Genomic DNA, 144,179 nt, shown 5'->3' with positions numbered 1-144,179 from the left:
ATTAGAGCAAAATTTATCTCAAAAGACATCAAAAACCAAACCTTCATATTTTAATCTTTTTTTTTTTTTTTTGTGAAAGTACAGTATAAAAATAAAATTTCAGTCAAATAACCTTTTTATTTCCATTCAGAGTGACAGTCCTACATCATCCTCATTAGGGATGAAACAAATAATCAGATTAATTTTGATTAATCAATAATTGAAATAATGGTCAACTAATTTAGGAATCGATTAATCGTTAACTGGAGTATAGAGACTAAAATATGCCTTTAGCTGACAGAGCAACCCACTTAGAGGAGTAACCATACAATACTTGAAAAAAAAAAAAATATATATATATATATATATATATATATATAATTATTTATAAACATTTTGCATTTAAAATAAAAAAAAATGCTGTTTGTCAATATGCTAAACATTTGAGTTTCATCTGAAACTCAAATTTAATTTCTTAAAAGAAATCTTTAAGGAACCTTTGGCTATCCGATTAATCAAAAAAATAATTGACATCGGGGCTCCTCTTCCCTCCATAAAAGACAGTTTCTTCCCCACTGCCATTAGACTGTTGAATGTTATGTATAACAGGTTATAAAAAGAAAAAAACAAAACTGAATGTTAGAACTGTAACTATAAAGTCATATGTTTACATTACTGTTTTTCATCACAATGTTTTTTTATCACTGCTGCTTCAAGGCTGCACTTTAAAAAATGAAAAAGTCTAGAGAGCTGTTTTTAACAAAATTTCTTTTTGTTTACACTTGTGTATACAAAATGACAAAATAAAATCTGTCCGAGTCTCTAAGTTTAAGTCTAGTGTTTATAGAAATTGAAGTTCACCATCAGGCAACATTTGGATTAAAAAGTGCAGTTTTAATCTGACAGATTAACAGTGAAATGCCGCTCCCTCCCTCGGTCCTCCTATTTCTCACTGCAGCTATGTTTCCTGAGCAGCCTGGAGTCTGAAAATCCAAGCCCACAGCTGCTGCATGAATACGGCCGTTCTCCCGTGTGGACCTGCATGTGAAACTTGACGTGTCCGAGCTGCCGGAACCGGGCGCCGCAGACCTCGCACTCGTAGGGCCTCTCCCCTGTGTGGATCCGGAGGTGTCTGAGGTAGTTTGTGTATATCCTGAAATCCTTGCCGCACTGCTCGCACCTGTGCGGTTTCTCCCCAGAGTGTTGCAGTTTGTGGGACTTAAGGGCCTGGCGGATGATGAAGCGCTTCCCGCACACGTCACAAGCAAACGGGCGCTCTCCAGAATGGATCCTGCGGTGGTATTCGTAGGTGGCCTTGTAGAAAAATGACTTGTGGCACTGGTCGCAGGTGTACTGCGTGGCGCCCGTGTGGATGAGCTCGTGCCTCTTCAGCGAGGTGGCTGAGTCGAAGCCTTTGTGACAGGTGCTGCAGCTGAACGGCGTCACGTCCACCGTTGTTTTGTCTTGCCGGTAGATAACCCTGCGCCGGCCTCGCTCCAGACGTGGCCTTCTTAACGCCTGCTTCTCCTCGTGAGCGGATTTCTGATGCTTCTTCAGCTGACAGTTGTAGAGAAACGTCTTTCCACACAAATCGCACATGAAGGCCTTTGTGGCTCCGTGGAGAAGCATGTGCGCCTTCAGCTTGTTATCCTGCGTGAAGCTCCTCCCGCAGACTTTACAGGCGAATGGTTTCTCCCCCGTGTGAATGCGGATGTGTCTCCGGAGATTCTGCCTGAGGGTGAATCCCGCTCCGCACGTCTCGCACGTGAACACCTTCCCTTTGTGGACCGCCTGGTGCGTCCTCAGCGACCGCCTGCTGGAGAAAGCTTTGCCGCACACCACGCAGGTGTAAGGATGCTCGCCGGTGTGAACGCTCCGGTGGCACTGCAGGCTGATGGCGTATCTGAAGCCCTCCCCACACTCTGAACACTTGTGAGGCTTCTCAGCCAGGTGCACGGCCTGATGGGCCTGCAGGTTGTGCTTCGTTTTGAAGCCCTTCCCACAGGTGCTGCAGCTGAAAGGTCGGCGGTCGGTGTGGACGAGCTGATGGGTCTTCAAGTTCATTTTCGTCTTGAAAGTCTTCTCGCAGTGCTGGCACTTGTAGGTGGTGTACTTCTTCTCTTCGTGGCGCAGCAGGTGGTGCCCCAGGTTTTCCGCATTCCTGAATTTCCTGGCGCACTGATTGCAGGCGAACGGCCTTTGCTCTTTGTGAGTGTTCATGTGCTTCATCAGGTGAAAGCGACGGTTAAAGCTCTTCCTACAGAGCTCACAAACAAACACTTTTCCTTTGGCTTTGACAACGCCGTCCTGACTGATTTGGGGTTCAGACTTTTCCATTTCAGGGATTTTGGTTGCAGAAGAATCCTCTAAAACACCTAAAAAGGAAAGAGAGAAAAACAAAACATCTTTAATTCAAAAGATTGAATCCTGACAGGTTTATTTCATATTTCTAAAGTTACTCCTGAGTTTTAATCTTTAACTATATAAAAAAAAAAAGAATTCATCAAATTGTTGTTCAGTAATTTCCAAATAAGTTGGAGTCAAACATTGAAACTATACATATGTATGGATCAGGTTCCTATTTAACTGTGGAGAAACGTGGGTTCCAACAACTTATTAAGCAGCTAAACCCAAGGTTTGCTCTTCCCTCCCGTAATACAGCATTTATTTTTGTTTGTTAGCTGGTTTGGCTAGTGTCATTATGCATCGCCAAGGAAGGAACACTTCTGGTTAATTTTTTAACAGACTTGCTTAATATTGTGCACAGCATACTACCTCAAATATTGTTCTTTTTTGTATATATTGTATTTTATTTATTAATAAAAATATTTCTGTTCAATTTTGGGGTCTTTGTTATTGTCCTTATGGTATCGAGAGTGGTATCAAATATTTTTCTGAATATCGGTATCGAGTTGAAAACTTTACTATCGTGACAACCCAAACCCTTAAGGGCAGATTATACTTCTTCACATCAAATGTCGCGTGGGTCTGGTCGCGAACCAGTTTTGCTGGTATGCTTCTGCACCGTTGGTCGGGAATTTCTAGGGACACACAGCAGTCAAAACGCAAGGGACCAGAGAACTTCGTCGGATGGTCATGAGAACTTCTTCAGCGGCGCCGGCGGGAGTGTTTATTTTCCAGAATAACAATGGCAGGTCTGCAAGATATCACGGTCACGGAGATGGAGCTAGAGTATCCATTGTAGTTGTTCTTTTTTTTAAATGGTGCTCCCAGGCTGGGAATCCAGAAGGAAAACCACAAAGACAGCCGGAAAGGCAATCACAGCAGCTTTTTGTCTGCGCACTTCCGCTTGAAGTCTATGCGAGTTTGCGACCGTCCGACGTGTAGTCAGGATCTTTTTGGGGTGCCTGACAGCGGTAACAGAACCTCTTTGAGGGGGTGTGGTCGCGCAGAGACAGATTTGACGGTCGAAGAGGCTATGCATCAGAACCCTAGAGATGAACTTTGACCCAAACTGAATCAACAGGATAGGAATTCAAAACATAGCAGATCAGAATCACAGTACGGCGGGGGTCCAGTCAAGGTCCGGACAACTGTTGAAGGAAAATGCAGTAGTTACCCTTGAGGGCAGATTATACTTCTGCACCAGCACATATCCAATGTCGCTTGCGTCTGGTCGCAAACCAGTTTTACTGGTATGCTTCTGTAACGTCGGTCTGGAATTTCTAGGGACGCACAGCAGTTTCCCACCAAAGCGCAAGGGGGAGCCTATTCCAGAACTCGCCAGAACTTTGGCGGATGGTCACGAGAACTTCTTCAGCGGGAGTCTTCCAAAACATGTCTGACGCATCGTCCAAGTGGTTGTACTTCCGCACCTCCTCAATCAACCTTTCGTTGTGGTTATCCACTCTTGTACCCCGACCCTCCGACATGTAGTCAGGATTTTATTGAGGAGCGCGACGACGGTTGCAGAACATCTGGGCAGGGGGGTGTGGCCACGCACAGAGGCAGAGGCTATGCATCAGAAGTATAAACTGGCCTTTAGAAGACACTTTAACTCCTGCAAAGGTCAATGAACTGAAGCAATGCTGGAAAGTTTAGTGGAAGGAAAATTCTCCACAACAATGAGGACTACTTTGTATTTTTCTTTCTCAAAAGGTTTGATATAAATAATTTCCCAACCTGGTAAAGACCAACTCAGGTTATCAGACGCTGATGTGTGAAACCCAGGATAATAAAAGAGGTTTTAGTTTCTTTTTAACTTGACTGAGAATTATTTTCCTATTAACCATTTCAGAATAACCTGACCGTGTTCAGCAGGACGGGGTGAAGGCATCCATTCCATCCTCTCTGCACGGTCTGAAAGTTAAGTTAGGAAAAAAAAAATAAGCAAAGTTTCAGCGATAATAAAAAATGCAATCAGATAGAAAACAGGAAATGCGTACATATGTGGAACTTTGTTCTTATCAAAACTGACCTTCCGCTTCTGCAGCAGGATCTACGCCCCCCAGCGAGCCGTCGTCCGTCTTCCTGTTCAGCCTCCCGAGCGGCTTCAGGGTGAAGATCAGGCCGCTCTGCTCAAACAGCACCGGGCAGCCATTCAGCACGTTCTCCCTCCACAGCCTGGCGTTTTCCAAACTTTCAGACACGCTCCTCAGCTCAGCCTCCACCTGCTCCAGCCGCGCCTTCAAGGCAGAGTTTTCATTGAGCAGCAACAAGGAGAGCTGGGAGAAAACGCTGCTGATCTTTCTGGCTGCCTCCTCAGTGAGGAAGTCCATTAAATCTTCCTGCAGGGAGGATGGAAAAAAAGATACATAATGCAAAACAAGTCTGAATTCTTTAAAAGAAGTTAAATCTATCTAAATACCATATTCTAGTTTATTCTTCAGATTAAATTGGTCTCTAGAAGTGTATATAATCTAATGATGTATCGTTCTTCTACCTTTCAGCTAGGCCACTGTTTCCCAACCTTTTTGACTCGTGTATCGCTTAGTAAATTTTTTCTTACAATAACTGAAATAAAGACTTTTTTACTAAATCTTTTAACTTGAGTATTTAATTCTTAAGCATTTTATTCTTTACATCTCAAATAAAAAATAACATAAATATGTTGCCTGGAAGTTAGTAGGGAATCAAAATAAATACAAAATATATTATAAACCTGTATTTATAAAACTGGATCTCACAGTACATGGAAATAAAATACAGAACAAAAATTATAGTGAGACTCACTCGGTTAATTTTACTTTTTTCTTTTTCATCAGGACATCTGAGCTGCTTTGATGAGCTCATATCTCAGCATGAAAAATCCGCTGATCCCAGTCTGTTCCTCTGCTTGGTTTGGATGCGTCAAAGGTGAAGTTGGACTCCGGGAAAACCTTATTTTCGATTGATAAATGCTTGTTTAATCTTTTAACTGGGTCCAACTCCCAGTCCAATTTTCTTTTACTCCCTAAGAAATAAAATATTTTAATGTACCTCTCGCAATGCACACGTGCACCACTAGTGTTGGGAATCACTGAGCTAGACGGCAAAAAGAATCAAGAATATCCAGACTAATTCCAGCATCTTTTAGGATCAGTTGTGGTATTTGGGTCCAATGATCCTGATTGAGAAGTTTTATCTGTAGCTTCCACAACTAATAAAGCCCAAAGCTGAAAACTGAGGTTTGCGCTACAGGCAGGGGCGGATTTAGGAAATTTGGGGGTCTAGGCAAAGAATGGCAGCGGGCCCTCTGAACTGGAAAGACAACAAATAAAAGAGACCCATTATACAGATAAAAGAATCTTAATAGACATACATTATTTTTTCTACGTTTTGTTTGTTAGAGTGATAACTATCCTGTGTTTCAACCAGAAGGGTCATAAACTTTTATGACCTCCTGTAGGTCATGAGGCAGAATCACACGGATGTGTGACTTCCATCCAGCCAGTTGGTCAATTCACACTATCTTGTTACCTGCATCCTCCCAGACAATGATTACTGGCTCTTCTGTTTTAGGCCCGCCTGTTTGATGTTGTAAACTGTTAATAAAAGGCTTTGCCATGAAGGGATCTGTGGGAGAAGGTGATGGCTTTGCAAGCCAGCATTTTCTCTCCACCCGGCACACGCTGACGTCACAAAATCCCGTCTCTGTGTTGATCATTTTCCTTTTAATCTTTTAAACTCACATTTCTCTGGATTAAAAACCCAACATTTTTGGTGCTGAAACTCCGGGAGTCAAGATCCAATTGTCCAGGACCGTGCGGGACCAAGGCCAAGAAACTATCGACAGCCGTCCACCCTTTGCCGGACAGAGCCAATAGGTTGGTCCAGCCCTGCCCTGGACATCCTGGTGACGACTCAAGCTGAGGACTGATCTGCACAGAAACGGTACGCCTAAGGTTTTTTATTAAAAGCTGGTCTGGGACCATGTGAAAGCTATAACTAGTTGTAGTCGCTAGAATATTTGACAAACAGGGTTTGTTGTGAGAGATCTGGGATCGGTATTCTATGCGTTTGGGTCTGGGACCCTCTGTGTTCAAGCTATAACTGGTTGTAGTTGCAAGAATATTTGACGAAACCAAGTTTGTTTACAAGTCTGGGACCTGGGTATTCTGTGCATTCGAGTCTGGGACTCTATGTTGGTTAAAAAATAAAAAATATTAGGCCTTAAGTGTGTGTGACTGTGTGAAAGTGTGTGAGGAAACAATCGAACCGCTGTGTACTGGACTAAATTCTTTAAAAATGGGACAAGGCAGTAGTAAGAAGGAAATGCCAGATGATGTTAGATGGATGGTGGCGTGTTGTGGTGGTGACCCAAAGTTTGCCAGAAAGTGGATTGAGAAGGAAGACTGGGATGGAAAGTTGAAAGTTGAGCCGCTGACAAAGATTCAGCAGAAGGTGGAGATGAAGTTGGTGTATAAATCAAAAAGAAAACAAGCTAAATACAGAAAAGAATTAGAAGAGTTAAATAAGTGGATTATGCAAGCAAAAAATAGGGAAAGCCAAATACAACAGAAGAAGGATAGAAAGACAGCTACAATTGCTGCTGTAAAAGTTAAAGCTGATGAAGAAACTGTTGTATCCCGTATGCTTCCTCAATATCCTGACCATAATCAAATTCAAGGGGGTGATGGGGTTCAAGCAGTGGCATCAGCTGTGCAGGAAGGTGGAGATAAACCCCATCACGGTGAATGTGAACACAGCCATGCCCCTGTTCCTCCTCCAGTAGCCCCACCATCGTGTGGTGATATTGGAGGAGCAGGAGCAGGCCCCCTGTCCGTGTCGTCCTCTATGGATGGTATGGAACTCAGTGCCTCTGACCCTTGTGAGCATGAATTAAGAAAATCAGGGGGGGGTGTGAAGCTTGATTCGAAGTGTTACAGGGATGATTATCAAGTGGAGGCTTGTGGAAGGGGCCCATCTGCCCCTATTCATCCAAGTTTGGCTGAATTAAAAAAACAAGAACAGGACCAAGATCCTGGGGAGGGAGCATGTGCTTTGCCGGTGTTGGAGGTGGCCAACCCTCATTGTGGTCAACGCACGGGACCCCAAGATGGTGACCCACTGGATTGTGGACCCACTGTTCTTGTGTGTGGGCCATGGACAGATGCAGAGATGCGGACTGCCTGTCGAGGTTTACCTCCAGCCAGACAGAACCCAGTTAAATGGTTCGAGGATGTTAAAAATAGATTGAGAAAATTCATGGCAGAAACAGGAAAGCCATGGGCAGAAAACGAACAAGATGACATTGACCCGTTAACTAAGTGGATGCTGAAGCTTTTCAGCGACAAAACTGTTCGGAAAACATGTAATCTGCCTAGTGCTCCTTTTGTTTCCCCACAGGAAGGCCTGAAGCCTGGAGACCGAGTGCTGATTAAAATCATCAAAAGAAAAACTTGGAAAGCTCCGAGGTGGGAAGGACCCTACATAGTGCAACTAACAACCCCCACTGCCGTGAAAATCCAGGAGAGAGACACTTGGATCCACCAGAGTCATTGTAAACTGATTAAAAACTTTCCACAGCAAGAAGCCCAATTACCTTCACAGGAACCCCATAACTAAGAGCTGATGAAGATGGAAAAACTAATGACATTCATCTGCCTGGTGGTGACCGTTGGAGTGGTGTCTCAAGGGACTCAAACTGACCGTCTGAAACAAAGGAAGAGCAGGATGATTTTTGATGGATCCACAGAAAGTCATCCATACGGTGCAGTTCCAGCACCATGGACAGTTTGGTTCACCATGGGATCATGGTGGCAGGTACTGATGAAGATAGCTTTACCATTTATAGGATTGTTAATCATATTTTTCCTTTTTATTTGTTGCTTAATACCATGCCTGCAATCAATGTTTCAGAAAATGATAGGAACCACTCTAATCCAATATTCAGCTATCAATTATGCTCAACTCCGCCGAGATGCAGATGAAGATAATGATGATGATGAAGTTATGTAATCTTTTACAGGGATAATGGTCGCCTCCTCGGGAGGGGCTGGGTAGGAATTTTTTCTCTATTGGAGAGTTTTTGCCTACTCAAGGGACAGATTATTTTTAAAGTTTTTACATTCTTTTTTACCTTTGTTCTTGAATTTTCCTTTTAATATAGTTGTGTTTTGCATATTAAACTTTGATTACTGAATTCCCTATCTGCAATGCATTCATGATGTATGTAGTGAAAATCTTTTTAGAAGTGCTATATGCTGATGTTTTTATGTATAAGAGGAGGGAAATGTTAGAGTGATAACTATCCTGTGTTTCAACCAGAAGGGTCATAAACTTTTATGACCTCCTGTAGGTCATGAGGCAGAATCACACGGATGTGTGACTTCCATCCAGCCAGTTGGTCAATTCACACTATCTTGTTACCTGCATCCTCCCAGACAATGATTACTGGCTCTTCTGTTTTAGGCCCGCCTGTTTGATGTTGTAAACTGTTAATAAAAGGCTTTGCCATGAAGGGATCTGTGGGAGAAGGTGATGGCTTTCCAAGCCAGCATTCTTCTCTCCACCCGGCACACGCTGACGTCACAAAATCCCGTCTCTGTGTTGATCATTTTCCTTTTAATCTTTTAAACTCACATTTCTCTGGATTAAAAACCCAACATTGTTCCTCTCTATGTTTTGTACTCCGCTGACTTTTCATGCTGTCTCAAGCACTAAGCACACTTAGCTGGTTGCTCCTTCCTGTTTCCAAAAAGGAAATGGCAAAAGTCAATATGAGTCCTTATTATCACTGTAGATAAGCCATGATCTGCTTATCTGTTCTCCATTTTTCATTTTTATGAAATAATAGCTGCATGAATCATGACAGCAGACAATATAGAGAAGAGCAGGAGGCGGGGTTACCAATCTACTTGCTCTGGAGAGCAGAGTTTGCTGTTTTTATATATCGTCATCAAAGTCTCCAGTAGCAGGAAAAAAGTAGTTAGATTTGGCGCTAGCGATGTTTTAATTGGACTACATAAAAATAAAACCTCTAGAGGGGTCTGAAAAAACGATAAATATAGCAAGAAAAGTTTCTCAACACTGCTCTTCGCATGGTTTGTTTTCAAATGTCTGTTTGGACCTTTCTGAACATGTGCAGCAAAAGGACTCATCCAATATGGTGGACACTGAAGGGGGGCGCTGAGACACAGTATTATAAGCGTTCTGATGGCATTTTAGCAGAAGGATGTTTATCAAACCCTTAATTAATGTGCACAAATAAGAAATAGTTGTATTCATCATACATCTAAACAGTTTTATGAGGCCCCCAGAAACTTGGGGCCCTAGGCAACAGCCCACCCCCCCGCTACATAACTATCTTAGAGTTATCTTCTTTTGGCTTATATCAGCTCTATTTTAAATCATTTAACCCTTTACAGGTTCAGAGAATGCAAAACAAATCACAGATCATTTATTTTTCTTTCAATTGCAATGACATTCATTTCTTTTTTAGTTTTCACCTGGTTAAAAATTAACCAACCACACAATACTTAAATGAAAAAAAGGTAAATATAAAAAGGCTGATTCTTAGATTGTATCACTATGTTGTCCTTGTTTGATTTCCGTAAAAACAGGATTTGCCAATCATAGTAGATTTAAAATCTAACTCTTCCAGCTGTTTCCGATCAAAACAAAAAACAGAAAATTACCTTTAGATTTCTTTGTGTGGATGTTCAGGTTATGAAGCAATATTTAATAAATAGGATTGTCAAAGTTAATTGTAATATAAAAGTAATACAATGTCTGTTGTTCTGTTTCCAATTAAACTCAAAACTGATCAAATGGGATAAAAAAAAGAAAGAAAGAAAAAAGTCAGTTGTGCCTTGAATTTCCCATTTTGAGGTTTTTACTCTGCTGTGATGTTTTGAAACAAAAACCTAATTGGATAAAAAAAAAAAAGTATTTCTTTTGGAAACCTAATTTAGGCCATACTTGAACTGTGATGGTGGGCCACCTAAAACTCCTTCAAGGACCGCAAAATGCTTAAAATCCATAACATTTGTTTGTCTCTGTGACCTACGGAAGAGGAATTTAATTCAGAATTCTGAGATTAAATTCAGAATTCTGAGAAAGAAATTCAAAATTCTGAGATTAAAGTCAGGATTCTGAGAAAGAAATTCAGAATTCTGAGAAAGAAATTCAAAATTCTGAGAAAAAAGTAGGCATTCTGAGATTAAAGTCAGAATTCTGATAAAAGACATTTAGAATTCTTAGAAAAAATTTCAGAATTCTGAGAAAAAATTCAGATTGCTGACATTAAGGTCAAAATTATAATATTAAAGTCAGAATTCTGACATTTTTCACATGTTAAACTGAAATATTTAAAAATAAGTTAACTTTATTTTTTCAGTGGCCGTAATTCTCTTCAGCAGGAACCGGATGTTTTACTGTGACCCTTTCTTTTCTGGTTGTATTTAACATAATAAAACAAGGCTCAAATATTTCCCGTAAATCAATAAATACCCCGGAGTTTTAGCCTCTTTGTAAACATGTCCGCCATCTTTGTAACCGCTCGTGTCTTCATTCTGTCGACCCAATCTCCTTCTAGATACATTCTCTTTCCCAACTAGTCGAACCGTGTTTGTCTCCATCTGAACAGATGCGACCATTAAACAGTAAACCCACCTTGCTTCTCCAAACTTGCTTCGTTTTTTCTCCTTCGTGTGAAACATCGAGAACATCAACCGCCGTCGATAAAAGAATCTTTATAATGGCTTTCACTTGGGAGAAAAACACAGAGCTTTCACCCATTTTTAATTCTTTATTTTATTATGATAACCTGGCAGTTAAACATGAAGCTAGTCCAGGACCCTACTACCGGAAATGGAATTAAACCCGGAAAATCTTTTCAAAATAAAAGTTTCCATTTCATCTATTTATCGGCAAAAATCTGTACATTTGGAAGAAATATACTTGCTGTCATGTCACAGAGAACTCTATGTTACAAATCATTTAAAGCTTTCATTTTTCTTTTACAAAAATAATAGTTTTGAAACCAATGTTTTGTTTCGTAATGTATTAGGAAAATAAATTACACTTAAACTCCAGCTAACTGTAAAATCCTTAAAAGTTGAAAGAACAGCTCTGAATCCATAATGAGAACTGCAACAATAAATGGGTAAGATTAATGTTTAAAAAGTTTCCTCAAACACAGTTTCAAATGCCATTTCATGCTGCCACTGGCTAGATGTATTTGGATGGTTTGTGATTTATCACTTAAATATTAACTGTGATGACATGCCTTTGCAGAGTAGCAGTTATGTTAAAAAAAACCCAACAAACATCCCTTTGGTGCTATCAAACTACTGCTCAAATCATCAAGTTTATTAAAATAGAGATCTGTTCAAGCTCAATCCCACATGAGAACCCAGTTTGACGCTACAGAACGTCACAGCTGTGCTTCTTGAGCTGCCTTGAATCGGAGAAGCCCCGCCCACACTGCTGACACGAGTAGAGCTTCTGGCCAGTGTGAACCTGCAGGTGGGATTTGAGCTGATTGGACTGGTGAAACTTCTTCTGACAGTAGCTGCATTCGAACGGTTTCACCCCCGTGTGGATCCTCATGTGCCTGTAGAAGTTTCCATCAGTCCTGAACTCTTTGCCGCACTGGTCGCACTTGTAGGGTTTCTCGCCCGTGTGAATCCGCTCGTGCTGCTTCAGGCTGGCGCTGTGGAAGAAGCTCTTTCCGCAGACGTCGCAGATGAAGGGCTTGTCCCCCGAGTGGCTGCGCTGGTGGTAGCTGAAGGAGTATTTGTTGTGAAAGGCCTTCCCACAGATGCTGCAGTTAAACTCCTTGTGCTCGCTGTGACCTTTTTCGTGGAGCTTGAGTGAGCACGCCGCGCTGAAGCCCTTCAGGCACGTTTTGCAGCTGAACGGTTTGACCAGCGACTTGGGCCGTCTGTTCTGGAAAACGCTGTCCGATCCGTGGGAGTTGTCGGCGTGGACGTACCTCTGATGCATCTGCAGCCTGCAGTTGAAGAGGAAGGTCTTCCCGCAGAGGTCGCACATGAAGGGCTTCCTGGCGCCGTGGATGAGCATGTGGGACTTGAGCTTGTTGTTGTCCGAGAAGCTTTTTCCGCAGTCCTTGCAGGTGAACGGCTTCTCGCCTGTGTGGATGCGCAGATGCCTCTTCAGGTTGTTATTGAGGTTGAACCTCGCTCCACAAATGTGGCAGGTGAAAGGTTTCTCCCCCGTGTGAATCACCTTGTGTCTTTTCAAAGCCGTGCCCGTTCTGTAGGACCTGTTGCAGACGTCGCAGACGAATGGACTGTCTCCGGTGTGCTTCCTCTTGTGTACGGTCAGTGAGTGGGCGTACTTAAAGGACTCCTCACACATGGTGCATTTGTATTTTTTGGAGGTAGTGTGGACCATCTGGTGGAAGCGGAGGGTGTCTTTGCTCTTGAACTCTTTTCCGCACGTCGCGCAGCTGAACGGCCGTTCCTCTGAGTGCACGGCCATGTGGGACCTCAGCTGGACCGCCGTCTTGCAGGTTTTCTCACACAAGTGACACTTGAACTGCTGCTTCCACTTCTCGTGGCGAAGGAGGTGGTTTTCCAGAGACTGCTGAGCTTTGAACGATTTGTTGCACTGATCGCAAGGGAAAGGCTTCGGCGTCTTTGACGTCTGGTGGCATTGGAGGTGGTTCTGAAGCGACTCCTCTTTCTTGTACGACCTCTTGCAATAAGGACAGGGGAACGGCAGCGTGGCCTTCGTGGACTCGTGACTCAGAAGGTGACTCTCGAGAGCCTCGCTCTCTGTGAAACTTTTGCTGCACTGCTCACAAGGAAAAGGCTTTTTATGGAACTTCATGTGTTTCTTCAGGTCTCCTTTCCAGTGGAAACCAGTGTCACAATGCTCGCAGAAGAAGCGCTTTCCTGCCTGTGAGGCTGTTCTCCTCAGGCTTCTCCCCTGCATTCCGTCTGGCTGGAATCGTGTCTCCTCGTTTGTGTTGTTAGATGAAACTAAAAGAGAAGATGAAGCCAATTAGTAGCCCACCCAACATCTAATTAAAAGCTAACAGCCATACCTTCTTCAGTTTTATCAGGCGTCCTTGAAGCACACTTTGTTCCTCCAGACGGTTCCTCCTCAGGTGATTTCTGAGGCATCTGTAAAGGGAACAGATTTAAAAGAATTTAGTCCAATTACAACAGATTTTTTTTTCTCTTTACAAACTGCATGAACCCATGAAGGGTCTCCATTCTATTGAATATGAAGCTAAAATCATAGAGAAGGAAGTTACTACATCATTAATCACAGTTATTTAAAAAATATTTTCAAAAACTTGAAAAAAAAATAAAAAATATAATATAATAAATATAATAAAAAATAAAATAAATGAAAAGCAGAAGTTAATGCACAAAGTATAGAGCCAGTATTCAGGTTTCCCTCAGCATAAATCTGTTGCAGATGATGCGATCTACCTGCTCACACTGTACGTCTAAAAACCACGTCGGACACCACAGTGAGATGGTGCTACTCTGACTCGTCTATCTGGAAAACATACAAGTAGAAGAGGATTATGAAGCTCACTAGAGTGAAACGCATTGCCTTGGCAATTGGTGCAATTTTGTGCTGAAAGCCCTAAAAAGAAAAGGCAGCAACGTGTTTGGACAAAGGCACAGCTGAGCAAACGTGGCTACTACGGTCTGTCAATTTTACAGAAAGAACTCCATTTCACTCGCACCCCTGCCATGCTATTATGTTTTCATCTGAGACGAAGAAGAATCCTTGCGCATGCCCACTGAGCGATTTGCCCACGACGATCGGCTGAAAATCAAACATGTTTTATTTTCTCCTGACATCACGTTTCCTGATCGGAAGCTGGTCGTGAGAGGCTGATTGCCCCTCATTACCGTCTGTACACTACATGACGCACGATCAAGCTAAAAGTCAGCATGATCGAAAAATTCTCTCACGAATGGAAAGTTGCCCCGAAAAAGGCAAAAAAAAAAAAAAAATTGCACAGTGTAAGCCCAGCTTAAGCTTATATGAATTACGAGAAGAGCAACTTTAAACAGAGCGTACACGAGGAGAAATGGGCATCAGCATGCTCTCCCATGCGTTTAATAGACACCCCCTCTTGGGAGTGGGTACAGGGTTGTGCATGAGCATTTCTTTTAAAGGTAGAGAGGGCAGGTTTTTTAAACAATTCGCAGAAATCGTCCACAATCCCTTTAAGCACCTCATCCTCAACACAACAGAGCAATACTTTTTTTCTACTTTAAATACTTTTCACATGTTCCACAAAAATGCAAAGTATTTCTATTATAAATAAAAAAAAAATCAGAATTTTGTATTCAGTATATAAAGGAGCCACTTAATTAACATAACTTGGAGTAGTAGTCTGTAAATGATCTTCCTTTACATTTGATGACTGGATATATAAATCTACTGTTTGTAATGAAATCAGAAATTCTTTTCATTAACATTTTCACACAGGCCTTATTTTTGGAAGCAGTTTCTGTTCAACTGTAAAAACTCCACCTTTTCTGCTGCAGAGTCCAGACCACCGAGGTTACTGGAGGCGGGACTGGCGGCGTCTTCCGGCATGAACTCAGGAGGAGTTCCAGGTCTCAGCTCCAGTACTTCTGTTTCTGTTACCACTGATGTAGACATTAGGGTCTGAGTGACCACTTCATTGGCCCCCACCAGCAGGACGGTGGCAGCGGAGGGAAGCGAGCCGACAAACACCATCCCAGCTGCTGCTGCAGGGGTGGAGATGGTTACGGACTGATCCGGGGAAGAGGAGATGACCTCTGAGCCTTCAGAGGTCAGGGGGAAGTTTTTCTCATCTGCTTCTGGGGCTGCCGATCTGGCTGAGACCAAAGACAGGAAGGTAAGCAAGTTAAGGAAAAAACGAGAGCTCACAATTTGATGTAAAAACTTTGAATCATGGGATCTAAGACATGTTAAGACAGGCTTCAATGTTTTAGCCCAGGATTAACCACGGAAAGACTCTGCATTCTGATCGGAATAACACTGGGAATAGTTTAGGAGTTAATTGCACCAAATGAGATACCAGAGGGGTATCTACAAAAAAAAAAAAATGAATAAAAGTGCACCAATAAAACAGAGAGACAGTAGGCAGAGAGAGGGGAAGGGAAGATCAGCAGCCAGGCGAAAAAAACGACTGTTTGATAAAGATCATATCAGGGGCTAAATCTGAGTCACTGGAGTCCAACTACTGATTAAATCAGCAGAACAGACAGGAAATACATAAATAACTGGGCAACATGAAATTCTTTGAAAAATTCTGTTCTTCTGCTTCTCTTGAAACGATTTTCTTTTTAATCCGTAGAATTAACCTTTTTTGAAACACACTATTTGAAAAATACCTAAATGGTTGAACACAACCCTAAATAAACAGGCTGCATTAGATTGAAACATTGGGTTATATTAGGAACATCAACCAGGAGATGGATAAAGAAGTACCGGTAGATCTATAATAGAATGATCCAATGCAAGTGGATTCAAGGAAAGGAAATGACTGAAAAGGAATAAAATTCGATGTGCTTCGTTAAACGGCTCCATGTTCTTTAGTTTCAAGAATTTTTGTTTCTGGTTAGAAAAACCTGACTAAAACCCCCCAAAACTCCTTATTTTGAAACACCAAGATCTAACTGTATCGGGAATGAAGAGATGTTTATGTTTCTTTGGTCAATGACTATCTGTTTAGCAGAGACTCTTCCTTATATGAAGCCGCTAACTGAGCTACGTGCTTGCACTAACTCCATGTAACCAGGTCTTCCCTCACATTCTACCATTAGCTGGGATTTTTCCATAAATGTTTTTCTTTTAAACTTCACTAGCTGCCCACCTCCATGCAATGTTTATCTTATTTCAATAAGAGGCTCTCCAGCAACAATTCAGCTTTCAACAAATAAGCTAGAGATATTAATAAGTGCTCCCTGCCACCTGCAAGCAGAAATCCATTGTTAAAGCTGATTATTTTAGCCAACAAGAAAATCCAGTGTATTGATTTGACACGTCATTAGTTAAAACGGCAGAAGATTAGGGCCACTGGAAAAAAAAAAGCTAACTGTTTTTTAAAATTTATTTCAGTATAATATGAGAAAAAAGTCAGAATTCTGACTTTTAATCTCAGAATTCTGACTCTGATCTCAGAATTCTGACTTTAATCTAGGAATTCTGACAGCTAATAAACACTCTTCCATTAATGAAAGGGCATCACCGGGGACCCCTCAGACATGTAAAAATTCTTAGATTAAAGGCAGAATGCTGAGATATTAAATATTTAACTGAAATATTAAACCTTATCAAACTGAAATAATATTTATAAATCAGTTAACGTTTTTTTTTCTTCTCTTTCTTAATCCTCTTCCGTAAATTATAGCTCACTTTAATTCTATAAAAAGGAGATTTACTGGAATAACAGATCTGGTTTGTTTGCAGCATATATGCAGGAATCCAGGAGGAAAGGCCTTTATTAATGCAGTCAAACTGAACTTTAAGTAGGGCTTTCAATAACTAAATTTCCTACATAACAGTAAATCAGTTATGTGTTGTCATTTTCATCCATAGTTGTTAAATGACTGAACGCAATCACCTGGTCTTCCCTAAAACATTACCTCCCCATAAATAATTAACTGATATTGTGAATATATAGGCAGCATAGGAACCATTGATAGGAGCCTACTGACAGGCGGATTACTCACCTGTTGTTGTCTCGTCTTCCAGATGTCCAGGCCCTTCCTGTTGGCTCTTATTGGGGGCCTCGCTGATAGTTTTCAGCTCCTTCTCCAGCAGCTCCATGTCTCTGCCCAGCTGACCCACTCTGGCCTCCAGCTCCTGCTCCAGCCGCCCGGCTTTCCTCTGCAGCACATCCTCCAGCTGCTCCACTTTGGCCCGCAGAACGTCGTTTTCCTCCCACAGCTCCGAAAACACTTTCTGGATCTGAGCAACCAAGAATCTCTCTATCTCCTGGATTTCACCCAACTTCCCTTCATCCAGGTCTGAGTTTCGCGCCTCTTCGGCCCACACGTCGCTGAAAACGGACACGGCCGCTCGGAGAGCGGCTTCCACCGCGGACGCCAATTCTTTCCCGAAGCGCGCCTCCATTTCCCCCAAAATATTAAATCAGATCTCTGGTTGTTGGGTTGGAGAGATATTCAAGCTACATGACAAACTTTGAATCGGATTCCAGCGAACTTAAAATAAAACTAAACATGTTTTTAGCTTTACCATTAACCGTTGGATCCTCTAAATGACAAACAGTGCGACTGTGAAACACCTCCGTACTACACTTCCGCTTCCGCTTCTTCTTCGTTGGTAATTAACGACACCTGCCACTATTGTGCTGTACTGCCACCTGTCGTATACATTTATCTCTGCAATTTGACTTCAATTTCAGTTCTACTGGCGCAGTGGTTCCCAACCTTTTTTTTGAAGAACTTACTATAACAAATAATAAAATAAAACTATTTCATTTAATCTTTGTAACTTAAGCATTTAATTCTTTGGCATGTTATTCTTTCCAACTCAAAAAACAAAAACAAAACATAAATATGCTGGAATGCAAGGAATCAAAATAAATACAAAATAAAAACATACTATAAATCTGCCTTTATAAAATTGAAGCTCCTCTTAGTAACTGCTCTATATTAACATTAAAACTCGAGAAATTACTGAAAAAAAATTATATATATATATATATATATATATATATATATATATATATATATATATATATATATATATATATATATATATATATATACACTCACCGGCCACTTTATTAGGTACACCTGTCCAACTGCTCGTTAACACATAATTTCTAAGCAGCCAATCACATTGCGGCAACTCAGTGCATTTAGGCATGTAGATATGGTCAAGACAATCTCCTGCAGTTCAAACCGAGCATCAGTATGGGGAAGAAAGGTGATTTGAGTGCCTTTGAACGTGGCATGATTGTTGGTGCCAGAAGGGCTGGTCTGAGTATTTCAGAAACTGCTGATCTACTGGGATTTTCACGCACAACCATCTCTAGGGTTTACAGAGAATGGTCCGAAAAAGAAAAAACATCCAGTGAGCGGCAGTTCTGTGGGCGGAAATGCCTTGTTGATGCCAGAGGTCAGAGGAGAATGGCCAGACTGGTTCGAGCTGATAGAAGGGCAACAGTGACTCAAATAACCACCCGTTACAACCAAGGTGGGCAGAAGAGCATCTCTGAACGCACAGTACGTCGAACTTTGAGGCAGATGGGCTACAGCAGCAGAAGACCACACCGGGTGCCACTCCTCTTAGCTAAGAACAGGAAACTTAGGCTACAATTTGCACAAGCTCATCGAAATTGGACAATAGAAGATTGGTAAAACGTTGCCTGGTCTGATGAGTCTCGTTTCTGCTGCGACATTCGGATGGTAAAGTCAGAATTTGGCGTCTACAACATGAAAGCATGGATCCAGCCTGCCTTGTATCAACGGTTCAGGCTGGTGGTGGTGGTGTCATGGTGTGGGGAATATTTTCTTGGCACTCTTTGGGCCCCTTGGTACCAATTGAGCATCGTTGCAACGCCACAGCCTACCTGAGTATTGTTGCTGACCATGTCCATCCATTTATGACCACAATGTACCCAACTTCTGATGGCTACTTAAGCAGGATAATGCGCCATGTCATAAAGCTGGCATCATCTCAGACTGGTTTCTTGAACCTGACAATGAGTTCACTGTACTCAAATGGCCTCCACAGTCACCAGATCTCAATCCAATAGAGAATCTTTGGGATAAGGTGGAACGGGAGATTCGCATCATGGATGTGCAGCCGACAAATCTGCGGCAACTGTGTGATGCCATCAGGTCAATATGGACCAAACTCCCTGAGGAATGCTTCCAGCACCTTGTTGAATCTATGCCACGAAGAATTGAGGCAGTTCTGAAGGGGCGTGCATACATTGACACTAGGTGGTGCTAAAGCACTAGGAAGTTTGCCCTTTATCAAAGAAAATGCCCTTTTGAAACTCGTTTTTTTATTTTATTTTTATTATTAATATTATTAAGATTTTACTGAGGTCGGTTTTGAAATGATCTTTTGAAAACCTGAGCCATTAAAAACGACTGAAACAATGCCCCGAAATGAGCCACTTACTTAAGCACACCCGACCAGCCTATCTCTCTTCCTTTGTCACGTGACCTCGCGCGGTCGCCCGCAGGGCATGCCAGATGCGCAGCATCATAGCAGTTCAGTAAGCGTCTTCAGATAGCAGGAACGGTCGCTGACAGGCTGCTTCTCCTGTGCCCCATTAGCCAGGTAATATACAGATCAAGCAAATCATTTTGTTGTGCATTAAAATGTCTCACTCAGCAGCACCAAACAAGCATTTTTGCCGACTGGTTACCCGATAAACTAGTTGTCTCCTTGTAAGATGCTATTTTACTTTTTATATTTTATATCCATATTTTTTATCTTAAGTGTATATATTAGTCTATTTTATTGCATGACGTATACCCACAGTTTTTAGATATTTTTATAATTTTATTTACCTATTCCATATTATATGTTTCATGTTGCACGATTGTACCACAAAAAATTCCTAGTTTGTGAACTCCTTCACTAACAATGGCAATAAACCTGATTCTGATTCTGAAAGTTTTACACTGTAGCCCAAGCCAATGACAGATAACGTGAGGACGACCACATAGGCTACAAATAATTTCGGTAGAGTTTGCAATTGCAAATCTACGGAAGAGGATTAGGGCCACTGAAAAAAAAAAAATAAGTTAACTGATTTTTAAATTTTATTTCAGTTTAGTATGGGAAAAAAGTCAGAATTCTGACTTTAATCTCAGAATTCTGACTTTTTTCTCATAATTCTGACTTTTTTCTCAGAATTCTGACTTTTGCTGAGAATTCTGACTTTTTGCTCAGTATTCTGACTAGATGTGCGGCTGACCAGCGGTGTTGTAGAGGGCCGCACTGGGTTAACGCGGTGATTTCATGATCTGTCAGACGCACGCTTCAAAACACTCCAAGCCGCTTCTTGTAATTGCAATCATCATTTATTCCATTTGGCCGTCATTAATCCAGACTTTACATAGACTGACACATACTGACCAGGCTAAACCATTCTATGATGCCAAAAATAAAGCGACAATATAGCACGGTCAACAGAAATTACGACCACCACCGGCGCACCCGCTTCCTCATTCATAAATTCAGCACGCCAGAATGACTCCCATTCATACCTTTGTGACACTCACGCCCACCTTAGACACACCCACCACCCAGGTGTCAAGCCGTGTGCTGCTGTCACATTAGTAATTTCTTATTTTGATCATATGGCTCTTACATTCCGGCCCCTAATTATTACAAAGATAATTATCTGAATGTTAATACTGTAAGAGACAAGCCTAGAAAACAGATAATCATAAATTACTCAGTATCACATCTTCTAATCTATCTTAGACTAAGCAATCTACAAAATTGTTAAAAGTTGATTGTTAAATGTTCATGGTGTCTCCGCCTCCTGAAGCAGGCACAACTTGGTTAATGGGTCTTTCCAGGAAGTTCGTCTTTGTCTTGATGCGAACTGACCGCACAAGTCCTCCTTTATCAGGAACAATGTTCACAACTCTACCCATTAACCAAGAGTTGCGTGGAGCAGAGTCATCCACAATGAGGACGACATCCCCTGGAAGAAAGTTCCGTCTTGTTCTTTGCCACTTCTGCCGCTCTTGTAGTTGAGGTAAGTATTCCTTTAACCAACGCTTCCAGAAGAGATCCGCCATATATTGCACCTGTCTCCATCTTCGTCGAGCGTAGACATCATTCTTGGAAAATACTCCTGGTGGCAATGAAGGCATGGTCTTTAAGAGAAGAAGATGATTTGGAGTTAGTGCTTCTAGGTCGTGGACATCAGTAGAGGCTTTGGTTATAGGTCGACTATTGATGATAGCCTCAACTTCACAGAAAATTGTCTGAAGACTTTCTTCATCAAGAGCCTGTGTTCTCAACACAGAATTTAACACTTTCCGAACAGACTTGACAAGACTTTCCCAAGCACCTCCATGGTGTGATCCAGTAGGGGGATTGAAGGACCATTTTATTCCTTTCTGAAGGAGAGTGTTACTGATTGCAGTTTGATTCCATCTTTCAATTTCTTTTCTTAACTCGCGTTCAGCTCCTAGAAAGTTAGTTCCGTTGTCAGAACGCAGCTCCTGCACTTGACCACGTCTAGCAATAAATCTTCGGAGACCATTGATGAAGGAATCAGTATCCAATGATGATAACATCTCAAGGTGAACTGCTCTTATTGCCATGCAGGTGAAGATAACTCCATATCGTTTCAGCAGGCTCCTTCCACGCTTAATTTCAAAGGGACCAAAACAGTCCACACCCACACAAGTAAATGGGGGTTTGTCTGGATGCACTCGTTCCGGTGGAAGGTCTGCCATCCTTTGGCTTCCTGGTGCAGCATGGAGACGTCGACATGTCATGCATTTTGATAGAGTTTTTCTGATTGCAATGCTGGCACCTGGGATCCAATACTTTTGACGCAGTTCAGCGAGCATATGATTACGTCCACCATGGCCTGTCTGATGATGTATATGGTGCAGTAAAATTTTGGAGATGTGAAGATCTTTAGCCAATATGACTGGGTGTTTAGCTTCAGCAGGCATGGCTGCTTTGCTTAGCCGTCCACCAACTCTCAGTAAACCACCTTCAAGAATAGGATCAAGCTTATAGAGCTGGCTTGTTTTCTTCACACCTTCATGTTTCTGTAAACTTGACATTTCCTCTGGATATCGCTTTCTTTGACAATAGCAGATGATAGCCCTCTCAGCTTTCCCAAACTCTTCCACTGTTAAGGCTCCCAAAGCAACATTTTTCTTGTATGAGCTCATTTCTTTCTTCAATCTTTCTTGGAATTTAACATCATCAAGTTTTGAGTCTGCAAGGTCCAACTTCAGTTGTGCTCTTTTTTGAGCCAGTTTGGACAGCAATTGTTTAAACCTGAGTAGCCACCCAACTATTGTTTTCAGTTTGTCCCAAGAGGAAAAGGAATGAATGAGGTCCATAATTGGATCCACTTGTTCATCAGTGCATGTCACATTAACAGAAACCATTGTCTTGACCTCTGGATCTTCTGGATCCTCCAGAGCAAAATGACTTATGTCCTCAGGATTTGCAGGCCATTTCCATTCAGGGTCATGAAGAAACTTTGGTCCAGACACCCAGGTATCAGCCTTCAAAAAAGCCTCCACACTTGTTCCTCTGGATGCCAAATCTGCTGGATTAATACTGGTAGCAACGTACCGCCACTGTAAGGGATTTGACAAACTGAGTATCTCTCCAACTCGATTTGTTACAAAGGTCTTAAACCTCAATCTTTCATTCTTGATGTACTTTAAAACTGAAGTACTATCAGTCCAGAATACTGAGTCTTGTAGTTTTGTCCTTAACTCCTTCTTCAACAGCTTATCCATCCGGCTTGCAACAACTGCAGCAGTCAACTCCATGCGAGGGATGGTAATGGGTTTCAGTGGAGCTACACGGGCTTTACCCATTACAAATGCACAATGCACTTGTCCATCAGCATTATACTGCAACAGGTAGCTCACTGTTCCATATCCATTCTCACTTGCATCGCTGAAATGATGTAGCTGCAAACTTGGGGCTTGTCCAAAGTCCTGTGGTTTCAGACATCTGTTAACTTCAAACAGTTCAAGCTGATGAAGTCCTTCCAGCCAGTTTTTCCATTTCTGGACCACATCATGTGGCAAAGGATCATCCCAGCCAACGTGTCTTCTGCTTAGATCTTGTAGAATCCCCTTTGCGACTAAGACAACGGGTGCCAGGAATCCAAGAGGATCGTAGATGGAACTTATGATGGACAAGACTCCTCGTCTTGTCAGAGGTCTGTCTTTGAGGATGATCTTGAATTTCAGCAGGTCTGATTGTACACACCACTGAACTCCCAAAACACGCTCCACAGGAAGATCATCACTATCCATATCCAGGTTCTTCACCTCACTGGATCTTTCATGCTGTGGTATTTCAATAAGAACACTGCGTCGGTTACTTATCCATTTGAGAAGTTGAAATCCGCCTTTCTTGCACAAAGCACGAAGTTCTTGATATAATGACACAGCTTCTTCTTCTGTGCTCACAGAGACCAAACAGTCATCCACATAAAAGTTGTGAAGTACCGCATCTATGACATTTGGTGTAAAAAGCCAATGATTGTCCTCTGCACACCTTCTCAGTGCAAAACATGCACAATTTGGAGACGATGTAGCTCCAAAAAGATGTGCAACCATTCGGTACTCCACCAGAGGCAGATCATTCTCTCCATTTGGCCACCAGAGAAATCTCAACAGATCAGAGTCAGATGGTGGTACTCGGACCTGGTGAAACATGGCCTCAATGTCCGCTGTGATAACAACAGGTTCCTTTCTGAATCTGGTGATAACACCTACCAATGAACTGGTGAGGTTTGGACCTTGTAAGAGTTGTGTGTTTAAAGATTTTCCTCGAAATGTTGCACCACAGTCAAACACAACTCTAATCTTTTTCTTGTGAGGATGATATACTCCATGGTGTGGTATATACCAAACTCTCCCATCACACCGTTCAAGATTTTCAACTGGGACTCTCTCTGCATAGCCCTTGGAAATTATATCATTCATGAAGTTAGTGTAGTCAGAAAGAAATTGATGGTTTTTGGTAAACTTCCTTCTGAGATTCAAAACACGTTGTTCAGCCACTTTCCTATTGTTGGGCATTTTCAGATCTTTGCATCTCAGAGGTAAAGCAATGGTGTAATGTCCATCTTCCAACTTAATTGATTCTTTAACCAGCTCCATGAACTGATTATCTTCTCTGGACCATCCAGGTTGTTCATCTTGAGAACATTCAGGAAAATCAACCTTAAGTTGTTGTTGCCATAGGTTCTGAAGTCTTGACACAGATAACCTGTTAACAGTAGCAGTTGATTGTAGCTCTCTTGTGTCAACATCACAGTCTCCTCTGAGAGGTCCATTCACTGTCCATCCAAGAATTGTCCTAACTGCGTAAGGGCCTCCATTTTGACTTCGGATGACATCCCATGGCTCCAGCGCTTTAGGCACATTGTTCCCAATAAGCAAATCAACTCCTGAATTGATTTCAGTTATCTTCAAATCTTTCAGATGTGACCATCTTTCGAGGTCTTTTTGGTGAGGGATGTTGCTGCTATGAACAGGCATGCTTCTCTGTGTGAATAAGTCAGGTAATTCACAAAAAATGTCTTCATTCAGCCCAGCAATCTCCAAATCTGACACAATGTTGCTTCCAACCACCCTTTCTTGACCCATTGTCCGTAAAAGGATGCTTGTATGTCTCCCAGTGACACATAATCTGTTCATCAGTTCTTCAGTACAGAATGATGCAGAGCTTCCAGGATCTAAAAAAGCATATGTTATTATTGTCTTCTGGCTCTTTGTAGACTTCACTCTGACTGGTAAAATAGAGAGAGTACAGCCATGCTCTCCGGCCCCAGTTAGACCACTGGATTGAGCAGAGATGGAAGCACTTCCACTTGTTGTCTCCACTTCCTTCTTCTTATGGACTGGACCAGTTTCTTTTTCTTTGGAGAAGACATGAAGCATGGTGGGATGTCTTAAGCTACACACTTTACAGTGATGTCGCCTTTTACAGTCTTTGCTGATGTGCCCAGTGCATAAATAGCCAAAACACACCCCATTTTCTTTCAGAAATGTCAACTTCTCCGCATGTGTCCTCCTTCCCCGTAGAGGGCATGTGTCCAAGGAATGTCCAGCTCCACAAAATAAACAACTCTTTATAACAGCCTTTTTTTTGTCCTTTCTTTATTTCAAGATCAGCTTTCTTCTGCATATCTCCAACAATAGTAGCAAAACTACTTCCTTTTATCTTTAATCCCTGCTGTGATTTATAGATTCCTATGTCCTTCTTTGGTCTAGATAAAGAATCTTGAATATCACCAAAAAGTGGATCACTGGCAATTTTCACTTGCCTTTCTACAAAATGAACAATGTCACTGAAAGTTACTCTTCTTTTGAACTTCTCCTGTAAATCACACACATCATTTCTCCATCTGTCCCGCAGTTTAAAGGGCAGTTTTTGGATGATTGCTTGCATATTGGCAGGGACATCCAACTCATGCATACAGCCATTGTTTTCCATTACATTGCAGCATTCCCTGAGCAGAAAGCTGAATGCTTGTAAAGCCTTTACATCTTCTGCTTGCAAAGCATGCCATGACAAAACTTTATTCATATATGCAGCAATTATCTTCAATGAACAACCAAAATGTTCTTGAAGTAAAGATTTAGCTTTAGCAAATCCAGAATCACTAGGCATATGAACACAGCTTCTTACTAGGTCATGAGGCTGACCTCTAGTGTACTGCTCCAAGAAGTATAAACAATCTTTGGCGCTGTGAGCCTTTGTTTCAATGCTGTGTTCAAACGCTGTCATGAATGTCTTAAATTGGAGTGGATCACCATCAAATGTTGGTATGTCTCGTTTTGGCAGAAAAAATAAAGATTGTTGATTTACAAGCAAGCTTGTAATTTCATTCTGCCTTTCCAATACACTTAGCAGTTGTTTATTTTCATCAACTGACGATGAATTTTGATGATGTGATGATTGTGGCTGACTTTGACAGAACATTCGGTCTGTTGGAAATTCAACTTGTGTTGTTTTTATCTTCACCTGGTCAGTAACTGTGACTAGATTTTGTTTAACCTTTGTGTCTTTAGGTCGTGCACCCAAATAAGAATAGGAGTGAAAGGTTGGAGCTTTATCATGACAGTCAGTTCCAGCTGCTGTTGGTACAAATGTATCTGCATCAGCATTCAACATTTGAGATCTTTTATTTTCATGCTCAAAATATGAATTCATGCCATCAGATCCAATCTGTGCAGCACTACTTACTTGAGAACAGACAGAGCCCTGTAACACTTTAACTTTAGCCATTGAGGCTGCAATTTCAATCTCCAAATCCAGTTCTTCTCTCTTTTTTCTTAGCTGCTCCTCCTGCTCCTCTAAAGCATGTTTTTGTTTCAACAGTTTGTGTCGTGCCTTTAATGCAGCCATATCTGCTTCTGCTTTAACACGAGCTGATGTTTTAGAAGAAACAGAGGACTTATTTCTTGATGACCGACTTCCTCTGGACCTTCTGCTCTCAACATTAGAAACACTGTCACTTGGCTTAACATCATCCTCAACATCAGCATTTTCATTACACTGAGAAACAAAAGTTGCATTAGGTTCTTTATTCAGACAAGGTTCAACCCTGGACAGTTGAGCCTGATTTAAATCAGCTTCTTCACCCATTTGAGCTGCATTAAGTTGTTTTGCACCTAAAAGCCATTTTTCAACTTCTTGTATAAATTCAGAATTATATTTACACAAGCTAAAAAACCAAGTGTTTTGTCTTTCTTGTTCTTCAGCAGGAAACAGTGGAATAACAGACTCATACAGCTGATTTGCATTTTCAAGCAATAGTTTTAAATCATCACAATGAGCCTGAACACTCTCAAGATTTCCTTGATTTTTCATAAGCTCTTTAATAATGTTTATTTCTCCTTTAATTTTATGAACCTTTGCTTTGAGATCCTTTTGAAGCTTCTCAATTTTATTTTGTAATGCTTTAGCAGTTAATTTTGATCGGCTTTTTTCATCTTTACCGCTTACAACTGAACTTGATTTAGATCCAACTGACTCCATTTCCAATTGTTTGTCTTTAACAATTCCTCTTCTACGGAAGAGGATTAGGGCCACTGGAAAAAAAAAAAAGTTAACTGATTTTTTTTATTTTATTTCAGTATAGTATGGGAAAAAAGTCAGAATTCTGAGATTAAAGTCAGAATTCTGAGAAAAAAGTCAGAATTCTGAGAAAAAAGTCAGAATTCTGAGAAAAAAAGTCAGAATTCTGAGAAAAAAGTCAGAATTCTGAGATTAAAGTCAGAATTCTGAGAAAAAGGTCAGAATTCTGACTTTTTTCTCAGAATTCTGAGATTAAAGTCAGAATTCTGACTTTTTTCTCAGAATTCTGACTTTAATCTCAGAATTCTGACTTTTTTCTCAGAATTCTGACTTTAATCTCAGAATTCTGACTTTTTTTTTCAGAATTCTGAGATTAAAGTCAGAATTCTGACTTTTTTCTCAGAATTCTGACTTTAATCTCAGAATTCTGACTTTAATCTCAGAATTCTGACTTTTTTCTCAGAATTCTGACTTTTTTCTCAGAATTCTGACTTTAATCTCAGAATTCTGACTTTTTTTAAATTGTCAGAATTCAGTCAGAATTCTGAGAAAAAAGTCAGAATTCTGACTTTAATCTCAGAATTCTGACTTCTTTCTCAGAATTCTGAGATTAAAGTCAGAATTCTGAGAATAAAGTCAGAATTCTGAGAATAAAGTCAGAATTCTGTGAAAAAAGTCAGAATTCTGACTTTAATCTCAGAATTCTGACTTTTTTTCTCAGAATTCTGAGATTAAAGTCAGAATTCTGAGATTAAAGTCAGAATTCTGAGAAAAAAGTCAGAATTCTGAGAAAAAAGTCAGAATTCTGACATTAAAGTCAGATTCAGACTTTTTTCCCATACTATACTGAAATAAAATAAAAAAATCAGTTAACTTTTTTTTTTTTTCCAGTGGCCCTAATCCTCTTCCGTATTGAGCAGACCCCAGCCCTGAAATAAAATATTTTCATGTACCCCTCGCAATGTACTCACATACCACTAGGGGTACGAGTACCCCCTGTTGGGAATGACCGTACTAGGGATCCATGAAATATCTTTGCAAAATAAGTAAAAGGATTTTGTCATTTGTCTTTCGATTGCAGCAAATCAGCTGTACTTTACAATTTAAATTGATACTCTCTGTGGTTAAATTAAAAAAACACAACAACAACAACAAAAAAAACATCTTAAATTAATGCACATTGTATAAAGTTTGGGAGCATTTCCAGCAGGATTTATTGCAAAACATGAGGTCGCACACGTTTTTTATAAGTCAGCCATCTTCTTTGATATACTTTGCGCTGCGACTAATCTAAAGATGACCTAAAGTGGTTAGATAAGCTCATCAGGAAGCCAAGCTGTATTTTCGATGATGCTTGGACACAGTGCATGTAGTTTCAGACAGAACAACTCTGGAAAAAATGGCATCACTGTTAGGCAATCATTCCCACCACTAGGCTAAAGTGTTACAGAACTTAGGGGGTCATGAGAAAAAAAAGGACTATAACTACAATCCATGAGTAACCAAAATGTATTTTATTTGTGATTATATCTGGGGCTGACAGGCCGATGTGAACAGGACGGTTAAGACACACGCAGACAGGCAGAGCTCATCCAAACCATGTTTCAATTTCAGATCCATTCCTAACATCTGTGCCATGATGCTTAAAAGTAGATCTACAAATAATATCGTTGAGTGATTGTTTCATATGTGGTCACGGTGTCATCAGTGAACTTTACCCTGCAGTTTCTGTGTCTTATCATTGCAGTAGTTGCAATCTGTCAGCAGGTTACTGCCGAGTCAGTTTCTTCTGCACAGTTCTGCTCATTCTAAATCTGCATCCTTTGCATATGACTGATGCTGTCGTGTCCTGCATGCAAGTAAATGTCCACATTGATCTGATGTTCAGGCTTGATGCAGATGCATGGAAAAAAAATCGGTTCTCAACATTTGATCTGGGATAATTAGAAATAAAGTAGAAAGTTCAGAGAAACATATTAAAGTCATTAAGTGAAAATCTAGAAATATAAAGAGTCAACCATATTCTTTAGTGAAATAAAATGATAAACCAGAAAAGTGAATTTCTTGGCTTTGCATACTTATGAAACAGCAATATGTAAAATGTATAAAATGGTTATCAAAAGTCCAACTGAAAATGAAAGTAAATTCAAAATAATAAAATTATAGAAAACCGTTCTTGAAACAGGAGGATTTGGGTTCCTTATGATGCCAACATGAACAGAAAACATATGATCATTTTGGTGGGACAACAACAGACTGAAATGTCTGTGAAGCTGCAGGAATGACCTGCAGGACCCTTTCACACCAGAATCAAGTCCAGTGGATTGTTTTTAACTTCTACGGAATGACTATGACCTGGATGACTGAGAATCTTCATCAGCACCAGAACCAAATCTCACTGCATGGAAAATCAGACAGAACAGTCTCAGAAAAGCCTTTTGAAGGACTTCTGGGGTACTTCAGGAACATCAAATCGGTCCACCCAGCCCAATTTTTTGTAAGGTTTCGGCTGGGTCCAATCATTGCTTCAGCTGGAGCTGAAGGGTTCTTTCCAGTCCACAAAAAACGGCATTCATGATTTACAGAAACTAAAACATGAACAGTTCAGGCCGCTTGCACTGGGCTTCCTCAGGAAAAAAGCTAAGGAGAGGGGTGGTAGCATCATGCTTTGGGGGTGTTTTTCTGCACATGGAACAGGATGACTCCACTGTATCAAGAAGATGATGACCGGGGCTATGTATTGCGGGATTTTAGGGAACAAAGTCCTTCCCTCATTTAGAGCATTAAAGATGGGTCAATGCTGGGTCTTCCAACATAACAATGACCCGAAACACACAGCCAGGATAACCAAGGAGTGGCTCTGGAAGAAGTATATCTAGGTTCTGGCGTGGCCTAGCCAGTCTCCAGGCCTAACCCCAATAGAGAATCTTTAGAGGGTGCTCAAACTCTGTGTTTCTAAGCGACAACGCAGAAACCTGACCTAGATCTAGAGAAGATCTGTGTGGAGAAGTGGGCCAAAATCCCTTCTGCAGTGTGTGCAAACCTGATGAAAAACTTAACAAAAATTCTTAACAAATCATATATTGGGATTATGTTGTTATGTCTCTCACAGTGGACATTTACCTATGATGACAATTTGGGCCCCCTCAATGATTTCTAAGTGGGAGAACTTGTAAAATAGCAGGGTGTCCAAATACTTATTTTCCTCACTGTACCGCTAAGGGGCAACGTTAATAAAAACAGAAATATACCTAATCATAAAACCTGTTTTTCTATACCTAAGCAGAGTTTACCCTGAGATAAGACTTTCTGTAGAGGAGCGAGGGTAAAACAGAAAGAATCAAAACACGATAAAAAGTTTACACTCCGTATTTCCCCTGCACTTGCCTTCGTTTAGCCAACTACCTCTGGAGTTTTTATCTAAGAACCAGAAAGCAGCATTACTCATTTATATGTTGTGCTCAACAAAGTGCAGGATAAAGATCTTTTTGCAGATGGACAAAAAAATCACCTCCTCCACCTACATATGTCATTTGTTGGAAAATGAAGTATTTATATGCATCAGATTTATTTCTGTATTTGAGATTTTCTACCAAATTGGAATAACTTTCTACATTTTATCAAGCTAAAGATATTTTACTCACCATTCTGCTCTTGCGTTCGAAATAAGCTCTGCTTGCTTCTCTTCCCTTGTTTCAACTCTTGGATTAATTGCCTCCAGAACAGAGCACGGTTACATCAGGGATGCACTCTTTTGTAAAACAAGCAAACTCCAAAGTTATACCCTGTAATGCTACTTACTGAAACTGTTAGTAGGAAAGGCCAGAGGACAGATCCGATCATGCAAGCCTAACCTGTTCTAATGGAAATAGAAGGATTAAAATGAAAGGAGAAAATGTTTGTTCAAGAGGTATTACATCTGAGGAAGAGAAGAGTCGGTCTGTGAGCAAGTAGATGTTTTTTCAGGGTAAAAGCGCAGTGCAAGCGGTACAGCATTAAAGATGGAAAATAAGGAATCCTTTTAAGTTTAAAATGCATGCTGATTCGATTAAGGTGTGAAGGGGACCACATCAATGTTTACATTTCTCTGTTGGATCTTCATGAACTGGCTCATCTAGAAATAGGCAAATAAATACAAGGCTGTTGTAGACCTGATACAATATGATACAATGCAAGATTTATGAGTACTTGATAAGAAAGCGGAATGATAATTTACTAATGATATTTTTACCAATAAAAAAAAAACAGCTGGTTTTTTAAAACAATAAATAAAGTTTTTGGCATGCAATGAACAGTAGATCTTTACTATTCCTTTAATGTTTTATGGCTTTGATATGAGTTTCTATGCAACGAACTGAAATATAGATGCTTGACAAGTGAGTCCTTAGTAACAAACCATGCAGTTGGTTTTAACTCAACTGTGAGTACAGTGTTGAGGACAGACCTCTCAGACATCATTTTAGATCAGGGTCATGACAAGGTCCAGTTTAGGACTCTAAAAAGTAGATGTGATATTAACCACAAGGGTCGTCATAAAGATTTAGGCGAAATCAAAAAAGGGCAAAAGAAATATGTGTCATGAAACATTCCTGGAAGACTGAGGTGGCATCTGAGTCGACAAACTTCATCACGTCAACAGAACCTGAGAGCTGTGGAGACCCTGGGAGAGAGCAGCGGCACACATTCAGACATCAACACCAATGTTCAGTTTAAAGGAGGGATGGGTGGAAAATACATCCAAGACCAAATCCAACCAACAGTTTGATGGAAGAGAATAAAAGAGCAGACGAGGCCCGTTTTAAAGCCAATTAGACCTCATTCTTTTAAAAGAAAACAGATTCTGAGTTTATAAAGCAAACACTCAGGATTTATGAGAACCTGATATGAAAACGAGTTGATCAAGATGACTTTCAAGTAGATTTTTTTTTTCAGATATAAAAATAGAACATGTAGCCCGCACGGTTCTTCAAAATCTGAGTGCTTTGAATCCTTATGTTATGAATAACTAAATTATATTATTAAAGGAGATGCTTCAATGGGCCTCTTTCACAAAACAGTTAAATGAGACAAGCCCCTCTTTAACATCCTAAATTTATATCCATGTATTTAAAAAAAAAATGCTGTTTATTTTGCTTTTAGTTGCCGAATTGATATTTACATCGAATGTTTCGCAAAAAAATGAAGGTTTCTATGTTCACACTGGATAAGCAATAACTGGCACTGTGTGCATAAACTTTCTTGGCCATTTTTTGCATATAAATCAGCATCAGGAGGTTAAGGTAGCTCTGGTGGTTCATGAATCCCTCCACCTCTCTAAGCTTTGCAATGATATTAGCTTCTACTGACATACAGAGTTAGGACATCTCCACAACAATTGTTTTTCAAATCAGAGGACTGAATGTGTTGCTGTAGTTTGCATCTGAATTTTAGCTTATACTAGCATAATTAGCCTTGGCCGGCCTCTAGCAGAAGGCAGGATCCATGGTGAATATCGGCAGCTTGAGGGCAAACTTGCACAATGTGGGAGGAAATTCTATACGTTTTAAGCTAAACATGAACATGTCTGGAATAATTTAATCTACTTTCAGTTTAAGAGTAGTGCACTCATTTGAGAGCAGTGTATTAGTTTCACTAAAAACACATATCAAAATCAAAGAATCTCAAAATATCCAGAGAGGAACAGCTTCTTGTGAGAAACAAATTTCCTGTTGCATGCCACATTTTTCCTTGCTTTGAAGCATTCAGCATGTCGAAGCGAGTCGATCTTCATCAAAGCAGACAGAGCGTCTGCATAGTGCAGCATGACATTCATGAAATAAGGGAATACGGTTGCCTCCTGGCTTCAAAATTTGAATCGTACTTTAACAAAATCTGTCTCAATGGCTGTAAATTAGAACATATAATACTTAGCTGCGTGTGTTTCTAAATAAATGAATGAAGGGATATATTTAATATGTTAGCAGTTCTGTCATTTCATGTGTTGTTATAGTGATGGTTTAATTAAGCTCTGTAAGTATGGTGTTTTTTTTTTTATGCCAAGGGCAGAAGGGGATGGGGCGTGATTTAAGTTAGGAGGACAGCTTGACCCTATTAGGGCTCTGAAGTAGAACAATGAACCAGTTCTCCATTTTCTTTTGACACTAGATAAGAATATATGGGGTGAAATCTAGATACGGTAAGTCATTTTTTCTTAAAAAAAGTGCATTTGCTCTTGAATTGAGGAGGTAAAAGAGACTTTTTGCCAATGGAACAAGACAATTTACTCTAAAAATAAGAAAACACAATTGCATTGTCTTATTTCAAGTGCATTTTATCTAAATATCTTATTTTAAGAGTAAAAATACTAATTCCACTGGCAAAATATCTCATTTAACTACTCAAATTAAGGGTAAATACACTTAATTTAACAAATTTTTACTTATTACTAGATCGTTTTTCCAGTGAGGACAGAACTTAGAGCTGAAGAGTATATCTTAGTGGGATAAGCTCAGAGAGGACGATGCAAAGTTTTGTCTCCTCCCCGTATTTTAGGTTTTTAAATGGCTCATTCAAAGTTTGCTCACATCAGCCAGTTTATTTATTTGATGCAACTTTGGTGCCTCTAAGTTTAAAGGCTAAGCCAAAGGCTTTTCTGCACCATGTCAAGCTTTAGTTAGAAATGAGCTTATGTGTGCTAAAATACTGAGTAAAATAAATTATATCAGAGCCTTATTTGCCATGTAAATAGAAGGCAGTTAGATATCTACTTACTTTACATTTTGAACTACAGCTAAATTAGGTATTCTAGATCTTATAATTAGAGAAATAGCCCTTTATTCAGAAGCCAATTAGAAGCATAAATTAGATGCTAACTTTAACATCATTGGAGGAACTCTTGAATTAATTCATCTTGCTGACTAAGTTATTCTGTATGTTATCAGTAGAAATAAATGTCTTGGTCATCTTAATAAATGTCTTTTACATCTTAATACTGACTGCTCATACCAATCCTTTCAATCCTATCACCACAATTATCAAACCCTTATCCCACTGAAATGTTCTAACTGGTGGTTCAGAGCAGCAGGTGGGGAATTATCCCCTTATGATTACAATCATAATTGCAGTGTTTTGTGAAGGAAGTGAAAAACTGAAAAAATAAAAATAAAAAACTGTAATAAGTGGTATAAACCGAACTGGGATCCTAACTTCACCTGAAGTTTTTATATCTAATGTGATCCTAACCAAATACGCCAACAGTAACGACGGTGCTGCCCCTAATTTCTCTTCTGCTCTTTTCTTTTCTTGAGCCATCAGCCGCTTTAAAAATCTCAACTGAGCAGTTCAGGTGCTTCTTTATCAAAGGGGCTTTAAGTAATAATAAAAACAAAAAAAACAAAACAAGTGAATTTCACAAAAATATAAACGAATGCATAAAAAAAGAGTAGAAGGTCTCTAAAAAAAAAAACAATTCCACATTTTGGCATAATTTCCTTCTTTCCAGATTTCTGAGTATTGATAAGAGATAGTGGGTCATTTCTCCACTTACAGACAGACAGATAATACAGTAGATAGGACAGACAGAGGAATCACGTACCGATACAGCTCATCTCATACAAAAGAAAACCAACATGGAACAATATGCGCTACGTTTTACCGCGCTGCCAGCGATCAGTAACAGCCTTTGAGTTAAAGTGATGCTTGTGTATCCTTTATATTAGAAAAATTAAGCCATTTGCAGTTCTCTGTGACAGCCACCGGGGGCGTCAGTGACTGTGCTTGGTCCAGAAGAGATTCGTGTGGGGAGGGGGGAGACCTCTCCTGCTCCCAAGTGAAATCCTTCCTGTCCGTCATCTAAGTGAGCCGGGGTCAGTCTTTGCTCTCCATCCAAACACAGCGGAGAGTGTCGGAGTGAAGAGGAGGGGCCTCCACCTGCTGTCTGTGGCCCCGCCTCCTGACCATTCAGGGTTCATAGGTTTTAATCCCAAAAGATCTGCTGCTTTGTTCATTTCTTCTTGCTTGACTTCTCGGAGCGTTTTCCGTCTGACTTTCCCGCCCGTTCTGATTTCTCCGACCGCTCTCCTCTCTCCCTCTCCTTCTCTTTCTCCTTTTCCCTTTCCTTTTCCTTGTCCGCCCGCTCTATCCGGTCTCCACGATCGGAGCGCTCGCCGCCTCTATCCGACCTGTTGTCCACTTTGCTGCCGTCTCGCCGTGTCCCTTCGTCCGTGGATGAGGTAGTTGGTTGGGGCTGACCCCATTTGGCAATCTCCTCGTGCTCTGAAATACTGGCGGTGATGTTGTTCACCCATGCTTTGAGGTCCTCCTAATGAGAAAGAAAATGGCCGAAGTCAGCTGTTTGGATTCAAATATGGGAATACAGGGAACACTGAACAAAAAGTCTCACCTCATCCTTTGCATGAAACAAAAATTCACTGCCATCCTTCGTTCTGTTAGGAGAGAAAGAGAGCTTCAATTTTACAACAATGACGACCAAAACCTTTTCTTCCAAACTACCAGACCGATGGCTGGTTTTGAAAAAACCCTTTTTTAATGAAACAGGACATGTTTTAGACTTGAAAGACTAGTAGATAAGACAAAGTATCAATAAATCTGAGTGTTTCTAAAGATTTTTTTAGTTACTTTGAGCAGTAAATTAGTTACTTTTTTACTAGATACCTTGTTCATACAGCCTTAACTTCAGCTTTAAACCCTTTAAATCTTCTCTTGTCCACATCTCACTCTGACACAAATGCTCCCCCTAATGCTTGGTGTATACTTGCTGCAGTGAAAGCAACAGCCAAAAGTGACGGCATCATGTCACGCTCACCCTCAATCGCAGACTGCGTGTGGAGCCGTGGCGCTAGGTCACACACCTCTCAATTTTTGTAACTTGGTGTTGACCCATGTTTGCCTGTACTGCCAACAGCCCAGAAGGTTCAGGTGGCACAGCCTTGTTAATGGCTGTGTTGTTATTGCTTATTTAGTGACTGAAAACAGCATACACAAAGTACTGGCATAGTTTCAGGGGTGAGTTTATCAGCCATGTGAGTGGTTACAAACAAAGATTTAGGTTTCTCTTTTCATCACCTACAGCATAAAGGAAGTCTGAAACAACTACCCACAGTATGTCATTTATTGAGCTTTCATTTAGTAAAAGAATATTTTTTTATAAGTGTTATTTAAAAAAGAGATCCATTTGGTCTTCACAGGTAGGCTGCCTTCCCTATAATTAGATATCTCTGTGTGCAGCAGGTAAACCTACCATTATATTCTAGCATATATTTCTAGATGCAGTGCAGCAACCCAACGCACAAGTATATTTCATCTACAGAAATTGGGAGGTGCATGACCTAGCACTGAGGCAGCACACGTGGTCTGCACTCGGGGTTTGCGCTGCTGCGTCACTTTTGACGCGCACTCGCATGTCCTGTTCAATGCAGCGTGTATAAACCTAGTTTCAAGAGACCACCTATCTCTGACCCCCTACTTGAACTAACTGTTTCTGAGGAAGATGTAAATACGGTCTTCCAGCATCAGACAACCATAAAAGCTCCAGAACCTGATGGCATTTCCCCCTTTGCTGGAGATTTTCCGCTCACCAACTTGCCCCCATCTCCATTCAGATATTGAGCAAGGAGATGTTTGAGATTCCTTTGTGCTTTAATCTCTTCACCAGCATTACCAATAAATAAACCATGACAGAGATCAGTGACAACTGACCTGTTAACCTCAAGTCTGCAGTCCTGAAATCTTCTCAGTCACAGGAGTTGAAGCTTTTTAGGGATGATATAGATGCCCTTATAGACCACCTGCAGTTAGCTTACTGGGCAAACAGGTCAAACTGGGATTACACTTCATTTTTAGGCCCCGTCCACACGAAGTCAAAACGAACACGAAACGCTAATATTTTCCAGAACGTTTGTCGTAAAGACGGAGACGTAAAATAAATGTGATCGACCACATGAATGCATGAAAACGCTGCAAAATGTATGCCAGGCCTGTAAGTGGCGCTGTGGTGCCAAAGAAAAAATAGGCGACGAAATGTTGGGCATGCGCACTAATATTTATACATGGTTGCCCTGCGGGTCCATTTTCGTGGTTCGGTCAAATTCAGGTGCTGAACTATGTCGTCGATATTGCTCTGTTCTTCCTGGAGATATTCCAGAAGAAGAAGATTCTGTTGTAAGCCCGACAGCAGGGTGAGTAGCATTAGCAGCAACCATTCAACACAGTACGGCGCCATTGTTGTTGTGATACTGTGTCGCGCATGCGTGTTTAGAGGCGACGCTATGACACATGCGTGTAAAAAAAAAAAAAAAATGCGGTTAGAGCTTAAAGATGGAAACGCGAAAACGGCGTTTCAAAATCTTCCCACTCTGAAGGCTGAATAAAAAAAAGATCGTTTACAGACCCCGAAACGCCGTTTTCGTATGGATGAGAGGCTGGTTTGGTGAAAAATTTGTGCGTTTAGGCCAGGGTTTGGCTTCGTGTGGACGGGACCTTAACCAATTCAAGCACCCAGGGGCCTATACCATGATCCTCTTTAGGAACTTCCACTAGGCCCTCAACACCATAAACTCCCTCACAGAAAAAGGTGCCTGTCTTCTCCTGCACAATGACTTTCTGTACTGGCGCCGCCCAGGGGTGTATTCTCTCCCCACTTTGCTTTTCACTTTATGTAAATGCTTCTCAGCTAGCACAAAAGCTTCAAAGTGGATCTACAAATACCAACTATACTTGGAAGAAAAGCCTAGCAGAAACTCTACTCAAGAGGTACCAACTTCATCAAGAGCTGCAGGTCATAAATCTACAAAAAGCATGTCCATCACAACCAAAGCTAAAGGAGATGCTTGTTGGCTGAAGCTGGTAAGAAGCTGATAACTACTTTAAAACTGGTCCTGCACACATATTGTTTAAAACACCACTCAAGGAATAAGCCATCCAGTCAAAAAGAAACATTAAAAGCCAGATTACAGTTTGAAAATCCACACACCTAGACGAATTATTTAGTTTTAGACACAGCGGTTTGTTTAATAATTCTTAGATTAATATAGAAGTAATTACATTTGGCAGAAAAAAATAGGTTACAGGTCTCAACTGTAAAGTACTGTAGTGGTAGCATCATGTAGTACCAAGGTGTTTTTAATAGTGAGCTAGATCATAAGGGAAAATATCACAATAAAAACTGACACCACCTTAGCCAGAAACAGATAATGGCTGCTTCCGAACATCCGCCCTAATCCCTATATAGGGCACTATATAGTGTTTGCGCAATTTTAAATGAGTGTCTGAACGTCTAGTGGATGAGAAAGTAGTGGACTCGAAATTTCCCACAATGCAAAGTAGTGATCATCCATGGTCTTAAACAAGCACAAATATCCCGGAATGCTTTGAGAGAGCTCTCTTTGCAAAGCATCATGGGGTTTTTATTGTGACAGAGGCCCACTGTCGGGTAGAGACACCGGCGACAAATGAGAAAGATGTTGCCCGGTCAACGGTGACCAACGGGGAGAGAAAATAGTGAAAATAGTGTTCCACTGTCGGAATGGTCAGTTTATTGAGTTCACTATATAGTCTCTGCTGTATACGTAGTGACTGAGGGATTTAGGGGTTAGGGCAGATGTTCGGACACAGCCAATAACTCTAAACATGCTGCAAGATCAATGAAAACGTGGTTGAACAACAACATCAGCATAAACAAGATGTCCTGAATGTAAATATATCAGAATAATCTTAGAAAATTAAGGCCTTAGGCTTCATTTGCTGATTTTCAAGTCTGCGAGCAACTCAAAAATGCTGCATTAAAATAATAGAGAAACCAGGAAATCGTCCCCTCACTTCAGAGTGAAGACGTTCTTCTTCTTCTTGTAGCCGTTGGTGACGTCGCAGTGGCAGTGGGAGAGGTTGAGCAGGGGCTCGTTGTTGTAGGACGTGGTAGTGTTCTTGGCATCCTTGTAGAAACCCAGCTCCCCTTTGTTCAGCACGCAGTAAAGGTTGACCCAAGACCTGCTGTGGTGCGGGCAAGGGGTGGGGCAGGGTGGGTTGGTGGGGGAGGAGGGGAGGGTAAGGTGGAAAGTGAGGAGGAAAGGGGAAAAGGGGAGGAAGGGGAAGGAGGGAGGGGAGATTGGGGGGAGTCAGGAAGAGCTGCAGAGTCTCTGTTGCTAGGCTAACACCTGACTCACCTGACCAGAGCAGACAGGTAGGTAGGCGGGATGGACCAGCCCCAAGAAGGGAGGAGGATATACACTGCTGAACAAACACAAATGAACGGACGAACACGGATGGAGGAGCTGGGGATGGCGGGATGGCGGGATGGAGGGATTGGGGGGGGGTGTCTACGTGCGGCTTGTCTGTTCCTGTGTGACGCCTAAGTATGACTTACCTTAGAGGAGAACAGAGGGACAGCCGGAAGCACAGCGTGAAAGAGACAAAAAAGAGGAGAAGCGTTTGGTTAAATGTCATTTTTTGCAATAAGGCAACAATACATCAGTTAAAGTGACCACATGCATGAAGCCTATCAGTAAAAAGGGGGAAGTACTGTGCAAAGGTCTCAGGCATGTCAGATATTGGCTCTGATTCCACCAATGCCAAACAACCAGATCTATAAATAAAGATCTGCAGAAGCAGAGTTGGTCTGTTTGACAAGATAAAATGAAGACAATTGATAAACAAACACAACTTTAGTCATTCATTTCAAGTGACAATGAACCTCACGGATTTTGTTCAAGATTAAATAACTATTTCCAAAGCTGCCCTCTTTTAAACATATAAAGAAATAATTATGCGCTATAAATCTGTAACCAAACCACAGAGTCTTTAGTGCCATAGACGTGTGCACAGCATTTGATGTAGATTCAGTGTACAGCTTAACATCCTGATAGAAAAGACCTTAAAATAAGTCACAGAGAATCAAGTGGACAGAAATCTACGACATATGTGACAGTCTAGGTCCCAATATCTATAACAGTATGGCTGCAATTAATAAAAGATTTGATGATCATGAAAAATAAAGCTAAAACTGACAAGAAGTCTTTAAAAAACTAAGTACACCCTCACAGTTTATACAGCACTTCAGAAGAAAAGGCGTCCCAGTGCTGCTAATTCAGTGCAGTTGATTAAGGCCCCGTCCACACGAAGTCAAAACGAACACGAAACACTAATATTTTCCAGAACGGAGACGTAAAATAAATGTGATCGTCCACACGAATGCATGAAAACGCTGCAAAATGTATGCCAGGACTGTAAGTGGCGCTGTCGTGCCAAAGCAAAAATAGGCGACGAAATGTTGGGCATGCGCACTAATATTTATACATGGTTGCCCTGCGGGTCCATTTTCGTGGTTCAGTCAAATTCAGGTGCTGAACTATGTTGTCGATATTGCTCTGTTCTTCCTGGAGATATTCCAGAAGAAGAAGATTCTGTTGTAAGCCCGACAGCAGGGTGAGTAGCATGAGCAGCAACCATTCAACACAGTACGGCGCCATTGTTTTTGTGATACTGTGTCGCGCATGCGTGTTTAGAGGCGACGCTATGACACATGCGTGTAAAAAAAAAAAAATGCGGTTAGAGCTTAAAGATGGAAAACGAAAACGGCGTTTCAAAATCTTCCCACTCTGAAGGCTGAATAAAAAAAAGATCGTTTACAGACCCCGAAACGCCGGCTTCGTATGGATGAGAGGCTGGTTTGGTGAAAAATGTGTGCGTTTAGGCCAGGGTTCGGCTTCGTGTGGACGGGGCCTAACTTATGATCATCAGTGTAATAACCCTAATAAAATGAGATGAAAAGACATCAGGAATGACCTTGGTCAAACGGTCATTAATTTGGGAAATGGATTAAACTTCCATCATGCTACAATCACTAAACCTTCCATCAAAATTATCCTCAAATAGCTTCTTATTACAGAACAGTTAGACAAAAACTGGCTTATTAGGCAGCTAGAAAGCCTCTGTTTTAAAGAGAACAAGGAGGAAAGACGTAGAGTTGTAAAGGAGCATCCGATAGAACCAATGGACATACATTATGGAATAGAACGGACCAAAATAGAGGTGTTTGGATGCAACAAACAGGAACCATGTTTATCAGCTGTGAAGAGCTGATAACTTGGGTTTGTTGCATTATGACCTGGGCTCAATGCCATCACTGATTGGTTCTTCTGCTTACCAAAGCTTTCTAAGGTCAAATGTGACAACATGGGTTTGAAACTTGGGCCAAACTGGATCATCAACAGGTTTATGATCCCGGAAACGCAGCAGCAATTCTACAACAGAGCAGCTAAAAAGGAATGAAAGTGCTGCAATGGCCTAGTCAAATTTCAGGTTTGTTGTAATTTGACGAGAACTCTGCAGTTTTAGCAGTTACTGGGAATTTGTATGAGCTATGAAATAAAAGGGTGCACTTACTTTCTAAAAGAGCTTTTTTTAATGTCTTTTATTTGTTTTCTATTTTACACTTGAGGATAAATGATTGTAAATCTTTATTCTGTCCTGCCATGTTTACCTTTTTTCTCACAAAAAAATATTTTACAAGCATTTTGTCCAAAAAATAATCTTTTGTTTGTTTCATCAGAATGTTAATATGCACAGAAAAAGAAAATAATAATTTGTAGAGTGGTGATGTAACAGTGACGGGTTGAATCTCAATGCTCGCCTCGACGGTGGGCGGCTTCAATGAGCCCCACGAGGAGCCGTTAGCAGCTTCACACTGGATTCAAGCCGTTCACAGTTTTGCTTTACCTTACTATGTACATTACAGGGCATGTACATATGATCACATTCATCCACTGCCTTGAGTGGGCGCATGAGTGGGTCTCATCCACTGCTGGAACTGGATGAGCTTTTGGCTGTGCGTGATCAGGTCAGCCACCGGGGGGAGGGGGCAGTGGAGAGAGAGAGAAAAAGAAAGGCATTGTCCCTGGTGTCCCTATGGAGGAAGGAGGGAGGTCGCCTGTGGATGGTCAGGAGGTGTAAATGTGTGTCTGTGTGGGGGTTTGTGTGCATGGCCAGCAGATCGATCCACTCTCACAGCATTCTTCATCCAGCCAGTTAGTCTGTGAGTAAACCACCCGCCTCAGCTGTGCTTTTGATTCAGGAAGCAGAGTAAGCATCATGCAAGGGCGGTTTATCGTGCTGTGGGGCTTTTTCAGGCTCTTGTTAATTCATGTAACTGTTGTCCTCACATTTTGTACATAAAAAGAAGATTTATTAAATATTAACATACTTGTATAAAAATATACAAGACAAAAACTACAGCACCCTTGAGAAATATTACTATGTCTGGTGAGCAGTAAATTTTCGTACTGAAGAAATAAAGAAGGTAGAGCAGAGCATAAAATCTAATGTTCAGATATAATATGTATTTATTTTTCTTATAAACTCACCAATTTAATAATTATTAATCCTTCAAAAATTTTATTTAAAATAAGGGTAAAAAATGATGTTTTTAAATAGCTTTTCATATAATTTATCATTGCTCATCTAAGTGCCTTTGAACTTTTAGTTGTTTTATTTTTAGTAAATTGAGACAAAAGGACTTTTTTTTTAAATCCACCCATCAAACTGTATAAAACAATAAAATATATTGTTTAATTAGAGTAGACAGGTAGATATTAATGTTCATAGGCCAGAAAACAACTGCAAAAGAAATAACCTATTTGCAAAATATGTTTACATGTTGGACATAATTTAGATATTTCTAACAATTAGAAATGCCCCAAACAAGGTTGGGTGAGAGCCTACTGCATGTCCATAATGCTTTCATGCAGAGAGAGGAGAATGGTAAGAGGGGTTAGAGAACTACAGTCACCAGTGGTATCTTTGGTTTGTTAAGTCTGATTCAAAACTGTTGGACACCATCAAAATAACAACTGTTTATTTGGGAGGGAAGCAAACTAAACAAGAAGCATTTTATGCCCTAATTTTATGAACACTAACATGTGAGGTTTAATATTGGAAATTTAACTTGAATTGTGTATTTTGTTAATATGAGACTGAGCTAATACTTTCCTGCAACAGACAGGGCTTCTGGATGTGATGTCAAACAAAGGAGGACGTTTCTAAAAAATCAACTTATGCCTGCTGTTCGCCATGGTGAAGGATCTGTGATGCTGTGGGCTGATTATTCTCACAATGTCTTATGAGAGATTTGACTATTTTAATAGTTTTTGCACATTTTTCTTAATCATGGCTAAGATATGTTTTGAGGGTGCTGTAGTTGCATATTTAGGACTGAAAGGCAGAAACACTGAAAGGCAGATTAAAAACCTTGCATATCTACTTTATCATGGATCTACTAAACCAGTTTGAAACCTGGTTGTAGTGGAGAAGAGAAAGCCGGTTAGGGTTACAGTAAAAAGCTAATATCATCAACTGACCAGCACTACAGCGTGCTTGATTTGCTTGCAGCCTGTAAGGACCACATGTCAGCTGAGTCAGTGTCCGTCATGCATCGTCCAAACAAATCGGATGCAGTTGCAGTTGTAACTCTGCATGCTTAACTTGCGCCCGGTTGCCATTGATCATTCAATAAACACAACAGGGATGTATTCAAGAATATAGTAACATTATTTCTGATTTTCAACCAGATGGTTAAAAAAAATGAATGAGGAAACTTTTTATGAAATTACTTAATAATTTAGTCATCAGAATTCCTTAATTTGGATCCTCATGACACCAGGGTGCATCCACTGTCTATGAAACCTCCACTAGTTACTCTTGTTTATGACCCTGAAGACCCACCTATTGGTGCTTTTCTTCATGCTCTCGATGTCCAGCTTGCGGAAAAGGAAGCCCTCATGGTGTGCTGTATGGGTTGGTGGTTGGGGGGCCGTCTGGCTGCTCTGAGCTGGAGCAGATCTGGACCTCCGCGTTGTCTCTCCTGGCTCTTTGGGACGAGGCCTTCGTCTTGGTTTGGGTCTGTCCCTGGCTCTGGGCCGGTCAAGACGGGAAGACTTTTCTGGTATACCGTTGGGCAGGCGGGGAACCTCACCACGAGCCTGAGAGAAACGAAGGTGGGCTGTTTGTTGAATTTAGTAAATTTTAATGCAACTTTTTGAAACTACTGTAAAAATTCCCAGTGGCTTAAGATTCCTGCATGCAAGTAGATGTTGTCAGATCTCAAAAAAGGTCCTGATCTATTGATGTTTTCTGAGGGTTTTTCTTTTGACAGTATCCTCTGCTGTTGGAATATGGAATACAACTTTACAAAAAAAAAAAAAAAACTTAAACTTGTAGTCTAAATGCTACAAAGGGAAGCAGTTGAAATATTCTTGAGGTAATAGGTGAAACAGATTAGCCAAAGTTGTTAGAGATGCACAGATTGCAGCTTTTGTGGCTAATTTTTGATCACAGATTTTTGTAAAGCTAGATTCCGATTTCTCTGTTATTAATATAGACGTAAAATATACTTTTTTTCTAATGTCTGCCTAAATTGAAAAATTATGACATAATTTTTATAACTTTTTATAACATACTGTACATTTTTTTGGTCAAATGGATGTAAACATAACCCCTGTCACATAACCCTGCAGGGGTTATGTGACAGAGAAATAAAATAAAAACAAACTGCATTAGATTAAATGGATTAAACATATTAAAAATTAGACTTAGACAAATTTTATTTGTCATTTTGTTTACACAAATGTGTTTACACAAGTGTAAAACAAAAAGAAATTTCGTTTGGAACAGCTCTCTGGACAATTTCATCTTTTTAAAAGTGCAGCCTTGAAAAAAAAGATATGAAAAAACAGTAATATAAACATATGACTGTACATTTACAGTTCTAACTTTTTTTTGTTATTAAAAAAACAACAACAGATCTTTCCTTTACAATACATTACAATACTTAAGTAAAACTGACTATAAAGTAAAACTCCTTTATAGTCATAATGAATTATGACTATAAAGGAGTTTTAAAGAACCATTGTGATCAGAAATGACGTTTTGTGTAGAAAATTCTAGATTTAAACTTTCCAAAAATTGCTAGCTGTTAATATCAGAGAGACCAATACACCTGCTGATATTTTGGGCTGATATTAATGTTTTTTCTTGTATCTGTATCGGCAGATATTTGCAGGCATTTGTCTCATTAATGCATTCAGGAGCCATGCTTTGCGATTACACAAAGCACATGCATTTTCGGCCCCTTTATTTCTTATCCATTGTTGCTTTTTCCTTTAACTTGTTAATAAATGTTTCTTTTAGTTTAAATAGTGACTTGTATGGAAGACGATTAGGGCCACTGGAAAAAAAAAAAGTGATGCTAACATGCTTGTTAGCTGTCAGAATTTAGTCAGATTTCTCAGAAAAAAGTAAGAATTCTGAGATTAAAGTCAGAATCCTGACTTTTTTCTCATATTATACACAATAATATGTAAAGTATGTAATATTTATCTGTGGCCCTAATCCTCTTCCGTATTTTGTAAAATTTGTTGTCATAGTAGGCCTGTGTGAATTTTTTGTTGCAGAAGATTTTAAAAAATCTAATTGATTTTTCTTTTTAATAACGGAGCATTTTGGCTCCCCGGAGTTCCTGTAGCTGCTGTTTTACTCTCAGGTTGCAGTTTGGCAATTGACAGCGTCACACGAAACAGCAAACGACATCGTAACTACAGATGAGTGAGACGTTTGTTCTCAAAAAAGGAATGAGATCATCTGTTCTTTGGAAGTGAAAAAAAAAGTTAACCGCCGTCGTGGCAGATTTCCGGCATGAGGCAAGTGCGGGGGATTTTTTTGGGAGGGTAAAAAATAGGGGGTTTGGAAAAAAAACGTAAATCGAATAAAAATAAAAAAGTGATGGAGGAACAAACAGGAATGTCAGCCTAAAGAAATCGACAGTACATATTGGGAATCAGCTAGACTGATGTCGGTCAATCTCTACCAGGCCAAGGACCCCCAAACTGATGGCAAGATGAAGCAGGGACCCCCTAATTATATATATTGTATGAAATTGTGTTATATCAAACTGGTCCTATAGAAAAGGCCCTCAAAACGGTGCCCAGCTTGAAAGATCTCCTGTGTGTCACTGAATGTGTGCATTGATGACTGAAAGACATCTTCTGCCTCCATTTATCTGTTTACTACAGCGTGTTGAATTCATGCTAATGTGGATTTAAAGACAGTTCAATTAGTGGGAAAAAAATTGCAGGGGGAATATAAAAAAAAGTCGTTTCAACCAAAACTTTAGCGAACCCCATGCAGTACCTCTGTGGACCCCCTAAGGGTCGCGGACCCCCTGTTGAAGACCTCCGCTCTAGTTAGTATGCCTGAAAAGGTTGGAGGACTTATCTATGAAGTATTAAAGAACCAGAAGGAGGCAGCCAAACAACAACGACAAAAAACAAACACAGCTGCGCTTTAAGTCCACACCTGTGCTGCTTCTCTTTCTTGAAGCTGCTCTACTATCTCTGCCATGGTGGTTCTCTTCTCTCTATAGAAAACAAAAGTTATGATAATAGATCAAACTTTTTTTTCTCAACAAGTCACACACTTTGATGCATAACTGAAAAGATAAGCCTCACCCTCCTGTAGAGCGTCTGTCTGATTGCTCCCTGCCCATGTCATCACTGGACTCCTGTCTCTCCCCTCGGTGCCGGTCCCTTTCTCTCCGCCGGCCGTCATGGCCCTCCTGTTCACTGGAGGTTTGCCTCTCCAGCGTCCGCCTCCTCTCTGCTTGTTCTCTCCACACCTCCTGAGGTAGCTCATCTCTGCGCGCCTGGATCAGCTGCTCACTGGAGAGCTGCCGCTGATACGTCTGGACCTGAGGTTCTGCGTGACCCAGGGGGTCGGTCCTGGATCCCCGCGGCCCCCTGGTGGGCTCGCTGTGCAGACCCTCTCGACCCGGCTCCTGGAGCACCACCTCAGCCATCACCGCCACCTCTGCTCGCTCTGTTGCCATTCCCCCCCCTCGTTCCCGTTCTCTACCCCTCTCTCTGCCTCTCTCCAGTCGGCTAGCCACAATCAAAGGCGTCACAGCATCGTCCAAGTGTTTGATTTTGGGTTGCCGTAGATACGGCAAGGATTTCACCTCAAGCTCCTTTCCCGCCTGCCCCGGCTGTAAGTAACTCATGGTTTTGGTGGCCTGATCTTTTGCAGTGCTGGTACTTTCTCGCATCTGATTGGCCGACACCAACATTGCCGCCGTGGCAACAGATGCAATCGACGAGGGAGCTGGCTGACCTAGTCCAGCTGCCACACCCACCACTCCACCGTGCCGCGCCTCCAGGTTGTGTCTGTAGCTGGATCCGTTCATCACGGGGGTGTAGTTGGCGACCGTGGACCCCAGCCGGCGAGCCGCAGCTGATGGGGAGGGCGTTGGGGTGGCAGGCGAAGGAGATGGAGGAGAGCTGGCCTCATTCTGCTCGTAGATGGTCTGTCTCATGACGGGGGAGACTGGAAGGCGGGGGAGGGTTGTTGGAACGGAGGATGCATCTTGTGGGTCCAGGAAGACTTTACGCCCCAGAAGGGGTGTTGGGGGCAATTTGCTCTGTTCTGCTTTCAACTTTTCCACCTTCAAGAGGGAAAATAAATAAATAAATATTTTTAGTAAGTAAGTAAGTAAACATAATTTATGTAAATCATAAAGTTATTTACAATTTAACATTAAAAATGCAGTATATAATGTTCAGAGTAGAAATTAGTGTCATCAGCATAAAAGAGTACATTGAAACAATTGTCATTAATATTGAAAACTAGGATAATTTGCTTCCTTGAGGAACATCTATGGTTTAGGTAAGGGATCAGAGAGGAGACCCTACACCCCCACTCCATAGACCAGGGGGAACCAATTAAACATGAGTGGGGTCTGAATAAAGATAATCATCAACCAGTAAAGGTCCGGAGACATTTTTAATTACAATCTGTTACTTGAAACAAAATTTAACACTGAAATACAATGAGGTTTTTATGCCTCCATGTTATAGATTGAATTCTTAAATAAGAAAAAAAAAAAAAAAAAAAAATCTAAAGTGTTTTTTGAAGTATAGAAGAACAATCGTTCAGTTTGGTGTATAGACAATTTCCTAATTCACATATTTTATAAAACATCTGAACCAACCGTTAGTTTTTTTTTTTTTTTTAATGGCTTATGATGAGAGCAGTGAGCTTTATGCTGCCCTGCAAGGCTTTAAACCTGGGTTTAAATGGAGACAAAGTCATTCTAAAGCACATATCAAGGTGTTTATTCGTGAGCTGGATCCATATTTATTTTTGATTCTGTTCATGGTGGAGAATCCTGCCTCACAGCAGCAGGTTGAGCCAAACATGCTCTAAATGTGCAGGGTCATCTTTGAGCACCATTTCACTTTTCTCTCACTAGCTCACTGCAGTTCTTCCAGTAGTCCACCCTTCCTCTTTCTTTTTCTCATCATCTTCTCCTTCTTTCCCATCACCCGGCTTGCCACAGGTTTGCCTGCTGTGTCTAAAAGTAGCAGCAGCAGCAACCCAGACTGACAGCAGCTCATTGGCTAATTTGTATCACGTAGAGCCTGGTGCTGGACACTTAGGATGGCTTTACCGTATTAACAGGAGAAGCGGCGCAAGTGAAGTAAGACACGGCCGTCTGACAACATGCAGTAATTTATAAATGTTTTAAATCAGGTTTCGTATAGATTAGCCAGCAGGATGGTCCGGATCTGGACCGCGGTTCAATAATCCGCGACCTCTGGTGTAGACAATCCAGACACTGCTTTATGACCCATACATATTTTGAAATATTCAGTGTTCCATGGTTAAAAACCTTTATCACATCCATAAATCCACCCAACTTGTAGCTTCTCTTTGTTGGAAGTGGCAGAAATTATCATTGATTTAGAGCTTGGAACATTTTCCTATAAATGAATCTTCAAAACAGTCAATTTTTAATCAATCAATAAAAGCCATCTCTACATTGAGTACGTTAAGAGATGCAACTATTAGTAGACATAATGAACAAGGCTTCCTCAAAATTTTGTGAAAAGGGCAAAAATGGAGGAAGGTCTGTAGTATTTTATTTAATTTTTTTGCATAGCGACTAAGAGTTGTTTTCTTGGAGGCCCAACATTTTTACTTTCACAAGTTGAGCATTATGGCTTTTGCTGAAATGGTCCATGGAGCAGATTTCAAGACCTGGGACATCATACCAGCTGGAAGGGAAATATAAGTAATAGTGTAATATTTAGTTAGTAGCTTTTCAAAGCATTTTCTGAAAGCATCGAGTCAATAGCAGATAAATGAGTTTCCAGTTTGAGTAGGTTCTCGACTACACTGGTTTTTGTTACTGATTGAAAAGAACATGGGAGGAAACCAGAGGCTGATGAGTGGGTTATAGGTGGAAGACTGCTAGGAGAGCAAAACTTCCATTACACCTCTGTTAAAGGGGTTCACCAGGACGCTCCAAGTGGTTAAATGTTAGTCAGACTTAGATGTTTAGAAGAAAAGTCTTCTTTTCTGCACAGATTGAGACATTTAGAAGAACACAGGAATGTTTTTCATTAGTAGAATATGATCACTGCCTTTTGGTAATTCCTCTGACCCATTCAGAATCTCTGCTGCTCTCTGTTTCCTGACAGTATATAAGGACCAACTCCTGACTGAAACTTTAGCAAATTAGATCTTTTTTTTTTTTAATCTTTTGTAAATTCACTACAAAGCGTTTGAGTAGGAAATATGAGGAAAACCCTATTAGAGGGCTTTATTCCAGGCTTCTTAGATTCAATATATTTGGTAACAGGTGTGAAATCTAGAGGACTTAATGCAAAAATCAAATAAGAAGCTGTTCAGCTAAGCATTTCTTTAAGTGTGCAGCCAGTTTATTATATTTAGTTTCAAGGTTTTACTGCTAGCTTATTTGTTTGTTTCTTTAGTTGAGTTGTGCTGGTTATTGGCCACATTAAAAGGTAATTAATGACTCCTACAACATAAAACCTGCGGTCACCTTCCTCTGGACGTCTTCTCTCCTGTTTGCATCAGCTCTTGCCAAATGGTCTAAGTAGTTTGGAACAACATGGTGTCGATAACAGATATTACCGTAGTGAGGCGTCGCAGGGAGCTGAATCTCTCCTCCCAGGTGGCGGCTGCTTTCCTGAAGGCTTCGTGTCGGCGTATGAGCTGCTCCACCTCGTCCACGCTCCCTCCCAGCTCCTTGCTATTGATCAGCGGCTCCTGAGCGGTCAGCCAGGCCTCCACCACCATTGCCTCCTGGGCAAACTGATGGACCTCCAACACTAACGGGAGAATAGAAGAAACAGGATCAATATTTACGAAAAAGAACATGGTCATTTCTCCATGTACCCACCAAAGATTTGTGTGCACTCACATTGCTGTAAAACCTCCCAGTGCTTGTCCCACTTCTCCAAAAGCTCCCGCTGCTTGGAAATCACCTTTTCCAGCTTTTCTTTAATCTGAGATTCAAAACCAGCAACTTCATAATTAGAACATCACAGGTTGTAACCGTCAGATGAATGAAGGGAAAATCTAGAAACAGACCATTAGGATTCTAACAGACATCACTTTTTTCCACCACTTTTCTTGTTTGGGGTCTGCTTAGATCACCAGCATTGAATCCAAACTTATATTCTTCAAATACAAAAGAAAATTAAAAGAAATCTGGCAGGCTATCCGGAGGAGAATTTAGAACCACTATCTGGAACTTTACTAGTTTAAACTATGTGTCGAACTCAAAGCCCACAGACAAAATCCAACCCATAAAAACTGTTTATCTGGCTCACAAGAGCTAAACAGGCATGTGCACTAAAGTACAGCATGTTTTGGGCCTATGGGTGAAAAGCAGGCATAAAATACGTTTGATCATCCTCAATGGCTAAAAATAAAAAGTTAAATTTCCTTTAATGTCAGAGAGTATAAAACTTAATTTTCTTTTTTTTTTTTCTTTTACCTACTCTGTATGTAGAGATCTGGTTTATTTGGTATATACAGTAATTTCAAGCTAGTTAATAAAAAAAAAAAAAAAAAAAATGCTGAAAAAAGTTCAAGAATGAAAGTATTCAGGAAAATTTTAAATAGAATCCAGTAAAGAGTTTTGTTCCTGTGGGAATAATTTCCATGTTTTTTTTGTAGTTTTTTTGTGTGTGCTTTGTTTTATCAACTGAAATTATACCAACAAAGAAGTTAGTGAAATTATGTTAAAAATTATGTTAAAAAAGCATTTTTCAAAAAAACGTCATATCTTGTGCCAGAACAAAGACTGAAATAAGCCTCATAATGATAATCTTGACCAAATATCAAACATCTGATTTGAAAGTTCCCACAGTAGCTGCATCCTGGGCGCACAAAGGAGGATAATGACAGATCCTTCCAGCAGCTGTTGAGTTTTTTTTACATCCTTGTAATAAGTCTGTTGGTGTCTTAATGAATAATTATAGAAACATGTTATGCACTTTTCTTGAGGTTACCTGCTTTTCTGTACATGTCTTTTTTCTAACTTATGCTATTTTCAACATTAATTTGGTAAAGTTTACATTGAGCTTTCTGATCACTGATCAGAGGTGGCACTACACATGATATATTTTAACAAATCACCTCTTTTTTTCAATTACACTTATTCAAATATCTAAACTAAACACCTCCTAGTGGTGATGATGTGAATTGCTGTGTCACAATGACAGATGGCTTTTGGTTTTTGCCTTTATCTTAAAAAATAAACAAACAAATATCATCAATATTTTGGTTAACACAACCCCTGATAATGATGCCTGCCTGTTATACCAGACATCATCTCACCTCCTCAGCAGCAGGGTTTCTAGCAGCCAGCAGCATTTTTCCCATTTCGATACACTCCAGGGTGCTCTGGCTGCGGGCCTCCACTTCACTCTTAAGGCTTTGGTGATAATTCATCAGCACCTCCACCGATGACACGTCCCTGCAGGAATAACAAAGAATTGTGTTACTCTAAACCATGGAAAAACCTTCAACTAATATGCTCTTCAGAAAAAATAATGTGATTTGTTTTTAAGGGTTGTTTTTTGTCAAACTAGCAGAAAACCAGACTTTAACAAACAAAAGCAGACTTCCTCAATTCAGGTAGTAAAATTAAAAAGAGACGAGGACAAACACAACTAAATTCAAACTGATGAGAGAAGACCATTCAGCCAATCCTACTGGCTGCCATGATTCTGCTTCTAATATGAGTGGTTTCTAAATCAGGAAGTAAACACATTGCAGAAATAGTTCCACTCCTTATTTTTAGGTTTGAAATTGATGCAAGAAACACTTGATTAAGATGTTGTTGTTGGAAGGACCAACTATTTATAGAGAATCTTACCTCCATACCGGATGACAAATGAGAATCACTTTGGTTAATTTTATAGTATATTTCTAACAAAATGTAAACCAAAAATCTTCCCTTATCCAGGTAATAAACAACACCGCTCCCTGCAGCAGAAACTCCAGAAGGCAGGCAAATTTTAAACCTTAAATACCAGTTATCCACACTTGAGCAAATCAGCTAACTAGAACTGCTTAACACTCTCTAGCCCCAAAGCTAAGAGTACTACAGGTTCACGACAACATACGTATTTGTCCCACTCACCAGCTTTGCTTTCTTATGAGGGAGTATTAGGGCCAGGCTAGAGATTTTTATTTTATTTTATTTTGACAATAAAGTCGTAAAATTACAAAAATAAAGTCATAACATTACAACAATAAAGTCATTCAGTTATGAGAATAAAGTCATAACATTATAACAAAAAAGTCGTAACATTAAGAGAATAAAGTCGTAATAATACGAGAATAAAGTTGTATTTTATGACGACTCTTACAAGAAGCACTTCTTCCCTAAAATGAGGAATGTTGAGCATCATGTAAAGTTATACTTTGGCATTGGCTTGACAAATCAGGAAATCTTTTAGCACCAGCATCAAATTGGGCAGTATATCAGAGTGGACTCAGGTTGCTGATTGGTGGTGCTGGTCGGAGTTCGAAGCTTTCTTTCTGAAACAGGTTGTGGTATGAGGACTTCATTCTCGTTATTTTACAACTTTATTCTCATATTATTATGACTTTATTCTCATAATGTTACGTTATTCTCGTAATGTTATGACTTTATTCTCATATTATTACGACTTTAATCTCCTATTGTTACAACTTTTATTCTCCTATTACAACTTTAATTCTTGTAATGTTACATTATTCTCGTAATGTTATGACTTTATTCTCGTAATGTTACGACTTTATTCTCATATTATTACAACTTTATTCTCGTAATGTTATGACTTTATTCTCGTAATGTTACAACTTTATTCTTGTAATGTTACGATTTATTCTCGTAATGGTATGACGTTATTCTCATATTATTACTACTTTATTCTCGTAATGTCACAACGGTATTCTCGTAATGTTTCGACTTTATTCTCGTAATGTTACGACTTTATTTTCATAATGTTACGAGTTTATTCTTGTAATGTTACAACTTTATTCTGGAGAAAAAGAGCGAAATCTCTAAACTGCCCCTAATACTTCGTCATAGTTTTCTTGGGTAGATTTCTACATTGGAAATATATGTTGTTTTTTTTTCCTTAATAAAACCCTGGTCCTTAGAAAAAGGCTCCTGAAGCTAATTTCCATAGAAAATAATGAACCTTTCAGCTTTTTTCCAAAAGGTTAAGGCAGGGGTCGGCAACCCAAACTGCTCAAAGAGTCATATTGGACCAAAAAAACAAAAAATAAATATGTCTGGAGCCGCAAAAATGTAAAAGTCTCATACATGCCTCTTATGGAAACACAGGCTCTAAGTGTATTATCCAACTATAGAAAAGGACTGTGTGGGCTTCAATATATAATAAGCATTCATGATTAAATGTTTATCATCGAGCACACATAGCAGCATGAGGTGAGGGACGAGCAGTGAACGTTCCCATCGCGCGCCGCTTAACTGCCCTTCACCGCGCGGTTTAAGTTTTGTTGCATTGATGAAAATTATAGAAACACGATAAAGGAATCTTTCTACGCTGGACGTGCTTCTGTTGGGAGGAGTTGATTGAGTCATGAGGAACCAAACAGGAACTGACACCCATGATAGCAGAGCTCTCTAGCCCTGACATCCCACATCCCAGCGTTCCTTGGTGTGATTTTTAGTTTCAGGATTTGGGGGAAAAATGGAAGAAAGTTCTCATCCTTGCATCAGAAACCAACCTGTTTGATCTGTGGACGGTTTTCCATCCTTGCAACAAAACTAGCAGCAGTAGTGGAGTTTGGAAATGCAATCCACTTCTTAAATCTATATTTGCTCTCCTCTAATTTATCCAGAAGTTCTGCAATCACGCTTTTTCTCTTTCTCCCAGCTTGGTTGTTGGCTGCATATTTAGCTTGCCTTCCCTGTAAATGCCTTTCCAAATTTTTATTTTTATTTTTTGCCAACCTCTCATTACAAAGCAAAAATGCAGGCAATCCTTCCGCATTGATAATGAAAGCAAATGATTCAGTCCATCCTTTGAATCCTCTTTTCTCATCAGCTATTTTCCTTTTGTCCCCTTTGGGATCCATGGTCCGAGACACTCCAGCAGCTTTGTTTGCCTGGTACCACGCAGCGCTGGTTGCAAGTTATGACCACTGATCTCTATGGCTATGACGCAAATTATTGTTTAAATGTATTTATTATACAAATGTTTACAGCATTGGAAAACATAATTATTTTTTGTTTGACCTCCTGCACACCATATTAAAACAAACAAACAAAAAAAACGATTTTCATAAATTTCTTTAGCCGCATGCGGCTCTTTAGCCGACCGCGGGTTGCCGACCCCTGGGTTAAGGGAACAGAAAGGAAAAAAAATATATTCTTATTTAACTTTTATTGTCTGGTTTATTATGATAATAAATCTCCAGTTGCTGGGGGTTCTTTGTATAATTTATCTGTATGTACCTTGGCTTTTCTCCTGTGCCTATCTGGCAGATGATTGACTCCATCCACATGATCTGATCCCGGACCATGCTGAAGAACCTCAGCTTGTCCGTCTCGGTGGTGATCTGCAGTCGACACTCTTCGCATGATGTCAGCAGCTCTTTCCAGCACAGCATCACTTCGTGCTCCCGACAGGCGATGGCTTCGGCCTTCTCTCCTGCATACACCGTTCTCAGCTGGGCCGCACTCTCCTGCAGCTGACGCACCTGACAGAGCAGTGGAACAAAAAACCAGAACAATGCATAAACAGCAGAGTTTTTTATTCAAATGACGCACTGAACACAGCTGCTGGGCCTGCTGGCAGAACTCAAAATCACAAACCTCTAGAGATGATTTTATACAGTACATGAATATAGTCATGGAAAAAGTTTGACCATAATTTTTTGTTCTAAAGGTTTATTACCTAAGAGGCAAAAAGCAAGAATCATCTTTTTTAACTACTGTATATATGAATATTTCTAAATAAAGAAAATAAATGATTAGCTTCAGTATTGTCTTTAATTTTCAATACTTTGCATCAAATACAGGAAATATTTCTGAGTAAAATTTACTAAACTAAAAGACAGTTTGACTAAAAGACAGATCAATTTTGATCCCTCTATAATTAGTTGACCAAAGACAATTCTGATGAAAATACCTTTAACTTATTTAACAGCCCCCCTTTTTTCCTGAGGATTCTCCACAGGTTTGGAAATCAGGATTTAAAAAATTTTAAAGGAAAACTTTTAAAAACTAGAAAACCAAACAAACTCAAGCAGCAGCTAGAAGCTGTCAGCTATACTCTCTCTCATAGAGCTGCTGTACCTGAGTGACCAGCAGCTGGATGTCCTGTTCGAAGTTTTGCAGGAGTCTCTGCAGGGTGCTGGTGTTGGAGGTGCTCCCCTGCCGAGCCCGAACTTCTGGTAGTCTGCGGTGCTTGTCTTCTATCTGAGCCAAAATCTGTAAATTAATAAGTTTTAGGGTGGGTTACATGAATCTGTTTAAAGGAAAACAAATACAGAGTAAATATATTTTCATAAATATCCAGAGGGCTTTGCAAGAATCCCTAAAAACATCATAAGTATACCTGCTGCAGCATCGTTTCCGGATGTCTTACATACGATATTAACAATCTCAGTGTCTTACCTCTTTGCAGTCTGAGAAGAACTTATGCAGCTGGTGTGACGCAGCGAGCATCTGCGCTCTGGTCTCCATCAGCTCCAGCAGGTCGGCCCAGGCTTCATTAACCCCGTCCTTCCATTCAGCGATGGTGGCGGCCTCAGAGTGACCGTAGTCTATGAGCTCGTCCACCATCTGGTTGACGGCCGTCACACGTTCCTGCCCCACACTTCCCGTCTCCGAGGCAAACTCTGTAAACTTTTCTTGGAGAACCTGGAAGCATTTTAGATCAAAGAAACGGGATAAAAAAAAACAAACATTGAGCTTAACATGATATAAATAAAGTAATTGTTTCTCCCCTCTAAATGCTTTTTTGATGCTATTTCTCTTAGTGAAATAATACAGATTCACATGATGGAAGGTGAAGTAAATTACATATTAAAAAAAAAATTGACAAAAGGAAATAAAACAACTGGTATTTATTTTTATAAATCCTCCTACACTGAGCTCCCAAATTGTCGACCTCGCCTCTTTTTACTCCCGTTTCATGGACAGATCTGAACAACCTGCAGATCCCTAAAGACTCTAAAGAGATTTCAAAGAACCCTAATGTTAGGACTCTGTACAAACAGAGCTTTATTTCCAGTTTATCTCTCACCACATATTATAGCCTGGTCCAAACAAGATTTTATGTACATGGATTTACATGTTGAAAGTAATTCCTGTTAAGTTGTAAGTTCTCATACATCTCCATCTATATTACAACAGCAAATAACTGTAAGAATATTTGTGAGTGTAGAAAAAAAAACATTTACTGTGAGGGGGAATTCGGCTAGATTAATTTGCAAGTGGGCACCTTTAGTGGCGTACCTCAAATCTTTATCTTCTTAATGTGTAGAATAATGAAAATAAATAAAGATTTAAAAAAATGTTGAAAACATTCTTATCTTACTCCATTCTAATCTATTCATATATGTGTCATTTTGTGTTTCTGTTCTATTGTTTTCATGTTTTCAAAGTTAGAGAAACTATACAAGTCATGCAAACTCTATATAATGTGCACAACTTTGTATTATCTCTTCATAAACAAATTAAATAAAGAAAATGATTCTTATTGGAGATAGATAGATGATAGATAGATAGATAGATAGATAGATAAATAGATAGATAGATAGATAAATAGATAGATAGATAGATAGATAGATAGATAGATAGATAGATAGATAGATAGATAGATAGATAGATAGATACTCCATGTCATAGATACTTTTTTTATTCAAAATATCGAAACATTTCCACATTTCTAAACTTAAAGTTGAATCTAAATATTCTGTCAAAAGATATATTCAGGAAAATAATAACATTAAATCATTTAACATTTTAAATTGTCCTCATTTAAAAACCAAGAACAATGTTTTAGCTGAGAAGATATCTTTGATTAAATAATTTTGTACTGTAGTATAAGCCTTTTATCTTTTAAAAGACCAGGCTTTGTCTAGCCTGATAAATATCTAATCCAAATGAGAGAAAATGTCTGCTTCATCCACAAACATCTGAAGACAAACTTACGGAGACATGCTCAAAGTCTTGGCCCAGTTCTGGCGAGCTGGCGACCACTTCCCTCTGGGCGATCCACTGCTCCAGCTCGTCCACCTCCCTGTTGAGCTGATACAGCCAGTACTGCTGCTCCAGGCGGCTCTTTCTCTCCTCCACCAGGTCCTTCAGGGACACGTACAGTCGGTCTATCTGCGACTGACGCTTGCTGATCTGTTCGCTGGGGAGGAAAACAAAAAGACTGGAAAAATGAAGGATTGGAAACAATGGGAAAATCAAGCTATACTTTAAACAGTTCACATGCAGTAGACTGCTTAGCATTTAAAAAAGATATTTTACAATAATTACCACATTAAGTAGAGGTACACAAAGGTACTGGTGATCAAAAGTTTTAACTTATTTTCAATTCTTGATTAGTAGGGGATACTAAAAAATACAACAATTTATTTTTGATTAGTGAACTCATCATATCAAAGCAATATCAGGTCAGGATAACAACTCTCTTCTGTGTGGATGCTGTCACTGTGTGATGTAGACTCAAATCTAGCTAACCTCAGCAACAGTGTTTAAATATGAAGTGAGAAATAGAGAAAGAGCCCAAAACATTTAAGAAGCTGAATTTTCAATGACATGTTGAGACATGCCTCCAGTTCATTTAGGCCATAAGGCAGCAAAAGAGAGCTGCACAATTAGCAGATAACATAATGGATAACTTAAGTACAATGAAACATGTTCTTCGGGCTTTCTAACCTCATTTTATAATTGAACAAAAAGATTGTCACTCTTTGGGAGGTTTCTGTAATAAGAAGGCGCTAGGCCAGATTGTTCTAGAACAGAGGTCTTCAACAGGGGGTCCGCGACCCCTAGGGGGTCCACAGAGGTACTGCATGGGGGTCGCAAAAGTTTTGGTTGATTAGACTTTTTTTTAAATATTCCCCCAATTTTTCCCACTAATTGAAATGTTGTTTAATTACACATTGACATGAATTCAACACACTGTAGTAAACAGATAAATGGAGCAGAAGATGTCTTCAGTCATCAATGCACAGACTCAGTGACACACAGGAGCTCCTTCAAGCTGGGCACCGTTTCATTAACAACACCTGTCCCATCAACCAGGAATCAGAAATAGAAATACTTTAATAATCCTAGGGCGAAATTAATTTCGTTACATTACTCCATCTGTAATAGAGTGACTATAGGACCAGTTTGATAAAACACAATTTCATAAAATAAATATAATTAGGGGGTCCCCACTCCATCTCACCATCAGTTTTGGGTTCCTTGCCCTGGAAAACGTTGAAGACCCCTGTTCTTGAACATGCAGAGATTACATGATAGTAATTCTAGCACCATGAACCACGCTGATCGCTAACATTAGATGCTAGTGGTAACTTAAATGGTAAACTCTGAGCTGATTTGGTCTCTCATTTAAAATAATCCTCTATCACAACTCGAGTAACGTTACATTTGTTCCTAATTTCAATATTTAATTAAAACACAGACCCAGCATTTTCAGATCATCCCACTGCGCCGCCTGTTTACTATTAAGCACTTTCTATATGGATGTGAACCTGGCGTCAACAGCACAATTACAAAAGAACAGCAGTACCAATAGCACATCCAATCAGTGGTTTCATAACCAAATCTTTCAGTATAAGTTATTATTTGGGATTATTAAGGTTTACCAATTAAGCCATTTTATCTATTTCTTAGCGCTTTGTAGAAATATGTTAATCCTATCCTGGAAGAACAATACATGCTGATATTGGCTATCAACTATTTTTTTAAATCTTATTTTTGGTTGTAAGATCAGTTTTGTTGTGTACTGAAAAACATTAGAATATTTCACATGATTTCCTAATTCAGCTAAACGTATTAATAGAGAGCTCTCCCTGTAATGGTTTGGTCATTTTCTCTGTTTGTGACGTGAGGCAGTTTGTGAGATTCTGTGTGTTTTAGAGCTCACCTGTCTGGATGTCCCATCTCTAGCAATTGTCGACACTGCTGTGACAGCAGGCCAATGGTCTCAGCGTAGTCCTCGATGGTTTGCTCCAGGAGCAAATGTTTCTTCAGCAACTGCAGCGTGCTCGGCTCATCCTGCAGTTCAAGCAGTCAGTGACACACAAAGACCTTTTTGTAATGAATAATTTTCAAAACACTGATCCTTAAATATTTTGTTTCCATAGCTTGTCAAATAACTGACCTTTCCCTTCTCCTCATTCATCATGTGCAGCTCCTGCTCACTTAACCAGGCCTCGACCTCAGCTGTGTCAAAGTAATACTGCTGGGCTTGATACATGGCGTCCAGTACCAGCTGCCTCCTCTCTGTCTCAGCCCACAGCAGAGCCCACAGCTGGGCCAGCTGGTCATGACCTGCTCTGACGCAGTCAGCCTCTGGGCTCCTAATGGAGGCAATGATCCCTGCCCTCTCCAGGACATCTTCGATTCTGCTCCTGTGTCCCTCCAGCTCTCTTTGAAGTGTCTGCAACGAGTCAAGAAACCTATTTGAAATGGCTTTGTGCATGCATTTGGAAGAAAAGCAGTCCATGGTTCTTTCATTTATGTTTGATCCAAATGAAATCACATGTTGAAGGTTAAGGCAGAGGTGAAATGTTCCTCTTAATTTAGTCAGCATTACATCATTGTCATCAAACTTTGTGATTCCCTCAAGCAGTTTCCAAAATGGTTGCTTTTTGTCAGGTTTCTGTTTCTGTTATGTTTTTTCTTCTGAGTATCCAGTTTTGCTTTGCTCCTTGTTTTCTAGTTTTAGTGGGTTAATCCTTAGTTTATTGTGTTCTTTGTTTTTTTCTCAGTTACTGTCTTAGTCTTGGTTCTGTTATGTTTTCTTTGAGTGTTCAGTTTTGCTTTACTCCTTGTTTTCTAGTTTTTAGTGGTTTAATTTTTATTTTGTTGTGTTCTCTGATTAATTCTTAGTTACTGTTTCAGTATTGGCTCTGTTTTGTTTTTCTTTTTAAGTATTTAGTTTTACTTTGCTCAATGTTTTATAGTCTTAGTGGTTTCATTGTGATTTTGATGTGTTTTCTGGTTATTTTCAGTTTTTAGGTTCTTATTTGTTGCCCTCTGCTTCCCTCTTGTGTTCTCCTTTTTCCTTAGCTCCTTTTCTGCTCTGCTCTGTGCACACCTGGTCCCAATCTGGTCGTTAATCCTCTGTTTGTTTAAGTCTTCTTTAAATACTCTCCCTGTTCAGTTTTTCAGTGCTGGGTCCTTGTCTGATGTCGTCTTACATGCTCAAACTTCATCTCTCTGCGCCTTCCTCCTTGTGTTGTGATTCCCCTGATGTCTCCATGGTGTCTTTTTTGGTATTTTTGGACTCCTGGTTTCTTGTTTGTATTATGGACTTTACTTTTTAACTTTTCAATTAGCTTTTCACCTTTTTTTCTTGACTTATTCGTTTTTTTTTTTTTTTTTTTTTTTTTTACACTTAATCTACAGTAGGTAATATATTATTCAAGGGCTCATCTAATTGGTCAAATGCCAAAATAATATGTACCGTCATGTAGCAGTATCTTTGCTGAACAGCTGGATATAAATGTTTTGTGCTTCTAGACCTCACTGAGGGACAGGAAACTACATTTGTAAGGGATATACAAGTGATTAAAAATGGTTCCCTGCCCTATAAAGGGTTTAATATTATATATATATATAGATTTATGTTAGTTAATAGTTTTATTATCTAGCCAATTAATCACTCAGGCAGCAGCGCTGCATTCAGTCACAATAACAATACATGCTGATTTTCTTACCTGGTTCTTCTTCATGAGCTGCTGGACGGCTTGAAGTGATGAGCCGTGTTCCTGGGACATGGCCAGAGGGAGGCGCTCCTGGAACCATAACTACAGTGACCATAACAGGACAACACAAAAAATCTTAGCATCGGAGGAATATACTGGTTTTATTTTCTGAAGTTCATAGAAAATGCCAGGTTTACAAAGCTTTAATTTTATCTACTGCTATGAAATTAGCTAAATGTAATCTCAAGTGCACAAAAAAACAACACAAATAATTTCAGATGTTCTCAAGTAAATGTAGAACAAACGAGAAAAGATGTTTGTGGAAAATTGCACCCACTGATTCAGCAGTTTTGATTGACTTTTTCGTCCTCTTTATGTGGTGGTTTACATCTTTGCTTCTAGGATTGTACGGTCTACTTGGACCAAGACTCATCAGTCAAACCTGGTCTTACAATTTAATCTTAGATTATGTTGGTATACAGATGGGTTCATGTTTGACTAAGCAGATCCTAACCAGCTATGTGACTGCAAACCAGGACCAAGTCATCATCCCTCCACCACCGTGCTCAGCAGTGTGTGTGAGGAGTTGGTGCTGTCTGCAAACACAACTCATCATCACTATATTGGTTTCATCCTTACAAATGTTCCAGAGGTCTTGCTTTATATTTAAAGACTTTTCAAAAACTCTCACTCTTCTTTAGTTGATCTGAAGGCAACATATAGTTTGGGGGTCTGTAGCTATCAACGCTGCTTGACATAAACATCCGACAAATTTCAGGAGTGGCAGATAACAAAGGCGGCCTTGATGCTCAATTCCGATTTTTTTGTGAAATCCGATTATTTCGCCTTGCCGTTCACATTTCCATATATATGTGACTTATAAGTGATCTCTTGTGTAAACTGCATTCATACAGCTTAAGTGTCCTGCATAAGCAGTAGAGGATGCAATGATGTCACAAGTCAGCGTGCTTCGTGTTTACGGAAGTAAACCTGGATGTAGTCCTGGAGAGCATCTAGCTATCTTTCCAAACCTTAAAAACACAATCTTTTCAAGATGGTTAAACATACATACTGCTCTCTGCATGATCATCTGCCATGGTTGATGTTTTTCTTGCCTTTTCTGCATAGCAAGAAGCAGAATAGTGAGCTATGTTGGGTATTAATGGCGTTCAGGTCGGATGAATGCGACCTTGCCGTTCAGACACAGGTCGCATTTGAAAAGATCAGATTCGTTTTCAGATTCAGGACCAAATAGCCAAGCAGTCTGGGTTGGATTGGAAAAAAATCGGATCTGTGTTGTTCAGACTGCCATGAAAAGATCAAATCCAGGTCGGATGTGGGCCAAAAAATCAGATTTGGGTCACTTCAGGCTGCAGTGTGAACGTAGACAAATTAACTCAGATTAATCGCTTTAGTGCTATGGTTCTCCTCTTTTGGGACTTTGAGTTTTTAGTTTTCAGTTCTCACTCTAAGCAATTTTGTTTTGTTGACCTTTGTTTTTTTTTTCTCCGTTCAGTGCTATATTTAAGCCAGTCTTTAGTGACTCTCTATTGCCCATTTGTGCCTGTCTCATTTCCCCTAGCTCCCTTCTAGTCACTTCCATCCACACCTGCTCCATATCAGCTGATTACCCCAGTCTTTGTTCTGTCTCCCATATATTCTCTACCTGTGGAGTTCCTTGTTGTTAGTTGCTTCCTCATCTCTGGCCCCCCATTTGAGTTTTCCCTGATGTTTGCTGGTTATCTGGTTCTCAGTATTTTTTGTGTTTTTGGATGTTTGCCTCCGTTTTTCATTAAATCTACAAGAACTCATCTCTGCCTCACTCCTGCACGCCTCCAGGACTCTGAGGCGTGCAGGGAAGATTGTGGCTGATCCCTCGCACCCCAGTCACAAACTATTTCAGTCACTACCCTCTGGCAGGAGGCTGCGGTCCATCAGGACCAGAACCTCCCGTCACAAAAACAGTTTTTTCCCATCTGCTATCGGCCTTATCAACAAGGCCAAGACTGGTTGTTTTCTGACCATTTAGTGTAAGAAAATGTCCTTTTTGTTACACTGTAAATGGTAAAACCACAAATGTTTATACTTATATTGAACTTTTTGTTTAAGAAATCTCCTTATTAAACTTTTCACACAAACTGACCCCCTTAAGGTGATGCAGATCCTATCATAATTTACTTACTATGCAGTAACTGAGTTGTACGCATTTGAACCTTTATTATAATTTTTTTTTCTCATTGTTTGATAGATTACTAATTTTTTTTTCGAGCTTTTATTGTCATTATACTGTCACAAGAAGAGAGCAACAAAATGAACTCTCTGCATTTAACCCATCCCCCTTCGGAAGCATGGGCTGCCAATGTGCGGCGCCCGGCGAGCAGTGTAGGGTTAAGGGTCTTGCACAGGGACCCAGAGTGGCAGTCCGTGGGAGTGGGGCTTTAACTCAGAACCTCTAGATTCTAAGCTCTATGCCCTAACAACTAGGCCACAACTCCCCATTGCTATGTGAAGTAATGTCTTATGATATATTGACAATTGCTAATTGACATTTTTCCCCCACTTTTTTAATACTATGTTACTGATGTAAATAAATGTTGAAACCTCTCTTTTTTCAGTCAAATTTTTATCTTTTGAATGAATATTTCACTTACCTGCACAAGTTTTTAATATGCAATAAGAAACCACACTTCTTTCCACTTTTAATCTCGTTCTAGCAAACTTTAGCATGCCTAAGTCAGCTTCATTTGTATTGAAAATACTTGCCAAAAAGTGAAATGATGGCTAGTAAAAATGATAGTAACTTTGGAAAGCCACTAACAACCGTTGTTGTGAGCAAAAAAGTTCATTTCAAGCCCAGACCTCTTAGTATTGTGCTGACCCAGCTTTGTGACGTTCCTTGGCCTGACACCAATTTCCACTTTTACAAACAGCTGACTGTGCAATATTTAGAAGAAAGAGACTCTAAGACCCCTCTTTTCATCCATGTCAGTAGCATCAGTCTGCGTGCTGTATTTTATCGACCTGTGACCATAAACGTTACTGAACCACATATTTAGACAGAGGACCTAATACTACATTAAATAATTCTAGAAGGTAGAATTTTCATTTTTTTCTAAATAGCCCATATCTAAACAACTAGAATAATTATCAAAAAGTGAATTCCTAGCATGTCTTATATTCTTTTTAAAGATCAGTAGAAATGTTCTTTTGCTGTCTCCAACTCACAATCTCATCCTCCAGGTCTCGCCCGACTTGATGAACGTCCTTAGATGCCAGAAGAAGCCTCCGTCTCTCCTTCAATGGCTCGATCAGTCGGGCCATCCTGGTCTCTACAGCAGCTTGTCGCTCCACCACCGTGCCTTGGATCTGCGTCTGCTGCGGGATGGAAGCCGCCTGAACCTGCAGCTGACCCACCTCCTTATACCACTGCTCCATCTGGGACTCCATGGTCTAAAAGAGAGAGAGCGGGGGGTGGAAAATGGTAGACAGATGAAGGTGAAAGTTATCTAGAAACCTTAACAGAAATGTAACTTTTCAGTTCAGTTTTACATAAACTTTTAATCCAATAAAAAGTTTTATTTTATCTTATAATTAAACAATATACATTTTTGAAAAGCAGCGCAGTGGAGAGAATGAATAAGTTAGACAAAGATAAATTTCTAAAAGATGCAACAATAAAGTAATAACAAATAATAAAAAACAACTACAAAAAACACTTTTTGTTCTTACATATCAGCATTTTCATACAGAACATTTACTTATAAAATATATGTGTGATTTAACTTTGGTTTGTTTCTCGTTTATAATGTTTTTCATTTATGTCCCCTGAAAATCCTATTAAACATTCTTTATTAGAATAAAAATAAATTTAAAACAGGACACACAGACTTGCTGCAGAACTGACCCCAAAATGTTTTTAATTGCTAAAAGAACCGCCCTTTTAAACCAGGTGGTTTCTGGGTCAAACCTCAGCTGGAGGCCTGTTCATTTACACCTACATGGAGTTTCTTGAGCTGTTTGTTGACGGTGGTGAGGTCCTGTCCCTGGTCCACGTAGGACAGCTGACACTCCAGCTGGCCCAGCCTCTGGTCGAGGCTTTCATAACTCTGCACCAGCAGGTCCGCCTTGTTGGCCTCGAAGAGCTGGCGGGCTTTGGCCTGGGTGGTGCTCTCCAAATCTAGCCAGCAATCCCTGATCTCCTCCAGCTTCTTCCGGACCACGGGGCTCAGCTCCGGCTTCTCCTTAATCAGCTGCTGGCCTTCCTGGGTGGACAAAAGAAGGAGTAAGACTTTTTAAGACTTCAGAGCACTTGGACTGTTGTAACTTTAATTAGATTAGGATGGAAAATGCACATATAATCATGCTTAACTGAGGCCGACCCAAATAATTTCTTTATTTCATAGCTTCAACCTCATTAATAATTTAAACAATTTAAACCACACTGGCCTAAGAAAGCCAAAAATACCTCCAGAACCCCCCACCCCCCCCTGTGCTTTTCCTATTTCTGCCTCCTTTTGAACCCCATCCCATTCAGAACCCCCCGCTGGGCAAACAGATGGAGCTCCATTCTTTACATTCACCTGCTTCAGTTCATTTATTTTCATTCTACCCCAATTCACACTAAAATCCTTCTCCTATTCAACACCAATCCAATGGAGCCTATGTGCTTCACACAAAGAACTGATTCCCCATCTATTACAGAGCAAATAGGAAAAAAATGCATTTTTACAGCATGTTTAGAAGTAAAAAAAGAAAGAAAAACAAACTGTGTTTGCATGACAATACAATCCTAAACACACGAACCACAAACTCATGAAAGAAAAGTGAAACAAATTGTGAAATTCAAATTAAGGTATTTGGATTTTCCACTGATGTTCTTTTTAAAAACTATGCTTACACATCACTCATGCTTATTAAGGTTCCTTTTTTTATTTTAGCCTTGTTAGGTCAAGGTAAAAATAAAAAAAAATGTTAGTATAGTACATTTCAGCGGTAAGGGAACTCAAAGTGCTTTACATTAAAAAAAGATCAGAATGTACAGCAATACCCTTAAAATAATAAAATAAACAATGGAGCAAATCACACAGCAAATCTTCAAAAGATGAAAATCTTCACACAAAATAAAAAAATAAAATCAACTAAATATACATGATGTGTAGTAACATTAAAAAAAAACAAAGCATGAGTTTGATGATTTCAGTAACAGGTCACACTTTAAAGGTGTACCTGCATCTACAGAGCCAAGAGTAGCTCTTTGGACCTTCCTCATAAAATTACTTGACAGGAATAACTTTGGCTGAAAAATAAAGTGGAAATAACTATTTTACATCACCTAGCGAAGAAGAACCTCACACATTTGGAACTTAGCAGGGGGGACATTTCTGACCTGACCATTAAACCCTCTATGCGCAGTGACTCATCATCCGTGGAGAACAACATCCTGTCTGACTCACATTTATCCACGTACTGCTCTATCATTGCAAACTGCAAAAAATGTGATGGGGGGGCCCATTTAGTCATTAGGGCAAAGTGAAAATTTACAGAAACATGGATCTGAATAATAAACCTTCACTTTCTCTCCAATTACACACAAACAGGGGAAGCAGAGGCAGTCCACACTACATCACTGTGATTTCCAGTGTAAGTGGGTTATGTCAGCTTTCATTCTGCTGTTGCGTCCTTTTCCCGATGCAGATGTGTGCCATCCGCTGCAGTGAGTGAGTGGGAGCGCTGCGTGGGCTCTAGCAGCTTCACCCACGTTACGGAGCTGCTTCTGTATCGCTCAGTCTACACTTCAAAAAGAGCCGTGATTCTCTACTGCACATGCGGATATCATCTGCATAAATCTCATAGCGAAAAGGAAAATCCTTTCTCTTCTTTCTGGGTTAAACTGACTGCAGGATTCAGATGTCCAATTATCAACAACTTTTCCACCTTAATGATGTTACGAGTTTGGAAGAGACTTTGTATTTTCTCTAGAAAGAGGAGCAAATGGAGAAATCAGGTTTTGTGTTAGGAGTTTATATAGGAATGAAAAGAGCTACTAAGCAGGCTCTTTCTCACATCTATTGTTGGGGAGACAACATGACAGCTATTAAAAACATATAAGGATTTTGGTGTTTTCTGCCAATATGTGTCCCTAAAAAAATGTATTCTAGACAGCTATTGTTGACCTTAATTTCTATTTAAAGAGGGTTTTTGAGGTACACACCCACAGAGAAAGAGGTAGAAACCTGCAGGACAGCAAGAGACAGCTCCTGACAGTGCGCTGATGCTGCCAGTGACAGATGGGTCATACTAACTGTACTGCTGTCTGGTGTGGATTTTACTGCAGACATCTGCTAGTCAGTGTATCCGTCACATTCAGGCCATGGCAGCTACTGTGTCAATATTTACGCTAAGTCTAAAATGCTCCGAATGCTCCGAATTCACAGTCACTCTACTTCCTGTTTTAGTATCTTTGAGAATTTTGTCAGCTGTACCTTTGTTTTGTTTTTGCCCTTAGGTGCTAAAATAAAACTAGAAAAAATAACATTTTGTCTTTACTATCATCTAAAATTAAAACCTTAAATTAAGGGGTTTAAAACACACAAGACATTCATGTAATCCAGACTAACTGTAGTCGGAGAATTTAGTTTCTCTCACTTCATATATTAATTTATGTTATTAACTCACTATAAAAGTTTTCACTCAGCCTGTTTCAACCGCAAGGCCTCACAATTCCCATGCGTGAGGGTGTTTGTAGACCAGACATACCTTCTTCCGGTAACAAACCAGATTCTCTCTCAAGGTTTAATCATAACATGTTACTGTTTAAGTGTCTGTAATGTGTTTTGACTCTGACTACTTTCCATTATTGTAAGTAAGGGAGAACAAACGCTGCCCAGGCAGAACAGGGCTGATTACCAAGCAATACGATGAATATGATGAACTGTTCTCTCTTTGCAAAGATATGAAAATAAAGTGCAGACTGAGTGAAATCCATCGATCTCCGTTTATTTAACAGGAGCAAATAGTTACATACCTTTTTCCCAACTTCACTAACATTGAAAAGCTTTGTAAAAAATTTGATTGTGTTCCAAGATTCTGTGGCTGCTTAAAATACCTGAAGTGCATATAATCCACTGCTGTGCTTGACATTAGATATGAGGAGTTCAAACTGATAAATTATATTTGATTTTATCCGGACGAGAAATCCTCTCAATTGAAATTACTTCAGTTCAAATTATATTTAATTCTTTCAGATTAAAATTTGTAAGCCATGCTACCATAAAGCTACCATGACGTATTTTTCTCAAAGAGCAATAATTGTCTCCCTGTAAAAAAAAATTCAACAGTCATATGTTTTCATAATTCACTATGAAATAAAATTATCTTACAAGGTTGGAAAGAGGAAAACCAAGAATGAATCTGACTTATGAAGAACAGGCAGGGAAACAGAGCAACAGAGCATATTTAATGTAAGAAGCCAACAAAGATCTAAGTGAGTATATATATATGTTAGGAGGTGTGTGCAATATAGGGATTTGCAATTAATTTCATTTTCATTATAATAATTTAACAAAATGCAATTTTCAAATCCAGATTCACTCTGTTTTGGCAGCAACTAACAATTATTTTGCAAATCAATTAATCTGTTTATTGTTTTTATGATTAATCGATTAGTAATCAGATAGCCAAAGATTCCTTTAACATTTTTTATGAAATTAAACTAAATGAAACTCAAACTTTTCCACTTGAGGAGTTCTGCATAGAACATATTGACAAATGAAAAACTTTTCTTTTAGTTTTTTTTTTTTTATCTTAAGCGCTAAATGGAGACCCAGAGGGAGAACCAGGACACGCCGTAGGGACTATATTTCTCGGCTTGGGATTCACCCAAAGGAGTTTGCCCAAGTGGACCTGGGAGAGTTGCAGCTTGCACCAGATTTGTGCATGCAAGTAGAATTAAGCACTTATTTACACAAAGGTTATAGCAGCAACGGACTATGGACAAGCAGGATTTCTTAAAAAAACTGAAAAACTTGAGTGAAACATCTACATGCTTGCAGGTAGTGCAAAAAGAAAAAAATAATAGTAAAACCACAATATTGGTTTTAAAATATCACTATTTTCATTTTAGGCAAACTCCTTCAGGATAAGCGCAATTACATAGAAAAAAGGTTTGTCAATAAGGGAATATTTGCTGCAGAAAGAAGGGTAAGTATGGAGACTAAGAAAGGAAGACTAATTAACACAGACAGACCAAAGGAATATATCAGAGATCTTACAGGAAATAACTCTAAATACAAGAAAAAAAACTCTAAGAGGCTAAATGCAAAGAATGAACTAAGATACAGACACTTCCTTACAACAATAAGCCCAGAGAATATAACTAAGTAAAAGCACAACACCCGTACAACCCTGAAGAAAACCAACAACAAAAATACTTCAATTAGTTCAGTATTTTCTACTGGTCCAATTAGCACTAAGCATGCTAACTGAAGCCTTAGTCTCAGATTTGCAGGTTTTTGTTAATAACAATTTATGCAGCAAGAACGCTACCCTACCGCTCTCATAAAGAAATTAAAAAAGATAATAATGATAGAGAGTGAGTGAAACAAAAATTCACTGTGAGGCTGATCTTGTCCTTCTTAATGAGGTCACTTAATTATCAAGCAGTCTGAGTGAAAATCCAATCCCCAATGGATTTAGGCTTAAAAGTGCACAGAGAGAAGCGCATATTCACAGAGCACTGATGCTCATTTCATCATGCTCACATATACAGTCCCCTGAAGAAATTCACCTCTAAAGCTCATACAACATTAAGAGAAACACTTTAATGGTTTTTAGATCTACAGAGACAAAAACCTGATTTTTAAAAATTTTGTATAAAAAAAAAACATATAATAGCTAAAAAAAAACTTATCAGTCTCTCTTTTTATAACTAACTCATCAAATTTTCCTAAACCACTCATCTCATGGGATTTGAACCCTTCTTATCCAGATTAGTGTCTCTGACTGGCTGAGGTTCAGTCCAGTCATCCTGCAGCAACAGAACACCACTTATTGAATAAACACCACATTAAGCATTCAGAACAACGCAAACGTAAGCATATAGATCCGGATCTCTGTACTACAGCAACACCAACTGAGGGGGCTTTGCTTCATTTACTTCCCTGCCTGTTCATTGTCTCATGACTGTCCTTAATGAATAAAACAACCAACTTAATCATTTTTCCATCCACAATATTTTCACCAGTGATCTCATGTTTTTGAAGGAATCCACCATGATCTGCAGGTAGAAGTGAAGCCTGGTTATTCTTAAACATCCGGATTCATGTGGTTTAACAGAAGAATCCAGCAGGGAGTGAAGAGAGCTAAAGAAGGTGAATACCGAGGAATTTGTGGGGAAAGCCATAAAGTGCAGGGAGGAGCAAATAGGTAAAAATAGGAACCACTAAAGCAAAAGAAAGTCTGATGAACAGATGAAGAAAGACTACTTAACACTATTTAACAGAGGAGCTTATTTTAAAGTCGTAGGGAATCGGCAATTGCAACCGTTGCATTTCCGAATTCTCCCAAGTGGTACACGACTTTACGCGAGTGAATAAAAAGAATGTGATTGGTCGATTATAAAGGCAGCGGGATTGTTGTGGCGGAAGGTTTGCAAGCATGTTTGGTTGTGGCTGCTGTCTCTGAAGGATCTTGCTAATGCTAACCAGTTAGCAACTTAGTGCTAGTAGGTTCCCAATGGGAAAATCCATTGGGACCAAAGTAGCGCTAAATTGGTGACTTAGCAACGACACTGTCAAGGAACGCTATGGACAGAGGAAACATGCAAGAGGAGGAGAGTTTAGTGTCGGAGGTCGTGTATGAGTCTCCTCCATCATACATTTTTTATTTAGAGGAGGAAAGTGGGGATGAAGTTGTTGTAGAAGAGGACGCCAGGGCGGCAGAAGCTTGGTTTGGTGTAGAAGGCTCACACCCATGCATGTTTGAGCCCTTGCCTCGCAACGCTGCCAGTTCTGTTAGCTCTACGCCTGCTGAAGACACAGACGTCCATCCCAGTGAACACTGGGACATAACTCAATGGTAAAGTAAATTATTCTTATTTCTTATTTCAACCGTTGCATATATTAACTGCGACATATAAATCAAGATGCTATGACCCAAAAAATTTGATTGACAGATGAGTGTTGATATATGAATTTAGGTGTACAAGCTGACCTATAACTAACTGGCCTGCATAAGATAACAAAAAAACCCACATATTTTAAGACAGGATTTTTTTTAAATAGAAATTTTCTCTATTTTTGGACAATACAGTCTAAAAAAGGGTACCTTTTATATACATGTGTAAGCCAGAATCATATGACATTTGAATATGACGAAACCAAAGAACAAGGAAGAAACTAATAAGGCAACAGAAAAATATAAATAACAAGGAAATGATTAAAAACAGACACTAAAGAAACATCTAAGGATCATAAAATCACTGCAGTGCTCTTGTCCTGTTCATCCACACAACTATGAACCCCTTCAACTTTCCACCTAAACCAGAAGTAACAACTGACAGCCCTGTTATGGATATTAATGTGAAGGATATGTGGCATATGCTGGAAAAACATCTTGGGTATAGGACATTTATTTCTTCAATAAATATCAACACCGTCCTGTGACCTCATCCCCCTCAAACCCCCCTTGGATTTAGGAACTGCAGCAGGGATTTTATTGTTGCTCTGAAACAAAGGGCTAGATCTCTGAAGTGAATACCCATGTCCACATGTCTGTGACGGACAAAGGAAGCGTTCCCGGTTTATTTCCAGGTTTCAAATAGGCACACGAGCATTTCCATTCCAAACACTCGACTAACGTCAAGGGTGGATGGGCTCAGAGATGCTATTACAGTATTTTTTGCACAGATAGCCGATACAATCCCAACTCTATCCCATCAATCAGTATAATTTAGCAATAAATATGCTCAAATATCAGTTCAATACAAACATTAATGGTGGATCCTGGCAGGTAAAATCAGTCCTCAAAGGATGCTATTTTGTTTCTATACCGAAAGCTTCTGTAAAATAAATCTAAGTATGTGGAAAAGGTTTGACAAATACAGATCGTAATCACATTCTGGTTCATGACTTAAAAAGAGCCAGAGAGGAACAGGAAATGGGAAGAGGACTGGATGGTGGAATGACCTTCATGGATGAGCTGCGTGCTGACCCAAAGGGGGGCAGGAAGGAACCAACAAATCTGATTGGTCAGCTGCAGCTTAGCAACCGCCACAAGCACATAAAACAGGAGACACTTTGCTCCAGTGACTGTTTACCGTCACTAGAACCTGATACATCAAGAAAAGGTGAATCATGACCCTTAAATCACGTCTCCTCTGCTTGGCTGTCCTCCGCTCTTTACCTCTGAACAATTACCACTTAATCCACTGCTCTGTGCTTTCCCCCCTCACGTTGAAGTAAAGGCTTTAAGAGTTAGCTCTCCTAATCTTTGTTCATCAAATTCGGCAAATGCCAATTCAACTTTAAAACAAAGTATATAACGAAGCTGTCATGATCTGCTCCGGAAGCTGCCCTTAATTGCTAATTTCACTCCCCTGTCTGCCCATTTCTTATCATCTCTGATCTCATCCACCTGTAGATTCTGCTTTATATTCAGTCCAGACCAGCTATGGTGGGGAGATTATTGTTTGATTTCTGTTTGTTCCCTGTTTGCCTTCTGTTAGTCTCCTGTCTGTTAGTCTTGTCTCTGTCCCAGTGAGGAGTTTATTCTTAAGCTAGTGTCCTCAAGTGAGTTATTTCCCTAACCAGGTGGTGAGAGCGTTTCAGCGTTTTCCCTAGAGATTCTGTTTTCCTGATTCCGTTCCCTCTCACCCACTGGTCCTGCCTGTCTCTGTCTGATCTGCCCACCCGAACCTCAGTTGGACTCCTGCTGGATTCTGCCTCTCTGTGCATTTCAGTCTGAGCTGGATGCTCGACGCACGGCACTCTAAACCTGCCTTCATGCTCTGATGGATTCCTGGAACCCGGATCTGTCCATTCCTGAGTGGATCGTAACCCCTGACCGGACTGTGGACTCCTGGATTCCAGTACCACTCCAGTCTGATCTGAATCAGACTGGAGCCGCTTCTCGTTGGCAGTGCATTGGCTTATCCTGCCTAAGATTGAAAGGATGGACTGAACTGTTTAACCAGAGCGGCAGTGATTGGGTGGTGCCCCGCCTTCTTCCTGCAGCAGCCGCAAACCGCAGATCCACAGCAGTGTGCTTCTGTCTTGTTGTGTTTGTTTTAAGAAATGTTTTGAACTTTCATACTGGCTGTCTCACCTTGAATACTGGGTCCCATCTGCCCTGTTTATGACAGAAGCCTCAATATTTCATTAAGTTATTGCGATGTTCATAATGTCTGCAAGGAGTTTCAAAAAATATATATTCTATTGACATGAGCGTTATTACCTTATTTTAAATAAGTGTGGTGTTATCTTCTAGAATTGGTGTGGTCAGTTTTAATTCAGTAAAAAATTCTTCAGATAATTGAGAGCACTTGCAAATCAACCACCCCAGTTTTTCCTGGGTTAGTTTGGCCTAAAAGTCAGAGGGACACGTCAAGCATTCAAGCTCCTTTTCAGCAAAGGCAGGTTAATTAAAATGTCAAAATAAAGACAAAAACTTGATAGACAAACAGGCAAGCACCTTCTGTGACTAAAGCAGCTCTAAAATCTGGAGCAGTTTCTTCAAACTCTCAGAGAACACCAGCAGAGAGACACAACCTGGACACATGTCCAAACGAAATTATTGTAGATTTCAGAGGAAACAAGAACAAGTGGAATCCTATTAATCCTGTCATCAATGAAGAAGAGGTGGAGGTGGTATATATATATATATATATATATATATATATATATATATATATATATATATATATATATATATATATATATATATATATATATATATATATATACATATGTGTGTGTGTATCTTGCATATATAAGTCTTGCATGACCATATTAAAATCTTGGTGTTTAAAAGCAATAAGAATATTAAGCCTTTATGAAGCCCTGATGATGTGATGAAAAACAATCTGCTTCCTGGTGTGATACTGTTTATTCATATAGAGCCAGTTCACAACACATGTCATCTCACCTACATGTATGATTATCTCAAGGATCATACAGTCAGGTTCAGTTTTCTATCCAAGGAAAAACCAGCTGATTCCATCTGGAAGACAGTTCCTTACACCAAGCATGCTTGTAATGTAAATCCCTTTATTGTCCCACAATCGGGATATTCATTCTGCATTTGAACCCATTCCCTTGGGGAGCAGTGGGATGCCATTGTGCGGCACCAATGGAGCAGTGTGGGGTCAAACCGGGTACTTGCAGCCTTCTCAGAACACATGCGCACTGCTCCCACTCCTTAGGCCAACACTCCCTACTGTAGCGACAGTAGAGAGGAAAAACTCCCTTTTAACAGGAAGAAACCTCCAGCAGAACCAGGCTCACTGTGAGCAGCCATCCCTCGAGAACGGCTGGGGTTCATGGAGACAGAAGCAGGGATAGAATAAGAAGCGGAGATACAAAAGGCAACTATCAACCATGAAAATAATCAACCAAGATATAAAGATGTGTGTTCTGTAACCAAGAAATGACAGATCTCTGAGGTGAAAAATGTTTATTAGACTTTATTGTCATTTTGTACACACAGAGTGTATACAAAAAGAAATTTCGTCAGGCATTTTAATTTTTAAAGTACAGCAGTGATAAAATGTAAACATGGTGATCAAATGTAAACATAAGACTCGTATATGATTTACAGCCTCCAACATTCAGTGCTTTTTTAAATCAACATTCATGTCCATTAGAGGGGATTAAAACTTAATAGGTAAACAACTGATTTCCTGTTAGTTAAGAGATCTTTAAATAATAAAATATTACAATATTTCTCATTTAGAGGAATATAGGCTTGTAAACTAGCATCAAGTAATATTTAGGAGGGCTAAATTAGCAATAATCAAATGCAGGCTCTTATATGTCAGAAAATTTCCTGTAACGAAAAACATATCAGCGTAAACTTTGAACTGAATTGCTCAGATAGATTTATAAGAAATTACTTTATTTCTGTAAAATCCTTGTTTTTAAAAATAAACATTTTAATTTATTTTTTAGCATGAAGGCTACACATAAATCTAAAGAGAGTCAATAAGTCGATGCAATCACCAGATTTTCATTAGATAGAAAACGTTGAACTAGAGATGACATCTCTTGTGAATTAAACTAAATTGAAGTGCATTGAAGTAAAGTTAGTAAACAGTTTAGTCTGCTATTTTTTTTCTATCGTATCTTCTGTTGTATCATTTACCACAGGTGTTGAGCTTTGGGTATCTTTTTTGATTGTCGTTTCACCATATATCTGATGTTTAGTATGTTTTTAAAGTTCCTGCAATATTTTTTTTATTTATCTGTGCTTATTATTGTTTCTTAGTTGCTTGTCTTCGTAAATAGCTTAATACTCCAGAATATTCAATAGAGGAGGAAAAAAAACATCATAAAACAATCTAGCTGGAAATGTTCTGACATATTAAAAGAAATAATTGCTCCCAGAGCATGAACTTCAACTGTATAAATGTTAAGATTATTAATACAACAATAATAATACAGATTGGTGTGATCAGTAATAAAGTCAGAAATGTATAAAGAACAACAAAAAAACCTAAACAACATATAACTTTAAAAAAACAAAGAACTCAAAATATTTTTTTTATCTCGTAAATGAAAGAGTATGGTTCTGCATCAACACTGCAAATAAATAGAGGAAATTACAGAGCATTATATTTGCAGGTTACTAAGCAACCCCCAGGGAGAAGGCATGCAGGGTGAACATGGCTGCCACATATGACTTCAGAAGCCAAACATTGTCAGCGTGCCAAAAAGCCAGGCAGCCTGTGGTCATCACAGTCTGCTGCTGATGAGCAGGAACTGGAACCAGTTATTAAAAATAACAGCTAACCCTTTAACCGTTTCAAATACCAACTTTATAAAAAAAATTCTCCCGTGTGTTATAGAATAAAAGGAAAACATTTCCAAATAATAAAATCCAAATAAACTTTTAGCTTGATCTCCTCCTGCCTCTTTTAAAGAAACATTTAAAATAGAGCTGTTTTTTTGTAATCATACTCTTTTCCACATGTTTTACTCCTGAGTTCATCATGGAAACATTCAAGTGTCCTAAACATGATATATCTTAAATCACTGCATAATTTAGGATCTGATGATCAGATAAGTTAATTAGACAAAATTCACCCCAATTAATTAAAAAAAGCATCTTTTTTATGCCAAATGTATTTTTTTTTTTTTCATCAAAACGCTGATTTTTTTTTTAGATTGGATATATTACTGAGTTTCTGGGAAGAACTGGGTCAGAGTGTGTGAAAATAGGCAGCATGAAAACTAGTGTTGCACTGATACCGATACCAGTATCGGGCAGGGCCCCGATCCAGCACTAAAATGGTGGTATCGGCGAGTACCAACAAATAGGGCATCGATATCATTTTGAGAGCCAGAAGTTTATTCAACTATTGTCACTCATTCCTGGTAGGCAATAAAATGTCTACTGGATTAACTTTGTATTAGTCTTTTTCCTGCTTCACAAAGGTAGGCAGCAGCTTGTATTATTTTACATCCAAGTAGTATGCAGTTCTTCATATATACACACAAATTCAAAAAAACTGAAATGTTAGAACTGTAAATATACAGTCATGTGTTTATATTACTGTTTTTATGTATTTTATTTTACTGTTTTCAAGGCTGCACTTAAAAAAAAAAGAAATTGTCTGGAGAGCTGTTCTTTACGAAATTTCTTTTTGTTTACACTTGTGTATACAAAATGGATCTGTCTCTAAGTCTCTCACATCAATTGCAAAAAGAAGGTATCGGTATCGGCAAATACTGCACAGCCAGGTAAAAATGGCATCGGTGCAACACTAATGAAAACAGTCTGACTGGCCTTCAAACAATGCATATGTAACTCTATTAGCATCTTTGCACAATTTTCACAAAAGATAGGTACGTAAATTATGGCTTGGAATCATAATTTTCCCTTTGAACCTTAAACAAAGAGTTAATAGACTTCCATTTATCCCCTTTTTCTTATGTCCTATTCAGCTGGATCTCATTAACCTTATTTCTCTATTCAGGTGGATCTTTTCTTAAACAACTAAGTTAACCTAATATTGAAGGATAGAAAGGAAAAAAGGACATATTTTTAAGAGCACTTTGTTGTTGTATATAATTACAATGTTTCTATATCTAGCCTCCAGTCTCCAGTCCAGATGTGTAAAATCATTAGTGCCACAATTATGAAGGCATTTCTTTGGTACTCCTCATCTGAGGACATTGATGCTGTCCGTGCGTGTGTGTGTGTGTGTACCGATGTGTTTGGCATCTGTGGAGCAGAAGAGGTGACCCTTGATTGTAGGGCGAATTTAATTTTTTATGCTATCCATTCCAAAGATTAATTACCTCACCCCAAAATCCCAGGAGAATTTCTTTTTTTTCCCCCATTTTGTCCCTGAAAAATAAGCACAGGGTCACAGGAATGGAAGAAGAGGCGTGGAGGGTGCAGCGGTACCCCTTGCTGGATGGGAAAGGATAGGCATGTTCAATTTATAGCATCTAATGTGGGATAAAAAAAAAATGTTTACGAAAATTATAAACAAGAAATTATTTTCAGTACATATTAGATTTTATCTTCTTCCATTATGTGGTTTTATCATAAGGAAATATAAAAAAAAAATGACACAAGTTTACACAAATCATTTACAAACATTACTTTTTGCGCTGTTTTGATGAAAAAAAAAAAAATTTTTTAAAAAGATTGAATAATTGTACAACTTTACCGATTGTTGAACTCATTTAAGAGTAAGGTTAATATGTTTTCAGTCATTGAGGAGGTTTTCTAAGGTGGTAGGAATCTAATATGCATGCTTAAATATGTACGTCTCCTAAATCTTTAAGGTTAAATAATCCATTCTTGTAATTAATATTAGAAACACTGTAAAGCAGGGAAGTGGCAGCATCAGGCTGAGGGGAAGTTTGACTTATAGTGGATGGAGATGTCTCTTCAAAGTGTACAAATTTATCTGAAAATCCACCATTTCGGTGTAAAAACAAAATAATTAATTTAAAGCATCTGGATATGAAAATGATAAGACAGGGAAATAATAATGTTATATAATTTTGTGAAATATGCTTAAAGAGCACAATATTTCAGGACAGTAACCATCTGGAAAAATACAGAGTTAACAATCATTATTGTTGAAAATGAAGAACCGGCAGTATTTTAAGAGACGCATCAGGTCGAGCTCCAATACTTCTGGCATTACTTTAAGTTCAACAAGCTGTGCTTTAGTTTGTATGATGGCCACAGCTGTTGAGGAGAAAACACAGAAGATGGAGATACTGTACTATGGCAAAAGTTTTTTTTCTTTTTTATGATGTAGTCAAAGAAGGAGCTGAGAATTATATTGTACTTAGAGGCTTGCAGCCAATAGGATTTGTGGAGTTGAGGAGAAGCTGAGACTCTTGCAAAAGAATGTTCAAATGTATTTAACATCCTCAGATGGAGAGATAGAGCTCTGGCTGGGGCAAACTCAGTACATACATTTATACAGCAACTCCCAATACACACACACGCTCCCTGGAACTATCCCACCCCTACACAAAGAACTTTCTCACAGTTGAACATTTGGTTATTCCAAAGAAAAACATTTCAATTCATCAAGGACATACATTTTCGCCAGATAAACACTCAGAACAGGTCTCCCATTCACAGCATGAAGGAGACTGTGTGAACTCATTCTTATGTCTCTTTCTGTCATCCCCACTCTTAACTCCCTATATAACTAAACTCCAGCATACAGACTGGTACAAAACTTCTAAACAATCACCCCTATTTAGACAGAGAAAAGGCTCACTGAAAATATCTTATCTCACAAATAGGCCAAGGAAAAATAAGCTTCCACAGATTCTAAAGCTGGAGGTGCATAATGAGAACATCATGGTCCAGTTGCTTATACAGTAAGCAGAGGGAGAATATATGATGGGTATATGGGCTGGTCATGGGACCAGGTTGGGCTGTTCTACTTTTAATATTACCATTGAAAAACAGTGTGTGTGTCTCACATAATACAAACTCTGCATCCACTGCATCCGTGCCTTATCAGGTAAAGATTATGATAGTAAAAAAAAAAAAAAACACAGCCTGTTTTGGGAATTTTTTTTAAATCTTCCCTACCTAAGGAGTCCATTGCATATCAAAAGCATTTTTCAATCTATACACAGAACTGAAAACAGATTACTTCTGGATATGCCGGAATTGATGCTAACTTTTGCCTTGATTTCAGCCTCTTCAGACGGTCAACATAAGTTATACTTAGATACCAATGTATTAAATTGATTTGTTTATTGTCTCACATTTAAATAGTGTTTTTTAGTTCCAGGTAAAACGTATCCAAATAATATTTAGGGATATATCTATTCCATTTCCTGAAGTTTTCTTTGCTAGCCAGAGTCCAAACGATCACAATATCTGTCAAAAAACTGTTCCAAAGTCTGCAGTCAGAGCACTTTCACTGAGCCATCAGATGCACTCAACAAGAGAGTGACCCAGAAACCCTCCCGCTCCAGGCAGTCAGGCTGTATTGTCTCAAAAACCCGAACAGGCAGCACTCACCTTTTCGATCTTATCCAGCCATTCCTTGTTCTGGGCCAGCTCGGCCATAAAAGCCTGGTGCTTCTGCCATTTCTTATGAAGCTTTTGGGTCTCGTCGCGACTGCTGTCCCTCGCCATCAGCATCTTCTCGTACACCCAGTCCCCCAGCTAGGGAGGCGAAAAGACAGAAAGAGGTGTAAATGTTGGAGAAACGCTGTGATCAATGTTTGGAAAGATGATTCCCTGAAACATCAAAGCATTTTTTACCAGCAGATGCATGAAAAAAAAAAAAAGATTTTTAAGACTGTGGAATATATTTGGTGCTGAATAGATACAAACTCTCAGGGGATCATAAACAAAAACAGATTTTGCATGTTTGCCTCACATTGTTTAACACAAAAAGTACAAGTATTTAGGTTGAAATACAAGGTCAGACAGAAAGTAACTGGTAATGACGCACAGCAGTCACATGTAGGCTGACACACGTGTCACAACAAGCATGGCTGCAGGAATTCACATGTGCCTGCAACATACCAGCTTACATTACCCCCCACCTTAAGATCCATCCACTCAGCAAGCACCCCCCCCCCCCACCTGGCACCCAATGATACCCCAGCTCCTGGTAAGAGTAACTCTACATTTTATTCATGAAGGAAAATGTTGAAAAAAAGGGGTGAAATATATTCAGGTCAACATGAGCTGTCTCCCTGATCATCCTCATCTCTGCCCGCCCCATCTTTATCTCCAACCTGCCTTCCTCCTCTCATCTCATCAGCTAGGAAGTAGAAAACTCGTTTACCAGCCGTGGTTAATGAGAGCAATCCGGGGGGTTGTGGCAGCTGAAGGCAGCCCCTAATGTCAGCATCCTCGCTCTTCTGCCGATAGATACACACATGCAAAGATTTTCCTTGCTGCTTCAAAGCAGGGCTGAGCGGAATGAAATCATGGAGCGGAGAGAAGGTAAAAAAGAAAAGGATCCAAACACGAGCCGGTGACTCAAAGCTGAGAGGAAAACGGTAAAGAATGATAACAGTGAGGGAGAAAAGGATGCTTGCTCTGATGATGCTGAGGACTCACTGTTCATCCAACCAGGAGAGGATGCAGGGATGGGGGTGGATCAGTATTGAGTGTGAGCATGAGGATGACTGAGTGAAGAGGGGGAAAAAAAATCACCCTCCTCCAAAAAAACAACAATAAAATGGCACTGAGCCCAGAGGAGCCCCTCCCTTGCATCACTCCTTCTGCGATTGAGCGGGATGATGGGCTGTTTGGAGGAGAGATGGAGGTGGGGAGGAGAGGAGTGGGAGGAGCAAGGAGCCCTGGACTGGATTTTTTTGGGGGCAGGGGATGTAGGTAACGCCTCCGGGCTCACCGGTCATGGCTAATGAGGTTGAGAGGAGGCGGGTGGAAGGAGGCTGGCTATAAACAGCGTTAACAGGGGAAAGGCTTTCAAAATAATTTATTTTTTCTTGCTTCTTCGAAAGTTTTCAAGCTCAAAACAGCTCTACAGCTGCTTGTTTGATCTCCCTCCTCCTGCCCAGCATGCTGTCTCCCTCTCTCTGCAGCTGTACTCTCCGATTCCAGCCCGCCTGACGCTGCGGCAGTGATGAAGCAGAGAGAAAGGATAGAAGAGAGAGAAAGAGCAGAAGAGAAGCAGATTCCCTGTTTTTATGAATCGGGGATGGTTTTCACACATCATCACCTCTTCTTGGAGTTCTCACACTCCATCTGTGCACTGTGCAGACATGTCGGGAAGCAGACAGCAGAAAATAGGCGGCTCACTTCTTTGGAGGCTGACAGGAGTAGGTGCATGGCTGCATATAGCGGTTGCACAAACCAGGCACAGGTTTGCAGTCTGATAGGAGGATGAGGGGCTGAAGAGGATGAGATAGAGTAGTGCTTAACAAAAGGATGCAGAGGATAAAAGGAGGAAGGTCGAAGGAGGACTCATGTTTCCTCATCATGTTGGTTTTCAAAGTTCAATCCAAACAGTAAATATGAAAAAGGCCCATTTTGACAAACCCTCAAACACAGAGACGAGTTTAATACAATTACTCATGTTTGTGTTCCCCCACAATAGATTCCATCTGATTAGGATTTCTGTGACCTTTTAATGCTTTAGACCATCAACCTAAAGTTGATGTTACACAGGAATAATATATAAAATTATTATCTTATCAGTGAACCAATCCAGACCTTTTTTAAAAGCATAAATACTGCAGAGTTCTGAATTGGTTCTGGTTCAGGTAACCCAACTAAGATCCCGGACTGATTACTGTCAGGCCCGGACAATAAAGAAGTAATATAAAAGCAAAATTATCTCAAATCCACTTGAAATGTTGCAGCAATAACAGACAAATTTTATTTAATATCCCTTCAATAAAGCTGAATAAAAATAAATCTGAAAATAAGAGAGTAGGGATGCACTGATCCCATTCTCGAATCGGATATCCGAGTATAATTAGCTGTATTTTTATTGAAATTATGGACACCAATACCATGTACAGCGATCTGGTGAATAAAATGTTATGATTGCAACGCTGATTGCATGATTTCACAGAGCACAAACAAGAGCTAGCAATAATTCCATGATAATTTGAGAGCTTTTTAAAAAATGTTCAAGCATGGTTCAACAATAATATTGGATCGGTATCAGAAATCGACCGATACACTCAGTCTATGTATCGATACTAAATTGTATTAAAGAAAACGGATCGGTGCATCTCGTGAAGAGAGAGCTAGAATTTCTGACCTTATAAGTAAAACTAAAGAGGACTGATATTTAGTAATTACAGTTAATGCTTTTATTCCAGTAAAGGAAAGGAAGTAGATTAGTCATGTGACGTTTGTTTGGTCATGTGACAGTGGTGTAGCAACCGGTACCGGTAGCACGATCTGTACCATCAGCTCATTTGCGCATGTGCAACCATATATACATCCGGGTCGCCCCCAATTTTAAATTGTAAAAAATATCTAAAATACGTTTTTCCCTCCTCCAAACTAGAATGTGTTAAAGGTTAATAATGTATTTTCTGAGAAATTAAATGCCTTAAAATCCTTTCTGTTTTATCACTCGTCTGTACTGGAAATGGGGTCCTACGCTACTACTGGGTACTTTTCTGCCTTAGGATTTAGGAACATAAATCTAGTATTTTTGAGGGTTTTTTTTTACCGTTTGTGCTAATCTTATGGTAAATAGTGCATAATCTAAAGAAAGAAACAACTAAAATGCAGATAAACATGGTTTAATCATATTTGGCCAGAATGCTCTGAGCATGTCCAATGATGATGTCAAACAAGCTGTTTAATGGAAAAAATGTAAGAAACATCAAATTGTCTCAGAAAAGTCATACAAAACTTTTTTAAAGATGTAGTTTAGCATTCTTTAGTGAGTTAAGGATAGAAATAATGAGACGATGGTACGGATCGATAGTGACTCTCAGCACTGTGGTTGTTTTTTCATGGTTTCAAAAGGGTGAGGATGCATTTAGGATTCACTATCTGTAAATATTGGATATCAGACACAACAGTAATATCCTTATCAGACCAGATTGTTGATAGTGCTTCCCTAGAAATAATAATTGTTTTTTTTTTACCTGGAAAATACGTTTGCCTTCACTGCAATTTCTCCTCTTCTCATGTGGATGCCACTAATAACGCCACCTCAGAGCAGCTGCAGCATGGCATTACAGCACTTCTGGAAATTAGGTTCCTCTCTTGGTAGGCTGAACAATGTCTGAGACCTCTTGCAGCCAAAATAAACATGTTTTCATGACTCAGACATTGGCTAAAAAACAACAGTGGCTGTCACTGTGAAGATTAACTGCTGAAAGAGTCATGTCATCTAAACTTAAGCAGAAATAATCAACCTCTGACAGGTAATCACTGTTACTCTGGACCAGTGATGGCCCCTCTTTTTCAGGACAGGGAGGGGCTGCTGCTTAGTGAGCACAATTCACTAGGATTACTTAGGGGTGCTTTAATTAGGGATGCACCAATCTATGTTTGACTTCTGATCCGATACTTTAACTTAGATATATGCAGATCCCGATTCTGTTCCAATACCAGAGCTCTGTTTTCTTTAATGTTATGATCATAACTGTCATAAGCTCCTTCCCCAAAGCCAGTAGGATGTGTATGATTCATCTAGACAAATATAAACCAAAACTGAACTTTAGATCAGTACATAGTCAGAAAAGGGAGCCATAAAATCAGTAAACGGGACAAACTATCCCCAAAAAACAAATATGTAGGTATAAAGGTTAAATCGATTTATAAAACCAAACAAACATCCATAAAGGGGTTAACTTTTGTGCTGTTCCAGTCTTACATAACCTAACTTTAATAAATATAATGAATTTGCCCTTACAGATCAGGTCTATTTTTATCAATGTCTGATTTATAATTTTCTTTGATATCAGTTATTTATATGGGTTTGGTGCAACCCTAGCATGAACCAATCAATTACCAATTTGGGCATGATTTTGAGGTAGAAATAGCATTATAAAACATTTAAAAGTTAAAAAAGTTGATGTTGCATGATTTCTGTCACTTTAATTACCAGTTACTGATGCTGGATGGCAGCTGATCTCACCAACGGTCGCACAATTAGTTGTTGTGTTTGGGGGGCAAATATTTTGTGACAAAAGGTCAGATAGGTCAGATGAAATAATCATAGTGAGATTTTTAAAATTTGATGATCAGAAATATTTAGGTCAAAAGAAGCAGAAAGGAGCAGATGCTCCTCACAGTTATGTATTTCCTATGTTTACTCAAGCAAGAGTTACTGGATGAAAACCTTTGATTTAGCCAAAAAAACAACAAAAGAAAACTATTAGGACTTCAATGAGAATCATGAAGGCAGACATTCCCTCCATCCAGAACTCATACAGGTCACAACAACCTACCTTTCTGTTTTTCTCTTATTTACACAAAACATTGGCTGTACATACACATACATATATGACTGTTCTATCCTTTACTTTACTTTCTCTACAGTTAATTATATTTAATGTTTGCACACCATGAGTACTTAAAACATATGAAATTTTCCCAGTTTATGCACAAAATCTTGGCAAATCATGCTGATTCGGATTTTTTTAATTATTATTTTACATAAAAGATTTGAGAACAGAATTAAATTAGGAATATGAACTGTAAACAAATGTACCTTTGGAGCTGACTTAAAAATGTATACATGTTTTAGAGATGGCATCAGTAGCAGAGAGAGAAGAACACAGCCTGTACATTGAGAGTCGAAGTCTCCAGCAGAATGACACAGTGTCACACTAACAAACAGGGCAGATGACTCTTTGTGATGCCTTCTCACGTATGACTGCCTGATAGTTAAAGTACAAGGGGCAGCATTACTGTATGACTGATACATGCTGATAGCTATTTAAAGTAAAGTACTGTATTCACTCCCTATTTTTAATTAGTTATAAGTAATCAGGCTGCTTAATTATATGAGTTAAACAAAGAAAAATTGTTGAGTTCTTGACCAAAAAAGAAGACTGTGATCCTCCAGGCTGTAAAAGGGGAACCAGTGGGGCCACACCAGCAGGGGGCCCTCAAGAGTAACAGTCATTGACAAAACAAAGGGCAGCCATTGCATACTGTTAAAAGAACAGACAGAAGTTGTCTTTCTGACATAAAAGTGAACTTTCTGAAATTACAATAAAGAAAAACAACTTTGAGTCATGTTTGAACTGATGCAGCTTGGGCTGTGTTTTACGCACCCAACTTCCATTTCTATATTCAGAAACAGGAAGGTGTTAGCTTTCAAATGATGTCTCACATGTAATTTGAGCTTACAGTTCTTAAGTTATTTGCTTTTACATTTGAGTATGCAAAATAGGCAAGGATCACTTCAAAGTAGGAGGTTTTAAGAGGTTAAGGAAGTCTATTGATAATACTTCAAGATCATTTTTATTCACATAACACCAACAGCTCTATCTGCACAAAGTGCTTCATGAGCAAAACAGCTAAATATTTAAAGTAGAGCAGTGGAGAAAAAAAGACTAATCCATGACACCAACAGAAAAAAGATTGTCAAACTAAAGATCTAGAAAGTAACAATGAATAATAAAGGAGAATAAAAAACAAAAGAAAAAAATGTATATATATATAATAGCAGCAACTGTAAAAAAAAAACACTTAGGTCATCATACAAACACCAAGTAGACATTTGAGAAAGAAGAGTAAGACATTAAAGGGAAGTCAACACTATGGGTAATGGGCTCATTTGGTTTTTTTCACATTTGCAAACCAACTAGGGTGTGTTTAACTAGCTGGGGACGGTAAATAGAGGACAGTTCCAAACTAATAGGGAGATGAAGTAGACCAGTCTGTAGGTATCAAAGGGAAAGTGTGGACTGCTGGAAGAACTGCGGTGAACTGGTGATGGAAAAGTGAAATGGTGTGCTCAAAGATGACCTTTGAGTATGTTTGGCTCAACCTTCTGCTGTGAAGCAGGATTCTCCACCATGAACATAATCAAAAATAAATATGGATCCAGGCTCAAATTGAGCACCTTGATATGAGCTTTAGAATGGCTTTGTCTCCATTCAAACCCATGTTTAAAGCCTTGCAGGGCAGCATAAAGCCCACTGCTCTCATTAAGCCATAAAAAAACAAAAAAAAACAACAAATGGTCAGTTCAGGTGTTTTATGTGAATCAGGAAATTGTCTATATACCAAACTGAACGATTGTTGTTCTCTACTTCAAAAAACACTTTAGATTTTAAAATAGAAAAAAAAAATTTAAAATATTTTTTTTTATTTAAAAATTCAATGTATAACATGGATTCATAAACACTTGCATTTCATTTCAGTGTTAAATTCTGTTTAAAGTAACAGATTATAATAAAAAATGTCTCTGGACCTTTACTGGTTGATGATTTTCTTTATTCGGACTCCGTTGATTTTTAATTAATTACCCCTGTGCTAAAACATATCAGCTGGAAGGAATGGCTGTACTTTAGCGAGCTGTCAAAGAAGAAAACAGCTAGACTGGACCACTGCAATCACCTCCCTAAACAGTTTAAGGGTATTTTAAACCCCCATTTAAACATTGTTTTTAATTTAATTATGCTCCATATCTCCCCAATTAATAAACAACCATAAAGCTTTCATTTGTACATTTTTCCTTAATAAAACAACCTTCAATATTAGCAGGAATAAAATAGAATTTTCCGCACCTTTAGAATCTAAACACTACATCCTTCTTTTAAAACTTTAAAAGAGGGATCCTACCACACCCCCCATCCATCAACCACAAAACCCAGTCACTGAGGTTCCTTCTTGACTTAAACACAGTGATGCAAGTATTTTGTTTTCCACATATCTTACACTTTATATACTTCTTTCCCTCTCCCTCTGGATAGTGAGGGGATTTTCTGTTATGGAAATTGCGGTAAAGTATTCCCGATACTACCAGCTGTAGTATTCCTACCTCATGACAGTCTTGGAGAAATCTTTGAAGTTCCCATTGGTCATTCAGTTTTTCCAGCCACCGCTGGGCAAGCTCCCTGTTCTTGTTTCCCCTGAAGAAAAAAAGAACTATTCATATCTTCACAAAACATTTTAGAGTTTCAGTTATTTGGAGACTAGAACATCCATACACAGACAAAGTTGCTGGTACCCCTCTTTTAAAAAAACATAAACCAACAATAATGACAAGATTAATAAATACAAATTCTATGTAAATTAAAAAATAAAAGTCAGGCATTGCTTTTCAACCACGCGTCAACTGGATGATAAAAAGAAAAAAAAAAGACCTCATGAAACAGGCCTGGACAAAAATGATGGTATCCTTTACCTGGTATTTTGTTGCACATTATTTTGAGGCAGTCACTGCAATCAAAAGGTTCCTATAACTGTCAATAAGATGTCTGCTCCTCCCAGCAGGTATTTTGCTCCACTTCTCAGGAGCAAACTGCTCCTTTTCCAGATGACATGTTTCAGCTCCTTCCTTCCTCTTTTCTGGTGTTTTTAGCTGTGTTTTAGGTCATTATCTTATTGAAACCAAGCTTTCTGACACTGGGCATCACATTTCTCTCTAGAATCGCTTCATAGTCTAGAGATTTCCTCCCATTCTGCAAAGGTTCAAGACAGCCTGTACCGGATGAAGCAAAGCAGCCCTGGAACATAACAGAGCTTCCTCCATGTTCCACAGTATGGACAGTGTTCTTTTCTTGATATGTTTATTTTTTAAGCTTGTGAACATGGAGTTGATTTGCCTTGGCAAAAATTCAGAGTTCATAAGACATTCTTCCAGAAGCTTTGTGATTTATCCAAATGTAGCCGGGCAAATTTCAGTATGGCTTTTTTATGATTTGTTTTTATCCATGTTGTCCTCCTTGGTCATCTCCCTTTAATTCCACTGTGGCTCAAATGATGGATAGTGTGATCTGACGCTGATATTTCTTGAGCCTAAATTTCACCTTTAATCTCTTTAAAAGTTTCTTTGGGCTTTTTCTTCCCATTAGTATTACCTGTCTCTTTGATTTGTCCTACATTTCCCTCCTGTGTCCAGGTCCAGGGATGTTGGCTACATTCCCAAGGATGTTAAATTTCCAAATAATATGTGCAACTGTAATCACAGGAACATCATGGGGATGGTTTTATAGCCTGTACTTTCAATGTGGCTGTTTATGAATTCTTTCTAATCTCATGAGACTTCTTTTTCCTTCTCTCCCTCTGGTCCATGTTGAGTGTTATATAAACCATGTCACCAAACAGCACAGTGGCCCTATACGTAGGCCCAATATGGTGCAGCAATGCTTCAAAGTAATGCATTTACCTAATGTTTTTTTAACTACTAATGATTCCGGCAAAGCTGTTTATCTGCTGTCTTCGGTGGATCTGTTTACTAGCCAGTGCAGGCTGCACTGTGGGGGGGAAGAGCTGTGGATAGCACACTGCAACCAAGGGGGAGGGACCAAAAATGTGTGCTTGTTCAGGTCCACAGTTTTTTCAGAAATTCTACTTTAGATTTAAATAGAATAGTAGTAAAAAAAAGTGGAATATTTTTGTTTTGTTGAGCTGTGGTGTTTAGGGCTAAAGAGAGGCCAACTATAGTGCACCATAAGCATTGGTGCAAACTGCTTTTTTTAGGGGGGGCTTTACAGGTACAGGTCTGTGTTTAGCTTCATGAGGTGTATGCAGACATAGAGCACGAGGTGAGTTCAGAATAGTTTTATAGACAAAGGACATATCACGGCTTCGTAATTCATGCTTGGCTAGGTCAAAGCAATTTAGCCTGGTTGAATTTAATATTAATACAGGCTGATATGGGCGGGCATAGCAATAACTCATTAGTACACAGTACATGTCTTTTGGATGGGTGAGCCATTTTCAGTGCATATCTTAGTTTAAGAATTAAAAAAACTGGCAAAATCTGTATAAATCTGATTTGTACAAATTCAGAACTCTTAAATGCTCATGTACTTTACCCGCAGCGTGGTTCTTTGTGTAAATCTAATTCAGAACGCATATAGATATTTTCATAGCTGTTCCGCCTTCTTTTCCTGCAAAGAACATAACAAAACCTCAGCTGTCACCCAGATTTCATGGTCAACTGTCTGGTTTTGGAGCAAACAGAACCTTTTGTCAGCCTCTTTGTCTTGTTGTGAGTCTCTCTGCTTTTAAAGCTTAAGCTCTATTGTTTGCCAAACTGTTGTGTTTTACCAGCTGCTTACATTTCTAAGACACATGCACTCAGGATGGTGTGCAGAGTGTAAGCATGAGACCCTTGAAGACTTACCTTAGGAAAATTACCTGCATTAAAAGCTAGATAATGTTACCTGACAGCCAGTTTTTTAGCTGAAAATTGTCCATTTATGCAAACAAACATAATGACATATATGTCCATTTTATCAACCAACTTAAGTATCTGCCAGAAAATGACCCCCATCTTATTCCAGAGCTTCCTTTGGCTTTGATAGCATAACTTTTTAAGTACCTGCTGGCGAGGGTGTCGATACGTTCCCTGATGCGCTCGGAGTAGATGTTGTTCTGACTGATCAGGCTTTCTCCTGCCTCAATCACAGCTTTGATCCTGTGCAGGTTCAGCTCCATTGTGGTGGTAAAGTCCTTGTGTTTCTTTATAGCACCTTCGACTGTTTCTACGGTGGTGGGAAGCTCCACGTGAGCGAGAGCCGATTCCTGAAGATGGATCCGGAAGAAGTGATAATCAGTGTTAGTTATGAGTTATAAAACACAATTTCTTCATGTTTCTGTTCATTCTATGTGCCTCACCTGGTTGTTTAAGAAGGACTCTGCTTGTTTGACATCTCGTAGGAACAGGTGAAAAATATGAGCTTGGACCAGAACTTCCCTCCTGCTCTCCCACATTTCGAGGAGCTTGTTCCAGCCAACATCAAGCTTCTGGAGCCACTGCTGCAGGGCCGCCTGAGGCAGAGGTGCATCTTCTGACTCTAGAAGCTCGTTCATGGCTTGGAGACGCTCATAGTCTTCCTCATACCTGCATCCAGAACAACAGAGACATGCAGGAATGATTGGGATTTCTTTACGGGGGGATGCAAGGAAACCTTCCACGGTGTGCCCCATTGGGTTATCCCAATCTACTTGCAAATGGACCACAAGTATGAACCCAAATAAAATTTCTACAGTTGGTACTTCCACTTTCAGTACAATTTCACTTTCACAAAAGGGAAAGGGATAACAGAAAGTGAATGATCTGTAACAAACAAAATAGTTGATGGATTTAACAACCCAAAATGGGTTTTGTTTACAGAAAGTCAAAGATAAGCCTATACTTTGGTATGGGCCTAAACACAGTTGAGAGGTTTGCTTTAGGTTGTTTGTACATCCTGCATAGGTGATGCTCAATCTCAAATATTACTCTGATACTCAAAAGCAGGGGTGCTCAAGTCCAGTCCTCAAGAGCTACTATCCTGCAACTTTTTGATGCACCCCACTTTTAACACACCTGAATCAAATGAGTGGCTCGTTACCTTTCCTCTGCTGGGCTAAATGATGGATTGAGCAGTTCGATTCAGGTGTGTTAGAGAAGAGATGCATCTAAAAGTTACAGGATGGTAGCTCTTGAGGACTGGACTTGAGCACCCCTGCTCAAAAGCATCTGGGAGTTATTCACTGCCAAAGATGAAACTGAAGAGGGAAAATGTATAAGGTGTAGGCATCAATCCTTCTCCTTCCATTACCCATAAATGCCTCAATCCGTAAACTGTCGATGCAAAGTCGAAAGGGAAAACATATGCAAGGTATAGACAGCCGTCTATCTTCTTCTTTTAACAGTATGAGCCCTGGAGCCCCTCCGTACATCAAGTTATGGTCTGCCACACCCTTTTTACACACCCACTTCCCTTCCACTATTTTCCCACACGGTTAACTTTTTGTGCACAGATTCACTTCATGGACAAAGGAAATGCTTTGAAAATTCCGACGGACAAGCACCTCGTTCCTATGAGCAGTTGGGGCTGAGATGGCCACGTCAGTCAATATTTTTAGGACCAGCAGCAAAAGTGAGGGTGAGGTTAAGTTGTGTCAAAACTCTAGCCGTGCTTACTATGACTGGGTATGGCCGTATATACACTTGCCCATCATACATCAGTTATACTCCGAAAAACACAGCAATGATGGAGTTCTGTTGCAGAACAGCCACTTACCGTCCGATCTCCTCTTTGAGAGCAGCATGTTTGTTGATGAGTTTTTCTGCCTCTTCCAAGTCGTTGGGAAGTTGATCAGAGGCAGCAGCCGTCTGGGTCTGGACCAGCCAGGTTAGGAAGGAGTCCAGATCCTGATGAGACAGGTTGCCCAACAGAATTTCAGTCAAGTTTAGACTTCATTAGTCCATTTCAACAGCCTTAATATTTTATGTATTGTGGATTTGCTGCTATGCTTGGGATTCTTGTCCTGTTAATAACCCGGGCTTCTGTACAACAGTTGGCTTCATATTTCACTTAAAATACTTGGTACTAGGGGTGCACCAACTCATTGCTTAATTGCAGGATTGATTCCTATTCCTGCAATCTAACTACAAAGATCTGTGCTCAGCAAATTGTTAATAAAGACTAAATGAACAACTCTAAAATTGTTTTAAAATTTAATTAATCCTAATACTGATATTAGGAAATGAGACATTGAAGCATGTTAGCTTTTTTCTTTTTGGATGAATTTTGTGTGAGTACTTTTTTTTTTGTTTAGTTTTTACGGCACTAGTGGCTTGTTTTATCAACAGCAGGCTGACAGGAAAGGGGATATGAGAGAGGGGGAGAGACATGTGGCAAAGGACCACAGGTCGGATTCAAACCCGGGTCTACCGCGTCGAGGACTAAGGCCTCTTTACATGGGTTGTGCGCGTACAGTACTTTTAATGATAAAGACACTGAATATGACTTGATTAAGTCTTTCTTTCTGTGACGTCATGTCAATTTGCAACTGTGGATAGATGTTAAAGTAGCTTGGTCGATGGAGTGGAAGTCACAGTGCCATAGATTATTAACAATTATTAACAATCCACGATAGCCACTGACGCCATTCATGCTGCAGCAGCATCAAGGTAAAATCCACACATCATGCAGGCGAGGCTTCTGCAAAGCTGATCATTAAATCTGCACCAGCATGATCAGTTAAAAACTGCAAAGGTTCAACTCGGGCAAAAAACAACATGACCAGTTTGAATGCACACAACTTTGGCCAGATCATGTGGATTAGCTGATTAAAAAAAAAAAAAAAAAGTAGTGATTTTCTAGTATTTTGTTACTAGCTGTCCATTCTTTATTATAATGACAGTAACCGCAGATTTGACCACTTTTTAGTTAACCTAAAGCAATGTCAGTTGCATATATTTTTACGTCAATGTTCTATTTGTAATATTTTTAGATTGAAAAACAGCAGGTATATTTACTTTTGATTCAACCTGCAGAGTTTCTTCTTGCAATTGACTTTAGTTTCACAGTTGTAATATTTTCAAGTAAAAAAAACTGTGGAAACAGCAGGTAAACCTACTGTTAAAACATTTATTGCACTTAGCAAACTTTGATAAAAAAAACAAAAAAACAACACATTATTGAACATAATAACAGAAAAGTAACCTCCTATTGATTTAATCTGGAGTTAAACTTAAAATAAAATTTGAATGTTTTTGCTATTATTTTTTTTTTACTACATATTTGTTTAGGAACATATTTATGTCATAGGTATGTACCTAAGTTCCTTTAAAAGAAACAACACAAATCTATGACATTTCAAGTATGCAGGTATTTATTTCACAGTTACACTGGTTACATTTTTGGCTAACGATTTACTGAATCAATGTCAAGTTACTGAATCGGATTGGATCAATCTAAATAAACCAAAATTGTCTATGAAACGAATCAGCAACTATGAATTGTTTTAAAGATTAACCGATACAGCCCTACTTGGTACACAGAGGAGGTCATGGTCACTTTATTGTAAGAGTACAGTGCTGCTTTAGGAGGATTCTGGGGTTGAGGGTCTTCCTCAAGAAGCCAAAGTAACCTTCTGAGTTTTACACCAGGGAACTTTTAGCATCTCCAGGAAATAAACCTCCTCTCCTAAACACTAGACCACCACGTCCCACTGGAACGCTGAGTTTAGCTTTGTCAGAAAATCTCACAGTGCATTATGACCAGTACTCAAGTTGAGGGGGGATGGCTTCCCCGTTTTTAGAAAAATCTTTAAAAACCTTCACCCTTCTTAAATGACCCCCCACACACCCCCCACACCCATACCATACTGTGACATTTTATTACTGAATGTGTAAAATTTCCACTACTGTATATATTAACATTAAGGCAATTATATTACCCTTTCAACATTTGGTGGGCTGTGTGTTTATGAGTAGCCTGAGCAAAATAAATAAAATCAAAGAAGTGTCCTACTATGACTATGAAGCTGATCCCAGTTGGAAATGTGTCCTCTGCATTTGTCCCTAACTATGTAGGGGCAATGATAGCCATGCCAGTCCAGGGACTGACTGCAGTTCTACTGTAAGGTGCCTTGGTCAATGACTGGCGTACCTGACATGAAACAACCACACCACGAACAGTGCTTTAGTTTAATATTAATTAGGCTATGTCTGCTTTCAAAAAATTGAAAAATAAAATAAAATATCCACTATCCCCCTTATTTTTTTTAAAACTAGATTACTGATTATGACCAAACATCTCTATGTGTCCTTTGAATCATTGAGATGCAAATATATGCAAACTTGGGCAATATTCTCTCCTTCAACCTTCTAAAATGGTAATTTCTATGATTGTTCTGTCATGAACATGATTACATGTCACATGCTAAATGTGGGCTATAAAATCTTGGGTCTTTCATAGATTGCCCTAAAGCCTTCCCACAAATGGCAAGATTGATCAATGTGTTTGGTGTTTTCTCTTGGGAAGAATCTCTAGTTCTAAAGATTTATTGGTTTTAATTGTGTAGGAGAAAGAAAAGGTTGCTTCTTTAAGGCCACTACTTATGTTTTCTGTCCTAACATTGTAATGCACACCACACTGCCTCAGAACAGCAAATAGTAAAAAAAAAAAAAAGAAAAAAAAAGATTTAATTAGCAGCCCCCGCCTCCTTCTTTATCTTTTAAATCTAAAAAAATACTTCAAGGGTGTCTTTCATTTCTTCTCCCCTTGCCTTATAGTTCAAAACCATTACAACATGCTGCATATGCATTGGTTTTAGCCCAAGAATTTTGTTATATTGTTGCTTATTTTATCTACACATACCTGTATGAAGCTCTGGAGCCTGCTAGCCACCATCAGTGAGTCTTCACATCCCTGCAGGGTCCTCTTAAGCTCCTCCCATTCCACGCTGATGCCATCGAACGGCACAAGGATTTCCATGGTTCGACTTGGATGAGCAGTGGCCAGATACTCTGCTTCCTCCTTTATCAGGAAAACAATGAACACACTCCTTTTTAAATTTCATTATACATTAAAACTAAAATAGGACAAAAAATCTGGCAATAATTCTGGAAGAGCAGGTCTGAATTTAAGAAAGGACTCCTGTACCTGTAGATGTAGCAGTTTGGGCTCCAAGACAGACAGGGCTCCCTCCATGGTAGAAAGGCGTCTCTGCAGAGCAAGGACCCCTCCCAAATCGCTGCCCATGTACTGTGTGGCATCAATGGCTTTCCTCTTGTCCTGGATCTGGGATTTGATCTCAGCACACTCCAGTAGGTAATTCTGCAGCCGTAACATTGAGTTCAGCTGGTCTTTCTTCTGCTCCACCAGCTCTACGATGCTGTTCCACCTGGGGCAGAAGACGCAGAGTTTTATACAGGGATTATTAAATATAAATTAAAAACAGACAAAGAAAAAACAAAAAGAGGTTTTATATTGTAAGGACCATTTTAACATTAGAGAATATCTTTAGCACCAACTTTAAATTTCAAGCAGTCTACTTCTTCTGAAAGCTCTATGTGCCCTGAGACAAGACAAAATGTAAGTTAAACTGTAACAAAATATATCCCACAGTATTATTTTAAATATATATATATATATATATATATATATATATATATATATATATATATATATATATATATATATATATATATATGAGAACAGGTTTTTTTTTTATAGCAAAGCGTGCAGGGAAGTAACCAATCAGGGCTATCAGGCCAATAAAGTGCATGCTTGAAGTAAGCACACATCTGCTTATGCAGATTGGCATAAAACACCCACATAATTACTTCACAAGATCCAGTGTTACCCAAATACTAGTTGCTGTCATATACTTTTTTTGTGTGTGTAGGCTTGAATCTCCAGCTCCAAGATTGTCAGTCTTAAGCCCTGAACACACCAAATCCAATTTTGCATTGGTAAAAAAATTAAAATAAAGATGAACAAAAATATCTAAATCCAATGCTTTAAATTATTTTTATAGAGAACTATTGCACGATGAGTTCAATGACAATATGCTCAGTAGCAGTGGACTTTCTGTAACATTGTGGGGGTAGATGTTGCAAGTTATCCAATGTCAGTCAAATCCACAACTTTGGTTACTGCCTGTCTTGATTCCAGGGCTAATCTCCCTAATTTACTATGAAGAGTTCCAACACTCAAACGGTCACCTCTCACTCAATTCTTTTTCATTTTCCACAAGTCTGATATTATCAGAAACAGTTAGTCAAAACATCACCTGAAATGTTCATGGTTTTGTGATGTCCTGTAATGTAAAAAAAAAAAAAAAAAACGACGCCAGTCCAGCGGCATGCCCAGACAGACACGCACAGATGCAGACAGGTAGGCTCAATAGTTGAGGGACAGAGAAAAGACATGGTACTAGGATTTCTGCAGGGCTCTAAACTGGTCTCCTCCTAGGAGCCAGGCTTACGGGACCCTCCCGGACTCTACCCTCCCGGTAGAGTCCTGCAACGGGTCGGGTACCCGCGGGTACCCGACGGGTCACTCGCAAAAATGCTCTTTTGTGGGTGAAAAATACATAAATAAAAATAAACGGGCGTCGGGCGGATATTTTTTTAGTGCGGGCGGGTAGTTGGTGATTTATTTTTTATTTTTTTATGCGTGTCTATTGTTATGGACATCAGAAATCTTATATTAATCAGGCACTGTCTGGGGTCACCCTTGTTGTAGCTTAAAGCCCTACCGGCAGTGTGGGCTTCCCTCCAAAAAGGCCACAGTCAGTGCATACACGTCTGCTGCAGTGTTAATGGCGCTGCTCTGCAGCGCAGCGTACTATAGCCTATTACTTGATGTTTTAACGGGTCGGGTTGCGGGTTAAATATCAACGGGTCGGGTCGGGTTCGGATTTGAATTGAAGATATCCGCGGGTGACGGGTCGGGTTCGGTAGTCATCCTAACGGGTTCGGGCGGGTGCGGGTTGGTAAAACCCGGCATTCCGAGCCAAAACATCATAAGACAATCATAAGACAAGACATACACGAAAACCCTCTAACTCCGCTGGCCGCCAGGAACCAGGTTTTGAACCATGGAATAAAGTAAAACTACCGTACAGACAAACGGAAAACGAATAAAGATGTGGCCCCGATCGCTCGGGCTGAACCACATATAAAGCACAGACGGAGGTGGAAAAGATGAGTGAAAACTAGGAACCGGCCAGAACTAGGCAGGTAAGTTAAATTAACAATAGAGGTGAAGCTATCAGGCCAGATCAAAAGTCTATTTCTGCTATACGCCCCATTTCTCCTTTTGGGCAACAGTGTTGTTGGATGAAGGAGTTTGCCCTGAAATCGAAGGGTTGGACAAGACCCTTCACCTGCATTGTCTGCTGATGGTGGTCAGAGGGTCCAGTTGCGCCAGTATACAGCAGTCTTGCTTCTCTCAGTGAGCCCCAGGGCAGCTGTGGCTACAATGTAGTTTGCCATCATCTGTGTGTGAATGGGTGAATGACTGAATGTAGTGTAAAGCACTTTGGTCAAGTCTCCTGAGTTGGAAAAGCGTTATATAAGTTCAGACCATTTACCATTTATCTGCTATACACGACTATTTTCATGACTGCTAAATTGGCAGTTTTTATTCAATAAAACCATATTTTTTAGCAACATTTTCTAAACCTGTTCAAACTCTGTAACCATCTGCTCTGTTAACTCAAATCTCAGTCTCAGGTTATTTCTTGTTTATTTAATATCCTATAATGTAGTTCAGACCAATAGGTCCAAGTAAACAAGCCCATAACGCATAAGAACGAATCCCTGTGATTTTGATGAGGTAATGATGATGCTCCGCAGTTCAATTGTCGCCTAAAGACAGTGAGTATTTTAATGGATAAGCCAAAATAAATATTATACATCTAAAAGCTATAAGGTGCAATTGCTTTACATTGAAACATCAGTTTATTAATTATGAGGGTATCAGGTTTAATCTGTAAATTAGATAGAAACACCCTACATGGAGGAGAAAAACAACATTTTGTGTTTATTTGATATTTTTGGATACGTGATGCAAGTTGACCTCATCCTGAGAAAGGAAAGCAGCACAGATGGTCACCCTGAGATAGCAAGAGAAGCCAAGGTCACAAGACTCTCATCTTGCCAGACACTGGAGCAGTCAATGAATGTGAGATTACACACATAGATACTGTCAAAGGTTGTTATGAAAGACTAAATTACAGGTCGTAGTTACGTTTTTCATCAAAACAATAAATATTTCCAAAAAACACATCCAGAGAATGTATAGAGGCATACAAATCAAACTTTTATAAATTATTAAACATTAATGCAACATTAAATTGTGTATAAATAATTGCTTTATAAATTTTGATGGGTCCAAAATATATACTTTTATTTCCAGCTTTTTATTGTCATTACACAATCACAAGTACATAGCAACAAAATTAACTCTCTGCATTTAACCCATCCCATTGTGGAGCAGTGGGCTACCATTGTGTGGGTCCCAGGGAGCAGTGTTGGGATAAGGGTCTTTGCTCAGCAACCCAGAGTGGCAGTCTGTGGGAGTGGGGCTTGAAATCAGAACCTCTGGATTTCAAGTGCAATGCCCGAACCACTAGGCCGCCAGCCCGCCACTCCCCATACTTGTGGACAAATTACACTGAGCGTAATGACAAAGCGAGTAATTCAGTCAGGTGAACCGTCTTTGACTCCAGCCAAACTGGCCAGACCAATCACAGCACGGGATTGTGCAATGCGTCACTCTCAATGCCTTTCTGCTACCATAACAGCAAGATGGCGAAAGCAGTGGAACAATGTTTCAATGATACCCTTTCCTTATGTCCTAAGTGATATATTGATCTAATTTTAAAACCTCAACCAAGGACAGCTTAAGAGTCATTTCTTTTTATCAAGGAGTCAATAGCTATTCTTGGTTTCACATGTTTCACTCACTAAAAAATTACATTTAAAAAAGAGGATAATTTGGAGTTCTTGCATCACATTTCTAATTACATGATTGGTTCTAACCTGATGACATTGACGCTGTCAGTCCCGCCTTTGAAATCAAGCTCTACCAGCTTTTTACCAGACTGATGCAATGTGTACACGTTGTACCAATATGGCTGGCTAGGCTAACTTGCACTAATAGGAATAATAGTTAAAGTCATGTAAGACGAAGCTTAGGCAATGCGGGATCCAAGTAGCTAAATGATAATAGAGAAAGGGCTTCCTCACAATTCAGATATTAAAGCCAATCAAAAAAACTGGAAGGAAGTAAAATGAGGGTGAACATCTGTATTGCTTATGATTGTTCACTCTTAAGAAAGCAAAGGAACTGGGAAGCCATGTGGAGGTTTCTACGCTAAGTGATACTGTGCAGCCCTACGTAACATGTATGTTTCTGAAATGTTGGAGAAAGACAGGATAGCCAAACCACCAGAATAGCATAGAAAGGCCACAATTTGGAGGTGTGTGCATCTTTTCCCACTGGTAGAAGCACTATTGTTTACAGGAAGCCTATACCAAACACATTTCTATTTGCAAGGGGCTTGAATCTGAGACTGTAACCTATAAGTATCGGTGAAGTAAATTGCTTCTGAGATCCTGATAAAGAAGCTGAATAAGTAACTGGGTGCCATACATTGTCAAGATTATTAAAATGACAAAATGTACTGTCCGCCTGGAATGAAAATGCTAATGTTGTAGCCATGGCAGGAGGCCAGTTTGGCAATTCATGCTTCAAATTCCCAGATAACTGAGTCCCAGTGAGGCAGTGTGGTCAGCCGTGCTTGACACAGGGCCCCTCTGCTATTACCATGTTAATGAAACAGCTTTAACATCCTCATGGAAACTGTTTGGCATGTTTATAACAGAGCTCTACGCCATTGCCTAGGTGATAGAGTAATGCAATAATTATAGTTATTTCTGAGCTTTCAGAAAGTGTTTTTGTGCTACTTTACATGAGACTAGAAGCCACAATGCTGATATTTGTGAAGTAAAATATGCATTTTTGTAGTACTATTAACACTTGCTGTAACTATCCACTAAGGAGGAAAGGAATCTTTAGCTTTTGAAAGGCCTTATTCTAAACTCAGTGATATCTACAAATAAAATCTACATCTAAAGGGCTGTCTATACTCCCACAGCAGTGTGTCGCAGTTAGCTTATCACCGGTATGATGCAGATATTTTTTTGATTCATGCTTAATTTTAAGCGTGGTCTGCACTTTGTTATTTCACGCCACAATGCCAGAGGGACCATCACAAACTAGCTAGGATTGTTGGTGTCCTTGTGTCGGTTTGACGAGTTTGGTTGCCGGATACAACCCCTCATCCAACGCCGGACAACGCATAGTTCACTCATGAGTGTTCCCGAAGGAATGGCTGTGGCGCTGCATGTTTTGGCTTCGGATGCAAACCAACAGACCGATGCACAGAGCTACAAACTAGTATCCTGCACCAGAATCATTTGTCTGGTAATTCAAACCTCAAGTCTCACATCAACAATAAAAAACAGTTTGCATTGTGCTCTGACTTTCAGTAATCATTCACAGCATTGCAAATCAGAGAGCTTGAGGCAGAGCAATAAATCAGGAGGCTAAGAACTAAGCGGTACTGTTGACACATCTGCATTTTTTGTACCTGGAGTTGAGATGATCCTGACAACCTCTGACCTCCGCAGAAGAAGGATGACCTCCATCCAGGAGCTGCTGTACTATCTGATTAACATCCAGGATCCGTCCCATCAGGCTGTTCATCTCCTGGTCCAAGCTTTCAAACCTGAATTAAAGAGACATGTGAATTTAAAAAAAGGGGCGTTTTATGACTTTTGTTTTGTGATGCATTTCTTACCTGTGTGCCACCACTTCCACGTCCTCCAGCTTTTCAGGGATTTCCATCTTCTCCAGCCACTGCTCCTTCTCATCGATCCAGAGCTCACAGGCATTGACCTCGCTGAACATGCGGTACACAGCCAGCGCATCGTGAAGCCACTGCTGCCGGAGCACGGCGACTTCAGCAACCTCGGCATATAGCTGCTCCACGTCGCCCAAACGCACCTGCACCTCCTGCCGACGGAGGAGCAAACAGAATCTTAGGAGATCTTTAAGAAGCTGGAATAAGACATAGTGGATATATTTAAAGAGAGGCTGTAACACACCTCCTGTTCTTGGTATTGCAGAGGCAGCACCATCATGTGTTTCCGCAGCGCAACAACATGTAGTCTGTGTTTATCGATAGCCTCTGTGACCCCTTTGTGTTTCTTCAGCAAAGACTGAGTGGAGTACTCATCGTGACCAAAGTCCTCGCTGGAGACGAGACGGTAGGCGTCCTGCAGCCAGGCCGCCAGGTCGTCTGTCTCCGTGGAGAACTGGAAGAAGTTGAGCGCTTCCTGCAAGTGGTTGAGATGCTGCGCAGCCTGGTCCTCCAGCCTTTTCCACACGTCTTTTACCTCCATGATGCGCTCCTGGATCCCAGTGGTGCCAAAGCTCTTTTCACTTAGAATCTGCTTTCCTTGTTTTATGGTGTTCTGGAGAAGAAAGAAGAAAAAACTTCAGATTTTGGACAGAGGTACAGCGAGAAAACACAAGTCATTGTGAAACCCTGTGAAGCCTTAATCCTATAAATGCAAATCCGAACAATATGCACTTAGATAATCTGTAGGACTAATGAGTCTAGGTAGTATTAGTGATCATGGTGCAGATTCAACAATGTAAAACACACACCTGCAGCAGAGAGCGATGAGCCAGCAGCTCCCCGGCTAGAGTCTTGTGTTTCTGAAGTAACCTCAGCACACTGCTCAGATCTTTCCCATATCCCTGAGAGGCCAGGATGGAGCTTTTCTCCCGAATCCAGGCCTCCGACTCCTCCAGCTCCTAACAGATGGGTGAACACCAGACTAAGAGTTCAGATTAAGTAGAAAGGGAAGGATTCAACTCTGAAAAACTATAGTTTGGAAAGACCAAAGATACTGCAATATGAAAATATGCTCTCGATTTTAATGACAAGAAAAACAATTATGCCTTTGTTACTAAGATTATGTGAAATAAAAACAAGTAATTTGCCTAGCAGCTAGTTTAAAAAGATATACCTGAAGACGTAAACAGTGAATGTTATGAAATATAAAAGAAAGAAAATGTTACATTTTTTCAATAAAAATTAACTGATTATGATAAGAAATTAAAAGTCAAACTGCATGTGATAAAACTCTTTAGGTCAAGGCATTTGAAAATATAAATACCAAGCTATAAAAAGCTTTATATATTTTTAAATTTTTTTATGAATGGGCTTGTTCTAAATGAGCTTTGAGAAAGAAAAGGATGCAAAGATGCACTGTTGGTGGGTGAAAATTTACCATTGTGTTGAGACTGAAATGCCAGATAAGGATTTTAGAAAATTTAATTGAAACTAAATACGATAAAACACACATGAAGGCGAACATGGGAGCGCAACAAACCAGTAATGCAACTCACAAGCAATTCTCAAAGCCATTTATCTTCTAAAGCATCAGTTGACTCAGCTGTTTGAGGTAATAAATGATTGACCATCTGTTTAGTTTTTAATGAGACACTGCAACATTTACAGTTATGGAAAAAGAAACTGCTCCCTGGTTTGGTTCAATAGTCACATATGTGATGAAAGTCGATCTAGTCTTCATCAGGTTCTTATGTGAGCAAAAAGGTTTGCACATCTGACAGAAACAGACGTTGAGGAGGAAACAATGGCTCATTCTCAGAAACCTCCACAAAAGGAAACTTCAGCACAAATTTAATCTGAGATGATCGGATCTCGTACTGTATTTTAGCAGATGAGGAGCTGTAACCCAAAAATTGCCCATTACATTTATTTCTAGGCAAAAATCAAGCCGAAATGGAAATAAAAAAACAAACAAAACAAAAAAACAGCAGGAGGAAAAACTATGTAGAAGCTATCTTCCAACAGTTTTATCAGCGGATGTGAATAAACCAAGGCTGCAGATTAAAACTATGGAACTACTTTTCTACCAAAATTTCGATTTTATGATGATTTTTTCCTTTGCAAGCATGCATGTTTGATCCCAGTGTTTACTTGTCCCCATGAGAATTGAATGCTATTCATCAAATGTCCATTGATATGGGGATTTGATATTTATTACTCTGGTTAAATGTCCTTTGACCTAAAATCCTGGTGCCTGTCCTTTTAGGTTATTGTGTTTTTCTTCTTTTTTTAATCAAAACTATATTCCAAATAAGCTCTAGAATATGCCCCTCTTTCATTTCCTATGTTGTCTCCATTTATCTAACGTTCCAGATCTGTTTTTGTGCATCTCTCTCTGCATATTAGTCAGGATGAGGTCTGGGCTTTAACTAGGCCATTGCAACACCCTGATAATCTGTCTCGGAAACTCTGTTGTAGACCTGCTACTGGGATTAGGATCATTGTCCAGTTTAAAAACTGGTCTGGGCTGAGCTTCAGCCATTAGATTTATTCTTAACCCTTTAAAGCCCGATCCAACAAAATATGTAAAAAGAAAAAACAGAAATACATTTTTGATATTAATAATTTATTACTATGCGATAAGTCAAGATTTTTTTGTGTGTAGTCTTCTGCCCTCTGTTATCAGGTATATCTGATTGTGTACAATATGATTTTGAGCAAAGTTTTTACCATTAAATTATGCAAAAGGTGTCAGACGCAAAACATTTCAGAAACCGTATGTATCAATGATACATTTGGCATTACAGGGTTAAATACTTTGCCATCTAAAGAATTTCATGCTCCACTCAGTGATAGTGAGGTATCCTGTGGTGGCAAAAAAAAACAAAACAAACAAAACAAACCATCATCCCTCCACCAACATGCTTAACAGTTGGGATGAGCTGAATAAAATCTGTTGTGTGGTTGTTTTTTTCTCTCCAAACTCTACCTATTTTTGTTCCTAGGGTTTATAACTGATTCTATGCATCCTCCAGGGTCTTAGGTGCATTCTTTTTTTTTATTTTTATAATTAATAACAGTATGGAATCTGTGGTGCGTTTTAGGTCACTGACATTTTAGTAATTTTAGACTGCCCTGCCACTGCCTAGATCGTTCTTCTCCCACCTGAAAAAAGGCCCACAGCTGTCTCGACTCCTCAAGCTCAGCCCGCCGTTTAGCCGCCAGCTGTTTCAGTTCTTCCACACAGGTAGAGACGTGGTTCACACGGTTACAGATCACCTGTGGGTCACATGGCTGGTAGCCTGGAAGGCAAAAGCAATCGATTAAAGGACCAGGAGTAAGATTGGTGCAAGTTCCATGCCGTGTAACACTGTGTTCCCAAAAAAAATCTTCAAAGCTAAACCACAGATAACTGGTAATAACAATTGGTGATCTTCTATGTTTTTTTATTGCTGAGCATTCTTGGTTTAGGGTTAAACTGACTAAACCATTTAAAATGTGGGTGTCTAATTTATCGTCCATTGTCCTGGTCTGATGAGCTGATGAGCTTAGATTGATTGATATTCGATAACTGAACCAGACCAGACATTTGATTTCTGGTTATTTGCCGGTTCTTTTTTGTTTTTTTTGGCTGAAAATAAAATCGATTATTTTCCCGATAATTATTTCACATGCATGCAAAAATGTCATATCCACATCCATGGGTGTGCACACAAGCTTTAGGGTTAATAGCTAAAAGGACACAGCTTATTTAATCTAGGTTGGGAACCTCTGCCTCACATCAACCAAAAACCTTTTTCCTCTCCAGTGTGTGTATGCGTACCTTCTATTGTGGTGAATTTGAGTGCAGCAGCATTGAGCATCTCCACTCTCTCAGCCTGCACTGAAATATCAGCTTCCTGCAGGCTGTGCTTCTGCAGCAAGTCGTCTACCTCCAGAAGATGTTTTCCAAAGTCCTTTGACAGCAGCTGAGCCTGAAAGGCAGGATGAGGGAAAACAGAAGGAGAATGGGGAAAAGCGCATACCTTTTCACACATGGTAAACAATCCCTTTTATGAGGGGAGTAATGAAAACATTACATAAATTGATCTTTGCAGTCAAATATTATCACATTGAGACAGATAAATAAAATAAAAAGTATTTTTCTGGGTAGATTTAATGCCAATAGAAATGTTCTCAAAAAAAGGCCACATTTATAGTTCTCCTGTTTTTTTTTTCTGCCACCAGATTTTTATAAAAATGTTCTGGCCTTTCTTAAAGGTCATGATGCCTTGCAACCGTTTATTTATTTAATAATGATTGTTATTAAGACTTAGTGATCTCTGATAGAGATTGCTGAGTTTTTTTTTATAGTGATAAAGTGTGCATTTACAAATTAATAACAAGTTTGACCAGATATGGTATCAGAACAAATCAAACATATTCTAATTACTTATTTTGTAGTGTGAAATATTAGAAAGGGCTTGATCGGTGACATTACTCAAATAAAGAGCCATAGTCATCAATAAAAGCAGGAATGTGAACAACTTACCCAGAGTTAAGGGAATTTTAAACAGAAGCAGAGTGTTTCTATAAGCATAGTAGTATTGTAAATTTAAGATGCAGGCCAATATAATCCATTATTAGTTCTTTTGGCTGATATTGGACCGGCAGTCAATATCAGATCAGGTCATCGCTAAATATAAAATACAAGATTTTATGTTATACGACATAAGGAAAAGAGGAGACAGGAGGTGTCATGGGGAGTAGGTAAGTACATAGTAAATAATGCAATGTTAGGCAAATGGAGATACAAAAGAAACAAAAAAGTAACTACAAAATAAATAAATAAATAAGATTAACAGTGGCCCAATTGAAATTGACAAGCAAAGGTTATATGCATTTGAAATCCGAGAGAGATCAGTAAAGGATTATAAAAATGTTTGTTTGCTTCATGATTACTATATATATATATATGTATTGGTGATAATAATAAAAATATTAGCATCATCTTAATAACATCATCAAGGCAAAGACCCTTAAAGTTGTAGGGAAACGCCTGTTCCAACTGTTGCAGTTCCGAATTCTCTCGAGTGGTGCCCGACATTACACGAGTGAATAAAGTGAATGTGATTGGTTGATTATCAAGGGGGCGGGATTGTTGTGGTGGAAGGTTCGCAAGCAAGTTTGATTGTGGCCGGTGTCTCGGAAGCATCTTGCTAACCAGTTAGCAACTTAGTGCTAGTAGGTTCCCAATGGGAAATTACATTGGGACCAAGTAGCACTAAATTGGTGACTTGGAAACGACACTGTGAAGGAACGCTATAGACAGCGGAAACATGCAAGAGGAGGAGAGTTTTGTGTCGGAGGTCGTGGATGAGTCTCCTCCGTCATACATTTTTTATTTAGAGGAGGAAACCGGGACGAAGATGTTGTGGAAGAGGACGCCAGGGCGGCAGAAGCTTGGTTTGGTGTAGAAGGCTTACAGCCGTACATGTTTGAGCCCTTGCCTCGCAACGCTGCCAATTCTGTTAGCTCTACGCCTGCTGAAGACACAGACGTCCATCCCCGTGAACACTGGGACGGAACTCAATGGGAAAGGAAATAATTCTTATTTAAACCGTTGCATATAATAGCTGCTACATATGAATCAAGAGGCTATGACCAAAAAAATTGGGTTGACAGATGACCATTGATATATGATTGGCTGAATTTAGGTGTACAAGCTGATGTATAACTAACTGGCCTGCATAAGGTAAGAAAAAACCGCTACAGATCTTAAGACAGCATTTGTTTTTTAAATAGAAATTTTCTAACTTTTGGCTCAATATCGTCTGATAAAGAGCACATTTATATACATGTTTATGCCAGAATGATTTAACATTTAAATATGACTTTAGCCGTTAAAGTTAATGATGGGCAGCAAACAAGGACGGCCCATGGAATCCCTCCCCCTCCTGAACAGTCATCCCTAACCTATCAGTGAATTTTATGAAATATTAAGATGCAATAAAACTTTTAATGATTTTTTGTAAAATAATCACTATGATCATCTTGTACTTGTCTGTTCTTGTTGACAGGATAAACTGAAGCTGTCATCAAGCCTTCATTTTCAGGAGTTTTAACTTTTTTCTATTTATTACTCTGACTTTCATTACTATCCATCTGGCTTTTATAAAACTTATAAAGGTCCACACTAATCACATCACCTTGGCATGTTCTCCATTTTTGTCAGAGAAGCAACCATTCTTATATGTTTGGTTTATTTAACCACTGAGTATATGTTCGAATTAAACGTTGAGAGATTTGTTTTTAATTTCATCTCTAGTGAAAAAAACTAACTTACTGGAACGTTTTTAACATAAGAAAGGACCACTTAAGATTTGTGTGATTTTCTAATTATTGTAAAAGTGCCCCCCTTAGTACCTGCGTTTCCTCCATCCAGTCGATCATGTAGACCATGTCCTGAAAGGTCTTCTGCAAAGCCAGGTTCTTCTCCAGGCGGGTCCTCCTTCCAGCCACCAGCTCCTTTAGGAGACTCCACTGGCCCAGGATGTTCTCCTTGCGTGCCAGGATGCGTCGGATGTCGTAGTATCCTTCCTTTTCCATCTCTGAGGAGAGCTCAATAACCACACCGATCCTTTCTTCGTAAGAGGCTATGTCCGCCTCGATGGCCTCGTGTTTCTTCATCGCAGCCTCGACTGCAGGCAGATCGTAGCCAAAATTATCCTACAGACAAAGGAATAAAATGTGTAGCAAAGAAATCAAGGATTAAATTTAATTCTGAATCAACCTGCATTGATATTTCACACAAAGCATGAAACAATATTTATTAATACCAGTCGGCAGCATGCGTACTGTATCCCCTGCCAGAGGTGAAGCATGCAACACACTATGGGGGCTGATCTGCTCCTACCTGCGACACGAGTCTCTGGTTCTCGTTGAGCCACGCTTGCCTCATGGTTGTTTTGTGGTCAAAACGCTGAGCCAAAAGCTCCAGCTTCTCCTGACGAATCAGCTCTTTGCGTAGAGCCATGCCTCTCTCATGCTCCGCCTTCTCCAGTCTTTCCCAGGCCTGGAGGGTTAACAGCAAACGGAAACAATTTCAAGATGAAGGCAAGAAAGAAAGAGAGATGATGTGTATTTTTCGGAGAACATTTGGGGACCTTGTTGATGTCTGAGATCAGCTTCCCATCATGAGGCACGTAGGGTTTCTGGTTATTGGCTCTGAGTTTGCTTTGGATGGTGAACAGAAGGACCTCAAGATTTCCTTTCTCCTGAAACCTGGACAAAGAAAGGAGAATCTCTTTAATGGTTTCATTTCCTGAAATTCCTCTGGTTTAGCAACATTCTTCAGCACGTATTAAGGCCTATTAACCTTTGTGAATAGAAAAACAAAGTCGGACTCAGCTTGATGCAGGATCTTGACCAAAGACATATCTGATACTGGGGGGATTGTTAATTTTTTTGTTTTCCCTTCAGCAGTTAGTATTATAAGTAAGGTAGAGAGGTCAGATTGCAGACAGTTAAAAACTAATGGTCACGTTTCTATTATACATCATAGAACGTCTCCGCCTCCTGTCAGAGTCCTCACCCATGAGATGGTGGCTCCTCCACCTTATGACCTCAGCTAGGAGATCAAGGAGCATCAAGTGTTGGAAACACTATGTAAAAATGTGGCTTTATTTTATTGCCATAGGTATCAAAAGCATTAATGTTTATTACCCAAGTAGAAGTATAAATCCTAGTAATGATCTGCCCTGATAGCTGGCCTTAATTGTTCATGTCATTCACCTGCTTTATATTCGACTCAGCGCAGCTATTGTTTGCTTTCTGTTTGTTGTTTGGTTTATTTCTATGGTTCATGTCTTCGTTCCTGGCAGCCAGTGGGTTGAGAGGTTTTTAGTGTCTCATGTCTTCTGATCCTGTTTCGGCCCTTCTCGGCAGAGGCCTTAAGGTTTTGGCTCCGAACACGGCGAAGGTCAGTTTTATTCCCTTAAGTCTGGCTCCTAGTAGGAGACCAGTTTAAAGTACTGCAGAAATCATAGTACCTCGTCTTGTCTCTTTCCCTCAACCAATGAGCCTGCCCGTCTGCATCTCAGCGTGTCAATCTGAGCACCCTGCTGGACTCTCTGGAACTCTAAACCTGCCCCCTCGCTCTGTGGATACTTGGAGACAGGTATCTGTCTGTTTCCTGTGTGGATTGGAAACCCTGTCGGGCCACGGACTCTGACATTTCTGAACTGTCCGGTTCAGATCTGGATCGGTCTCCTGTCAGCTGTCTGTCGTTGTAGCATAGGGAGCACCCTGGACAGCTCTGCACTGGATCCCGTTAGGCAGTCCATCGGCTGGATCCTGGCTTCCTCGCAGAGTATGGACTGAACTGTTAAACCGGGTAAGTGACTCACTCTGGTAATCATCCACTGTCTGATTATCATGGTTACTTACCTATGTAAGGTAAGTGACCACGATCACTCACACTCTCTTCAGTGTCAGTGGGGTGGTGCCCCGCCCCCCTTTCCCCGCCGTCGCTGCAGGTCCGCAGATCCACAGATCCACAGCAGCCCGCTTCTGTTCTGTTTCTGTCTGTTTATTTTAATAAACGTTTTGAACTTTCCTACTGACTGTCTCACCTTGAATGCTGGGTCCATCTGTCCTGTTTCTGACATCCTACTGTTTAAAAACAATTTCTTTAGAGGTTAGAGTATCAACTCAAGCTTTTTACTCATGTTGAAGTATAAAAGTATAATTTCTAAAAGTATCTAAAGTATAAAAGTAAAAGTAATGCATTAAAAAATGTTAAGAATACATGCTTTAAAGCTTAAACCTAATACCTACTGAAACAAAACTAACAATCTGTTTTTAAAATGTAAGGAGTAGAAAGTAGAGATAACTGCAAATAAATGTAAGTAGTAGAAGTAAAACGTTGTCTAAAAAATGATTACTCCAGTAAAGTATAGATGGCCAAATTTTATATTTCATACTTATGTAAGGTAATGAAGTATTTTTACTTTGTTACTTGACACCATTGTTCATTATCCATGCATACACTCAAATCTGACCCAAAGTACTTTGTTTACTATAAACTTGTTTCTGTTTTCATGATTAATTTGCAAACCAATCAGAAAGCAGCTACCAAATTTCTTTTCTTTCATTTATAAATGATAATAATAAATATTATACTGTTCTAAAGAAGTTTAGTTTTAATGTCTAAAATAGGTTAAAAATATTAGGATTCAGCTTTAAACAACAAGATACATTAAATTAAATCTTGTGAGAGCAAATGTGTGATGTATGTCTAAATTAATAACTGGGGGCTAAAGCATAAGTTAGGGAAATAATTTAACCTTTCACCTCAATGTCTTATTCTTATATACAGTTAGACAGATACTGTGATGTATGAGTACGAGATTGTTTTAAAATTCAGGAACAACTGCAGAACCAAATTTTGATACCATGATTTAATTAGATATGTATCTAGGATTCTTTTTGTTATTTTTGATCCTGGAATATTATAGTAGGCACAGCTTCATTAGAATATTTCACTGATTGCTGTAGAAAAAACTTTTTCCTTCTGGAATTTGAGATTTTAAACTAACAAAACAAGACATCCAGAGACATTTTCTCTAAGAAAGGTCTCTGAATGTTTATATCTAGAGAGTATATTTATATCCGACCTTAAAATATCAACATGGTGTTTTAAAATTCAGCGCACATACTTGATGGGCTTCTCTATAGTGCAGTAGGTTGTGAAAGCCTGCAGCTGCTGCTGAACTCCAGTCAGCGAGTTGGCAAATTTCTGGTTGCTGATAATGGCAATGGTCTTCTCTATCCAGTCCAGCAGGTCTGAGGCCAGAGCGTCATATCGGTTCACGATCGATTCAGTCTCGATGCAGTTGTCCAACACCTGAGTGTGAAGAACAAAAAATGAAAAAATATAAGCACTAAAATGGAATATGGAGAATTTTCAAAATGACTTTAACATTTCTTTCTGAACCTTTAACATAATGTGTTGTTTAAAAAACAGTTATTAAACAACCAATGAAATAAACAGGAAAAATGTACAGAGATAATAATAAAAAACAAATATGAAAACTTGTCTAGGTTATTACAGATCAATATAGTCCTTTTTGACCCATTTTGACCGAGACTAAGCATTAGACAGAAAAGCAAACAAAAACAGAAATGTCAAAAGCAGACATAAAACATAAGCTCCCAGGAAGAGGGGAAAAAAAATCACAAAATAATTAGATAAGAATAAACACATTTCCTAAGTTTAACTAAAATAATGTTGATTTTCATGAGTTTTATGGACGGCTTCTAAATCTCTTTCTATTATCTTATACACAACTATACAGATGCGCTAAAACGCCAGTGGGGGAAAAAAAGATAAGAAAAGCTGTTTTTTGTTTTTTCTGCCAGTATCACAAAAAACAAATACTTTGAAAACTTAACACTTTAACATTTTTTTTTTTCGCACTTGACTTTATGGACAGGACTGAAAAGAGATTTTTTTTTTCTAACTTTCCTTTCAGGGCTTCCTTAGATTAATTTACTACAGAAAGAAAAAAAAAATGAGAAAAAAAACTTTCTATCTGAATCAACTATTATTAAAATTAAGTGGACGGAAAAAGCATGTTACCTTGCCAACCCTCTTCCCCTCCACAATAAGAGCCTTCATCTTGGAGAAGTAGTGGTAGTAGGAGACCACATACGTAATGATGGACTTTTCATCTGGGTTCTCTGTGTTCACATCTAAAGGAAGGAAAAAAAACATCTGCTCAAGTCTGAGTTGGGAAACACTGTATGTATAAGTCATGTGACTTTTCTAGTATCCCGTTTTGTTTGTTTGAGTCATGATGATCCTGGCCTGTATAATAGCACCACCAACAACAAAGCCACCTGAATATAGTCAAGGTTGTTATTTGGGAAATTCTGAAAAGACTGTCCTAAAATCTGAGAATAAAACACATTTTTAAATCACTTTAAAGTTGTTTTGATAACTATATAATATTAAAGCTATCCCTTAATAAACCCTAAAAGGTAATCTCTCCTCACCGATGATCATCCCGACATATCTGCTGAGGTGCTGCATTTTAGTCTGGTTGGCCACAGCAGGCAGCTGGATTCGCATCTTAGTTGATTTATAGAGTCTTTTCCATTTGTTTTTAATGAGTAAATAGATAAATGGCTGAGAAATGCTGCAAAACTTTTGATTTGTTTATTCTTCATCGTCACAATAATAAACCTTAACTTCCATTAGATACCAGAATGCTGGTAAGGTTTCTCAGTCATCAGGGACATAAGAACTCTTACAAAAGTTATCATTTCTATGTGTGACATCACAGTTCAGTGTTTATCCATAAAGCTGTGCTGTAAGTAGGGTAGTTTGACGACCTCACTGTGACGACTGATACCCATTCTCACCCTCAGGGTCCAGGAGTTTGGTGAGACCCAGGTGGTTCTCGGCGACGTTAAAGGCTTGCTGCAGGTTGTGGGTTGCATTGGAGCGCGTCAGCTTATGGAACTCTATTAGGTCAGGTCTGCAAGGCAGAAAGATTCACAAATCCTAAATGATCATGGGGAATTCTAGAAACATAAGACATGTTATTTTTAAATTCACATAGTTATATACACTGCCTTGCTTTGCAGACCGCGTGGATAAATGGTACCTGTGTCTGTGTATGAGGGCGTTGAAGGCGAGGCCATCTCTCCAGCAGGTGGTGAAATTCTGAATGTTCACCTCAGGGTATCTGGAGCATGAATTAAACATTATATTGTTAGTATGTTGCAGAGGAACATGTTCATTTTAGAAATAAAAACTTAGTGTAAATTGTAAACCGGGCAGGTTTTATGCTTTTTTGGCATCGCTGCTCACCCTGCAGTCTTCATCTGGCACCAAAGCAGCAGAGCGTCTTTGGCCGAGCGGGTTTCTCTGTTGTCTGCAGTGTTTATTTTGATCACCTGGATCTGAATAAAAACACAGAGAGACAGATTCTCAGTGTTGTTCTCCACTTTATCTGTCAATAATCAGACTTAAGCTCATTAAGAACTTTATTTCTGGTATCATTATATAAACTGCATAACTGTGTTTTGTTTTTACAGAGGAAAGGTGATGGACTCTCAATTTACATACAACCGCTTGATTGGAAGAGCCCAATCTTAAGCATGTGAGTTTTTCATGTTTTGTGAAGCTTTTCTGGTTTTGTTGTTACCTCAGAAGTTTGAAGATGAGCTCAGATATAAACTTAAAACCTCACCAAAAAAATGCAGCATGGAAATCTCATCATTAAAAGGGTTAATATTTTTTGTCTCACATTTCAGAAAGAGAAAAACATGAAAGAGAATATTTAAAGTATTTTTCTTAGATTATGGATGACTAAAATTACAGATGATGCAAAACCGAAATTATTTTCTTAAGAAGTCTGAAAATCACACAAAATCTTTAAAGTAGAAAATAAATCTCAGCGTTCTGGGATCTATGTACAGTACTTTGTTTTGGCTCGTAATGCATAAACCAACGCACCCCCCAAACTCTGGGAACCTGATTTCCGAATAAAAAGCAAGCACATTTTTTTTTAACCACTAAGCAAAATTCCATTTCTTTTCTTCTGAAAAGATTTTGCTACACAATCCTCTAAGGCTGCAGTTATCCCTGTTGCTGCTGCATCTTTTCCTACCCCACTTTCTTCTTCCACTCAATTTTCTATTAATACTGTAAAACTATTATTAGGCTATTTACATTTTATTTTATTTCCTTTGTATTCAGCCAACCTCATTATCTTAACAACATCAACAAGATTCTGAAAATATTCCTGGTGGGCTAATCCATTCATTTCCTTGGCAGAATAGCTCCACCCACTTATGTTCCACAGCGTCTAGGTTGCTGCTTCTAAAGGTGCTTAATATCATTAAGTTTGATCCATTTAAATAACAGTTATTCTGCATTTTTAAATCATTGTTATCTTGGATCAATCAACTGTTTTTTTTTTTTTTAAAACAACCCTTACTTAATTATCCCGTAATCATTCTGCAACAAACCAGTAGAACTAAGACAACAAGCTGCTCTAACCATCATGTTTGACAGTGAACTTTGGTTTAAAAGCCTCACAGCGACAGGTGCAAACAAACTTCTTGTCAATCTGACCAAACAAGCTCTCAGTCTTTGTCTTTTCTCCATTAGACATTCGACCTGTCGATGGGGAAAGCTGCAGATTTTATTCAAGCTTGGAGATGCTGACTTTGGAGTCGGTGCTCGTTCATCCATTGCCATCTTCTCAGCAAATATTGATGAGAAACTGTCAAGACTGTGGCCCCTCTAGTAATTAAATTAGATTCTGTGTTTAACTTGAACATTGATTGCATTTTTGTTTCATCTGACTGTCACGTTTCAGTTTCTCTTCTAGACACAGGTGCCACGTCTAAACGGTGTAATGCACAGCTGTTTGCAGGGATGATCCTTAACTCCACAACAGTTTAGAAATTGGCTACCAAAGACTTACTCAACATGCATAAATCTCCTTCAGTCTGTAGCACCAATGCAATCTAATTCATAGGGCTGCAGAGAAACTATCAGCTGCATTTAATTGTGATCTCTAGGTGTTGATTTTGACCATCCGGATCCTGTAGCAACACTTTGTGTAGGGCCACAGGGACCACATTTCCACCTCTGATGGCCTACAGTGGAAGGTGAGGACTATCGGTGTTGATGTAACTCACCATGGGGCATCACTGATTGACGCCTTGTCATTTTGCAGGAAAAACTAGACTTTTGAAAACATGAGTTACATGGTTGAAGAACAACTTTTATTCCTTCCTTCACCCCTAAATAATGTCTGATTGGGCATGCAGGTTGCACAGTGGTTAGCGTGCATGACTCATGTATGAAGGCCTTAGTCCTCAACGCGGGCGACCTGGGTTCGTCCTTTCCCGCCTGTCTCTCCCCCTCTCTCATACCCCCTTTCCTGTCAGCCTACAGTTGAAAAAACGAACCACTAGTGCTGCAAAAAAATAATAATAATAATAAAAAAAATTTTTTTGATTGGCTAAATATGAAAGTACGTGGATAGTTGCTTAATAATGCCCTGCTGCTTGTTTTTATAATTTAATGTTTCATTGTACAATTCAGTCTGGGTAACAAGCTGTATGTTGTGAGGTAGCTGGATATAATTTCCTTTTGGGTGACCACATATAAGCCTTTATTCATTGGTGGCTAGAAAGAAAGAAGGACAGACAGAAAAGGTGAAGACATGGAAGTAAATAGAACCCAACTGTAGCCAGAATGTATGAAACACCCGGTTTTCTGCACCGCATTGTGCTCCCTCTTTTTCTACTTAAAATATGATGGTGAATATATTTGATTTGATACTTTAGGTCAGGGGTTACCAAACATTTCAGCTTGAGACTGAAGAAAATGTATGTTTTAATAATTTATAACAATATATTTTAATAAAGTTAAATAATTAGATTCATTTTTAAACAAAAAATGTTTTATATGAAATCAAATAATTTCATTAATCATTTTAAATATACTTCAAGTTATTTTTCTGGGCATTTAAGTGTGCATTTTACACTATAAAGGTATATTTAAGTATTAGATAAATAAATTAAAATGTATTTATTTCATTTACATTTCTTTTTTTCATGATATTTAGCCCCTATGAACCTCAGGGATCATGTCACAAAATAAAGCCATCTCCTGACACCCACTCTGGTAACCTCAGCTCTCTATAATCTTCCTGGTCTCATGTGATCTGTGTCTGGATTAGAAAAAAATCCATTAAAAAATGTAAACGCTTTACAACTAACTATTGAATTTTAAGAGAACTGCAATCTTTTGCTTAAGTAAAAAAGGTTTGATTAACAATACATAAAAATATGTAAAAATTGAAGTTTAAAAGCTAAATTAAAGAAACTGTTCTTGATTTAATACAACCAGATGGACTCAGTGCTCATTGGGTTTTATTAAGCTTTTTAAAGCACTGCACCATGTCTCTCTGAGAAGAACAACAAAGACAGGATAATGTGTAGAAAGACCGTCAGAACCATTCAACAAATCATTTGATAGAGACATGATGCAAGGTAATCAGCAACATGACACCCTTAATGACACCCAGAAACCAGCTGCTGCCTCTGTGCAACAAACCCATATATTTACATCAATGGACACATAAACAAAAAGTGACAAAAAGAATGGGTCACATAAAGGGAATATGTATAAACACAAGCTTTTTTCTAAGTTTAGTTCAAATCATCAGTTTTCTAAATTCTAATCAAATTTTTCTAAATTATAATCAAATTATTTTAATTATAATTCCAGTTATGGTTTATTTTTATGTGTGTGCTCTCATAACTAGAATCTCTTTAGCATTTCAATTAACTTTTAAAAGACGTGAGGGTTTGTTAGATTACTAAAGCACATTTCTGCCTAAAGAAATAAAATATGACCTAACCAGCCCTTTGCAACATCATCAGTAAATTTATTGGAAATAATAACAGCCTGTTATTTATTATTATTTTTTTTTATTTTTATATTTCAGGTTGACTCCTTCCTTTTCTCTCAGTCCTCCCCCCTCTCCCTTTGTCTCACCCTCACCCTGCCTGTGCAGTCACTGCAGTGCTTCGGCCCTATCTGCTGACCTGGCAAAGCAAACTCTCAGTTTCACCTCAGAGGCAGGAGGGAACGGAGAAAAGAGGTGGAGATGAGGAGAAGTGCAGCAAGAAAAAAAACAGATGGAAAACTGAAATCTAGTCTTCCTATCTCTCTTTTTGAGCAAATTCTTTATGAATATTTAGTATTTTCTTTTGTATTAATATATGTAATTACTGCCAACATCTCAGCTGAGAGGGGATATTTACTGCATTAATGGATCAGTCAGTATAGGCTCATTGCTTCCAATGAAACCTTAGATAGGAAAGCATAAAAACAGAACATTCATTTTATTTTATTTGAAATTCTCAGAAGATAAAGCGCTTGTTCAGCCGTCGGTTACAGCTAATATTGGCCTGGGCTCTTTTTACACCCAAATGCTCTCTCTCCATTCATTTGCCGTTTTAAACGGTTGCTCTTAATCCCTCTCACGTATGAGACTGTAAATATATGGTGGCCAGTCTTGTGAGACTCTGATGGGCTGGCGATCTGTTTCAGGTTAGGGATCGGTATCAGCCTCACCCCCAACCCTTCCCCTTGTGGCCCTGCAGACATGGCAGGTATAGAGGATTGTTTAAAGATTATTTTTTACCTAAAATGTTTCAGTAAGGGTCATTTTCAACCTCACCGATGCATCACTTACAGCCTTACAGCCGAAACAGACCATTCATCAGTTTTTCTTAGCTCTCTGGGTCAAAGCGGTAACACATATTACACAATAATTCTTTCAGCCACACTTTTTTGATGTGCTTGGTAGCAAGTAGCCTTAAAGCAACATTGTGTCCCCAGAGATGGTCTCTGCCCTGTGAAACCTACAAAAACGGCTGAATATTGCTATGTAAGCAATGTGCACTAATGCTACACTATAGCAGGGAAGGAAATGTATGAGAAGCGGTAGGTTTGTTGTACTTACATGAGCCGAACCGATCCTGAAACACTGCTACAAGGTAGCAAGAAAAATTTGCAAGGCTGTAGATGTGTCTGAGGGACAGACATTGCATGGAAGAATCCATGTCGGTGGGTTTAATGATGTGTTGTTGTCAAAGAGCAAACCAGAAGGCGACTGCTGCAGTAGCTCTGGGCTCCTGACTGACATTCAGGCTGTACCAGAAAAACATGGCTGTCACTGTCGCACAAAGATGACACAGCAGCTGTGGAGCTTTCCCAAATCTGAGCCCTTCAGAGCTATTTGTAAATAATGCCGTTGCTGAGAATATAAAAGCATCTCACAGCAGCCAGACTCAAAGTTCCTGTAACTGAACCTAAATGCAAAACTGCAAAGTATTCAAGATCGCCACCCAGACATTCTATATGATCTTTTTCCTCTGTGCTCATCTAAAAGTCAACAGGATCTCAATTATTCATGTACTTGCAATAATATAAGTAGGATCCTAACGGGTTATGAATGGCTGCATTTACTTAGAAGAGTAAGGTGAAACATACCCAATGATATAAACTTTTCCAGCACTAAAAACATAGAGCTTGTACAACTCTACAGTAATGACCCCCTCTTTCCCTTTCCCACCCCACTGGCCACCTCACTGGCCAGTGTAAACTGTAGTAGCATCATTTTAGCATTTCATCCCATTATGCACAACCAGTGAAGTAACATTAAAAAAATACCAAGACATGAGTAGGTGTTTACTTAAGTCAGGTTTACCACAATAGTGGATTCCAACCCTGAAATGATGGATTTTAGCTTCAGTGTGCCACCCCAAGATATTTAGTGGTCCTACAGTATCTACCCCTATGAAACATTTCTGGAGGTGCCACTGCTTGTCTAAATCAAATCCATGAATAAATATAGCCAGTCACCTATTTATTCTCCTTACCAAAGATCAAATCATCAAATTGCTAATTTTCCAAGGATAGTAAGGATATGTGGTCCCTTCACCCACTAACAAGCAAGGTGATCTAACAACGATGAAGAAAAAAACACAAACAGGACCCTAAAGGTTACAGGAGGAACCTTTCCTCCTAACCCATCGGCAACAGATTCTTTAGATCAGACTGGAAAACAGATGGACTAATAACTCACAAGCATTTGCTTTTGTTTGGGGTTCTTGTTAGTAGCTGATGCACTCGGCTGAGAATTGTTCCAGTTGGCATCTGGATATCAACTCAGATGCCAAAAAAAACACGTTAGTTCTAAAAAGCAACATCCCAAGGATGGAAAAAAGAATCCTGTCTAATTTTTCTTAATGAGATCCTTTCAATGAACCCATCAAACAAAATAAATAAGAAAGACCTTCTAATCAGAGGTGGGTGGAGGATCCTAAAAATGGTACTCAAGTAAGAAAACGACGACTTCAACATTTTGTTTACTGAGGTCAAAGTAAGTATTAGCCATTCAAGAAATCGCTCCAGTAAAAAGTCTTTGGTAAATAGGCGACTCAAGTACTGAGTTATTATTGGTTATTTTGGTATTTTGAAGATTAAAATACTTAGAAATACAAATAACATGTTTACAAAATAAAAATAAAAAATCATGCAGAAGAAGTAGTTCTCCAAATGCTATTTTTCAACATGGAATAAATCCTAACAGTGAGAACTCTGTACTCTGTCAGGTCAGGGGAACGAACTTCCATTGACAATATCTACTATTTAACTGATCTCTAAAAGCTCAATTAACTCACAGCAGACAGAGTTGAAATAAATTTTACAAAAGAAGAGGAAGAAGAAGAGGTGATGTTCCACAAAAATGTCATTCTAGTAAAGGTAAAAAGCAAGTAGAGTACAGCAAATCTACTCCTAATAGTATTTTTCTATTCAAAATGTGACTTAAATAAATGTAGCTGGGTAAATTTAACCAGCTATTAACTTCTTCTACGTCCAATGTGAAGTCCAACAGATTTGTTGGATATTGGTGTGATTTTACTAAATTATTCTAAAAAAAGTAACCATGGATTTCCATTTTTCTGTAGTTCCACATAATATCTTGATGGACAGAGTCATTATTATGATTCTTCAAAACCAATTGAATATAAGTGGAATGGGTAATCAAACTCTAGTACTATCTTTTTGCAGCATCAATCGGGTGATAACGGTCTGATCTTAACTTCCATGACCTGGAAAAATGGCAACTGGAATATCCTCCTCAACGCTCACGAGTAAGGATTACTGGGAAAAATAAAATGAGTGGTCCTCCAGTAGTTAAAACACCTTCAGTTTTATAATGAACTTCCACCTCACCCATTCTTACCCTAATTCTAGATGTACCATTGATCAATCATGCCAACTATGACTTTCCTGACTTTTATTCTTTAACTATAGAGCAGCTTTGTGAATGTTAAGGGCATACTGCTATACTGAGTAGAAAAGTTACCTGAAAACGGAGGATGATAGTCCAGATAAGGCCCAGCGTGAGGCGATGGTTTCCATCTACTATGTCATGGGAACCAACATTTTCTAGATGAACCCTCTGCTCCTTCAGGAACTGCAACGCTTTGTCGACATTCTCCAGGCAGTGGATCCGCATACGACCCCTAGTCGGTCTCGGCTGATGGAGGAAAAGAGAGATTTATCACCTGCTGAACCTTAACATAACTATCAGCACCACGGACAGCGCCCTGACTAATGGCATACCAAAGCTGGTGTTAATACAATGAATTTAACCTCTTTTAAAGAAAGACCAAAAAGGTTCAGCATGACTGTTTAAGTTATTGTTTGTCTTCTTACCAGGAGCTCCCCACTAAGAACCTCCAGCAGTCTGGTGAGCATATAGCCATCCCTCAGGTCGTTGTAGAGGTCAGATATTCGACAGGACACTCTGGCTAGGTGGGAGTTGACCCACTTTGTGAAGGTTTTTTTCTGCACTGCATCTCTTTCATCTAATGAATGAGAGAAGATATTGGGTAAACGCTGGGAAGGAAGTATTTTGATATTTAGTAGAAACAGTTGTTCTCAAACAAGTCTTGATTTCAATTAAATTATAATCTTGACAGTAGTAAACCATCCACTCCCACGTATCCAATCAGGTACACGTTGGGGCCGGGGCCTATCTCTGGCAGTCCATGTCACACACTTACAGCTAAGGAAAATTTAGAGATGCCAATTAACCTGTCAGGTAAATTGGATGTGGAAGGAAGCCGGAGTACCCAGAGAGAACTCATGCATGCATGGGGAGAACATGCAAACTTGGGGCCTAGAGCCGGGAATCAAACCCAATACCTTCTTGCTGCAAGGCAACAGTGCTACAAACTGTGCCACTATGGAGCCCACAATAATAAAAAGAAAATACATATAACATATCATTACATTACAAAAGGCAAGCTCTAGATTTATCATCAGTCTATGTTCCTACCCTCAAATATGGTCATGAAATCTGAATGATGACCGAAAGAACAAGATACTCGATACAGGTGACTAAAATGAGCATTTTCCTTTTGAGATAAGGGGGGAAAAGCTTGATCAACAGGGAGAGGAATCTCACACGTATATTATAAGCAGGTTTGTATACAGAAACAGTTTCTCTGTTTTTGCAGTCTGTCCTTGCATGGATGTACACTGATGTGTGTGTTTGACCCCTGACCTGCCAGAGCCTTGATGCGGGAACACTCAAACAATTTGGAGCTTGTACACTCAGTCTCCCAGAACCCAGAGCTGATTGGTCGGTTGTTGTTATTGAGCTGGCGCTGAGCTTCTGCATTGTCCAGGTCTGGAGAGGCATTAGCCATCGCGCACTTCACCCTGCAACAAATTAAAAAAAAGAAAACAATATATGCTTGCTTATGCTGCATGAAAGAATTCCACAACTGTTAATGATTTCTGTAGTCTCTACAGCCTGGGTGTCTTTTAATTAATTAAGAGTTCTTGCAATGTTCCAAAAACTGATGAAATTCACTGGAGAAAAAACATAAAATCTCACTCGAATAAGCATAAAGTACTGGATGGAGAGGTTTCATTTACTCAGCTGCAATAATGTGAGGAAGTTCTTGAAAAAATCTACCACTAAGAGTAGATTTGCTGCACCCTTTATGAGCTATAATATTTTGAAGAATTTCTACTCTTTATTGAGTATGATTTCTGGGTACTTTGGCCAGATTTAATTGCTTTGCAGAACCAAGAACAGGGGTGTTTAACCCAACATTTGGTACCTGGAGCATTTCTGGTTAAAATATACTTCAATGTACAAAAGCTCCCCTGTTAGTGAAGTGTTTAAATTTCCTCCTGACATACCTTATAATTTAAATATTTTTACATCTCTCACTTTTAAGTGCTTCCTGTAGACTTTCAAGCACGCAAATTTCTCTATAAATAGTTTTTAATTTGTCTGTGTTCTATATATGTGCATTCTGAGCTGATCATCATTTCTTAAGTCCATTATAATATATCTGAATATGATTTTCCTGTACATAAAATGTTTTATTACGATCTCTAAAAGACAAGAAACTATATAATTTAGTATTTTTCTGTCTGATTCCATCATTTCCACAGATTAAATCGAATATCTTGTGTAGTTGGGATTCAAATCCCATTTTTACCAAATCCATTTTTACTGTTATTTAAATATTTTTTTTGAACTATTAACCTCTACTTGTAAAAAGGAACTAAAATACACCAACTGTTACCTGAGTACACCCTTTAGCAACTGGAATAACCAAGGGAGAAGAAATGGATGCTCTGTCACCTCAGGGAAAAAAGCTGTTTACAGCCAATAATTAAACACTGGTGTTACACAACATCACACAGCTCCTAACTCCTATTTAACCCCAGCTAGTTTAAATAACAGAAGGAGGATATAATGAAATAGCCATTAAGTTATTATCAGTTTAATGTTTAGTTTTAAAAACCCACAATATTATGACTAACAGCCAAACTTCTAAATACAAAAGGTACTTCTCCACCATTATGATCGCAGCGCTTCTAAATGTGAACACCAGAGCTATTTTACAATAGCTTTGCTAAAAATAAAATCTCTCTGATGTTCATTAAAAACATGGAGGGACAGGATGAGTCCCCTCTTCCATTTATTCCTTTGACAGCTGAAAACAGAGGGATGAAAATAACTTCACCAATGAATAATCATCAGCTCATGCCGCCTCCGTGCAATCACGTACAGCTTAAGTTTAAGTGTTAAAATAACGTTCATGAAAAAATGAAGTCCTAAACCTTTTTATGAGCCTCTTTATTAAAGCTTCATGCAAAACTGATTAAAGTAGAGAAGATTTGAAGGTAAACAAGGCAAATGCCTGTTTTTTTTTCTTTATTTACTAAAACGTTCCTCCAAACTCAGAACAAAACAGGATGGTTTACAACAGTGTGTGAAAATACATCTATGCATCGCTTAGATTGTCCAATAAAATTGATGCAAAAATATTGAAATATTGATTCACATTGTTTTCTTTAAGCAATGAAGGTTCCCACATGTACAGGCTAACCTGCACATGACACAGGAAGGGTCGCAGAGCTGGCAAAGCCCACAAACCAGTAACCACAAGTAGTGTTGCCCCGATCCAACGCTAAAATTATGGTATCGTTATCAGCGAGTACCAAAAGTTTATTCAACTTTTGTCACCCATTCCAGGTAGGCAATAACAAGTTCTACTGGATTCACTTTGTATTAGTCTTTTACCTGCTTCACAAAGGTAGGCAGCAGCTTGATAAAGCCATGATGGCAATTATTTTACATCCAAGTAGTATGCAGTTCTTCATATACACACACATATCAATTTAAACAGATGGTATCGGTAGCGGCCAATACTGCACAGCCAGGTATCGGGTATCGGTTTCTGGGCCAAAAAATGGCATTGGTGCAACAGTAGCCACAAGAGTCGACCCCTACTCCATCTGAGCTAAAAACTCTCCTGCAGTGCAGCGCCCTTTCACAGACGACTCAACAGAGGATATCTTCCCTCAAACTATCTCCCCGAAATCTCCATCAATGCAATTGTAATCCCACCCAAGGCCTAAAACATTACCAAAGTCCTTACGTCTTGGAGAAAACCAGTGCCCCTTGAACAAGTCATGGCCTGCAGGGACCCAAGAATAGACCCACATTATTTCTCAATACCAGCTAGAGCAGAAGGATGCAACCAAGCAGAACCCGTGCCTCACCATCCTCTGGAGTCCTAGCTAGTTGAAGAAGCAAAGCCTCCAGGATACCCCCCTTCACCAACCCTCGCCACAGCACATCCACCACCCCCACAGGAGGATGGCTACTATCTTGCCAAGTGAAAAAAAGGGTTTAGCTCACCTCATCCACTACATGCAGCTGTGTCCAGACAAACCATCACTATATCTCTGCATTATTTTTTCTATTATATTACTGCAGTAAAACGTCACCTTAATCCTTTTAACTCATCTGTACAGCGGCTGCCAATCAGTGTGGAGGGTGCCATTAAATCTCACAGTAAATTTAAGAAGTGAGTCATTACAGTTTTTAAAACTTCCTTCCAATTATTTCTCTTTTTTTTGTTGTTGTTCTTTTAGGAGAGCAGATGTGCCCACAAGGCTTAAAAACATGGCATTTGGTGTTCTCCAAGCTTCTTCGACAGGGGGAGGAAACGTGTTTTATGCATGGGGGGGCCCCACTGGGAATCAGATGCTATATCTTTACCAAACACTGTCAGATGTAGGCCAAAGGGGGGAGATCATTTGAAATGCAAAAGAACTGAACACAAATCTCATTGCGATGTGGTGCCTCCTCACTCACATTACCAACTTCTTTATAATTTAACAACTGAGTTCAGAGGATGCAGAAATTATAAAAAAAATTTTTTTTTCATGTTCAGGAATGACATCAGGTCTTCTGATCTGTCTGTTTGGAGAATATTTGATAAGAATTTGAAGCTTTTTATTCCATAAGATGTTTACTGGCCATCCTTCTTCCTCCAAGCACATTAGTGTTCACTTATGTGACTTTAGATGCTTAAAAGATGAATTAAAATGAAAACTACTTCTTTTCTTCTCCAGCACCTAACCCTATAAACACAAACAATGTTAAATATTATTAAAATATTATCATATAATATGATACACTGCAGTAAAAGCATTTCCTGTTCAGTAGCTGACCTGCTTTTTAACAAACGAACAAGCAATAATAAATTATGTTTGATCCTAAATATGTTTATTACAGAGTTAATGTTTTTTATCTTCTGCTTCCATTTTTAGTCTCTTTTCTCATCTCCATGATGTACAAAAAAAAAAGAAAAAAAATGTATGTTCACTACTGTCACATCTTTAAAAACACTGAAAAGCCTGATAAGTAAATGTCAGTGTGATGGTAAGACACAGAGAGGAGAGACTGTTGTGCACTTAGCCTACCTCCCCAGGGAGAATAACAGCAAAGCATTACGCTGCTTTCTATCTGATGATCAAGCAGATGAGGGACTGCAGTGAAAGAAAACACTATGAGATATAAGCCGCAAACTCCACCAAATAAAAGTGATGAAAACTGCAGTTAGGAAGTGAACGAATACGCTACTGATTTTGGTGTAGTTGGAAATATAAGACATTTTTTTAAGTCTTGTTATAATGAAGAGTTATTTCTGACATACTTTTTGGTTTCAAACACTTATGCAATAAGATTAGCACTTCAAAATAAGAATAAAAGTTTTTTAATTTGTGAATTTTGAAAAGAATTACCCCACTTAAGCTAACTGTATTTGCTTAGATCGCCTATAGACACTTATTGTTAAAAAAATTCTTTCCACTTTGTCCAATTTTTTACTAATATTTGTATTTGTTATATTCATTACTTTCATTCATTCGTTTTCTTTCTGCTTTTATTTATCCATCATTTCTTACCTTTTATCTTTTAAACATTGATTTTCTGACAGTAGCATGTGCTGTAAATCTAAAGTGAGTTGTGAAGATATGTAATTCATTAATTCAATCCATTTTGTTTATCTTGATAAATGTGTTTGCATCAACACATTTTTTCCCCCAGTTTTTTATCTGCTTCCTAAATATTCACCATTAAACTGTAATGACATTTATCTTAATAACCTGTGGCATTATTTATCATTTCCTCTGGAAACTGGTGAATGCAAATAAAGATATATTAACTGATAACAGCATAGACGCTAAATAAATAAAATGTTTATGCATTTAGTTCAAACTTAAATAGTCACAACAGTTTCCTTAAACTATTGTGGAGGATTTAAGTTAATTTTTTAAAAGACCCGGCCTCTCCATTAAAAAAAATAAATAAATAAATACATGTGCGGGAGCATGCACAAGTCCATTTCTCCTTGTGCACGCTCTGTTTAAAAGTTGTTGTTCTCGTAGCTCATACAAGCTTAGTGTGTCATAATGTCCCTAAACCCTAAATCCCTCAGTCACTATATAGGGCAGGGATTATATAATGGACTTTATAGCGAACTAAGGTAACTGACCGTTTGGACAAATGATCACTGCTTCTTGCTCCGGTTGGTCCTGTAACTCCTCCTCCACTGTGCAGTGCCCGGCCATCTTTGTTATAATTCACGGCTGTTGAGTAGCAACAGCCTTTGCCGACAGAGGGCGACTTTGACACCAAATCCCATAATGCTCTGCAAGGAAAGCTCTCCGTACAAAGCATTCCAGAATATATCTGCCTTTTCTGAGGCTTTTCTTTTCTCCTCATACACTTCCTAGACACTTTTTCTCTTACGACCCTATGCCATTTTCAAAGAACGGTGAGAAAGGTGAGCTTCAATGACTGTCTGAGACCACAGCTCACCACAGATATACGCCTGAAAGTGAGCATGCACAGAAAAGGATAAAGGGAGGAACACGTAGGACAGCCTTACATAAACATATCACCAGAATGATTGACAATTAGGAGGACTGCTTATTTAAATGATCCACCAGGAAATTAAAGATCGTCCTCTGAGAGAGAAAAGGGGAAGAAAAGAGAAAAATGGTAAAGGAATCTTAAAGAGAATAATACAATAGTAATACAAGGTCAAATATGATTAAATAAGTCAATCTAAAATGCAAACCATGTTGTAAAGAATATCTCTCAGTTATCAGCACAGAGTAAAACACCAAGACTGTACGTTATCTTGGTAAAATAATAAATAAAGCTGGACCAGTTGCAACTTCAAACCAGTTGAACTACCACTCTTGTTTTCAACCAGTAATTCTTTGGAAGCAAAATTTAAAAAAGCCAATATGTTTTCCGTAAGAGCAAGAACAGCTATGTCTGGCCAGGACATTTCATACTTCACAAAAACTAAAGTCAGAGACTCCCAGAAAGTCTTATTAAACCTCTCCCACCACTGCAGGAAACCATCTGCATATTTTTCAGTCACCAAACAAGGAAAACGTTCCATAGAGAGCATGTGTTGAGAACAAGCTTCACAAACAGAATAATGTTGCCTAGTTTTTGCAACCTTGGGAGAGACAACTAGTTTGAATGTATTTAGATATGTTTGTACAGCCTTTGATTATAGAGAATTTAAACGTAATGAGGGTAATCCTGGTCATGCAGGAATCAGGAAATCGTAAAAGGGGAGTTAACAATTGCTTAGCCCTCTAATCATACTTATTGTGTTTAAATTGATTGATTTTGATGTGTATTTTTGTAATTCGATTATTTTTTTGGAAGGCATACAACCTTATTTGATAAGAAATGGTGGCAGAAAGGATTTTCAGATGAAGGTTTGGCTCCTGCCTGAGGCTGACTGAGTCTTTCACAGCTGAGTCCAATAATTAAAGGGGATAACACCCAACCCCCCAGCCCCCTGCCAAAACACACACCCACACATGGCCCCACACACACACACATGCACGCACATGAAAAAACACACACAACATAGCACAGCACTGTCTGTCTGATTGATGGGCATGTAGTTTAGTGAGGAACAAGGCAAAGAAAACAATAACACAGACACACATGGATCATCCTTTTCTGCATAAAAATGCTAAAGACATTAAATTCCAGAGCTAGAAAATCCCAGAAACTGCAGATAAAAACCAAAAAGGAGATTACAAGTGATCAAACAATAGCCTGACTGCAAACCCGAGGCCTTTTTCAAGATTTAGATAATAGAACAAAAATACTTTAACCTTAGATAGATTTTGTAACAGTATGTTAACATTATAGTTTAATAAGCTTTAAAGTGGCAAATTAGGCACATATGATAGAAATCAGACATTTGGACATATTCACAGCAATACTAAATTGACTATTCTTTGTGGCAGACATAAAAGAGACTTTTAACTGCAGGATTTAAACTAAAACTAAAAAACGAAACTAAAAATTGCAATAAGAAGTCTTATGACCATGTTGACATGAATATTGTTCTTAGTTAATCAGCCTATTACTTGCATATGCAACTTGAATTTTCCAAAGGGATTTTCCTAGATCAAAAGATAACTGCTAAAGTAGAACCTCTTTACAAAGGTGGAAATAAGCATAAATATTCAAATTATAGACCGATATCACTGTTTCCAAAATTTTCAAAGTTAATAGAGAAACTATTTAATACAACATATTAAGTAACAGTCAGTACAGATTTCAGTCTAATCAACTGAATCTAATCATCACTGAAGAAGAGTCAAAGTTGTATAAGTTTATTTTATTTGCAGATGATAAAACCTTGTTTTATTCCGGAAAAAATATAAAAAAATATGTTTGAATTGGTTGAAACTGAATTTGTGAGAAAAAAAAAATAGATTACCCTTAAATTTAATGAATTTTAAAATGAATGTATAGGGCACCAAAAAAAGTTCTTCCAAACAATATTCAAAACATATTTTCTAAAGGAGAAAGTAAGGATAACTTCAAAGGAACAGATATTTTCAAAACATCCAGGCACAGAACAGCAATGATGGAAAGATTCATTTCTATTAAAGGTGTTGATTCGCGGAATAAGCCTTTTAGTGAGTTAAAGCAGCTGAAACTTTTTCTGTGTTTAATAGAAATGTGAAGCTCATTTTGATGAGTTGATTTTATGCTTATTTTTTTGTTTGTTTTCTTTGTATTGGTGAACACTTTTTTCCCTTTTTTTGTATAGTTGTAATTATCTGAGTTGAATAAGTAATATTTTATTGAAAATGGGAGCAGATAGTATGTTTTATTGCTTCTTTCTGCTTCTTTTCATTCAAGTTTTCAGTTGTTACCAGTACAGGTTGTATAATATTGTTTCTTTTATTGAATGAATGAATGAAATGAAGAAATACAATAAAATTACATATTTTTCTGACATATATTTCTGCAGAAATTGGAGTTGTAATTCAGTTTTTGCCTAGGAAAATTTGTAATTAACATTAAAAACATGGTAGATGGGCGACAGCTTCTACTGATGATGGTTCACAAATTGTTACATCAACACTGAACCAGCCTGCAGTGTGTTTTTCCACTTTCATTTTGTTTGTGACTCCAAAATCAGGCCTCAATTGGTTAATAAGTTTGATTTCCATTGATGATTTTTGGGTGATTTTGTTGTCAACAAAACATGGTATTAAATGAGAATATTTAATTCCTTCAGATCTAGGATCTGTTAGTTGAGTGTTTTTTTTTTCTTGTTTGTTTTTTTTGAGCAGTGTATTACATTTCTGAAAATTATGAAAATTATACATTGTAGCTTTAATTGACTGACTAATGCAACCGGTGGGCCTGGAATAGAAGTTAGAACATGTGGAAAACGGATCTCAGACTGACTGTTTAGCACAGCGGAGGATCTGTGGTGCTGTGGGTCTATTTCGCTCACTATGCCCCTGTAAGCAGAGCAAATAATTTTTTATGTAGAAATCTGGTGGAGTCTGACAGAAAGGATTAATAGTAGAGCCCCAAGGAAGGAGACCAACCAACAGTTTTATACTCAATTCAATGGCAATTTTTTTTCCAGATTAAGAAAATATGGAAAAAAACAGAAATTCTGATGCTGTAATTAAACAATCAGAACAGTTCTTACAAATCCCCGTGAGAGGTGCTAAAAAGTGTGGATGACACTGTAAAAGATAACACAGCAATGAATTGATGCTAAATTGGACCTGTAAGTATTTTGTACCTCATCCTGTCAAAAGCTCATTCTGTTCTCATGTCTTTCTCCAAATCTTTGAAAATAACCAAATATAAGGGATATGGAGAGCAAATCAGGGGTATAGTTTAATGTTCCACATGGCTCTCTTTTTACTCATAAACTGAAGAGATATATTAGAACTGGAATGGAATTAATCATGACAACACTAACTTATAAACCCTCAAGTTATTATTAGTATTCAAAGACTACATTTGGCTTAGAGACAAACGGTTATCTGCACAAGTGCTGCACAAAAAGTTAAGGATTGTACAATAAAAGCGGCTTTCTATTTTTAAATCAGAAAGGGTCAGTAAGACCATTGGCTAAAAGTACGGAGACGCATCTCAAAGGGAATCACGCTTTGGGGGAAAAATAAAGTGCTCATTCCGAGTAAACAAGATGTCTTTTAAGACACTGTCCTGCAGAGCAGAAAGAGCTTAGAGATGGTGCCCACCTGGAGAAAAACACAAAACCTGACATGGTTCTGAATTTGTCCAATAGGACGAGGCAGCAGAGATCCAGAGCGAAACGCTTAATGTTCAGACATAAAGAGGGGAACGTGAGTGTTCTGCCAAATGGACAACCTACAGCATCTACTATTACTCTAACAAAGTGAGGGAACTGTTATGGATGAAGAGGCAAGCACCTGAACCCCAATTTGCCTACTGATGTGGATATTAGTGTGTGAATGTAAACAACTATGTGAAAGCGGCTACTAGTATACAGCAGAAACACTCAGTGGAAACTCATTTCTAGTTTTCTGAAGAAGCCTCTCAATCTTTCATTAATCTGACGAATGAAATGACGCTTTACTTTTCATTAAAGATTAAATATTTATCTTGCACATCTAAAATACTATATCAATATATTTATAAATATTTTAAATTGTAATTTCAAATTAAATTATTTTAAAAAATGTATATACATTTTTTATGTCTTAATCAGGGCCACTGGTTGGTTGGGGCGGCGCCCTCTGTTGACCTGCTGCTACTGGTTAAAAGCCTTCAGCTGATCCAAAAGTCTGCAGCCAGAGTTCTGATGAAAATGAGAGATCATATCTCTCCTATCCGGGCTGTTCTTTATTGGCTTCCTGTCAAACACAGAACAAAATTTAAAATCCTCCTTCTCACATATAAAGCTTTAAATGGCCAAACTCCATCTTATATCAGAGATCTGATTGTTCCTTATGTTCCTAACAGAGCACTTCGCTCTCAATCTGCAGGTTTACTAGTGGTTCCTAGAATTTCTAAAAGTAGAATGGGAGGCAGATCTTTTAGTTATCAGGCTCCTCTCCTGTGGAACCGACTACCAGTTTTAGTCCGTGAGGCAGACACCCTGTCTACTTTTAAGGCTAGGCTTAAAACTTTCCTTTTTTATAAAGCTTATAGTTAGAGTGGCTCAGGTTATCCTGAGCTATCTCTATAGTTATGCTGCTATAGGCTTAGACTGCTGGAGGACATAGGGACCCCTATTCCATCATTCTGCTTCATTCTATCTCTATTCACCAACTGCAGAATTTATTAGTTCAATCTCTAACGTTATGCTCTCTTTGCTTTTTCTTATAGTAGCTTCATCTGGTCTGTTCCTGTTTGGCTGGAGATAAATAACAGCTGTGCTACTGCCATCAACACCTTTGTTTATAGATGTTTGAGCTTGGCCTGTTTTTCAGTGTGGTCCTGTTTCACTGACTGGACAGCACATTTCATCCTCTGAAATTGGAGCTGGCTAGCTGTGTGTTTCCTGGAAGGGGCCACCAGTAGAGCTGGTTGACAGAAGCCTTTTGTATCTCTGCTTCTTTTTCTACGCTGCTTCTGTCTCCTTGAGCCCCAGTTAGCCTCGGCAGATGGCCGCTCACACTGAGCCTGGTTCTGCTGGAAGTTTCTTCCTGTTAAAAGGGAGTTTTCCTCTCCACTGTCACTACAAGTGCTTCATAATTCCTTCATTTAGATGAAATTTTAGGGTGACAACGAGAGTGACGCCAGTGCCAAAAAGTGTGTGGAGTGTTATGGTTCATGCACTGTGTTTAAAAGCTTTTTAATGCTTACTAGGAATAGAAACAATCATCTGAAAATAATTTGGTAGATAACAAAAATGACAAAAATAATCAGCCAAATGATGAAAAAAACAAAAACCCCTTCAGACTGGTACCTAGTAAGCAAAGTAGAACAGAATAAAGAAGTTTTTTCCTTATAGAGCTAAATATTTATGTATCAGAGATCATTTTAAGTGGGTTCATCTCTTCTCAGCATTATTACCCCCCTGTCCACTGAGGCAGCCGCTGTAAGGTACCAAAACATATCCCCATTCCACTGACAGTTTGAGGAAAACTCCAACCCCCACCTATCTCATCCTCCTTTGATTATTCTTTACATTTCACCCCTCCTCTCCCTCCATTACCACTCCTTTCTCTGTCCTCGCCTGCCTTTTCTACTTGTCTAGCTTTAAGAAGTTGTGTTTTTCAGAACCGGCATTCAGCCAGGACACAAGTGGAGAGACATCACATTAACGTTTCTGTTCCTTTTGGTGGGAAAGACACATAAATAGACACTTTTGATCATTGAATGCTGCAGTGGAACAGTTTAGCTGTCCAATCTTAGGAAGTCATAATAATAATCTCAGTTATAGCTTATTGGAAGAGAGGGCTGGGATTTATTATGTTTTTTTTAAATGACCTGTATTACATATGCACTGGATAAATGTATTGGGGATTTTTTGTTGTTGTCATGACATACTCAAAATGAATGAAAAAAAAAATTCTATTGCTTTTTGTGAAATTTGGAAGATCTGAGGTATACATCAATAGGTCTTATCAGGATCCAAGACCTTTAATGCAAGGCAAAAAACAATTATTGTTTTATCCTGGTGGCTAAACACACAAACTTTGTTTGAAGAGAGATAATGACACTTTTTCCTCTAGAAAATTATAATTTCACCTCTAATCTGTGTTTGCTGCAACCTTTGTTTAGTTTAATGTGAATAAAAATGGATTTGTTACATAATGTCCATATCTTTCAGTCCTCATACAAGCAGCATTTCCATAAACCATCAAATAGCACAAAATGGTATAATTGGTTTTTATTTGTTAATGGAAGCACAACTTACATTATTTGATAAAAAGTTTTTGCGCTGTGATGGGGTGTTTTTTTGTCACATCTGAAACGTTATATTTCACAAAACTGCAACGGAAACATTTTTTTTTTTGCATTACTTGAGTCAGGTGATCTGCAGCTGGAATTTACTGCCCTGTGAAAAAGACAAAGTATTTGTATTTCTTATTAAATAAAATACATCTATATTTCAATGGTGAGAATGCAAGATTTAAAAACTTGCACTTTCAAAATTAGCAAAAAAACTAACATAGGTTTGCGCTAATTTGCAATAGAAATGCAACTACAGCTAAACTACACTTACAGACCCTGGCTGCAGAGAAGAGTCTGGAGGTACGAGGACATGTGTCATGAAGGAGAAGCTCTGAAGAGTAAATGAAGGGCTGAATGACCCTGCACAGGATTTTAAGAAGAAAATATAGTAACAGAGACGAGTTGACCTCAAACCCCTCAGACCGTTTGCAGGCAGTAGGTGTATGTTGGAATTTTTGATGAGGAGGAAAGGAAGGAGGAAGAAGATATTGGTTGCAGTAGCACCGCATGGAAAGAGATTGGATTGTTGGACGTTGGTCCCAATGAAGGTGAGAATGCAAGATGACTCTGGTGGCACAGGTAAGCTTGCTTTGGCAAGGGATGTTCTGTGGGTAAACAGGACGCTCTAAATATGAATCCGATAGGTATAGAGATGAAGTTGAATTATCAGAAGCCTCAAACTGTTGGAGAATATCAGAGAACAAACAGCATCATGAAGACCAATGACCAGAGAAGACAGGGTTAGCTTCTAAAGCAATATACCCAGCTTTGAACATCTCAGCTCTATTTGTCAACTACCAAGACATTGATGTCCGACATTAATCAGAGAGGCAGCCAAAGATGGGTTAAATGCAGATGACAGATTTACCAACAGTGACCATTAAGAGATATCAAGACAAAAAAAAAATGATGAGAGGAGCTGGGTGAGACATAATCAGAAAGATTTAAAGCTTTAGTTGCAGTGAAAGGTGAATCGACTGAAACGAGCTGAACATAAATGCTGCCACACTTTTCAGATATGAAGTAAAATCCGATAAAAAATAACCTGGAGAGCTTGGTTGTTGCACGACAAGACGTGAAAGAGGTATGGATGCTTTTGCAGAGCTCCGTCATCAGATGTTGTGCATTGTTTAAATGTTTAATGATAAACTGTTCAGATATGAGATGGACTTCAGGCCATTCTACAGCATCAGTGATCCGAGAATAGCTCAGAATAAGGATGACGGGCTGGACCATCAGTTTTATTGAGAGGTTATATTTAGAGATACGCCGCAGGAGAGATGCAGACCTAATCAGCTGAGACAAAACAGGGTGTGACACATACGAGAGAATGGTTACAGAGATAAAAACAAAACAAAAAGGGAACAAAAGACGCAAAAAGACTTAGGAGAAAGTGGAGGAAAACAGAGGCAAGTATCACCAGAACAGAGCGAAGAAAGAGCGACAGCTGCCAGTTTTAATCAGTCAGTGCTGGTTGATTTTGGCTTTAAGGTTTATTAGAGATAAGGCGCTACATGCTTCCTCTTCTGTCGTCCTCATCAATATCTGTTCATACATTTGAGTTAAGGTCAATAATTGTCCTTAGTCTTTCCACTCGTCTTTGATTATTTCTATCCTAAAGTATAGAGTCATTTTTTCTCTAGTTTGGTGTTGGAACTTCAAATTTTACGTCTAAAGATTAAATCCAAGAAAGGGCAATCATTAAAATTAAATGACTGTAAAAACTAATTAACACTCTAATAGGATGAAGATACATTTTGACTCTTTCTGAAATTTCTCACAGCAAACATGCAAACTCTCACGGCTATTTGTTTTTTTCTGTTGCAAATCAGACCAGACAACTTAGAAATGATCTGCAGAAGTGTGCTGTCTAAGACAAAATGTTTAATCCACATTCCTACAAGATTGGCAAGAATAAGGAAGAGTTTCGAGTGTCAGAACTTGTCAAGTCTGAATTACAGTCCAAACTCTCCTCTTATCTGGAGCTGCACAGTTATTGTATCACTACTGCAGTATACATGTAGGACCAGTTCTGGTTGTGTTGTTTTATTGTAAAGGTAATAATTTAAATCTTCCATTACTCCTTAAATTCTAGAAGGACAGTTTCAAAGCAGCATCATCTCTCTTCTTTGTGGGTTAATTGCAAAAGGATTGTGGCACTGCTGCTCTCTGTGTGTAGAAGCTTTGGGTAAGGGTGATATACCTCACATTTTTCTAGGAAATTAGTTAAAAAAGACCAGAGGACAAAGCAGAAGTATAAAGCTGGATTAGGTTACCAAAAACATACCACACTTTGAAGACTTCAGAAAGCTCTGTTCATTCCCACTTATGAGCATCGTTACAGAAAACTACAACTGCAGACCTACCAAAACATGGTCGCCCAAACAAAACTACAGGCTATGCAGGCAGAGCATTAACCAGAGAAGCAGCATTGGGCATTTAGTAAAGAAGAGTAGAATAGAATAGAATAGAATAGAATAGAATAGAATAGAATAGAATAGAATAGAATATTCTTTATTAGTTGGCATTTGGGAGATTCACTTTTACTAAAAGCAAGTTGGCAGGCAAAAAGTAAGCCTAAAGGTTTGCACAAAGGTAAAATATTTTAAGAAAAAATAAGAATGGGAAACAGAAATAGAAAATATTATTGTTGCACCGATACCGATACCAGTATCGGGATGGCTCCGATCCAGCACTAAATTGGTGGTATTGGTATCGGCGAGTACCATCAAATAGGACACCGATACTATTTTGAGAGCCAAAAGTTTATTCAACTATCGTCACCCATTCCAGGTAGGCAATAAAAAGTTCTACTGGATTCACTTTGTATTAGTCTTTTTCCTGCTTCACAAAGGTATTAGCAGCTTGACAAAGCCATGATGGCAATTATTTTACATCCAAGTATTATGCTGTTCTTCATATACACACATCAATATCAAACAGATGGTATCGGTGTCAGCCGATACTGCACTGCCAGGTATCGGTATCGGGGCCAAAAAATGTCATCGGTGCAACACTAGAAAATATAAGGCATAACAAAAAAAACTAAAATATTGCTATTGATTAGGATAACTTAATGTATACTTGAACAGCAAAGAAAACAGACTATTCAAAGACACTTCAATGGCCATAGAGCTCACATTAAGCTGTAGGATAAACACCTGCAATCAGTTCAAATCATCTGCACAGCATTGTGGATGAGAATAATCAAACTTACAAATTGTTTCTCCAATCAAAACCACCTAAATCCTCTATCATCCACCATTAAATGCGGCAAGCTTTCTGTCTGCTTCTCTCCTTCACAAACAAGCACCAGATCCTTTTACTTTGACGTCAATTGGGACGCATTTTACACACTGCACTGAGTCACTTTCTCTCACTTCACCTCAGCAAAGTGAGAAAAAAAACAGCATCTGTAAACAAGAGCAGAAGCCCACGCCCAGTTCTGACCGGGACAGACCGCAAAGTTTTAATCCAATCAGTTACCTTGTCTTCCACAGCCTGACAGATGCCCAGCTGAGCTTTACCAGAGAGCCAGATCATCATCAAGAGGAAGAAAATGAAATAAATCAGGTATATATGTCAGTCTAATGTGAACAACCTTAACCAGATGAAAAATCATTATATTAAATGATGAGAAGAGATGACAAACCCACTGATCTCTGATACATAAATATTCAGTTCTATGGGGAAAAAACATCCTTCTTTGATTCTATTTTGCTTCCAAGGTACCAGTCTGAAGGTTGTTTTTTTTTTATAATTTGGCTTATTATTTTCATCATTTTGGTAATTCACCAGGCTATTTTCAGATAATTGTTTCTATTTCTAGCAAGCATTAAAAAAGCTTCTAAACACAGTGCATGAACCATGACGCTCCACACTCTTTTTGACACTGGCGTCACTCTCATTGTCACCCTAACAGTTCATTTAAACAGAGATGGCAAAAGTACTCCCTTTCCGTACTTAAGTAAAAGTACAGATACTTGTGTTAAAAAATACTCTGGTAAAAATGGAAGTACTGATTAAACTTCTTTACTCAAGTAAAAGTAACAAAGTACAGGCTTGTAAATTTACTTAAAGTATAAAAGTAAAAGTAGAAACCACTTTTTTCATGCCGTTGCCTACATTTTAAATGGATGTCTGCCAATAGGACTAGATCTCCGTTGTGTTCATTTTCAACCATCTGGTCGTCCATACTACTATGCTAACGCCACCGCCACCAAGCTGCAATGATTTGCCACGAATGAATTCCGCCGAATCTGTCGATTCATCTTGCAGTGGTGCGTCAAATGCAACGTAGATTCCCATCCAATTAGATTGAATTTGGTATTGATGACGTGAAAAATAATAACGGTAACTCTTTTGAAATGATTTAAAACTAAAGTAACGAGCCAATTTTTTAAAATGTAAGGAGTAGAAAGTACAGATATTTGTGTAAAAATGTAAGGAGTAGAAGTAAAAAGTCGCCATAAAAATAAGTAGTAAAGTAAAGTAAAAATATCAGAAAAATCTACTTCAGTACAGTAACGAAGTATTTGTACTTCATTACTTCCCATCTCCGCATTTAAATGAAGGAATTATGAACAATTATTTTATATTTCAAATCATAAAAAAAAACAAAAAACAAACAGTTATTTTAAAGAAGAATGACTTTGTGTTTTTGGAGCCAAACTCAGACCCTATTACTGCAACACCTGCAGAATGAAGACATTACCTAAACAGAACCCATCTGACATCATGAAGTAGGCCAAATGTTTTAAGAAACATCGGCAACATATCAGGCCCCAAACTAAAGCAATTCCAAAAACAGACCAGAAACACTGAGATCAATCTGACTGAAAGGATGAAAAAACTGTGTCTAAGCCTTTTGGAATTTGGAGAACCAAACTGAAAACCAAGGACAGAGAACTGCACAGCAGTATGAACATCCTAGGTTTTATTTTCCTGAGTTTATGGGTCTGAGAGTCTGAGCGTAGACAGTGTCCATACAGTAGAACAGTTCTTCCAAAACCTCACACCTAAAAACATGGTGCTAGTTTGACTGTCTGAGTCCACTTATAGTGGTTCCAACCTGCTGGAACCTCTTAAATCCTGAAGGAAAATCTCCAACCATCTTAGACTTAGACAGACTATATTACCATTTTTTACACACAGAGTGTATACAAAAAGAAATTTCTTTCAGTACAGCTCTCAAAATTTTTTTAAAGTGCACACAGAACTGAGTCGGTGCTAATTGTGTGACTCTAGCACACCAGCAAGTTTACCTCAGAAAGGCTTAAAAATGTAATGATTTCGGAATGGCCTAGTCAAAGTTTTCTCTTAAAACTGATTCAGATGTTGAAGCATGACCATCAACACCATTGAAAACCCTTTAATTGGAATAAGTTCTGTTTTCATACCAATAGAGTCCTTTGTTCTGCTTGTTAGGTCCAGACCCAGAGCAAATATTTTATTTGTCTTGTTTGGTGCAGTTTGTTTTAAAATTATACTTATTGGAAGTGATTTATAACTGGTAAACAGAGCTACATATTTGACAATCATCGCTCCCACTGGACAGAAATGATAGGGGATAAAAAGCACAGACTCAGAAATGGAGGAAAACTTTCATTGAAGTCCAGTTTGCTGAATTTCTGCTACGCGTTCATGGCAAAATCGCAACTGCATGCACTTTTACCATACCATATTCCTTGCTCTGATCTGTATCAGTGAATGCATGCTGTATAACGTCACTACAGCTACAGGCCCCTATGGTGGCTTATTGTGTCCACCAGAAGCAAAGTCAACCAGAGTTTATTTGGTTTTGATCTGAAAACACCTCAGAAAGTGTTACTCAGTCTGGTTGTTTGATTCACACCAAGGCTGCATGATTGTATTCACACCAAGACAGCATGTTCAGATCAAGAGGGAACAAATATTATCAAACTACCAAACGCGGTAGATGTGAAAACCCCCTAAAACAGTGCTGCAAAGTGTGCTGCAAAAGTGGTCTAAAATTCCACCACAGAGATATGAAAAAAACACACATTTCCATTTTTGGATATGCTTGATGGCTGCCAAGGGGAACCCAGCTACTAATATAAGTTTAAAGGAAAATTACTTTTCACATAAGGCAAGGTTGCTTTGAATATCCTTTTTTATATTAGTTAAATAATTGTTTTAAATTGGTCAAAATCTGCAACTTTTTTTAATATAAAGTTTGATGTTCAAAAAGAAAGCAGGACAAATCGCTGTTTGCTGAAGCAAAGTCCAACTTCTGCACTAACAAATATTTAAGTAGTGAAAAAAACCCACCCAATCTGGCAAAACAGTCAATACATGGCCCAAAGACTCAACAATCGGTGAGGATAGTGTTTGTATGCACGTGCATGTAGTTGATGTTCAAAGAAAGAACACACCACCTACTAGTGATATGGCAGAGTAATTACACCCTTTTTAAAATGTTTTCATATTTAGAAATAGAAATATGTGCCATATTTAATGGAGAAGGAACGCACTTTGTCCCATATTACTGTGAGAGTGAAAAAATGTAATGGAAAAGCTCTTGGAAAATGAAAGGCACGTTAGATACAAAACTTACGGTAAACATGTTTACGGGCTCTGTCCTGTGTTGTGATCAATGGTCTGACAACATATATGTAAACGATCCAGAATACCCTCATCCCATTGGTCGAGCCAAGTGTTGCTCACAGAGAAGAAAGCCGGAGAAAATGATTTTTTTTCTGTTTACAAGTTTCCTGTTGCACCAAAAATGTGCACAATTTATTTATTGTTTTCTGTTCATTTTTACAGTTTGAAGTTAAGCAGGACAGGATTATGTTTAAGATAATTATTTTATTCAGCAAAGTTTGTTATTTTTTATTAAAGTAAATTGCTGGATAATAATGTGTTTTCCATGTGTTCATGTCACTCACAAATATGCATTTAATTCAATGCATATTTGAGTCAAATGGATAAAAGAAATCCTTTCACACACAAAGAGGGGCTAAGAAAAAATCCCGATAAGGAGGGGTAAAGGCAATCAGGTCAGATGGCACGCAAATGCTGTTTTTTTTTCAGAAAGTTGGCAACCCTAGGAATAGGAAAGCTAACAGTTGGACCACCATGGTATTATGCTCCACAGATTGGCTACTTTCTGAAATGATAAAAGAATGCAGAGGTCCAGTTTACTACAAGTAAGTTAGAGGACACAGCTAACATGTGGAGTGCGGTGTTCTGGAAGGAGAACAATATTCACTTCTTTGGCCTAAATGCAAAACTCAGTGTGATGAAACTAACACTACATCATAGTGAAACACAGCGGTGGTAGCACCATGGGGGCTCACCATAGAACAAAGTGTTAAGTTATTACAGAATATACCAGGCTTTGAACATCTCACTCAACTCTGCAAATCAAGTCATTTGAAATTGAGATAGAATATGGTTTAAATATGAAAGACAGGTATGAATATTTTTTTAGGGACTGAAAAGGAGGTTAAGAGATGAGGCTGGGCGATTGTCAAAAGTATAAGCATGACAGATTTAAAAAATAAACTGTATAGATGTAAAGTCCTTGAACCTTGGTGCATCCTTCCTTTAAATCCATTCACAGAACAATCTTGGAGTTATTCACTCAGCTATACTGCAGACACTGTTCTGTTATCAGGATGAAATCAATTTACGTGCTTTTATGCTGCAAAACAACAACTTCATCTCTAGTAAACGGTCAGAGTTAACACTAAACTTAAATTAAGTCACTAAATGGGAACTTATGCACTGATATATAACTTATCCAAGTCCTTCTGGAGCACAAAAGATATCTGCAAGTCAACGTTAAAGGCCTAAAAGAAACCAAAAAAAAAAAAAATACTGCAACATGACAAAGTCCATAAATCAGGCCTCTATTCTGCTTCTCACCCTCATTTCCCTTCAGAAATGAGAATATGAGGAATAATCAGCCAAATGGTAAATGATTCCCAGGCGTGCATAATGTTACGCGTGTGGGTAAATGGAGAAACAGCGCATCCCCTCACCGGATCACTGCAGCAACCTGCACCCAAATGCAGGCCGGCGTCCCTGCAAACAGAAAAAAAATATCCCGCACCTCGAGTCTTTGCGTTCACGCACGGAATGATACTAAAAGAAGACCCCCCTCTTTTATGTTGCCGTGATGTGTGGGGCCTTACCTGAAGGGTCACTCTCAGATTTCTGCTTGGATGTGTCCTCCTCTAAAGACGCGGCCGGTTGGATCGATAAGCGGAACGGCTATGAATGGAGGGAGGCTGTTATTCCAGCAGGGTCTTCCCTCGATCGGTGTCCGCTACGCCGGGAAGCGCTTCATCCGCAGGAGGATGGGGAGGATGCAGCGTGGGAATAAAGGGGAGCAGCTGGGGACACCGGCCGGGAGGCGCAGTTGGTGCTGAGGTGGAGAGCCGGTGGAGGGCGATGATGATATCCATAGAGGTCCACGTTTCCACCTGACACAGCGTCTCCTTCCTCCTCTTCCTCCTCCTCCTCCTCTAGTGATGCTGGAAAGAAATATCAGCATCAGTGAAGAGAGAGAGAGAGAGACAGAGAGAGAAAGGGGGGGGGGGGTCCAGTGCCTAAAATGAAGAAAATACGCACAGCCGCTAGGGGTCGCGCTTTCACTCTCATGCCTATAGCAGATTTATAACAGATTTTGGTTTATTTGCAGCTATATACTATATATATATATATATATATATATAACTGTAGGTGTTGAAGATATTTATTCTTAATTCTTTATCCGTGTGAATTGTATTAATTCCTAAATGTATATTTTTTGTATTATTGACAGAGTTTTTCTGCAGGTTACTAATTGTTGATTCTATTTATTTTTGTTTTATTATTTTTCTTCTTCTTCTTTTTTTTTTTTTTTTTTTTTGTTCTGAGGTATGACAGGAAGTCCCTACACTTTCTATAAGTGTAGGGGCCTGGGAAATGACCAGCAGGCATTTTGGGTTTGGGGACTATGGTTTTTACCAGTGCAAGAGAGGTAGAAAAAAATAAAAAGTTTGTACTCTTTAATTGTTGGCAAAAAAAAAATAAAATAAAAAGAAAACATTTAGAACCATCATCAAGACCGAACATTTAAACTTCTTTTTGCCTGCATATAGAAACTTGACTCCAGTGCCTTAGTAGTGGCTTAATTGGAGCTTTAAATGGATGTTTGGCGTGGCAAACAATCACCACAACAGTATGCATTTTAATTTTGTTAATTTTAACACAACTTTATTTAAATGATCAAAATCTAAAATTTCAGTGCTAAAAAAATTTTTTTCAGCAGATCATCATGTAAGTGAGGTAGATGAAAAAAAATCCCTCATTAAATTTAAATAACGTATCCTCTTTTAAAGATAAACTATGATGTATGAGTAAAACAAATAATTCATTATCATGTGTTGATTTGCATTATTTTCAGATACTTTTTCCCAATATTTACATAGTTAAGACATGACTTATTTATTTGAGCTAACAATTTATTATCCTTCAAGGCTAACCTGGTCAAAATGTTGAGATAAACATATTAATACTTGCATTTTTTTCTATAAAATTAATTGCCTAATAACCCAAGATCAAAACCTCAAATTAATATACTGTGACAGTGTGAATAGGACGTTATTTAGAAAAAGCATAAATAAGTCATAATCATATACCCCGTTTACACTACCCTTAAAAAACTGAGCCGAGACCGGTCCGAGCTCAGTAACTGAGATAACTTGTCGTGTGTGAACGGAAACAACCTGAACTGAACCGAGATAGACATAACCGGACCGCGCTAACTGCAGACCAGTTCCCGAGGTGGGTTCGGCTCGGTTTTTTCCTGGCTCGGTTCTCTGATAACAAGAGCGCATGAGCAGAATGCGTCATCGCCGACTGGCTGAACATGCCGATTCACACTCCATTCCAGAAAGTCGGCTTCCCAAAAGCCGACTTTCTCAAGTACATCCGCGCAAGGTTGCCGTCTTCGCCTGACCCACCGCAAACACGGAAGTACAGCAATAATAATCAAGCATAACTTTCTGAATGTGACGGGCGCCGCCATTTTGATTTGCTTGATTCCCTCCTCCGTCGTCTTCTTCTTCTTGGGTTTTACGGCGGTTGACAAACAGCGTTTGGTGCATTACCGCCACCAGCTGCTTGAGTCCCTCCTTCAATCCTAGCAGTAACACCGCACATCGTCACTAGGAGTCGAGGAGTCGAGATAACCGAGATAAGTGTGACGTGTGAACGGTCGTCAAAACTGAGCTTGGCCTGGTTACCGATCCAAGCTCGGACCGGTCTCGGCCTGGATCGGTTTTTCAAGGGTAGTGTAAATGGGGCTATAAATACCTCATTAACCGGCATAATAAAATGAACAACCCAATGAAACAGTTCAGATCTGTTTATTTATATAGCACCAATTCACAACACATGTCACCTCAAGGCACAGAGAGGTGACAGAGATTACTGAGGCTATTCAACTTTATCACACAGTCAGATTAAAGTTTTCTATCTAAGGAAAACCAGCTGATTATATCCAGTCATTGGACATAAACCCGTCAGACCGAGCATGCACGCGGTGACAGTGGAGAGGGAAAACTAACCTCCAGCAACAGGAAGAAACCACTAGCTTTAATTAATCTGATCAATAGCAATTCATCAATTGTCAAAATAGTTGCACACTCATTTAGAAATCCATAATGGTTAACTGGAGTTTCCAGACTCTAAAACATGCAGTAAAAATCACTTAGAGCAATAATTAGGTTAAAAAAACAGTTAGGATAGAAAATAATTAATATGCTTTAAGCAAAACTCTGCCAGTTTTACCTTTACCAAAATAAAAATTCAGTAATAAAAATCTCCCACTAAGGACCTTCTGCTATTGGAGTATTAATCATTTTACTCAAAAAATAGCAAAATGCCATTTGAATGAAACAAAAATAACTCTAAATTGTCTCATCAGATAAAATAAATTGTTCTATTAGATAACAAATAACTGATCTCTCATGATATAAACATCATATTTACTTTAGTTATAATGGTTATAATATAATAGGATAAGAGACATTTTGTTGATTTACCAACCTGCTTCAACTAGAGCAGTGCTGACGGTATGTATATGTGACTTTATCCTTGGTATCCCTCAAACTATAATCAGCAAATGTTTGAAAAGAGTCATCCTCCTGCACATTAAAACTGCTATTCCCGCTGACATAAACCAACATATATTTACATGCAGAGCAAAGGGGTCAACACAGTATACAATAATAATAGCTCTACAAACAGCGGTTTTCTCCATAAACTGCAGCAAGTAGTGATCACAGCTGCCCTAACTGACATATATTTACACATTTGCTGAGTTCTTCACTAAAAATACTCAAAAGATTATAGGAGCAGTCTGTAAATCTATATAGTAACATCTGATTTAACTCAAACAATTAAAATGTCCCTTTTGTCAGGAGTTTTCCCCCAGGCCCTAAAAACAGCAAACTGTTGCAGAGCAACTTGGACAAGCTGCAGAAATACAGGCCTATCTCATACCTC

At 39.0% G+C, this 144,179-nt stretch overlaps 4 protein-coding genes and 1 long non-coding RNA gene across 10 annotated transcripts in view; 2 read left to right on the top strand and 3 right to left on the bottom strand.

Moving 5' to 3' along the window:
* si:dkey-182i3.10 (zinc finger protein 729) overlaps positions 1-11,198 on the bottom strand; it is a 25,511-nt gene extending 14,313 nt beyond the window's left edge. Inside the window, exons 1-4 of the mRNA XM_038305304.1 lie at positions 11,035-11,198; positions 4,418-4,727; positions 4,249-4,299; positions 933-2,354 (exon numbers count right to left, since the gene is read on the bottom strand). Coding sequence (XP_038161232.1) covers positions 933-2,354; positions 4,249-4,299; positions 4,418-4,727; positions 11,035-11,160 — 1,909 coding nt within the window. The 5' untranslated portion in view covers positions 11,161-11,198. The remainder of the gene's footprint in view (positions 1-932; positions 2,355-4,248; positions 4,300-4,417; positions 4,728-11,034) is intronic.
* On the top strand, positions 5,874-8,748 carry LOC119796642. Of its 2 annotated transcripts, none has more exons than XM_038305278.1 (2): positions 5,874-7,992; positions 8,348-8,748. In XM_038305278.1, exon 1 carries the CDS (start codon positions 6,667-6,669, stop codon positions 7,984-7,986), a length of 1,320 nt encoding a protein of 439 aa, XP_038161206.1. In that variant the 5' UTR covers positions 5,874-6,666; the 3' UTR covers positions 7,987-7,992; positions 8,348-8,748. The 2 variants fall into 2 exon arrangements, with proteins under 2 accessions (XP_038161206.1, XP_038161205.1); XM_038305277.1 differs by lacking the exon at positions 8,348-8,748 and adding an exon at positions 8,197-8,339 and having other exon boundaries at positions 5,874-7,998.
* On the top strand, positions 5,910-8,957 carry LOC119796643. Its single transcript, XR_005282500.1, has 2 exons — positions 5,910-6,006; positions 8,899-8,957. It is a non-coding gene; the product is annotated as an uncharacterized LOC119796643 (long non-coding RNA).
* LOC119796641 (zinc finger protein 501-like) lies at positions 11,157-15,221 on the bottom strand. The gene is made up of 2 exons (XM_038305275.1): positions 14,893-15,221; positions 11,157-13,514 (listed from the first exon to the last, which is right to left on the bottom strand). The coding sequence occupies exon 2, from the start codon at positions 13,321-13,323 to the stop codon at positions 11,788-11,790; it is 1,536 nt and encodes a 511-aa protein (XP_038161203.1). The 5' UTR covers positions 13,324-13,514; positions 14,893-15,221; the 3' UTR covers positions 11,157-11,787.
* Positions 15,222-33,752: 18,531 nt separating this feature from the next.
* Positions 33,753-141,161, bottom strand: LOC119796645 (spectrin beta chain, non-erythrocytic 4-like). Of its 5 annotated transcripts, none has more exons than XM_038305280.1 (44): positions 140,819-141,161; positions 140,666-140,708; positions 121,095-121,252; positions 120,242-120,393; positions 119,889-120,062; positions 112,793-112,884; positions 112,587-112,667; positions 112,342-112,457; positions 111,557-111,669; positions 110,634-110,821; positions 108,081-108,198; positions 107,831-107,989; positions 107,341-107,643; positions 104,759-104,909; positions 104,101-104,237; positions 101,745-101,894; positions 101,180-101,548; positions 100,873-101,087; positions 100,663-100,800; positions 95,160-95,400; positions 94,875-95,033; positions 91,788-91,918; positions 90,394-90,619; positions 90,098-90,300; positions 87,587-87,677; positions 80,155-80,301; positions 65,427-65,690; positions 64,654-64,878; positions 61,441-61,530; positions 59,880-60,158; positions 59,643-59,773; positions 57,689-57,893; positions 56,147-56,392; positions 55,826-55,960; positions 54,983-55,227; positions 51,844-51,982; positions 50,420-50,504; positions 50,131-50,327; positions 46,647-47,635; positions 46,495-46,555; positions 43,867-44,123; positions 38,971-39,141; positions 35,537-35,579; positions 33,753-35,455 (listed from the first exon to the last, which is right to left on the bottom strand). In XM_038305280.1, the coding sequence occupies exons 3-44, from the start codon at positions 121,237-121,239 to the stop codon at positions 35,138-35,140; spliced, it is 8,079 nt and encodes a 2,692-aa protein (XP_038161208.1). In that variant the 5' UTR covers positions 121,240-121,252; positions 140,666-140,708; positions 140,819-141,161; the 3' UTR covers positions 33,753-35,137. The 5 variants fall into 5 exon arrangements, with proteins under 5 accessions (XP_038161208.1, XP_038161209.1, XP_038161212.1 ...); XM_038305282.1 differs by lacking the exon at positions 140,666-140,708 and adding an exon at positions 39,315-39,378 and having other exon boundaries at positions 35,314-35,455; XM_038305283.1 differs by lacking the exon at positions 140,666-140,708 and adding an exon at positions 39,315-39,378 and having other exon boundaries at positions 35,314-35,455; positions 38,971-39,138.
* Positions 141,162-144,179: the final 3,018 nt, after the last annotated feature.

This window comes from Cyprinodon tularosa, unplaced genomic scaffold (genome assembly GCF_016077235.1).
Source record: "Cyprinodon tularosa strain WSP-4 unplaced genomic scaffold, ASM1607723v1 ctg554, whole genome shotgun sequence".
Lineage (NCBI taxonomy): Eukaryota > Metazoa > Chordata > Actinopteri > Cyprinodontiformes > Cyprinodontidae > Cyprinodon > Cyprinodon tularosa.
This window is presented reverse-complemented; position numbering and strand designations above follow the sequence as displayed.

Excerpts from the sequence above, each read along its gene's own strand:
- LOC119796642 (XM_038305278.1), top strand. The coding sequence starts at position 6,667 with ATGGGACAAGGCAGTAGTAAGAAGGAAATGCCAGATGATGTTAGATGG.
- LOC119796641 (XM_038305275.1), bottom strand. The coding sequence starts at position 13,323 with ATGCAGGGGAGAAGCCTGAGGAGAACAGCCTCACAGGCAGGAAAGCGC.
- LOC119796645 (XM_038305280.1), bottom strand. The coding sequence starts at position 121,239 with ATGGCTAATGCCTCTCCAGACCTGGACAATGCAGAAGCTCAGCGCCAG. Across the intron at positions 112,458-112,586 it reads GCCCTCATACACAGACACAG|ACCTGACCTAATAGAGTTCC; the intron begins GTACCATTTATC and ends TCTGCCTTGCAG. Across the intron at positions 46,556-46,646 it reads GACAGACGCTCTACAGGAGG|AGAGAAGAGAACCACCATGG; the intron begins GTGAGGCTTATC and ends TGTTTTCTATAG.